At 37.0% G+C, this 144179-nt stretch overlaps 1 protein-coding gene and 1 pseudogene across 2 annotated transcripts; both read left to right on the forward strand.

The window, feature by feature from the left end:
* The first annotated feature begins 7640 nt into the window (after positions 1-7640).
* On the forward strand, positions 7641-105431 carry PLOD2 (procollagen-lysine,2-oxoglutarate 5-dioxygenase 2). 2 transcript variants are annotated; one of them, XM_037525831.2, is made up of 20 exons: positions 7641-7792; positions 51505-51596; positions 53714-53850; positions 60863-61026; positions 69460-69572; positions 71327-71390; positions 72656-72753; positions 83373-83474; positions 86934-87059; positions 88614-88735; positions 91190-91294; positions 92556-92681; positions 94827-94968; positions 96091-96153; positions 97144-97257; positions 101104-101169; positions 102173-102277; positions 103444-103590; positions 103697-103822; positions 104000-105431. In XM_037525831.2, exons 1-20 carry the CDS (start codon positions 7678-7680, stop codon positions 104153-104155), a joined length of 2283 nt encoding a protein of 760 aa, XP_037381728.1. In that variant the 5' UTR covers positions 7641-7677; the 3' UTR covers positions 104156-105431. The 2 variants fall into 2 exon arrangements, with proteins under 2 accessions (XP_037381728.1, XP_037381729.1); XM_037525832.2 differs by lacking the exon at positions 96091-96153.
* Positions 105432-113121: 7690 nt separating this feature from the next.
* Positions 113122-115909, forward strand: LOC119258197 (centrosomal protein of 78 kDa-like; annotated as a pseudogene).
* The last annotated feature ends 28270 nt before the right edge of the window (positions 115910-144179 follow it).

Genomic DNA, 144179 nt, shown 5'->3' on the forward strand with positions numbered 1-144179 from the left:
GAACAAGCAGATGGGTAATATTGCCAGAACAGGGATGGCATGATTAATAAGTCAGTCAGGGGCAGGGTATGCAAGGAAGCGCTCAGTAATAGGTGGTAATATAGTGCCAGCAGGAAGCCTTAGGAGATCAAGAGGAGAAGCTATAGAATATTCTCTAGAGATTTATGAGACAAAGAAGGAACTCAGCCTGAGATGAACTAGATTGTCAGCCAGGGAGTCAAATAATGACTGTTACCTCAGCAACGCCACACTGATAGACAGGGGTCATGGAACAAGCTGTATAATGCAGGATGCTGCTCAAGTGTTAGATCCTGGCTTTTTTATTGACAGAGAAAAGAGTTGGTCAAACTAAGAACTGGGTTTAGGGTTCTAGGGAGGGTGAGTCTGCTGATATACTCCTTTCAAGTTAGACAAGAGCAGGACACTTGATGACCCTGGGGCAATGAGTATACATCATGAAGTATGACCAGGAAAGCCTGGGGGGAGAGAGGGTGTTGACTGATGTACTTTGCTTCCCAGAAACTAACTGATACCAGAAACTAACTGATCAATAGACTTGTTAATAAGATTGGGGCCACGGGTGGGGGATCCTTATACACCCACAAATGAACAAGCTGCCTGAGCTAAGTAATGTAAGGAAGTCACAGTCACAGAAGAATAAAGTAATATCATAATGCCATTATTGTGAACTGGGTACAACATACAGAGTTAACTCAAGAAGGTCTAATTGCATGCAGAGTCCTGGAATTGTTGTGTGTAAAACCCCTTACATTTTTTATTCTTTTGGAGAGGATTTCTTCTAGATTCTATGGTTAAGACAAAAAAAAAAAAAAAAACCAAAGTTTTAATGGGACCTAAAATTTGTCCTTTTCAGGATCTTAAAAAATGGTTATAGATTTACAAATATTAAACAAGACAAAGAAGTGAGTTCTTATTTAAGATTTAAAAAAAAAGAAAACCTAACAATTTACTGAATCCTTGGAGACCAGGACTCCTTTTTCTCCTAAAATCTCTTTAGATAGTTTCTGAGAACTGCTTTTTTAGTAATTATTCCTGATTATAACCTGAATTTCTTCCCAATCTAAGATTGTGAAAATCCCAGCTGCTCCCAAAACTCACAGTTGCCCTTGCCAGTGAGGGACACTGAGACTTTCCTTGCATTAACTTCAGGGCAGATTTGCCTTGGGCAGAAATGATTCCTGAGAAAGGAGCTGAATATTTCTGAGAAGCAGGATGATTAGGGACCATTAGAGTAGAGAGGCATAAAAAAATTACAAGGAACTACTGCTGAACAAGAATTTCTTCACACTATATTGTGTTGAATCATAATTTATGTTATTCTGGTATTACCTATGCCAGCAAATATGTCATTACTTGGAACTTTGGTAAAATATATTTGGAGTGTAGAAGCCACAAACTTCTGTTGCTGACTCACAGCCTAGACAGCTCTGTCCCAATCAGTGTGACTATTCAGCAAACATCTGCTAGGACCATCTTTAGAATACTTGTGTTCTCAGACTCTGCTATCTTGGCCTGGATTTCTTTAAATCCAGCTGAGTTTAGTTTTACATCTGACATCATTTTGCTAAGTACAAAGATTTCACAGTTCATATTTACCTAGGGAAGATTCCATATAATCATGTGCAGATGAATAAAACATATAATGAAGTCTAGGAAAAAAAGGTACTTTGGTTGGCAGGGCTAAATAAAAACTGGAATTTATAACTAAAGAGTTCTTACTCTTTGCTGAAGATAAGATGATAAGAAACTAGAGGAGTAAAAAAATTCAGATGATAACCCAGGCATATTTCTTCAGTGATACACTGTTTTTGTTTAGCAAAGAAACCTATTTAGCTTACTTTATGTTAAGCAATTCACTTTATTTTCTCATACCAGTTTTTTTTCTGGATATTAAACTCTTATTTTTTTTCTTCAATTTTGAAATTGTTTCATTCAATTTGCTGCTTGGAAAATTTAAAAAGAAAACTTCTATACGCACAAAGTATGCCAAGGCCTCTGATTTTTAAAGGATACCTTCAACTTGGTGGTAACTAACTCTCTCTAAAACTAGAAAGGCAGGGCCTCCCCAGTGGCGCAGCGGTTGAGCACTGGGTTGCGAAGCTGCCCTCAGCCACTGCAGCGCCGGTTCGCTCCCCAGCCATGCCCAGCCATGCCCAGCCATCCCCAGCCATCCCCAGCCATCCCCAGCCATCCCCAGCCACCGGGTGAGTTTCCCTCATGGCACGCAGACCTCTCCTGACCCCACCCCACTGCTCCCCTCAGCAGTGTGCTTCGGTCCTTCTGCCTGCTCTGCTCTCTGCTCTGCTCTCTGCTCTGACTGTGGTGAATTCTCTGACCCTCCCACGCTTCTGACTGTACCCAGTGCTTGTATAAATAAATAAATAAATCTTTAAAAAAAATAAAACTAGAAAGGCATCTGACATCTGCAGGAAAGGCTTCATTTAGACTGAAGAGGCACAGAATGATAGCTCTGTTTCATGGCCTCATCTCCTGTTTAGATTTTTACATTCACTGCAGTTTTTGCTCCCATCTAAAATTTTGATCTCAGGGCCTCCCTTGTGGTGCCATGGGTTGGGCACAGCACTGTGAAGCTATCCACAGCCTCTGCAGCGTGGGTTCAATTCCAGGGAGATACCCACATGGTGCGGCAGACCTCTCCTGTCTCTCCGCTGCTCCCCTCAGCAGTGCTTTTGGTCCATCTGCCTGTTCTGCTTCCGGCTCTGTCTCTGGTGAATCCTCTCACCCTCCAGTGCCTCTGGCCTGTACCCCAGCTCTCGTATAAGTAAATAAATCTTAAAATAAAATAAAATAAAATTTTGATCTCAAATTTCTGTTCCCAATGTTAAAATCAATAACCTTTTCTCAGTTTTCCTCCTAATTTTCCAAGTCTCTCTTCTGTAGATTTATTTTCCTATCTGTTAGACTTTATCAGTCCCCTTTGCTGACTCCTTTCCTCAACCCCTACCCCTTCAAAAGAAATAAATAAATAAGGTCCATCTTTCTGGCTTTTCAGCTCTTTGCTGTCTGGCTGTTATTTTTCCTCAAAAATTTCATATAATCTTTCCCTCCTTCTTCATTCCCAGGCCTTTCTTCATCCCCAGGCTAGAATATATATTTCCAATGCCTTACTTCTCATTCATTCAACACATATTCATTGGATAAATATCCATAACTTCTATATTTTTCTCTTATACTATATTCAAAACATGAAATTTTGTTGGCACTACAGTCAAAATCTAACCAGGCTTTTATGGTACCAGGCTGGTTGAAATCACCATCAATGGTCTCCTGGACCTAAGCATTGACCTTCATATTGGTCTCCAGGCTTTATATTTCATTTTCTTCCCACATCTTCTAGTCTTAACCTAACCCATCATCTGAACTTTGTAATTCTTTTCAAAATCTAGAGCAGATTATGCCATTGCTCTGCTTACAAACATCCAAATGACTATCTCTCTCTTTTTTTTTTTTAACTGTGCTAAGGGCACTTAACATGAAATCTATCCTGTAAACAAATTTCTAAATGTACAATACAGTATCATTGTCTACAAACACATTTTTCCACAGAAGCTCTCTAGAACTTATTTCTTTAGCAAAAGTGAAATTATACCCATTGGTTAACAGTTCTACTTTCCTTCCCACCAGCCCCTGACAACCACCATTCTATATTTGCTTCTGAAACAAAATAAGTCTGGCTATTTTAGACACATCTGTATGTGGAATCATGCTGTATTTTTCCTTATGTGAGGGTTTATTTCATTAAGCATAATGTCCTCAAGTGTCAAAGTGGTTATCTAGTTATATATTATCATAGTGTTTATAAGCTGTTTATCATTTCCCTTCTCCACAGCTCTGAGGCTTCATCTTCTACAAATTTACCCAAATTACTGAACATCTCCTCATGGCCCACATGACTTTTTACAATGTTCCAGGTATGTTCTGGCCTCAGCGTTATTGCACTTCCCATTTCTCTTCCTGGAACACAGTTCCCTCATATAAGACCACCACCTCCTTTCCTCTCCACAGTCAGGTCTTTGCTCAAGCATCAGGTTAGTGAGGACTATCCACGACTCTCTAGTCAAAGTTATACTATACTCGCTCCTTTTTGGTCCTTCCCATTTACTTTTCCTGATTTATTTTCTCTCTACTTATCACCATAATATGTTTAATATCTTTCTTTACAAAAGAATAAAAACTCCATAAGGGCAGGGATATTTTTGTTCATTTATAGACACACACAAACACATACACACTTCAGTGTCTAGAACAGTGCTTGAGACACAGTAAGAAGACAATAAACATTGTATCAATGGACAAAAAATAGCATTTCGTGAACATTATTTAGTATACATTGAAAAGGAATGGGATTCTGCTTAGCACTCCAGAAGTAAATTGTGTAATAAAACAGTCAGAAATGAAAACAAAATATTTAAAGAGTGAGACAATATGGAATTAGTGAGGTACTCAAGTTGGACTTCCTATTAGAAAGTGGCATAGTAGTCTGATAAAAGTTAGATAAAAGTTAGACGTGATAAACATCAGTTCTGTAGATTTGAGTTTTAATGTGGTAACTAAATAATGCCTTGTTATTGCCTAATTTTTCTTTCCTATGTCACTTCATGCATCTATCCTTTTTCCTTAAAACTCCCAACAAAACTGTCAGTCCTTGAAACTTAGCTCCCAGTTGGCTCTAGGAGAAACCAAAAGGAAAACAGTGATTCTTAGCCAAACGCTAGAAAATAAAAGTGACAGTGTTCGTTCTGCTTGGCAGACAACAAAGCAAACCAGCTTTGTTGGGCTTAGCACAGACATAGCTGATTAGGTTGATAGTGAAAGGATTTGAATTTTAGATTAAGGATTTGGATTGTTTCCAAATATCTTATGAAATCTTTGATTTGTGGAATGATAAAAAGAATATCTGAATATGATGGGTCTAGCTGTGGTATACTGTGGTATTGTAATATCAGGAGAAGGAAAAACAAGAAAGATAATAAGTTAGGAAACAGTTCAAATAGCACATTTAGAGTATACTCAGGAGTGCATTAGTGAGGTGGTAGTATGAAAAAAGAATATATGGTTAGAAAATCTGAAAGGGAAATAATGGCAGGATTTGGATTCCAGCTCTTTGTGCTACAGGGGGTGAGGGGAAGTAGAAAATGCCTTTGGCTATGTGAGTTAGAGAGCAACAGGATCATTAACAGAGAGAAAGAAGTTGGAATTGGATATGGATTTGATGAGTTAAAAACATTTGGAGTTTGTGGCAGGGGAATGTCCAGCCAAAATATTCAGTAAGCAACTAGAAGTATAAAGATGACAGGAGGGGCCTCCACCGTGGTACAGCAGGTTGGGCACAGCGCTGTGAGGCTGTCCACAGCCTCTGCAGTGTAGGTTTGATTCCTGGCCAACCAGGGAGATTCCCACATGGCACAGCAGACCTCTCCTGGCTTGCCCACTGCTCCCCTCAGCAGTGCTTTCCATCCATCTGCCTGTTTTGCTCCCCGCTCTGTCTCTGGTGAATCCTGTCACCCTCCCATGCCTCTGACCTGTACCCCCGTTCTTGCATAAAAATTAATAAATCTTAAAAAAAGGAAAAAAAAAGAAGACAGGAGGATTTGGTTTCAAAATGGGTTTACTCAGACTGTGATGGGCATATCTGGCTTCTTCAAAAATCCTCTGGAAACACTTGTTTCACACAAGCCTTACAGTTCTGATCTGTGATTCTCAGCACAGAAGAAGTAACGTCAATAGTAACCTGCAATTTTTGGTGCCATCTGTCTGTCTGTCTGAGGACAGGAAATGTTGTGGGAGGGCAGATAGCCGGGCTCTGGACATCTAAGTTTTTGAAGATACTGAAGAACCAGGAAAGAAGAAATCAAGTTCAAGATGTTTGGCAGAGTTCAGGCACAGTATACAGGTGTGGAATTCTGAAGACTGAGATTTGGCCAAAAGACAAGCAATTCCAAGCAGAGTTCTGGGACTCGGGGACTAATGTTTTAAAGTTTTATGGAGCTGTGCTGGCCACATTGAAGGATGTTATTAAGTAACCCATTCCTTAGCTTCTTTCTTCTTCAGGCTAAATAAACCTTATTTGATTCTTCTCAGAGGTCATACTTTCCATTTCTTTATTTGTTACTCTTCTCTCAACTTTCTCGAATTTTCCTCTTTAAAAAAACAGACTAAACCTTCAGAATACAGAAATACAGGCTTAGTCCTGGACACAGGAATTGATTCTTTCTCTAAATTGTCACACCTAGCAATACCTTTTTCAGGTTTTTCCACCTGTTTTTAACTGACCCATTCAGTACTCATCTAGATAGAGATGAGTGTCTAATTTTACACAAAATGTGGCCGTAATGGAACATACTTTATCCCAATAATTTTCTGTGGTAATTTTAAAAACGCAGAGTTGGAAAGGTTATGACTCAAATCTATTTTCCACTTTTGGAAGTTAGAGGTAGAAAATTCCAAAATAAAGCCATACTGCCAGTCTGAGTGTTTTCCTCCATAAGATATGGCATGCCCACAAATATGAGGCAAAATTATCACGTTTTTGCTTAAACCCGTGCTTTTGTTTTTGCTCATTCCAACAGATTAAACACAGCTCTAGATAAAATGTGATGAGAATACACAAAAAAGGAATTTGCGTAGACAACAGTCAAAACTCTAAGTAGGGGAGGACACACCAGGGTGCTGACAGATCTTCCCACAATATCTCTGGGATTCATTTTCAATGTGGAATGAAGGGTAATCTTGTGAGGAAGGCACAATCCCAGGTTACACACGGTGAACTCCGAGTCCCCAGGATTTACAAGCTATTGCTGGAGAGTGTCTAGGGCTTTCCTGGCACAAAAGGAGGAGGACAATAAAAACTTTAGGTCTACAGAGTAAAATAAAATCAGGGCCTTCCTTTACAGGGTGACGAAACTTGCCCCAGCAGTTGAGCGGTGGGGTGAGATCCACTTCCAGGGTTTTGAGTCTGGCAAGATCCCACTCCGCTCAGATTCTGTGGATTTGTTGTCACTTCTGAGTAGCGCAGTATCCAAATCCAGAGAATCACCCCTGAGGCCAGTGGGAAGCTTCCGAAGCTGGGGCAGCAGAGAGGAAAAAGAAGGGAGCACCGCCCGCCACATTCCCCGCGGCTCCTCCTCTCTCCCCCAGGCCCACTCCCTACTTAAGTACACGCTTCCAAGTTCCAGACAAGAGCCCTGCGTGAGGCTCTACACGTAGCCGCAGACAGCTCCTTAAATAGGTCTACGTTAAGCAAACAATTCCGGACGTGGTGCTGAAGAAGGCGAACGGAGGCCACCGCAGGGCGCACGCAGCTGTGCGCGGATCAAGCGGCGGCCAATAGCCGGGACGCGGCCCGCCCCGTCACCTCCCCCTCGGGGGATCCTATAAGTTGCCCGCCGCTAGAGACGCCCGCCCGTCTGTGCTTTTGCGACGGCTGGACTTGGGCCTTCTGCCCTACGGCTGGGGCTGCTGCCCGCGGGAGCGCTGCGCGCACCCTCTCGCCAGTGGCCGTGCGCCCCGGGGCGGACTTGGGTGTGTCCGGGGTGGGGGGTTGTCCTCGCGCTCTCGCGAGAAATGCGCAGCTGCAGGGCTGGAGGGTGGGGGGCTGGGGTGCTGGAGCGGGGGAGCTCCCTCGAAGGGAGGAAGATGGGGTCCTGCGCCGGCAAGTTGCGGCGGCTGCTGCTGCTGCTGGCGCTCGTCTTCCAGCCCTGGGATCCCTGCCTGGGTACAAACTCCGAGAAGTCTTTCAGCATCCCCACAGGTGAGCACTTTCGCAGCGCGCCTGTCTGGCAGGGCTCGGCGGGGTGGGCAGTTCATTCATCCACCGCCCCCTGCTCCGTACTAGCCTCGTGAGCGAGGAGCCTACCAGAACCTCAGAAGTGAGGAGGTGGGGGGCTCGTCTTTCCCCGGAACGTCCGAGGTGAGTGGGGTGGACTGTCTCTCCTGTGGCTGCCGAGTTCTCCCCCAGAACTGCGCTCGGGTTGTGCTGGTCCCGGGAGAAGTGTGTGGGGTGTCAGCGGCTCTAGGAGGTCTTCGCAACCAGAGGAAGCGCGAATTTCCCTTCAGCACAAGTTAAGGTTTTCTTTTGGTCTTGCAGGTCATAGGGATGCAAAACCTTTCCTGCAGCTCCCCTTTCTTCTTTTCTGGAGTTGGCGTAATTTATCCGTGTTGGATGTGGCAGTACTCGCTGTGACCTAAACACGGGGTTCAGTGTACTTTCTGATTGATGGTGACACATTCCTTCCAGCGCCTCGGGAAGCAGCCGGTAACACCTACCGCTTGCCAAAAACAACGCTCAAAACCTTGGTTGTTTTCAGTAAGGCGGCCTGGCTACCCAGTACCTCCAGGCAGCAGCTTTCCTCTTTGGAGATTTGGAGGGCAAGCTGCGCACACATAGCTAGTCCCCTTAGCCAGTCTTTTTCGAAGCCTGGTGCCCTGTCTTATTTTCATAAGCTGGAACTTCAACGAATAGTCTGGTCAAGTTCATGTAAAACAAAACTTTTTACATTTAGGCAGATTAAAGAGTCTCACCACCAGTTTGGCTAAACATACTTTGTTGCCATTTGGCGCACAGGGATGTCCTTGGGGTATTCCTCTTTGCCCTAATGCTCCTCAACTCTTGGAAATTAGATCTTGCATTTAATCGCCTTTCTGCTGTCCTGTTGTTATTTTTAAAACAGTATCTTTTGGCACCTTTTTTGGTAAGTAAAGAAAAGTGCTTTTTCTGTTTGTACTTTATTTAAGGATCAGGACAGAAATTTCTATTTCAGGCTCAAATTCAGAAGTTGGCATTTCGTGTATAATGCCAGCAAATGGGTGTAGCGATAGTTTTGTCTTCATCTAAGTGTTTCGGAAAACTTAAGTGGGCTACACTTCCCATCTTTCTACATTTCTTCGGAACAGTACTTGCTTTGTTAGCTTGAGAAACGTCTGCATTCAGATGAATTTCCATCAATTACTCCATGCTTTTCTTTCAGATATATATGATAGTTTCAAAATGGATTTTTGAAAACTGTGTGAGTCCTTTACATTTGAGCTTAATTTTCTTCCTAACTTTAAATTTTTTCTTTTAGTATAACACCTAGAGAATAGACAAGTTTCAAGTTTGCTTTTAGCAAACCTGGAAATGGAGGCTTTGAAAAAAATTCCCAGGAAAAATGACTTTCTTTGTTGAAACACCCAAGAACATTTACTTGGAAATAAAATAACCCCTAAGGACTTTTCTACTTTTAGAGGGACCTTAAAGATTTTTGCATATTTTATTTTACTTCATTACTATCACCTTTAACTTTTTTAATAGACGGCATATCTTTGTAGCCGCTTTTAAGTTTACTTTAAAAAATCAGCTTCCTTTTCTATTCTGGCTTTTAAGTTTCATGGAGCTAGACAGTAAAGTTTTAATAGATTGTAACATGAGAAAAAGTGAATTTAAGATATGTATATTTTCCTCAGAAAATGACAACATAAAACCCATGCTGAAATCTGATGATTCGTTGTTTTAGGGGGGTGGACATGGGGAATTGGGGTATTGCTGAAATGCAGGAGAATATTAATTCATAGTAAGTCGAGCCAACGTAGCCTGTTTCAGTGTGAATTTTTGTGTAGGTACATGTGAAAAGTTAGTAAATATAGATAGTGCAGTACATTATAACATGGCCAAAATCATGGACTGTGTTCTATTTTGCCCCTTAAATGATACAACTAAAAATTACTAAATTGGAAACATTTATCTACCTTGTGTAAATAGTAAGAAAATTTTAGAATTCTAAGTTGTCTGGTTTAATCGACTGCCGTTAAGGAGAATGATAACCATCTCTAACCCCCATCCTAGCTAGGCTAGAAACAGATTTTCTAGAAATACATTAAACCTTGCTTTCAAAACCCTACTGACATTTTGAGCTAGGTAATTCTTTGAAGTGGGGACTTTCCTGTGCATTGTAGGAATGTTTAGCAGCATCATTGGCCTTTAACCATTAGATGCTGGCAGTTCCCTCCTCTAGGTGTGAGAATTAAAATGTCTCAAAATAAAAACATAGTTAAGTGACTCCAGAAGGATAGAATAGGCTAGCATTGAAAACCACTAGGTTAGAGAAAGATATTTGTACTTGAGGCTTTGTGACTCCCAGTATGACTGGAATGATAATAGTGATGCTTTTTCTAAAGCAAGTCTTTGAAGTGATTTTACTATTTTTTTCATTGTAGGAGGGAATGTGTTCTTTGAATCACATCAGTCAATGGTTGTAATATAGTTTTTCTTAATTTTGGTGCTTTATATTGACCACAGTTGAGAACATTGCTTTTTGGCATTTTTACTCTGACTTCTGTTGGGTACTGTGTTTATTCTTTTTTGGCTGCCACATTGTTCTTAGAATGGTAAGTATTTAAATAAGATTTTGGTTAAAAACAATCATTTATTTCTATACATTCTATAGGAATTTTACCTTAAAATTTTATCCCCATGTCTGGGTCTATAAATCATGTTCATGACCTGATTTACCTTTCCTGTATATTTCTGCCTTCTGGATGAGAGAAGTATTCCCGCCAAGCATTTGCACCAGGTTTTCAGACCTGGCACAACATTTTTGTGTTTTCCAAACTACCTTGACAATTTCATGATCTAAATTGGGCAGAGACCAAGTTTTGGGAAAATATGGCGGAAATGGTTTCCTATGTTTCTTTCAAGACCAGTATTTTTCAACCATGTTCATTTGTAAACTCTTTTTTTTTTTTTAAAGATTTATTTGTTTATTTATTTATACAAGCACTGGGTACAGTCAGAAGCGGGGGAGGGTGAGAGAATTCACCAGAGTCAGAGCAGAGAAATCACCAGAGCCAGAGCGGGGAGCAGAGCAGGCAGAAGGACTGAAGTACACTGCTGAGGAGGAGCAGCGGGCGGCAGGAGAGGTCAGCGCGCCATGTGGGACCCTCCTCTGGTGGCCGGGGAGCAGCCAAGGATTGAACCAGCACTGCAGAGGCTCCGGGGAGCAGCCAGGGATTGAACCAGCACTGCAGAGGCTGCGGGCAGCTTCGCAACCCAGCGCTCAACCGCTGTGCCACCAGGGAGGCCCGATTTGTAAACTCTTTAATTAACACGGGAACATTCAAAGAGGAAAGGAAAGGTTTGTCCCTATCTGCTGATGCAGACCAGCAATTTATGGGGTGCAGAGGAAAAGACCAAGGTCCAGGAGACACCTCTGAAAGGCAGAGGAACTTGTCCTCTGACTGCTTTTTGAGTTTTGGATTCCAGCCAGGCAGAACAACTCATTATCCTTAAACAGACTGTGCCTTTTATTTCATAATGTAAACACACATACACACACACAAACACACACACAAATCCCAGAGAACATGAGGACAAGAAGTGAAAAATGAATTGAGATACTCCTTCTACTCATCACATTGACTAAAGTATTCTAAACATAAACAGACCATACCAAGTGTGAAGATGGGAATTCTCAAACTGTTGGTGGAAGCACAGTATTGTTGTAGAAAAATTAGAAATAGCTAGTGGAATTGAGAATCCTACAATCCTAGATATGTATGTATGGTTCTCCCTCAGATTTCTATATTTGCTTTTTCTCCTTGAAATTCTATTCATTGTTTAAATCTAGCTTCTGGGAAATTTTCCCCATACTATCTTTTGTTTGGCTCTGTTTTTAACTTCTTAATACATTTGGTTTATATAAACCATACCTACTTTGTATGATAGGTGTTTTGGTTAATTATCAATTCTTTGAAATGAAGGAATAGTTTTTTTTTTCTTAATTTTTTGTGCTCCTCGTAGTACATTACTTCTTCTTTTAACACAACCAAGAATCTCAATTTATCTGGTTGTTTCTGGCCCACTCAGAGAATTATGAATATTGCATGCAGTCAGTGAGATTGCTAGCTGCTCTAAAAAGGATTTTTCCTAAAATTTTAACTGAATTCACTGAACTTCCTTTCTCTAACAGGAGAACTTACCAAGGAAACATAAAGGCAGGACCTTGTTTTTGAAGTGGTTGGAAACTTTTCCACATGCTCAATTTTCCGTTCTTCCTACCTTACTCAATGTAATGTCATACCTCCAGAAATACTTTCAGGTGGTTAGATATAATGATATAATGATATTTTTTAAAAGATTAAATTATGAAATGGAGTCTTGAAGTGGATATGTAACTTGCAGAAGAGCATATAGCTGGGAAGTAACAAAAGTGGTACTCGGTGCTCTTCCTTCAGGCCACAGTCTGTGCCTTGCTTTACCTCGTCATTGTTCTATTTGAGTTTGGGGACCTAAAAGAAAGAGTGACTAGGTGTCACAGACCTAGAGAAGAAAAGGGAATCCTTTGCCAAAAGAAAACACACATAATTTTTAGGCTTATGTAAAGGAAAATAATAGGTACAGAATGAAGGAAAACTGGATGGCAACTATGGCCCACAGCCAGATCTGGCAGCCCTAAATAGATATCTGCTTTTTGAATGGCTGGTAAGCTAACAGTGTTCTTTGCATTTTTAAATGGTTGAACATATCAAAAGAAAAATGATAAATTGTGACATGTGAAAGTTGTATGAATCTAATTTTCAGGGTCCATAAAGTAGTACTGGTTCATAGCCATATTAATTTCTTTCACATATTGCTGTGACTACTTTGCTGCTCAAGGCAGAGTTGAGTTGTAAGTTGCCAGAGACTGTGTGGCCTATAAAGTCTGAATTATTTACCATCTGGTTTCATACAGAAAAACCTTACTGATTCTTTCCTTCGGAGATGGCATTCCCTCTGAAGCCGTGGCTAAAGCAGATCCAGTGCTCTGTTGGAAGGAGCTAGAATCTGGACAGTAGCCGCTAGCTCTGGGCATTTGAGAAGCCTGTTTTTCATTTTTGATGTTGCCAGTGAGTTCTGTGGTATTTTGAATTTAAATGTAGAGCTTCTCTGTTATATATTTTGAAAAAAATATGCTTGATAATAAATAGACATGTACTGTAATATAGTGTACCCATAATCAAAGATGAAAACACCTTTATGGTCAGTTGGATAGGGCTGCATAGTTCTTCACAGGTGTGCCTTCTAGAAATATGGTCTAGAAACTTGGTTATAAATTTTGGCTTAGCTCCTGGGAGGAAGTGATTAGTACATTTATCGTCGGGTGTTTTTTTCATTAACCATTGCTATAAATTAGGCTAAACAGCTATTGGTGATTTTATTTATTTATTTATCTTTTAAAAAGATTTATTTATTTATACAAGCACTGGGTACAGTCAGAAGCGGGGGAGTGTGAGAGAATTCACCAGAGCCAGAGCAGGAAGCAGAGCAGGCAGAAGGACCAAAGTACACTGCTGAGGGGAGCAGCGGGCGGCAGGAGAGGTCTGCGCGCCATGTGGGACCCTCCGCCTGTGGCCGGGGAGCAGCCAGGGATCAAACTGGTGCTGCAGAGGCGGCAGGCAGCTTCGCAACCCAGCGCTCAACCGCTGTGCCACCGGGGAGACCCTATTGGTGACTTTAAAGTGACATATTTTTATTTTACATTTCATTAATTTTTTTTTAAGATTTATTTATTTATACAAGAATCGGGGCACAGGCCAGATGCGTGGGAGGGTGACAGGATTCACCAGAGACAGAGTGGGGAACAGAACAGGCAGACTGACTGAAACATACTGCTCAGGGGAATAGCATGCAAGACAATAGAGGTTCGCCATGCCATGTGGATATCTCGATGGCTGGCTGGGATGGAACCTGCATTGCTGAGGCTGTGGACAGCTTCACAGCGTTGTACTCAACTGCTGAGCCACCAGGGAGGCCTTTTATTACTTTTTTAATTTTTGGTGTTCTTGACTTTACTAAACTAAGCTTAAATAACAGGACTAATTTCCAGAGCTACTAAGATTTTTTTTTTTTTTTTTTTTGCTATTAAGATTTAACTAGAGGGTCTCCCTGGTGGTGCAGCGGTTGAGCGATGGGTTGCGAAGCTGCCCGCAGCCTCTGCAGCACCGGTTCAATCCCCAGCTGCTCCCCGGCCACTGGAGGAGGGTCCCACATGGTGCGCAGACCTCTCCTGCCGCCCGTTGTTCTGCTCAGCAATGTACTTCTGTCCTTCTGCCTGCTCTGCTCCCCGCTGTGCCTCTGGTGAATTCGCTCATCCTCCTGTGCTTCTGACTGTACCCAGTGCTTGTATAAATAAATAAACAAATAAATCTTTAAAAAAAAAAAGGATTTTAACTAGGGCCTCCCTGGTGGCGCAAGTTGTTGAGCACTGCTCTGTGAAGTGGTCTGCAGCCTCTGCAGCACGAGTTCGATCCCTGGCCTGCCAGGGAGCAATCCACATGGCGCAGCAGACCTCTCCTGTCTCCTCTGCTGCTCCCCTCAGCAGTGTATTTCAGTAGGTCTGCCTGTTCTGTTCCCCACTCTGTCACTGGTTGAGTCTTCTCGCCCCTTGCATCTCAGGCCTGTACCCCAGCTCTTGTATGCATAAATAAATAAATCTTTAAGAAAAAGATTTTAACCAAGGTATAGTGACTCAGAGCAATTGTTGAATTTATAGAGTGCACTATGATTTGTTACCCTTGTGCTACTTATGCATTACCTTATGACTTAGGTGTTACAGCCTGTGCTCAATATTGATACCACTGAATATGTCCCAGTAGTACAGGATTACTATGCTAATAACTGTCATAAGAATGCACTGTCAAAGTGAAATTTATAATAAAAAATACAGAAACTTCAAATAGGTTTTAATGTTTCTCATTCAGGATAATTTTACTTTAAGAAAAAACTGAAATAGCAGACTCATGCTAGTTTTATACCTAGAGGAAACTTCCATTACATATTTTATTTTCTTATTGAAAGATGGAAACTGCTGTTAATAATTTAAATTTCATTTTTAAATATAAAATTTCTTTATTGAAATGAATTAGGTTAGCATATTAACAAATTTAATTACCATACTGATTCATAGTATTTTTTTTCAGTATGCTTCTTGTATTAGTAGCATCTTATAGCACTTTTTTTTGAAAAATAACAGTCTTTTTAAAATTCCTATTGGAAAATGGATTTATCTTCTGCCTTAAATTTATTTCTTTAAAAGAAATGTGATTGAGAAAAATGTTTAATTTTTAGAGTGAAAATATACTTTGTTTCCTTTTCCTATCTTGCTATAAGATAATTGGTTTTTATGTTTAGTTTGTATAGGCTTAGAGTAAATTGTCTGATGAGGGAGAAAACTTTAAACAAATACAAAACAGACAGTAATTGCTTTTGTTTCAAGAACAATCAACACGGAAATTTTTTCTTTCACTGTTCTTTTGACTTTTCCTCATCTCACAAGCGAGTATCAATTTCTTTGCAAGTTTCTGAGGGATGGGGGTCACTGCCTAATTACTATCAAGGCAGAGTGACAGGGCTATTCTGAGTACCAACTCCCTTTGGGTGGAGGGTACATATTTCTGAAGATTTACTGCATTTATATTCAAAATCTTCATTAGAAATCAAGAAAAATGTCACATTTTATTTTTTATTATTTATTTATGCATACAAAAGCTGGGGTGTAGGCCAGAGGTGTGGTGGGTGAGAGGATTCACCAGAGACAGAGTGGGGAGCAGAACAGGCAGATCTACTGCTGAGGAGAGCAGCGGTCAAGACAGGTGAGGTCTGCTTGGCCATGTGTGTCATCTCCCTTGCCGGGGATCAAACTCATGCTATAGTGGCTGTGGATAGCTTCATAGTGCTGACACTTAGCCCCTTGAACCACCAGGGAGGTCCCCCAAAATGCCACATTTAAACTTCAATAAAATTCAAAGGAAATGCTCATCTAGAAGTACACTTTCTAAAACTTTTAATACAAATAGGAGTTTTGGAGCATAGCTAAATGAGGGACTAAATGCTCAGGAAGATTGTTTCTGAAAAACATGGTTGAGTTTCTGAAATTGTCTATAGTTAAAATTAAATATCATTTATTATATTGATTTTAATATTGCTTTCATTAGTTCAGATATATAAGATCCTGTTGTTTATTACGTTAACATTTGCTTTAGGACTATTCACAAAAATTTAAAGTGAATTCTCCTATTTATTTTCTAGTTATTGCTCATCTGCTTTAAAATTATTTCTAATGAAAAAGAGGCAGGATTGTATCTGATTTAGTGCTGTGGCTTGGTTTCTCTGTGCTGTGAACACCATAAGGGAAAGATTCTTACAGCATGAGGAAACCTTCAAACACAAAGCAATTATTATTGCTTTCACTACTACCCCCAGGGCACTAAAGATAGATTAAATATACACAGTTTCAGAACCAGTGTCTCATTAGCAAGGCTATTTCATTGACTAGTCTGTTGTACTGGTTTGAAGCCACAACTTTTATGGGGCTTTTCAGTGGGAATTGCTTATAGTTGCTTCATTCAGGACTAAGAAGGGAGCTGCTTTTAGATATTATCAATGCATACTCTAACCAGTGCTATAAACATTTTTTTTTCTTGGTTCTCATAGTATACTGAACACTAGCAACTTTTTTGGCATCAAAAAAAAAAAAAAAAAAGCCAAAAAACAACCTTCAGCAAATACAGAATTTAAATTTTCTTTAAACAAAAACAAACAGTTTTCAGGCAGACTAAAAACCCCCCTCATTCCATCACCTGGGGAGGTCTTACAGAGCTGCTGTGCAGGGGCAAACTGGCCCTTTGTGGGGCGTTTCCAGTCATTCCCAAACTAGCTCTGAGATCCCTTGTCTTTAGAGTTTCCCTCTTTCTTGCCTCAGTCTTGCTGGGTTTTCCCGGCCTCCAGCTGGCAGCACAGCTATGACCAGAGTGTCCTGCTTGTCCAGACCCTTTAAAATTCCTGTCTAGAGAAGGACAATTATTCTTTTCTTCTTAGTTCTGTTAAATAAGGTTGGGATTTTTTTAAACAGTGACTTTACTAGGTAGCCAAGGGCAAAACCAAACCAAACCCCAAACTGGAAAACCACCAAAGCAAAGAATTGTAGAGCCTCGGACTTCTTACTCTAGGTGATTTAGTGAGAAGACGTGCGTACCTGGCACATCCTTAGGGTTCATCATTTCTGTGGGCTCTCTCAGCATTTCTTTCTTCATTCTTTCATCCCACTCTTCATTTCTTTCCACTTTCTTTTATACAGCTTTTTCTTCTTTGGGGTTTGAGTCCATGAAGCCCAGGGGTAGGTAAGCATTAATAAGCTGTAAAATAATTGAAAATGCATATTTTGGCCCCTCCCCCCATTTCCTGTTAATATTTCGTTGCTGACCCTGGATCCTGACACAGAGCTTTTAAAACCCTTGTAAATTCCTGAGTGATAGGTGCATCTGATACAGAGTTCCTAAATCCCTTACACTTTCCTGGATGATAAGAGCATCTTTTGTTCTTTTGTTCTAATGTGAGAATTCTTGGACATTTGAAAAACTAAGTCATGATTGGAAGTTCAGAGCTTTCTGTCCTACCCATCCTGTCCATATCTTTTGGACAGAGAATATATATGACCAATCACCTACATGTGCTTCTGGGTTAGTGAGTGTATCTACATGCCAGGAAAGTGGTACTGTCTGGAGGCAGAAGCTTATGCAATTGAGATGGTTTGAATCCTGAGCAAAACATATATGTTAAACTATTTTACAACCTAATAATGCTTATCTACCCACTGACTTCATGGACCCCAAACCTGGGGATGAAAGAGCTGTCATTGTAAAAGAAAGTGGCAAACGGTGAAGAGTGGGATAAAAGAGTGGAGAAAGAAAAGCCAAGTGAGGTCACAGAAACGATGAACCATAAGGGTGCGCCAGGTGTATACCTCCTCTCACTAAGTATGTAGCGTGAGAACTCTCGAGTCTATTTCATCAGCTTGGTATCTGCCCAGATTTGTCCTATTTACCTCTCTCCATCTGATTCTTTATTTTTTAAAGTATCCTTTGTTATAAATTGACAGTCTTAATCAAACAGTTTTCCTTGGTTCTGGGAGTTTTTCTAGCAAATTATGAAAACTGAGGAGGGGAACTTGGGAGTCTCTGATTTATAATCAAGTCAGAAAATATTGTGGGGGCTTACTACTGTAGATTGGCATCTATATTGGAGAGAATCTTATGGGGTTAGATCTTAACTTTGGAGTCCACACTAATTCTGGTCAATTAAATTAGTTTGCAGGACACCCAACTGGTATATGAAAATTGCTCATTATGGGGAAAAACCCACATATCAGAAATCTGATACCCACAGTATCAGAAATACTGTGTGTGAGTAATACAGGGGAAACGTGACCGTGTTTTCCTCAGACATACATAGGTGGACTCGAATTTTTATAGTTTCGCAATGACTTATTAGTGTAACCCTAGTCATTAGATAATGTATTTCCTTCTGTAGTGAAAGTTTTTATGCATTTTGCTTATAGCTCTTTTGATATTGCTTTATTTATTGTTTTTAGTAGTGATTTATATTTCTTTTTATGAATTTATATACTTTAACAAATCTACATTGTTTCACTGACTAAACTTTAAAAATTCTCCGAGAATACATTTTTAATAGACATAACAGTGTTCTAATCGCTTAGATACAAATGTATGCTATAAATAATTCTTATTTTGTGTACTCTGAAGAGTGACAATATTTCAAATTTTAATTCAAGTATTGAGTGGCTATTCTGTATTCTGGGTTATTTCATGTAGGGGAACATAGAGATATATAACAAAACAAACAAAAAAACTCCAGGCTCGGTTTCTGCTCCACATTGAAATTCTAAGATTCTACAGGGAATAGAACACATGAGAATCTGACCAATGAAAGAAGCACTTACTGTAAAGCACCCTGGCCTATGGCAAAGGCCATAGACATCTGGGCGTCAGGAAACCTCGATCTAATTTCAATCTCTCCACTCGCAGACCTTGATCCCTTTACCTCGCCTCCTGGGACTTCTCTGTTATTTGTGATCTTTATAGCTCTGTAATTTGATGTTTCTTGAATTCTAAATGGCAGGATGTTAGGTGGAGATATAGTACTGTGGAACCAGAAAAGGGGCCCTAAGGAAAATTATTAATGTATTTGATCATCCAAAGAAAACAGATACAAAGTTGTTTTGTATTTTAATATTTCAGTTATTTTATCAGGAGCTGGACTTGGACAGGGCTTGATAGTGCTTTTTCCCTAATTAACTTTTGATTTAGGAATAAATAAGGCCAAGAATAACTAGAATTAGATTTGTATGTAAAAATATTCCAAATATTTTAATAGGAGAAGAGGAAATAGTCTGATGTTTATGTAAGGTTATTTTCCGTCTTTTGAGAGGAATCATGTCCTTGTTAGTACAGTTACATATTGTAGCTTTAGATCCTACAGGAGTATCTCCAAGAAATAAAGCAGAATAATTAAATTCTAGGTGCTCTAAATTTTTATATATTCTTCGACTCTACAAAACAGATTCCAAGATGGGGTTAGACATGAAAGGGATTTATTTGGCGAAACTCTGTTGAGGGAAGAAGTCAAATCGTGAAACCATAAGACAAGTTTGAATCTTGTAAAAGAGAAAGGAGGGAGGACATAGATTGGGGTACAGTTCTAGGAAGATTTTGATAAAACCAACAGAGAGTCCTTGAGCCAAAGTCACCCATCCAATGACCCTGTGCCTTCAGGTTGTTTTTTGAACTTCAGAGCCTGGCCATGCTCCTTACTGAACAGAGCAGTCCCTGGGAAATGCTCAAGCCTGTGTGAGCATGTGCTCTGGCTCACCCACATTTCTGAGCATGGCAGGTAGAGTTGAAGTACACTTACATTCTCCAGAGTCAGAATCTCAGAGGCATGTTTTCATGATCTCTACAGATAGCCAGTGGGCTTTGAACAAACCTTGAAGCAGGAAGACTCGTGCCTTGCTTCTAGCCTGAAAAAGTGCAAACCTGGAAGTCAAATCTTAAGGCCAGTACAGCACCCAAGGGGCCACATACCATTTACAAAGGAATTTTGGCAGCTTGGCTTAGTGTAGTATGATAGAGCATCCAGAAAGCTGTCTGGGAATGAATTAGGGAATCCACAGGATTCTGGTGTCAGGAGATCCTAAATGACATTATAAACCAGAGACTGGATAACAGTGTCAGTACACAGTATCTGAAAACTAGATATAACTAACCACACCTCTCCTGATATCAGAGTATATCACCCAGTGTGCACACAGTGAGAGGCACTACAGCATACCAAGAGACAATGTGAACAGGGAATGCCATATCTCTTTCTGTGATTGATCTTCTATAAGGGGTGGGGACTTCAGTAACTAAGGATGAGTGCAGATACAGATGTCTGAACATGGAGGGTAAGGAAACTAAGCCTCTGTGCCCACATTCAAGGCCCATTTACTTATGTTTTAGTTGTGTCTTCCATGATAAACTCTAGCTGTGATGTGGTGCCTGACACATATCTTCCACCTTCCCCCTTGCACCAAGGGGTTTGCTGTTTTTAATGCCTCTGATAACATGAGTTATCTGTCATCTCTTCCTTTACCTGAGTTCATTTTTTTTTTTTTTTTGAGACCAGTTAAGATCTCTGTAAGGCAAATTTCTAGTATACAGTGCAATATTAACTATACCCACCCCACTATACATTAGATCTCCAGGAGTTATTCATCCTGCATGTAGGAAGGATATGAAACTCTAAAGGAAATGAAATTACTACCTTAAGGAGAGAACTGAACCTTAGTGTTCATTGCAATATTTTTCACGATAGACAAGATATAAAAACAACCGAAGTGACTGTTGACAGATGATTGTGTAAAGAAAAAATACATTTATAAATATTTATAAATGAAAAATATATGTAATAAAAATCAAAAATACTTTTATTTTTCTGTTTCAGTACAGCTTAAATCATATTGGTTAAAAATACGAAGTTAAAAAAATTCATGAAATGTGCTATTTCAAAACTGTAGGCACCCCTCCAAATTATTCCTGGAACAGTTATCAAATCATCTAGTTCTACTTTTTAGATTCATTAAATATCTTTAAAATATAATCACATATAGTAAACAAGAAATATGTCAATAAAATCAGTTTGTATTTGTGTGTGGTGTATATATGTGTATGTAGGTGTATGTGATTTTAGTCACGGAGATTGCTGTTAAGAATGGCGTAGGGGGCCTCCCCTGGTGGCGCAGTGGTTGAGTGCTGGGCTGTGAAGCTGCCCGCAGCCTCTGCAGCGCTGGTTCCATCCCCGGCCACCGGCGAGGGTCCCACATGGTGCGACAGACCTCTCCTGCTGTGTCTGCTGCTCCCCTCAGCAGTGTATTTCATCAGTCTGCCTGTTCTGTTCCCCACTCTGGCTCTGGTGAATTCTCTCACCCTCCCGTGCTTCTGACTGTACCCAGTGCTTGTATAAATAAATAAATAAAATCTTAAAAAAAAAAAAAAGAATGGTGTACGAAGTTGGGATGGCTTTTGATACTGACTTTTTCTTTGATATACTGCTCAACTATTTTACATGTGTTTGCATCTCTGGAATGGAACAAATCTAGTGAGTGGTAGTATGAGACTCAATCTTTGGAGGGGATAGTGCTGCCCATAGTTTTTCCTCTTTTTCTGACTTTGTCCCCCTACTGTTTACAAAATGACTTTATGTAAATAAGAGTAAGCAGTTCAAATAAACAATCCAGTTAAAAAGGGACAACGTATATGCACAGTTCCCGAAAGAGGATGTCCAGAAGGCCAGTATACATGCGAAAAAAAGTTTATCATCAATTCCAATAGGAGATATGCAGATTAAAACCACAATGAGTTATTACCTCACACCTTTGAGAATTGGACATGTTCAAAACATCCCCAATAGTAAGTGTTAGAGAAGAGGATATGGGGGAAAAGGAACCCTATTACACTGTTGGTAGGAATGTGAACTGGTGTGCCCATTATGGAAAACAATGTGTATTTAGTTGAAAACACCAAGATGGGTTGAGGAATCTCCACACAGCTTTCCATAGTGGTTGGACCAGTTTGCACTCCTACCAGCAGTGCAGGAGAGTTCCTTTTTCTCCACATATTCGCCAACATCTGTTGTTGATAGTTTTTTTTTTAATATGTGCCATTCTCACTGGTGTAAGATAGAGCTTCCATATGATCCAGCAATTCCACTATTAGGTATTTACCCAAAGGACACAGAAACATTAATTCCAAAGGGCACCTGCACCCCTATTTTCATAACAGCACTGTTTACAATAGCTAAGCTATGGAAACAAGCCAAATGCCCAAAAACAGATGACTGGATCAAGAAGATGTGGTACATATACACAATGGAATGTTACTCAGGAATCAAAAAAAGATAAACTCATGCAATTTGCAGCAACATGGATGGAGCTGGAAGGGATCATGCTCAACGAAATAAGCCAGAAAGAAAAAGAAAAATACCAGATGGTCTTACTCATAGCAGGAATCTAGAAAACCTAAATAAGGGACCAGGAAAAAGAATAACTATAAGAAAGAAAAAATCAAAATCAATGAACAACTGTAAACCAGAGACAAACTATTGGGGGGGGGCGGAGAATGGAGGGATTGGGACAAAAATAAAGGGGGTGCAATTGTATTGTATGGGGAATATAAAAAGAAAAAAAATAAATTAAAAAAAAAATTTAACCCCCCCAAAAAACCCAAAAACAAACAAAAAAAACACTAAGAAGGGACCTCCCTGTTGGCGCAATGGGTTGAGCATAGCACTGTGAAGCTGTCCGCAGCCTCCACAGCGTGGGTAGCCAGGGAGATTCCAGCATGGCTAAGCAGACCTCTCCTGTTGCACCCGCTGCACCCCTCAGCAGTGTATTTTCGGTCTGTCTGCCTGCTCTGCTCCCCACTTTGTCTCTGGTGAATCCTCTCATCCTCCCGCACCTCTGGCCTGTATCCCAACTCTTACATAAAAATAAATAAATCTTTAAAAAAAAAAGTTGCCTCACCAACATCTCATTGTGGCCCTCTTAAAAACAAAACAAAACAAAACAAAACACTAAGATGGGAAATACCATATGGCCCAGCAGTTCCATTCTTGAGCATATATCCAAAGACTATGAAACCATCAACACTAAGAAACTATGTTCTAAAATGTTCATATGACATTATCTATAATAGCTAGGGAATGAAATTAGCCTAGATGTTCATCAGTACACCATTGGATATAGTCTGTCCAAACTGTGGAATACTGTTCAGCCATAAGGAAAGATGAAATGAACCATTTGCAACAATATGGAGGAATTTTGAGAGAATCACATCAGAATAACAAAAAATACTGGATATTTTACATAGCAGACAATTTAGTAAAGTAAGATATTTACAAAAACTAATGGGTATTAAGAAACACTGTGAAGGGTCTGGGGTTAAAGGAGTATAGGGAGGTCAAAGTTTAAGGAGATATAAGGGATCATGGTGGGGGAAAGCAAAGAAAAACCATAAAGTAATAGAAGTATTACATTTCACAACCAAAAAATGCCTTGTTAATGGGTAGGGGAGGGTGAAGAGAAAGTATTCATTTGCAAATTTTTTACTCCACAAAAGAAAAAAAAGTAATAAAAGTTGGTGAGTTGATTGAGGTGGAAGAGGGTGATGTAATATTGAAAATATATAGTTGTTAAATTTTTATGTGTAAGATTACCAAAAAACACAGAACCATTTAGCCTGGATGTTGTTCTTGGAGATTAACTGTGATACAGAGAATAAGCAAGTAAACATTAATAGATATTTCTCCTTTGGCGGAAGTAGGGTAGAATCTGTTTAACTAACATGTAAACTTACCTTTGTAGTACTATTTAATATGAAGTAGTTGATGCTTTTAAGTATGTCAAATGTTAAGCACAGGTTTTTTTTTTCCATGGGGTGTACAAGCCTGAATAGTCGAGCCCTGTCCGTAGCTTCCCCCTGAATAGCTCTATTATATCCACTCCAGCAGTGCTGTGATGGAACAGCTGTTGACTGAGTAGATAGGTAAGATTTTTCAGGTTGAAATAAAAGATAAACTCAGAAACTTACTTTAAAACATGTATAAGCTTAGAAATGATTGCAGTTGATATTTAGAGCTCCTCTTTAACTGGGCTAAAATTCTTAGTAGATTCAAGGTATGAATTTTTCTTAATAAGTATCAGAATAGCCAATACTTGAGATAGTTGAAAATATAAATTAATTATAGAAAATCATTTTCATTTTTTCTTTTAAAGATTTATTTATTTATTTATACAAGCACTGGGTACAGTCAGAAGCGCGGGAGGGTGAGAGAATTCACCAGAGCCAGAGCGGGGAGCAGAACAGGCAGACTGACGAAATACACTGCTAAGGGGAGCAGAGGGCATGGCAGGAGAGGTCTGTGAGCCATGTGGGACCCTCGCCAGGTGGCTGGAGATTGAACCGGCGCTGCAGAGGCTGCGGGCAGCTTCGCAACCCAGTGCGCAACCACTGCGCCACCGGGAGGCCCTAGAAATATAGTTTTATGTGAGAGATTCTTTTTCTGGATTATGCTAATTGATGATTTAGCATCAAATGTGATAAATTGTATTATATGTAATAAATTGTATATCCCAGCCATTCTTGCCACTTTGTGACTCCCAGCCTCTAGCCTGTTGTGTGTGGACCTTGGAAGGACATGGATATTTAGACAGTGTGTAGTACTGAATTTGTTTTTCATTCATTTGTAGGGAATTAGCTGGTTGCCTTAGTGATTAGTGGAGGTTCAGAAACACAGTGACTCTGATGGCAACCACTTCTCTGCCTTTGGTATTTTTAATACACTGAGGCACAGGTCTGTTGTGCTTTGATGATCTGGAAAGCTATATCGGCCCCATGTTCATCTTGAATATTTTACAAAGAATTTGAGAAAGGTGCTATTTTGCTCTTCAAACTTTAGGGCAACTTCAGAGGTAGTGCAGAAGAGGGTGTTTGCTTTCTTGATATAGCTCGAAAAGGTTCACCATACAGGAAGGGGCCTCTGCCTCTCTAACTGGGAATTCAAATAATTTATGTCCTTTCCTGATTTACTAGGATACTGGATTTGAGTTTAAATGCTCATGAACTTGCTAATTTTGCAAGATGGGACTTGGGAATCAGACAGCCTAAATTTAAACCCCATCTTACCACTTATTTACTGATTGTCCTTGAAGTAAGTTACTAAACCTCTCTGAATCATAGTTTTTAGTGGTAATTACCTTTTAGGGTTGATTGGAGCATCAAATGTGATAATGCCAGTAAAAGGCTTTATTTAGTGGGCCTCCCATGGTGGCGCAGCTGTTTAGCACTGGGCTGCAAAGCTGCTCGCAGCCTCTGCAGCGCCGGTTCAATCCCTGGCTGCCAGCGAGGGTCCCACATGGCTTGCAGACCTCTCCTGCTGCGCCCACTGCTCCCCTCAGCAGTGTATTTCGTCAGTCTGCCTGTTCTGTTCCCCACTGTGGCTCTAGTGAATTCTCTCACCCTCCCACGCTTCTGACTGTATTCAGTGCTTGTATAAATAAATAAATACATCTAAAAAAAAGGCTTTATTTAGTGTGGAAAACAGAAATTGCTCAATAAATGCCACAACTATTGTTATTTTGAAGAAAGTGCTTTAGTTAGCATTATTTTAAAGGGGAACCTAGAATGTATGTAATTAATTTTTGTATTCTGATTGATAATAGAGAGAAAAGTACAGACTGTCACTGAATACTGAAAATAAGTTGTAAAATTAAGATATAAAGACAACATTTTCCAGGGAAATGCAAAGGAAATAACAAATGTAGTGTGCAGTCCCTTTGATGTTCTTTGATTACTTGCTTACTCAAATTCAAAACTCTGAATTCTTCATTCCCTTAATTTATTATTCATGATTAGATATATTGAGTTTTACCCATTATTTTTTTTCTTTAATGGAAAGTTTACTATATAATGTGTGTGTTTTATATTTAAATATATAATTAAATTATAATATAGTATATATTATTAGATACCCCACATAGATGAGGTCTTTAGAAAATAATCTTAATACTGACATTAAATGTCAATACATTTAATATTAATTCCTTCATATCATCTAATACTTTTTCAAGTTCACCTTTCTCTATTTTCTCAAAAATGTCAATTTATAGCTGGTTTGTTTGATGAGGATCCATTTTCTCATAATCACACCTCCAAACTATCACTACTTTAGCTACTGATCTCTGCATTTTGAAGGTCAAATTCAGTTTGAATATGTTATTTTCCAGAAAATGTGGATTAAGTCCTATGTTTTAAAATCAGGAAATTTTACTCAAAATTTTATAATTTATTTCTCTTTGTGGAGTGGGGGGAGGAAGGCCTGGGAACCCTGGACTTACTTTCCCACAGGACAGTGGCTGCTGGTGGTGCTGAGGCTCATGCTCTCCTGTAGCTGGTGTTTATGCTCTCCTGGGCATTGTGGCTTCCACTTGACCTTTGCTGTGTGCGTGCCAGGGCTGTTTGGGGCATATACCAGAGAATGAGGTAATTATAATTACTTCTTAATTAGCTTGCCTCATCTTTCTTATATTAGTATTGTCTCCAGCCCACTGGCTTTTGCCCAGGGGTGATTTTGGTAATATCTAGAAAGATTTTTGATCATCGTGAAGGTGTACATCTGGCATCTTGTCGGTAGAGCCCAGGGGTGCTAAATCTACCTAAAATATAGAGTATGATCCACACAAGAAAATGTTGTCTGGCTCCAAATGTCAAGAAAACTTAGGTTGAAAAACTAGTCTGATGGGCACATTTCTGTTTCCACTGGCCTGTTCAGACCTTCAGGTGCCTTCCTTATTTCCAAATATATTTATTATCATTTCCCAGTTTTCATCTTATGTTCATATTGGACTCTCTGTGAGTCAGAATACCACGTTTTTGTCTTTTCTAACCCATAATCTTTTTCAGTTCCTGCCCACTTTCAAAATCCTACTTAGCATTTTTAAGGCCTCCATCTTGCCCATTCATGGACCTGCTTTTGATAATGCTGTCACATTGTACACCAAAAATCATTTTATTAGAACTGGAAACTTTCTTAAAGATGATTTAGTTTAGCGCTTTTCCTCACTACAGTCCCAGCTTCTCAAACCAAGATACTGGACCTAGAGGCATTAACTGATTATCTCTGATGTGTCCCCTTAATTCTTTGTTCTTCTGTCCGTGCTGGACTTCTGTAGCATTATTTGCTCATGTATAATCTGTTACTTAGTTAGGTATTTAGTATGTTAATCTCAGTCTGTTCCTGTCAATTGACTTGCTATTCTTAGCTGGATTTTAACTGGCAAGAGCAAGTAGTGTCACTTACTGTGAGTGTTAAGTCTGTGAATTGCTATGCCTCAGAACTTCCAGCCTCTGGAATTTGCTGTCTAGAGGCACTACAGAGGGATAGTCAGTTGAGAAATCACCTCACTCACAACTCATGAGAGGAGTGGGCATCTATGTCTATCTATATCTCATTCAGGAAGAGAAAGTCATTTTAATTATCTTCAGTGAAAGGAACTTAAAAGAAGTAATTATGAGTTTACACAATTATTGGAAAGGCTAGAAAAGTATACGTTAGGCTGAGACCTGTGCATTGATTCCTAGAATAGCAGAAAGAGCTGACCAGATTAGGGGTTACTACCTCAGTCCCAGTGGGGGGAATTGTGAGACTTCCTATAGGACTATTCATATTCATAAATACAATTCAGGGGTTAGGAAGCTATCACCATTGACACCTTTCAGAAAAGTGGTAACTGGACTCTAGAAAACAGAATTCAGTCATTGCTTCTGCAGCATATTTATTTGTCCCTCTCCTCCCTTTATTCCACTCCTTTCTTGTTTCCCTTCTCTTACTTTCTACACAGATGGGAGACCAGAACACTGATCCAGACTAACCCCCCCCCCATCTTCCCTGCCATATTTACTGATAGAAAACAGCTGGAGATAGTGGGGAGAATACTACTTGTCCTTTGAATCTCAGGAATGTGTCTAAAGGAAGGGGCATAATATTCATTTAGAGGATTAGCTCCAAAGGAATTGGGACATATAGTTTTGATATTTATTACCATGAATTTCTTCAGTAACTATTCATGAAATTTGACAAATCATTTAGTAATTTCAAAATTTCTTTCTTTTTTTTCTTAGGGCATTCATAGGCTTAGGAAAATGTTCTTTCTTTCCAGGGAAATGTTCTTTCTTCATAAGAGTTGGGTTACACTATTTTATACATTTGTCAAAACTCATGTCAAAATATTTCACAGTATGCAGTTTTTCCTATTTTTAAAATTGTGGCAAGAGAACATATAATAAAATTTAACATTGTCAGTATTTTTTATATATCCAGTTCTTTGGTATAAGTACATTTATATTTTGCAACCATCACTATCATCCATCTTTGGATCTATTCTTACAAAACTAAAACTCTATACCCATTAAGCAATAATTCCCTTTTCTCCCTGCCTGTCTGCCCATGGCATCAGTGTTCTACTTCCTGTCTTGGATTTTGACTATTCTAAGTATCACATAATAAGTGGAATCATACAGTAGTTATCATTTTATGATTGTCTTCTTTCACTTAGCATAATGTCCTTAAGGTTCATCCATATTATAACATGTATCATATTTTTCTTTTTAAGGTTGAATAATACTCCATTTTGTGTGTGTGCCTGTGTGTGTGTACATATGTGTGTACACACTGCATTTTGCTTCTTCATTCATCTATTGGTGGACACTTGAGTTGCTTCCACATTTTAGCTATTGTGAATAATGTTATGGACATAAATATACAAATATCTTTGTGTCTGTGTTTTTAGTTTTTTTTGGCATATACCTCAAAGGGGAATTGCTGGTTAATACAGTAATTCTATTTTTAATTTTTTAAGGAATCACCATAATATTTTCTATAGTGGCTATTCCATTTTACATTCCCACTAGCAATATACCAAGGTTCCCATATTTTTGTCAACACTCATTGTTTTATGTTATTTTCTTTTCCTTGATAGCCATTCTAATGGGTGATAGGTCATATCACAGACTGTAACTTTTATAAAAAAAAAAACAAACAAAAACTAAACATGCAAGAATTATTTTTGATGATGAATATATGATACAAAATAATTGAAAAATTAACAAATGCAGAGTCTAGTTGCTAAATATATTAACAATCTGTGTGAGAGAATTTTTGCTGTGAAGAGCTTTAGTGAATGTTGGACCTGAGGACCTCTTCAGCATGCAGAGCCCTCAGGGGGACTCTGTGGAAAATCAATTAATCTGGAACTAGGACCCGGGAAATAGTCGGCATGGGTTGAGTGGGATGGAGAATTGGTTAAATGACATTGAGGACCAGGGGTGGAGAGTAAGAAAGAGGGAGGGTGATTAGAGAAAATCTGTCTTCGAATGTCCACATGGAGTGAATCTGTCCGTATAAGGAGATTACATATTTTACGGATTTTCTTGTTTTAGGCACTTAGAGTTTTAAAGTGAAGACAGCAATATGAGCTAGGGGAGATCAGCTGCCCATGTGGGCAGAATTTCCAAATGAATCAGGGTTTGATAATAATTTCAGAATTTTAAGGTAAGTCATTTTTACAGTAGGGATGCAAGTATGGACTCAGCAGTACATGAAACATATTCTACTTATTGTTAACTTATAGAGTTCTGTTATTGAATGTTTTTTCAAGTTTCAAGAACAATCACTGAAGAAAGTCATGGGAATAAAAAACTAAACTGTAAAATAGAGGCAACTAAGTCACAGGAGTTCGTCTTCCCTCCTTTTGTTTAGGGCAATGGGTCAAATTTATGTGAGGACAGTATCTCTAGTTACAAGGTCATAGTGTTTGTTTAACTTTCAATTTCATGTTTTCTAGTGTTTTCATTTTAGACACCCTTATTAGTCTTCAGTAAATGCTTAGCTGGCTAAAGTCACTTTTCTGAGATTAAACAACTGGCCCTTACTCAGTGTTCTGGAATTTGAGAAGGCTGAGATAACAGGAAATTCTGGCTCATGTAGGAGGAAGGGATTTAATTTAATTCTGCTTAAGTGTTCATGAAAGCAAAGTAGAAATGAAAAAATTGTGTATCACCATAACTATATTTACTTATAGATTATTTGTCATAGTCTATAAGGTGTCTAGATTATGATATTTATTTGAAAGTTTGATTTTCATGTAGCTCTTTTCTTTCTTTCTTTTTTTGGTAGTTTATTTACTCATAGCAGAAATTCTAAGCTTGTGTCTGAAATTTTTGCTGAGCAGATTCACAGGAGAGTATTTTGCATTAGAATTAGTATATTGGTCTTCCTCAAAATTATTTGGAATTGGACTTGCAAATATGTTTCATTTCTCTTGGCTATTCCCCAACTACTCATGACATTTGTTTACTTTTAAATTACATTTGTTTTCTTAATTGTTGTGACAAATTGAAGTGTAGATACAGTTTAATGTTACAGTGAACAAACAAATTTCTACATATATACTGCCCAAGGGAGTTTTATCTTTTTTTGGTTTTGTATATTTAAATACATGTTTTGTTTTTTGTGTTTAAAATTATTTTACTTTTTTTGCTTTCAATTTGGTGAAGATAGAAAGAAATCTTCAGTGTGTCTGGAATTATTTTTGTGTCATAAACCTAGTACAGTAACATGTAGAAGGTATGTGGTCAGTTTAGTCCTTTCTAGTAATGATTTTCATCTATAAGTCATCCTGCAAGCTGTAGTAAGAAGTGACTTATATTTTGTTGGAAATGTTGAAACGCCAGTAAGAATCAGTAGTAGCTAAAGTATAATAAGCTTCATGAGGATGGTGTAACTTCATTTAAAAATTGTTTTTTAGGGCCTCCCCGGTGGCGCAGCGGTTGAGCGCTGGGTTGCGAAGCTGCCTGCAGCCTCTGCAGCGCCAGTTCAATCCCCGGCTGCTTGGGCCACATGAGGAGGGTCCCACATGGCGCGCAGACCTCTCCTGCCGCCCGCTGCTCCCCTCAGCAGTGTACTTCGGTCCTTCTGCCTGCTCTGCTCCCCGCTCTGGCTCTGTTGAATTCTCTCACCCTCCCGCACTTCTGACGGTACCCAGTGCTTGTATAAATAAATAAATAAATCTTTTAAAAAAAAAATTGTTTTTAGTTACGATGAAAATACATGCTTATCACTGAAAAATGAGGATATTTAAGAAGAAATTATGTTTGTCCATGATCCTATTATTATTAGTTAACAATGTAAAACATTGTGTATATTTTCTTTTCCCACCTGTTTATATATCGTCATCTATTTTCTTTATAAAATCTGGGTACATGCACAAGTAGAAAGATAATTTTGTGTTCTACTTCATCCACAAAAAAATACTTTTTCCCCATGATTTCAAGTACTCTGATTTTTAAGTACCCTTTTCATATCTGTCATGAGCTATACCATAACTTGTATAAGCATTATCTTATTACTGGTTATATAATTTATTTGCTAATTTATGCTAACAACACTAATACTAATACTACCTGGGTGTTCTGTTTAAGGATTTTTGGTTTCTGTTTCTGCATATCAGGCCCTAAAGGCAAAATGTTGAAATCAAAGGATGTGAAATTTTGCATCTCTCTTTTTTTATATATATACATGTATATAATATATACATACACATATATGATATATATAATATACATGTATATAATATACATTATATGATATATATAATAGACATATATATAATATACATGTAATATATATATACACAATATATACACACATAATCACACATAATATATAAAATATATAGAAATATGTAAAGTAAATGTAAGTGTGATATATACATGTAGGAGGAAGGGATTTAATTTGATTCTGTTTAAATGTTCATGAAAGCAAAGTAGAAATGAAAAAATTGTGTATCACCATAACTATATTTACTTATAGATTATTTGTCATAGTCTGTAGGGTGTCTAGATTATGATATTTATTTGAAAGTTTGATTTCATGTAGCTCCTTTGTCTCTCTCTCTCTCTCTCCATCCCCTCCCCCCAACTCTTCAACTCTTCTGTTCCTCATCCAATCTATTTGTGTGTGTGTGTATTTATATATCCCAGCAACACCTGCTGGGGATTGTATACAACACAATCATTTCCAGTGGATTGGCATCTCCACTAGTAGGGTACTAGAAGATCTACAGTTTAAATTCCCTAGAGTCTTATTTTTTATAGGGTTTTTTTTTTTTTGTGGGGGAGGGATGGGGGGATAGGCCTTGAGTCTCTTTATCTTCCTTATTTATTTCTTAAATTTATAATGATTTATTTCTTTACTGATCTAAATAAAAACTTTTTTTGTCATTGCTATTTCTTCTGTGAGTTGCATATTCTTAATAGTAGAGACAGATACACTGGGTCTCCATGAGTACTAAAAAGAAAAGTAAAATAAGATTGGGGCAAGAATGCTAAGGTTGGAAATCTCATTTAGGTGCTGTTTTCAGGGACTTTTAATGTTGGTTACTTTTGAGTAAACACCTGAAGGGAGCAGGTGTTGCTGGGGAGGAGCTTTGCAGTCAGCAGGAATCACAGGTACAGATGTCTTGCATCTTGCCTGACAAGGTGGTTGATGCATCCTTGAATAGCAGGTTTTCTCCTGTGGCTGGTAGGGTCCAAGAGAGGCCACCACTCCAAGAACATGTTAGGAAAACAGGACCAGACTTTGTAGGCACTAGGAGACTGTGGTAAAGAGTTTGGATTTCATTAAGAACAAGAAGGAAATCATGGAAATATTTTGAAACAAAAAGAGACAAGATACCTGTGTGAATTAGAATAAACCTCCTGTGAATAGAGTAGAAGTGGCTTTCAGCTCCACTGTCCCCTTTGACCTTCGATAGGGTGGCATTGTGACTTGCGATTCAACTCTATGTGTGGCCATCAAATGCAAAGAGTTGTAGTGTGATTCTTGTGGCAGTGTAAAGACCAGACTGAAATGGGTGGGGATCAGAGTGGTGAAATCCCTCAGGAGACCGTTTCAGAAGTCTGGGAAGTGATGATGGTGTCCTAATTAAATCAGTAACAGAAAACATACTAGGTGCAGCTGGATTCTGTAATGCTGTTGAGTTTGTAAATAGATTGGATGAGGAACAGAAGAGTTAAAATTTTACATTAAAAAGTTTAAATTTGCCTAAGTCTACATCAATTAGGAATATTCGACCTACCATTCCTTATATTCTCATTCTTGTTTATATGAATTGGAACTTCCTGGAAGGACTTTGGTGACTATTTTACAAACACTTTTACTGAAATTTAGTTGTTTTTGTTTTTGAGTTGTTTTTATCTAAATGTTCAGCAGAGAACCAGTGCTGAAAAGTAGGCCTCCATAATAAAATTTTGCAAAGGAACTCAAGAGTGTTAAATTCTAGGAAGAAGGTTGTAGGGTAGGTAAAAGGTATCAGGCTTTTCTGCCCTCCCGCCATTAGGACAGATGAGGGAACCCTGTGGTCCTGAATGCATGCCTGATGGTGGGCACCTGAAGAGGGTACACCTGGGCTGAGAGACTGGACTTTTAAGGGCGGCGTCACGGGGATGCCAGCAGCAGCAGAAGCTGAGAGAGAAACAGAGAACTCTTGAGAGCCCAGATAGAGTAAAGACTTGCTGGAAGGCTGGCAGGTCTCCCAGCCGCCCAGCACCCCTGCCTGCCGTGTGCTTGGTAAATCCCAATAAAAGCCTGAAAACCCGCTGAGGACTCCAGGACTCACTCTCCTTTACCCAGTCTGCTGGATCAGAAAACCTGTGCTGTGTCATTCCTGCCCCTACAAAGGTCAAAGTAGCTACTGGGATTCTTCAAGCTGTGAGTTTGAGAGAGAACATTCTACAAATTGGTAATGTGCTAAAAAATTACAGAGCAGCTTGAAGCAGATTTTTAAGTTTACAGAAGTTGTCATATAACTAAAGTAAGGGGAAACAACTGGGGTGGGGGAGGGATCTGGCTTTGTGACATTAAGGTCAGTGCCCCTGCAGTACTTCCTTCAGTCAGCTGCTGTTTGCACCAGGGCATCAATATAATTGATTTGACAGGAGATTGAATGTGTTGATGCTTCTCTTTTATGAGCTGATGCAACATATCAATTAAAAAAGTTTCATTATGCTTTTAGATTTTATTGTTTGTATTTGTTTTGCATAAGTATGCTTATAAGCAAGCTCTGGGAGATTTGTGTAGCTAAAAAATATATTCTTTTCTCCCCCTGCTTTTCATTTAGTTCAATGGGAAAATTAATCTTTAATACAAGAAGTTTGGGTTTTGTCATATTTTGACTGATGAACCTTTGCAGAGGTTCCTAGTAATTATGATATATGTCAGTCTTAGTTTTCAGAAGCACATGGAGGGAGAAAAACTGGAAATAAAGAATTGAGATGTGAATAAGCAAAGAGGGGAAAACTATTAGAGAGAAGCATCAGAAGGTAATAATTTGATACAGCTGGACAATGAATTTGCCACTAAACTTTTTTAGCTGATTAAATCAAATATGGAAACTCATGTTATTTTCTATTTACTGATAAAAGAAAATACTGTACACATGTTGATTTTGGTGACAAAAATCTGTATAAATGTTAGTTTCTTTTAGTAAAAGGTATATATGCAGTAGATGGTAGCTTAGTTGTGATTTTTTAGAGTTACGTTAAAAGGAAGCGTGAAAAGTAAGCATGGAATTATAATTTGGTAATTGCTTTTCTGTCAGGAACATTTCCTCAGTGAAACTGTAAGGGGTATTGTGACAAATCCTCTAACTTTCTAGGGCCAGAAATGAAAAAATCCAGAATGGATGGCAAAGAGGGGAACCCCTGAGACCTCAATATTGTTGGTTTCCATTGAATTGTATTTCTAACATTTAGTACAGTGCTTGGTTTATAGAGAAAAGCCAATAATTATTTGTTGAAAAATGAAGATGAAAGCTATTGAACATTGTTGGCAAGCCTTCACAGTGAACTGGGATCAGACTTTGTAGATAAGCAACATACAGACTACTCTTGAGGTTGGAACTTCCTTTCCCTATCACTGGCAAAAAATTCAGGTGACCTGACATTGAGGTAACCATTTGGTACACAAGTGTTTCTCTGTCACATAGTGATTTATCCCTCTGAAAAAGGAAATAAGAATACCCAAGAGATTCTGAGTAATTAATTGGCCTGAGGTGGGCCCCGGGCAATCAGTATTAAAAAAAACAAACAAACAACATTTTCATTGTATTATGCATGTAGGGCTCAGGATTACTGTCTCTCCTGAAGGAGGAATAATGCAGAGTTAATGTCTAGTGTAGGGTAAGGTAAAAGTATCAGGCTTTTCTGCCCTCCCGCCATTAGGATAGATGACGGAACCCTGAAGTCCTGAATGCATGCCTGATGGCGGGCACCTAGAATAGGGTGTGGGCATATGTAGATGGGATTCACCTGGGCTAAGACTGGGCTTTTAAGGATGGTGTCACAGGGATGAGAAGCAGAAGCAGAGCCACGAGAGAGCAGAACAGCAGTGAATGCCAGAGAATGCCGGAGAGCCCAGACAGAGTAAAGACTAGCTGGGAGGCTGATAGGCTATCAGCCTCTCAGTCCCCCAGCACCCCTGCCTGAGGTGTACCTGGTAAATCCCAATAAAAGCCTGCAAAAGCCACTGAGGGCTGCAGGACTCTCTCCTCCTTTACCCCGTCTGCATAGAATCACAGAAAACTTGCACTGTGGCCCATCCTGCCATTACACTAGACTTCTCTTTAAATACTACTTGTTTTATTTTGGCAAAAAGAATTTGTAGATAAGTGTGTATGTGCTTATTTTTCCAAAATTCAGGTCTGAATTTTTTTCATGCCATTCTAATAATTATCAAACCAACACAATTTTTTAACAAATACCATAGAAGCCTGAGATATTTTTCACAGCTTCAGCCTGAAAATGTTTTCAGTCAGCCTGACTTTTCTTTCAATAAAAACTAGAACATACTGAATGTTACATGTTATTTTGCAAGCTATATTTAGGAAGAGTTAATGAAGTTGAAAAATAATCTCTAAAAATTTATGTTGTAGTCATCATTTTATTATTAGGGGACATTTATTTAATACAACAATTTTAATTTTAATAAAGTTAACTGTACTTTTGGCCATAATTCATCTGGCACTTTATATTACTTACGATTATAGATAAAAAAGCCATTTACTGCCTTTATTTACTACACAGGATGAACAAATGAGTTTATCTGTCATACAAAATACAAAAATTATAAGGGGGCAACATCTGGGAAAAAAAAGTGCTTTGTTGTTTGATAGAAGTGGGCATACTGGTATGTAGACATCAGAATGGAGACCAAGAAATTAAAGTTCAGAAACAACATATGAAAAAATACTTAAGGGCTACGTATATGGGGAATAAATAGGTATGTATAATTAAATGTGTTTTGGGAAATTATATCTGTAAGTTACAGTAAGAAATGATTATGAGGGCCTCCCCGGTGGCGCAGCGGTTGAGCGCTGGGTTGCGAAGCTGACCGCAGCCTCTGCGGCGGCGGTTCGATCCCCGGCTGCTCCCCGGCCACCAGAGGAGGGTCCCACATGGCGCGCAGACCTCTCCTGCCGCCCGCTGCTCCCCTCAGCAGTGTACTTCGGTCCTTCTGCCTGTTCTGCTCCCCGCTCTGGCTCTGGTGGATTCTCTCACCCTCCCACGCTTCTGACTGTGCCCAGTGCTGGTATAAATAAATAAACAAATAAATCTTAAAAAAAAAAAAAAAAGAAATGATTATGAAATATCTGGAAGAGGTTATATTTGTTTAGTATATTTTCTTAATTACAGTATAATTTTATATAATAATTTCTATTAAAATATAGAGACAAAAAATATCAGGGTTTAACCGACTGGAATACTGAGTAAAATATGCAAACAGTAATTTGTAAATTTGAACTTTTTTTCAAACTCATTTTAATGTAGAGTGTATATTTCTGACAAGTGCATGGTATAGTTTAATACAGACTTTTCTATTTTTTATATATATGACGATATATCAGTTTATGACATGAGTTCTACTTTGAGAAATACTCGAATAAGAGCGAGTGAGGAGTGTTGTAGATATCATTGATGTGAAGAAAATACTGAGTGCTTACCCATGTTTCTAGGTAACAGTGAAGTCACACCTCACTGGGGAGTAGTTCTCTGCTAGAAATGACATAACGAACCTGTTCAACAGAGGAAATGTCTCCTTGTTTAACACTGGAGTCAGACTTTTTTGACTGCTTGCTTGGACTTTTGAGGAGTTCTCAAAAAATTGTCCCATGTGAAACTGGTCAAGTTTTCTAACAGGTGATCTTAATTTCCTGTTATACTACTTCCCCCATGAGCTGCTGACTCTAATACAAACCAGATACCACCTTACCGAGAACATATGAGCATCCTGTCCCTGTATGGATTTTTATTGCTGAAATCAGATTGAATTTAAAAGAGAAGAATTTTATAGCTCTTAATATGTATCTTTATAACTTCTTAAATATGCTGTAGGGGGCAGGAGGACACAGGGCAGGTTCTCTATGATCCAAGCAGATGGGTATAGGAGAAGTTCTGGAACCCTCAATGGCTTTTGCAGGCTTTTATTGGGATTTACCAGGTATATGGCTGGCAAGGGGTGCCCAGCAAGTCTTCACTCTATCTGAGCTCTCCCACGTTCTCTCACGTTCTCTCTGCTTCTCTCATGGTTCTGTTTCTCTCTTCTCGTGTTTCTCTATGCTTTTCTGCTCTCTGCTCCTCATGGTTCTCTCTTTCGCTCTCATTCTCTCTGCTTCTGTTTGTTCTCTCTTCTGCTGGTGTCCCTGTGACACCACCCTTATAAGCCCAGTCTCTCAGCACAGGTGAATCCTATCTACATATGCCCACACCCTAGTCCAGGTGCCCGCCATCAGGCATGCATTCAGGACCATAAAGATCCATCATCAATCCTAATGGCAGGAGGGCAGAAAAGCCTGATACCTTTTCACTTACCCTACAATGCATCCTCTTTGTAACTTCTTAATGCCTTGCTGTATTTTGGTGATTAAGTATTAATTGAATAAGATTACTAGATAGGGAAGGAGAGAAGAAGGGAGGAATCCTCTTTCCCACAATAACCTTCTTTTGCCAAGAGCTGATGTTTCTTTTCCCCAGTTCCTTTCAACATGAATGTTCTAATTCTTATAACACATTTCTTATTAGTGATGTCATTTATCCAGGGGTGAAACTATGGCTTACTTTTCTACAAAGACACATTTTAAAAAGTGAAAAACCTCTGCGTATTGCTTTCTGCTTAACCCCAGTAAAAATCTAAATAAAATATTAAGTGCAAGAAAGATTTATAAGTTAGGATGAACAGAGTCATAATCTGTATTACTATAATAAAACACTTAACACATATTTAGGTTGTTTGATAGTTTGTGTTTACAGCTTTTCAGGAGTCAACGAGTATCAGAACAGGAGAAATCACAAGGATTGTATCACCTTCAAAATAGGAATAGAGTGTTTAGATTTTTTAACATCTAGAAGATCACAGTAAATTGTTTTGATTTAAACACTTTCTTGTTTTACTCACAAAATGGCTAAACTTTTAAGGTTAGTATTAAACTTAATGGCTAATTAAGTTATGGCATTAATGGCATTAAAATTAATGGCATTAAACTATTAAGGTTAATACTCTTTTTATCTTTTTTTATTTTATATATTATTTACATCATTTTTCATTTTTGCACAATGTATGCATTTTCATCTTGGCTATTGTCCCCATACAATTCCCCCCCTTTTTTTGAACCTTTTCTCTCCTCCGCCCACCTGTAGTATGTTTACTACAGGTTTATAGTTGCTTGTTGATTTTGATTTTTACTTCATTATAATTAGTCTTTTTCCTGGTCTCGTTTAGGTTTTCTAAATTCCTGCTATGAGTGAGACCATCTGGTATTTTTCTTTCTGGCTTATTTTGCTGAGCATGATCCCTTCCAGCTCCATCCATGTTGCTGCAAATTGCATGAATTTATCTTTTTTTGATTGCTGAGTAATATTCCATTATGTACATGTACCACATCTTCTTGAACCATAGCTCAAATGCCCAAAAATAGATGGCTGGATTAAGGTTAGTATTCTTAAATCCAGAATCCTTATTCACTTCTTTGCCTCAAACCCCACGTCAGGCAATCTTGTTTAATCTACCTTCAAAACACATCAAAATGATAACTTTATCTTCTTTAGTATTACTTCTTGATCCATATCACCATAATCTCTTCTGTAGTTGATTGCTATAAACACTACCAATTACATTTACTAGTTTTACCCTTGACATCTCTCTCATGGCAACCAGAAGATTCCTGTTAAATTTTATTCAGACGCTGAGACACTATTGTGTAGCAGTTATGAGCACAGACTCTGGTACCAGACTATCTGGATTCAAATTTGTACCTTGCCATTTAACAATGTGTTTAATTTTGAGCAACGTAATTAAATTAAAATTGTAAGAACGGTGAGACTTGGAGAATACTGAGTTTATAGTATCTACATGGTGGAAACTAAGATAGTATTATTTTAGCAGCTACTAATAGCACTGTTAGTATTTTAGTAACTGAACATTAGTATATTTAGCAACTATCAGTATTTAGCAGCCTTTCACTAAAAATCCTCATAACTTTCCATTGCATTTGCAGTAAAAGCCAAAACTAGGCCCTGCTATATTTACTTTGACTTCTGAACTCATTTTCTCTCTTGCTTAGTCTCTTCTATTCATTCTACTTCCCATGGGGTCCTTTCCTCTCTCCACCAACATTTGAGGGCTGAACCTATCAAATTCTTCTTCTTTTTTTTTTTTTTTTGTGTTTCCTCTTACTGCAATGTTTTCCCTCATATAGTTGTATTGCTAGCTCATTAAGCTTTTTATCTCACCCTGTTAGAGATATTTGGTTCTGTTGTGCAAAATTGCAACAGGCAGGATTCACTGTGGCTCTTTTCTTTAGCTGTGCCAGTTAGCTGAAAATACTCTTTGCCTTTTGTCCCCCTGCATTAGAATGTAAACTTCATAATGACAGAGACTCATTTTTTAATCTCTTTTGTTCGATATTGAACTTAAGTCTCTAGAACAATGGAATAATGTCTGGAATGAAGTGGGCACAGAATAGATGTTGGTTTTGTAGGAGAGAATGAAATCATGCTACTGTAAGATTGTTAATTCTCTGCTCAAAATCTCCTTAGCAGCACCTCTCCCTTTCAGGGCCTAGTGACCTTGATGTAGAGCTCATCTTAACTTCAAACTGCCCTTTTTTACTCCTAGTTGATGATTTGCTGTTAAACTACTCTTCATTTCTGAGGAAATAAATCTTATTCCATTTTTGAGGCCCACTGAAGTTGTTTTTTTCTTCCATTACTGCCGTGGACCAGCACAGCAGTAGACGATGAGGCCACCTCAGGGTTGAGAGAAGCGTGCAGGGTGGTCAGGGCGTCGGTGAAAGAAATGACAAACACACACTTCAAGAGTGAAAATCTGAGTGTAATTTAATTTGAGTTGGTGACCAGTATATATATGTTTTCTAAAAGCATAGGAATGGCGAACATCAGTGAAGAAATCAGCTTGCTTATAGGTTTAGTTTATCATTGACAGGGCAGTGATTTACATTTGGACCCAGGCGCATTCCTAAGTAGTTAGGCTATTAATTTTTCTTTTTATTTTATGTGAATACTTTTTGTTTAAACTACTCACTACCCCTAAATTACTATTAATTAGCACGGGTGAATTTTACTTTTCACAATGTAATATTTTTATCATTAAGATTAATACTAACAAGGCTAAGCATACAACAGAGAAATTATTAAGCTAACAGTTCTATTAATACACAGAGTTTAGTAACGTTTCATTTGAATTAGCCTAGTTATTAGATTTCGTATGTTATTTTTTAATCAGCAAACCAATGACCTTTTAGACAGCGAAAGAGAAAAGATTTTAGAGAGAGAGAAAAGATTTTAGAGAGACAGTTGTATTAGAATAAAGTTTGTGGGCCTTGAGAAGGCGAGATAAGTTTCCATGTGGACAGCATTCCTGTAGTGGCTCCTGGTGGTCGTTATCTTTCAACAGGCTTCAGTCGTATCTATGTCTTCAGGTGGTTTTGCTGTTCTCCCCCTGTACACTGGTTCCTTGCCCAGCCGGACCTAGGGATTCCTAGAGGTCACTGCAGGGGGAGGTGCAACAGGTATGTCTTCAGGGGGTTTTGCTGTTCGCCCCCTGCGTGCTGGTTGCCCAGCCGGACCTAGGGACCGTGGCGCAAGCCATTAGCCCTAAGGGTCACTGCAGGGGGAGGTGCAGCACATTACACTACACAAATACTTTTGACTTTTTAGTTTTCTTTCATGTTTAACCTTCTCATTGGACTGTTATATAAAATTAGAGATACTAATTGTACTTATTCATAGGCATTCTTAGGAGGTAGTTCTTATAATGTAATCTCTGTTTAGCATGATCAGCATCCTAATGCTGAAGCTTGGTGGTCAGAAATTATTCCTGTGTCTCTCCCAAGACAAACTGAATCAGTATGTCTGGGGGTTTTCTCTGATGTGTGCCAATGTTTGAGGACCTCTGGAACAAGACAGTGGCATAATTGACGAGACTGGGAGCATCTGGATTAATTAAGAGTTCAGTTGGATATTTGTGATTCAGTTAGCCCTAGGAATGGAAAAAAAAAAAAAAAAACCTAAAATGAGAGTAGGAGGATATGAGGTAGAATATTCCAAGTATGAGCAAATGAAAACATTTTTCTAAAATATCAGAAACTGGGAAATATGTTTACCAGGTCAAGGAAGGTCAGGGGAATGGACATCTGTTAGTTAATTCTCAAGTCAATGATTCAGATTTTCTTTTGGTTGAATAAATTTTGGAAAGTTAATGGTTAGCAAAAAATCTTGGAAATTATGAGCTTTACCCATGGGTGTATCTTAAGAGGGCAGGTGAGGCAAAAACTGAAGCAGTGCAGGTAGTCTTCTATAGGGTTGAGAGTTTGGGATATGAGTGCTGATACTGGAATATGACACTAATTAGAATTGAGGAAGAGGGTACAACATTAGATTTTAGTAACCTGTTGAAATAATGTCACGCTAGTTATCTGACCACTGATGGAAAAAATTAAAGATCAATGAATTCAATTATTAAGGAAAGGAATGTCTCTGCAGAAGAACTTGGAATTGGAAGAACCTGAGGACTAGCCTAGGCGTTTGTGAGCTTTTTTTTTTTTTTTTTTTTAATTTAAACAAGAGCCGGGGTACAGGCCAAATGCGCAGGAGGGTGAGAGGATTCACCAGAGACAGAGCAGGGAACAGAACAGGCAGACTGATGAAGTGCACTGCTGAGGGGAGCAGTGGGTGAGACAGGAGAGATATGTTCACCATGTGGGTTGCTCTGAGTATGGCAGGGAGCGAACAGGCACTGCAGAGGCCACGGATAGCTCCACAGTGCTGCGCTCAACCGCTTGCGCCACCAGGGAGGCCCCATTTGTGAGCTTTTATAGCAAGGTTAATGGCCTTAGGGATGGTGTTTATACATCACAGTAATCACTAAGGTCAGGAATATCTACTGAGTGCTCCATTATCAAAATTTAATTTTACTTAAAGGCAGGAGATGTGCATATTATGTATCTTTCTGTATTTTTATTGCCTGAATAATAATGGATTGAAGTAAACACTAATAACTTGCTGCTTGTGAGCACTGTTTTAATCATATAAGGGTATGTTTACTATATATACCAATCCCCACCCCCAATTTTGAACATGAATAAAAAATTTACTTCAAGTACTAGGGGGATATTAACCCATGTTCACCTGATCTTTGCCCAAAGGCTGAGAAGTGATTATAACAAATACATGTTCAGACAGACTGACCTGCTAAAACTGACCTATCATACACATTGTAATGGGACTAAAGCAAGAAAGCTAACCTATTCAGCATTTTATATTGTTTTGTATGAATGAGGTAAAAGGTCCATCAACTGTGTATACTCTCTCTGCCACCGTGCTTCAAACTGTCTAAATACCATGTTAAGGTGCATACTTACATACTCCATGCCATTTCCAACCTGTGGAATTACCTAAGTCTAGGTGTAAGGTTTCTGGTAAGCCAAGAATGGTGTGACTGAGTCTCTACTAGGTGAGTGACTGTCTCAAGGTCCTGAGATTATATAGACACAGGCCAGAATTCAGTGACGACTTGTCCATGAGAATTATCGATGTATGCCTTTTAACCTATGAATTGGTTCAGAATTCAAGGAAAACAATACTAAAAATTGAAAGAAGCATTAAAGATGAAAGAAAATCAGGCAATTAGACAACAGGGCACTCATTGGATCTGAAGTTTCACAACTTATGGGAGTTTCTTGTCAGTGTGACAGATAATATATATAGAGAGCTTTATGTATGAGATTATAATTGCAAGCACTTAAACTAGTTACAAAGCCAATTACTTAGAGAAAGCAAATTATGGAGCTGTATTCTCTTCCTGTTACTGTTTATATTTTCAGAATTTGTACACTTCGAGAAATATAAATTATTTTTTGGCTTATTTTATTTCTTAATAAAACACAGGTCACCTTAAACTCCTAGTTCAAATAATATTTCTCATTAAGGCACTAACAAGCTAACTCATTGCAGATCTTGGTAAATCAGATTGGAACTTAGGACCTCCTTATTTGGAATAATATGAAATAATGGCTCAGTAGGTTTAGCATTTTATTTATTCTACATCGACTCTGGTTAAAAAAAATATAAATGTAAAAAATTGGTAAGTACTACACAAAAACATGGGAGAATTTTTTTTTATAATTGCAGCATGTGAAAGGCCTTTCTGAATTGTGACACAAAACCTAGAAAATATAAGTTAATGACTAATTAAAAACTATACCATAGGAAAAGAACTTCTGCATGACAGAAATCATGTAGTCAAAACAAAGACAAAGATAAATGGAAATGGGAGGAAAATCTTTGATCCAGAAATTTTACTTGGAATTTATTCTACAAATACACTTTTCCATGTCAGAGTAAGACATAATTATGCTCATCATTTTCAATTGCTGATTTTCTTCTTTTTTTTTTTTTTTTTTTTTTAGTATAGCAGTGGATTGGAAGCAACTATCTGTCATTAACATGTTGGTTAACTATAGTTCATAGTAAAATGGATTATTGTGTAGTTGAATTCCATTAGAAAATATTTCAAAGTTAAGTAAATTTTATTTTTTTAATATACTTTTTTTAATACTTTTTTTTTTTTTTGAAGATTTATTTATTTATATAAGAACTGGGTACAGTCAGAAGCGTGGGAAGGTGAGAGACTTCACCAGAGCCAGAGCGGGGAGCAAAACAGGCAGACTGATGAAGTACACTGCTGAGGGGAGCAGTGTGCGCAGCAGGAGAGGACTGCGCGCCATGTGGGACCCCTTGCCGGTGGCTGCAGGCAGTTTCACAGCCCAGCACTCAACCCCTGCGCCACCGGGGAGGCCCTTTTTTTTTTTTTTTAAAGATTTATTTATTTATGCATACAAGAACTGGGGTACAGGCCAGAGGTGCGGACGTTGAGAGGATTCACCAGAGACAGATGTGGGTTTGCTCCTGGCCGGCTGGGAATCGAATCCGTGCTGCAGTGGCTGCGGACAGCTTCATAGGTTGTGTCTTAACCCCTTGCACCATGAGGAGGCCCTAAGTAAATTTATAAAAAGAGTTGTAAAATATAGGGTATAGGGCATTTGCTTCTATATGCATTGACAATGTCTTCATACATTCATATGAATAACATCTTTGATATCTCCTGGGAGTCAGCTGGATATCTGGATAAAGGGCTAGAAAATAATATCACTTCCTACTTCATCAGCTAGGTAAAAAAATTTTGAATTAAAAAGAGTGGGTCATGGGGCCTCCCCGGTGGCACAGCGGTTGAGCGCTGGGTTGCGAAGCTGCCCGCAGCCTCTGCGGCGCCGGTTCAATCCCCGGTTGCTCCCCGGCCTCCCGAAGAGGGTCCCACATGGCGCGCAGACCTCTCCTGCCGCCCACTGCTCCCCTCAGCAGTGTACTTCAGTCCTTCTGCCTGCTCTGCTCCCTGCTCTGGTTCTGGTGAATTCTCTCACCCTCCCACGCTTCTGACTATACCCAGTGCATGTATAAACAAAACAAACAAACAAACAAATAAATAAATAAATAAAAAACATGCCTCTATAAAAAAAAAATTAAAAAAAAAAGAGTGGGTCAGGAAAGAAAAGTAAATCATGTGTAGATATGAATGTAATTTTTAATCTCTACTTTGGCACAGTGAATACTAAAATGTCTCTCATTTTCTGGGGTGTACTCCAAAAAATACATTTCTCTTACATAAAGTTAAACATTTATTACAGTTTACAACACAAAATTAAAAATAAAGCCATTTTTTGGTTTTGTAGTAATTCTATAGAAGAAATCTAGTTGTAATCATCTACTTATAATTTTATATGTAAAAATTCTGTCTGTGTACTGATTCAGTTTTCTAGAAGTCTCTTATTTGATAACTTTGACTTGTTGAACAGTGGTGAAGTAGCAAGTTGTGGGGAAGGATTCAGTAGTTTCAATAGATGCCGTAAAACTATTAAGACTGCGTGGATGGCATGCTGCATAGGTAAAACATACTCATTTTATGCATGGAAAATACAGAACAAAATATTCTCTTTTTCAACATGTAATGTGTTCATGACATTGTGGCATGGAACAAGGGAAATTTTCACCATTCTTGAAGATGATGAATGAAAGTTTTTGTTTTTTTTTAAAGATTGATTTATTTACTCATATAAGAACTGGGGTATAGGCCAGAGGTGCAAGGCAGGAGACAGTGGGGAACAGAACAGGCAGACTGACTGAAACACACTGCTGAGGGGAGTAGCAGGCAAGACAGAAGAGGTCTGCTGTGCCATGTGCGCTTCTCCCTGGCCAGCTGGGGGATCAAACTTGTATTGCAGTGGCTGTAGGACAGCTTCATAGGTTATGTCCTAACCCCTTGGGCCACCAGGGAGGCCCAATGAATGAAAGTTTGACTTGTCTCTCATCAGTATTCAGTCACACAACTTTTGGTCAAGACAGGTTTTAATTTTGCATCTCACATTCATTTATTTTCATTCCTTACTTTCCATTAGGTTAGGCAGTCTTCTTCCAAGAGATTTTTCTTTTTCTATCCTGGTTCAGACACCTTACCCTCTCACATTTTCTCTAAGAGCACTCCTTGCTTACCTTCAAATCCTTCTCAAGGTATATTTGCTCAGGCCAGCTCTTCATTTGTAGTTGAATTAGCAGGAGTATATTAGCTCCTGCTGATTTTTTCTGATTATTAACCTTCCTGTTGGTGACCCTAATGATTCTAGCAGATCATTTTAGTACCTCCGTAAAATATTGAATAAATAGTAACCGATCAAATTTGTTTGAACAAACTACGTAATTTTGGGCCCATGTTTCTGAGGCGGGTGGCGATTCATACGCTCTGCAAAAGCATTTAGCCAGCAAATGAGTTACCCTCACACAAAGGAGATTCTCTTATTGCTGGTACATCTTTGTTCTGTGGAAGTTGCTGAGGCCTCTGAATCCTTGGAATTCAAAAGTTAAAGTCTCCTCTGACTGAACAGGGGAGATCTTTTTTTCCTATGGCATTAAATTAGCATTCAAGGTATAAATTTCATAACTTTTGAAAGAATCAAGTGTGTCTTCAAATCATAAATCCTGGAAATTAGTCCCATACTCTTTGTATTAATATTTGTAAGGAGAGGAAACACTCCTTTTCCAAGACAGAGCATTTATACTCGATGCTTTTAATTATATTTTATATCTGCTCAGATTTGAATGTTTGTGTACTCCCAAATTTATATGTTAAAATCATAATCCCCAAAGATGATGGCATGAAAAGGTGGAGTCTTTGGGAGGTGCTTAAGTCAAGAGGGTAGAGTTTTCACAAAGCAGATTACTGTTTTTATAAAATAGGTCCCAGAGAGACCTTCAGCTGCCTTCCACCAAGTGAAGTCACAGGAAGGTGCTGGTATGGACCAGGAGGAGGACCTTTGCCAGAGCTGGCCTGTGCTGAGGCTGTGATCTTGCACTTAGAACCTCAGAACTGTGAGAAATAAACTTGTGCTGCTTAGAAGTTCACTAGTTCATGGCATTTTGTTACAGGAGCCCAAACAGTTTTAAGATCTTATTGATACAAAATCTACATTTTCTGCATTATTTATTTTTTCCTTTAAAATGTTATGAGGTGGGGAAATGGTAAATATCTTTCTCTGGATATAAAAATTCTCAATGTATCAACTTTTCTCTATGTGGGGTAATGAATAACCAGATTTCCTACCATGTTGATCAAACTCAATGTTTACAAATTTATTTTTAAACATAGTAAGTCAAATATCACATAATTTTCTACACATAGACTCTACAACTTACAGTGAGATCACTCTTTTAAAGTTTGTTAAGATTTCTTTTTTGTGTGTTTTGACCAGCTCTCTAAAGTATTGGCTTATATTGAGCTTGTATTTTAAAGTTTGCAGGACATTTCCCCCCTCCTTCCAATTCTTAAGTCATGCTTTACTTACAATAATGAGGAATCCTTTGAGTATGTTCATTCCGGCATTTTTTTTTTAATTATTTTTTTAATAATTCTTTTTTTTTAATAAGGCATGTTTTATTTATTTATTTATTTGTTTGCTCGTTTGTTTTGTTTATACATGCACTGGGTACAGTCAGAAGCGCGGGAGGGTGAGAGAATTCACCAGAGCCAGAGCGGGGAGCAGAGCAGGCAGAAGGACCGAAGTACACTGCTGAGGGGAGCAGCGGGCGGCAGGAGAGGTCTGCGCGCCATGTGGGACCCTCCGCTGGTGGCCGGGGAGCAGCCGGGGATCGAACCAGTACTGTAGAGGCTGTGGGCAGCTTCGCAACCCAGCGCTCAACCGCTGTGCCACCGAGGAGGCCGTCATTCCGGCATTTGAATTTTGCTTTTTCTTTCTAAATTCCAGATATATTTGTTGAAATCAGTGTATAATTCTTGGCTACAATCCATGTCTCTGGATGTAGATTGAGAAGGCTGTGGGGGAGTAAGTTCCCTTTAATTTATTTTTCTCTATCATACTTAGATTGAGTTCTTTTTATTATTATTATTTTTTAAAGATCCATTTGTTTATTTATACAAGCACTGGGTACAGTCAGAAGTGCAGGAGGGTGAGAGAATTCACCAGAGCCAGAGCGGAGAACAGAACAGGTAGACTGACAAAATACACTGCTGAGGGGAGCAGTGGGCGCTGCAGAAGAGGTCTGCTGCACTCTGTGGGACCCTTGCTGGCGGCTGGGGATTGAACCGGTGCTGCAGAGGCTGCGCGCAGCTTCGCAGCTCAGTGCTCAACCATTGCGCCACCGGGGAGGCCCTAGATTGAGTTCTTAACATCTAAGTTTTGGATAGTCATTTTAAGGGAGAGTGGGGTGTTACTGGAGATATGAGTATTAAATGGAGATTTTGAATAGTTTTAGGCATTTCTTTTTGCAGATTGAATAGGTTATATGTTCATATTTATAAATGTTTTTCTAGATTATAGATAACTTAGGTAAATATAAATTTACTTAAAAACGACACTATTTATATCAAGATTTTCTTATAATTGTTTTGAACATTGGTTATAGAGGAGCCCTGAATTTTTGAGCAAAATATTAATAACCCTTTTGACTCTATCTGAAAATTTGTTTTTCATTAAATAGTAGCCACCCAATAGATAACTATGTCATATGCCATCAGAAGTCATGGGCTCCCTAGCGAGACATCAGGGAATCTTTAAAAAAGGCTCTTAATTTTAATATGTGTACAATTTTATTTTTTAAATGTGAAAACAAGGTCAAAATGTATATTGTAATTTGAAGTACTTATAAGAGAGGTGGTTGACTTTTTAGGTGCCTAAGGCCTGCAGAGCTCTTATTCTGGTCCTGCTTTACTTGGTATCTGGTCCTGCTTTACTTGGTATCTGCTTTACTTGGTATCCCTAACCCTAGGCATCCTACCCTTTGTCTCTTGGACCCATCTCTTCCTCCTTTATTACAAAAATTCTGAAGAATCTTCAGGTATCTCTATGAGATGACAATATTTTATTCCATGTTGAAATTGTGGTGTGAATCGCTTTTGAGGAATTTTTGTTGTAAATTTCTTCCAGTAATTCCACAAACTGAAATTTGATTCCTTGCCATTGACACTTAAATTATTTGTCATAGTGTTTGGCCGAATCAGTACTTAATAAAGCAACAGAATTGTGCAGAAAGACCATGATTTTGCATATTTTTTAGTAACTGTGAATTCTGAGTTCCAGTGCTAGATTCATTATCACCTAGGTGCAATATCCTGGAAAGTCTTGTTTTCTCTTTAGGCTTTGGTTTCCTCCTCTGTAAAATAAGTGGACTTTTTAGACTGCCCCTGAGATTATCATTTAACTTAGAATGGAATGATTCTGAGTCCATAGAGGAACACAGAATATGATTGCTTTATCTACTAAGTATTTATTTTCTGGAGTGTGTAGTTCCTATTTCAGATGAATGTACACTGCCTATAGTGGGTCAGGTATCACCAATTCCATTGTCAGGGCCCACAATTCACTAGGAGGTCTCAAAGGATTCAGAATATTGTTATATTCATGACTATGATGTATTACAGGATATGACACCAAGCAAAATCAGCAAAGGCAAAAGGCATGTGGGAGAAGTCCAGGGAAACCAGACAGTTTTCAGTTGCCCCTTCCTAATGGAGTCACACAGGATTTGCTTAATTCTTTCAGCGACTAATTATGACAACACACATGGAATATAATTTGTCAAGGAAAACTCATTAGTGACTCAGGGTCCAAGGTTTTTATTGTGGGCTAGTCACATAAGCATCCTCTATACCAAAGTTCTAAACTTCCAGAAGGAATGCAGGTGTGCAGTGTAAACGCATTGTACAATGTAGAAACACTGAGCCATCCTTATCAAGAATTGGTGGGAAATGTCCCCCAAATACAACTTTTCAGTGGCCAGCCAAGGACCAGTTCTTCCTAAGATTGAAATTTCAAGTTTGCTGCGTTATCTCTTTATTGCACATGAAATAAAATTCAAAATTTGCTTCTTGCCTTTTGATATTTCACTAACACAACAGGTCACAAGGATCACTGGAAAGAAATGGACTTTGAGGAATAACTAAGGTCCATACCTGCTTTGCTACTGACTTACTGAGGGACTATGATTAAGTTACTTAACCTATTGAAACATGTCTGCTTATTACTATTTAAACATACCTTCCTCATTAATGAATTTTAGATAGTAATGCAAGGTAGTTAGGGATTTTGTTGAAATATTTTTACAGATGCGCATGCAATGTAATGTCACTTGTCTCTGAATCTACTCATTCAACTCATGTCTGTTCTAAACAATATGCTAGGCTCTGGAGGTATAGTGCTGAACAAAAGATGTCTTGCTTCCTGGAGTTTGTATTCTAGTTGAGGATTAGAGGAATTTCTAATCTCACACGATGACATGCATCTTAGATGCAATTACAATTTGTGGTTAAGTGCCCTGAGAAAGCCAGAGAGCCTGAAAATACATAACAGATAACTGGCCTGTTCTAGTAGATCAGGGTCAGTCTCCCTAAGAAAATTACATGTGTATAAGAATGTCAAATTTGAACAGGTTCCTGTCAGGAGATCAGGAGGGACATTAGACAGTGGTCTTACATAGAAGCTTCTGGTGGGAGTGAACAGGCATCATTGAAAAATAATAAAATTATTAGAGATTAAGTAAAGGGGAGAGAGGAGGTGGATGAGATTGGAGAGGATAGAGTCAGTCAAGGACCAGACTAAGATAATGGAGCTTGGCTGCCATCCTAAAAATCATGGGAGGCCATTTCAGTATATTTGGCAATGGGGAGGGGTGAGAAGGAGGTTTCACATGGTTAGATATCTTAGTATTTTGAAAAGAATACCATATAGACATTTGTTTGAAATGGGTAATGTGCAATTCAGAGATCAGTGCAGAAGTCTTGGGGACTGCTGCTTATAATTTCAATTAGTATTATAACTTACTAGGAGATGGAGAGAAATGCATCTGTTTTTAAGTATTTGTTACCAATGCATCATAATTTATAAAAAACATTAGGATTAGTTTCAGGATTGATTTTTTTTTTTCTTTTTCTATGTTAGTGTCTTGATGCTTATAATATGCTTCCAGTCTTCATTGATGTTTGTAAAAATGCAGTGATGTTTTATAGAAGACAGTGAAGCTCATTGATTAGTTTAGTACTTAGGAGAGTGCCTTTACAGATAGAAATTTTGAGTACTTGATTAAGTCTCTCTCTTAGTGTTGGAATTTGCTGCAGAAGGCTTGTTTTTCCTTAAATACTTCTTTTTTACCATTAAAATGATTAATCATTTGATCGTTTATAATTAAGCAGTGATATAACTAATTTGAATTAACTTTTTCCAACAACTTTTTTGTTTAGCCTTATGTAAGTTAACTGATCTGTACATTCCTGTTTTTTAATGAAGTCTCTAATTGCTGTAGCAAGTTGTAAAGTTGGGGCTTTTAACTTCTTGGTAAACCATCTTACATCATTTCTTTCTGTCTCCCCAGATAAATTATTAGTCATAACAGTAGCAACAAAAGAAACTGATGGATTCTATCGATTTATGCAGTCAGCCAAATACTTCAATTACACTGTGAAGGTATGGTATGTCTTTTAATTCATATGTGAGAATGTGTGTCAATAGTACATTTTTCATGACATCAGCAACATAACAATCTCCATTGCACAAAATGAAGACAAAATTTGGTTCTGTACATTAATTTTATATATACTTGATTGCTTGATTTTATTTAATGTTTATTTTTTTGTGTAGAAAAACTGGGGTGCAGGCCAGAGGTATGGGGGTGAGAGGATTCACCAGAGACAGAGTGGAGAGCAGGAAAGGAGGATCTACTGAAATACATTGCTGAGGGGAGTAGCTGGTGAAACAGGAGAGGTCTGCTGTGCCATGTGTCTTAGCTCCCTGGCTGGGGGTCAAACTCAGTTCATAGCTGTGATAGCCCTAGGCCACCATACTTGATTGTTTTAAAGATGCTTTTAGGCTTTAGTAATACTCTGCCACTCATGTAATTTCTTTGTATTTGTTAATGCTTGTATAAACATGCTCTGCAAAATAAAAAAAAAAAGTTTATTTTTTCATATTTTGGGTCCACAATAGTCCATTAGCATCATCAGGGAAATAGAAATAAATATTTTCAGACTCCACCCCAAATCTGCTGTATCATCAGCCCTGGGAGTAAGATCCAGTAGTATGTGTTTTAACAAGCCCTCCATGTGATTTTCATGCACACTAAAGTTTGACATACTGATATGGTGGGACATAAACATAGAAAAGAGCTTAACACAGTACATGACACACAGTAGGCTCTGAGGTGTGGCGTGCCCAGTGTTATTGTAGTATCAAAGAAATCCAGAAAGATTGCAGACTGAAGTGTAAAAAGTCTCAGGGCCAGAGGAGGCCACTTTTTAGTACAAAAACTAATAATTATACTAGACTAGCCCCCGGTATGAATCCAGGTCCAGGTTGAGTTTGAGTTTTCTTGGCTAAAATTTCTCTCCAACTTTTGATATAGGAAGTGATGAGGTGATAACTAGAGATCTGAGTCTGAGATCCCATGAACCTTGCCAGCCAGGTTTATATTTGACTTAATATGACTAAATATATTTAGAAAATAAATATATAAATATATTTATCCTTTCCTTCTGTGTTTATTTTTAGTTTAATTCACTCTTAATGTTACAAACCTCTGAGTAAATTTTATTTGGGCAACTTCAGACTTTGTTATGAAGACACTTTGATACAAGGTACATGTGGTGTGGATAGGGGGTTGGGGGGGCATATGTTCCCTAATCCCTCATAGTCAAGGTATGTCTGTAATTTACTTCAGGAGCAATTTACTTCAAGAGGCAACTGCTGAGGCTAAGGCAAATAGTGAAAAGATAAGCTACAAAGTTGATTAGTTCTGCTTAGTTTATCATATTGACCAGATATTATTAAGCTTCTGAAAATAATGTAAATTCAAGATTTAGAAGGTAAAGAAGGCAATGTTTGACTTAATGCTCTGTGTTCCCTGACTCAACAAATTTTAAGTCAGTGTGAAAATCACGTATGGGCCCCAATTCAGAGTCTGAGCTTCATTTAGATTTCTTGCCAGATTGAAAACTGTTATGAAAATTGTCTTCATTTTCTTTTTCATTTTAGTCTGAACAAATAAAAGTAAAATATGAGAGATACTTGTGGTTCGCCTACCTGCACCTCCTTGGATTAGATTACTTTTGAAAGTGTGAAACTGGGGATGACATCTTATGGGGTGAATGACTTTGAAGAATTATTATTTTTTTGAGATTTATTTATTTATGCATGCAAGAACTGGGGGGTAAGCCAGAGGTGCAGGGGTTGAAAGGATTCACCAGAGAGAGTGGGGAGCAGAACAAGCAGATCTACTGAAATACTCTGCCAGAAGGCAGCAGTGAGCGAGCCAGGAGAGGTCTGCTGCACCATGTGGGTTGCAACCTGGCCTGGGATCCAAATCATGCTGCAGTGGCTAGCTATAGCTTGATAGCACCTTGGAGGCCCCTGACTTTGAAGAATTATTTCCTGACGTTGGCATGAAGTTTTTTTTCTGTGTAACATGTCTTAATTGGACATTTGAAGAGTAGTTACTGTGTAATACAGTGCAAGTTGCTAATGAAATGTGTTTTTTTTGCTATCATAATTTGAGTTTTACTCAGGGATGAAAGTTGATTTCCTTTTAGGTCCTTGGTCAAGGAGAAGAGTGGAGAGGTGGTGCTGGAATTAATAATATTGGAGGGGGCCAAAAAGTGAGATTAATGAAAGAAGTCATGGAGCATTATGCCAATCAAGAAGATTTGATTGTCTTGTTTACTGAATGGTAAGAAAAATAACCTGTGGATTTCTAAATCTATATTAAACATATTTTTAAAAAGATTTGAAGTTCATATTTATAGTTCATATATGTTTCATCATTTTATTCATCCAAATCATTGTTTTAATGGGTAAATATTACTCAGTTTTGAAACCATAGTCTGAGGTAGTTATGTATAGTTATCAAATTTGATAATTTATCATAAGCACTACTGAGAAAGTGGCATGAGACAACTTTTTTTTTTGAAACTTATATTTTAATCTTAACTTAGAGTTGAAATAAAAGCCATGTTCAGCTTTATTTATTTTTAATATTTATTTATTTATTTATACAAACACTGGGTACAGTCAGAAGTGCGGGAGGATGAGAGAATTCACCAGAGCCAGAGCAGGGAGCAGAACAGACAGACTGACGAAACACACTGCTGAGGGGAGCAGTGGGCGGCAGGAGAGGTCTGCACGCCATGTGGGACCCTCACCCAGTGGCTGGGGATTGAACCGGCGCTGCAGAGGTTGTGGGCAGTTTCGTAACCCAGCGCTCAACCGCTGCACCACCAGGGAGGCCCTGTTCAGCTTTATTTTTAAAAAGAATAACTCAATAGATTCTGGTCAGCCAGGAGGTAATGTATGTTAGACATAGATAGCTTATGCTATTAAGAAAAAGAAACCTTTTGAATGTATAAATATGTTTTTGTATATTACCTTTCTCTCCCTCCACATAATTTGGAGTGTCTGCTTATATTGCTTTAATAATGTCAAGTTTTGATGAGACATTAGTGATTGCTACCTTCCATTTTCTCTGCCTTTTAAGTTTTTTTTATTATTGGTTGCTCCCTTTAAATCTCTTTGCGTTTTTTTCCTCTTAGGAAAGTTTCCTTATCTTGCCCTCAATTTGAGAATCCAAAAATGAAATTATTTTAGATGAAAGTAAGAACCATGATTTTTATGCGAATGTCTAAATAAAAAAAAGGGCCTTGACATTTGCATTTTAAATGAGATGTGTTATGGATGGTGTTAGCTTATATACTGGGTCACTTTCTACAAAATCTATTATGATGTATTTTTTTACCCATGAAGAAAGAGTGAGAAGCTCATAATAACTATTTAGACTAAAGATCTAGTATGTTTTGGTTTAAAATTTCTGTGTATTTGAAACCATTTAGGTCAACTGGATCTTGCTACATGTGTATTTTAATTTTGATTCTGAAGGAAAATCTCCTTGTAAAAGTTACTGAATGTAGCTGTAATGCTTTTAGATTCTCAAGCTTCTTTTTAGGTTTTAGGAAGAACTCCTTTCCCTTTAACTATACCCTCCTATATCACTTCTCCTCCTTCCTCCCCCATATAAGATTTAGTCTTTGCGGTAACTAGTTTAATAAGGACTCTGGTCTCTTCCTGAGAGAAAAGTAAATTGTAAGATATCTAAAAACTGCTTGAGCTTGTATTTATTTAAGTGATGCTTTAAGACCAGATTGACAAAAGGGACAATAAAATTTTAATGGAAAACCCAGAGTATGCCAAGTAATGGTAGTATTGGGGAATATATCAAAATACAACAATCAAAAATTTGGACAAATCCTCTTAGGGAACAGTCAGTTAACTGAAAATATGGAGGCTCAACTCATCCAGGTCATTGTCAAAGAAGAGTCACTAACAATTTCCTCCATCATCACCTACCATGTTTGTGCTTCTGGAAAATCCCTCTGATGATGGTAAGGTAACCAAGGTAAAGAGAGATGAGCAATTGGTGCCATCTTAAAGCTTTTTCCCATCTTATTTTTAAAATAACATTCTTTAAAAATATTAGAGTGATCAAGAGATTTGAAAATCCTGAGTAAGTTCTGAGACAAATGAATTATATTATAAGCTATTTGAAATGAGATATTCAAAAGAAAATTATTACTATCCTAACTAAGTTTACCCCTGGGGTTTAGAATTCAGAATTTATTAATTTTAATAAATTGAACAAATTCCTCTTTCTTAAGTGACTTTAGCACAATATGAATCTAGTAGTTAGTTCTATCAAAACATAGGTCACTACTATATGAAACTATGTACAAATTTATGTACTTAGTGGTTTAGATAGGCCTTTAAAAATTAGCTTTATTGAGGTATAATTTACATACCATGACGGACACTAAAATTAAGTGTAAATTTTAACAAATTTTAGTAAAATTACAGAGTTGTGCAATTATCAACTCTACTTAAATATAGAACATTTTTAATATCCCAAAATGATTCCCTGTGCTTATTTGGATACATTTTTATAAATTGATTTAAAACAATTTCATAACATTGCTTCCTTGGCAATATGTGTTCTAAACTGACTTTTGGGTGAACATTTAAAGTTAGAGGCAGATGTATATAAATAGACTCTGAAGGGTAAGATATATCACTTAATTTAGATACTGGCAGAGATTTGTAGTCTCATCTCAAAAGTAAAGTTGAAGCTTTACATATAAAAAAATCACCAAATTTTTTTCAACTTATTTCAAACTGCAATGTGTGTGTGTTTTGTTGCAATCAAGATGGTTTGTAAAGCTGACAGTCTTCCTTTGATTAAAACAACTGCCAATAATTGTAAAGAATTTGGACTTTTAATGGACAAGGTACAATGAGTTTTTTTAAAATAGATTCATAAAGATTTTGGGGACAAATACTATAACTTGGTAACTGCATATTTCCTTACAGAGATAAATAACTGCAAATTATTTTTAAAATTCACCTTAGTCAAGGGTACAGAACATTTTGAAGTACTTTGCATTACTTTCAGAACTACCTTATGAATCTAATAACCTTTTAAAGCATGTATTTCTTTTACTCTAGTCAAGTTTAAAACAGATGATCAGAACTATTATATAGTTATCATTTTTAATAATATATAAAGTAATATGTAACAAAAATGGTTGTGTTATTCTGATTAAATTAAAAATATATGCAATATCCCTATAAACTTGTGCTGTGCTGGGTACAGTAAAATGTAAACCAGCAGGGTTCATAAACTAAAAAGAGCATATAGTGTAATACTTTCAGGTCTAAGATAAATATCTAATAAAAACTGTGGTTTATTTTATTATTTTGTCTTTTAGACTTAAGAATATCTTGTTTAGAAGAAAAGTAGTTAGGAATAAAGGCAGTACAATTATTTGAGTGTGAATTTGGAAGGAGCAGAAATCTACATTTTTTGGCACCTCTGAATGAAATGCCATTATCAGAATGTGGGTATATTACATTTTGAGAAAGTCCTACTGTATGAAATATTACTGGCCTCACCAAAAAGAATATTTCCACTATGAAAATATTTACCCAAGGATTATGGTATATAGAAATTTCCAAGTTTGTAAAGCATTTGTTTAAGGGTAACTATATGATTTTGATATAAGATAAAGGAATTAATTTTTAATTTATAGACTTTTGCTAATTAATGGTAGCACTGATGAAGACTGAACTTAAAAGACTGGTATGGTAGCCAATACTACTAAAGTTGATATAAAATTAAAATCAATATAAAGTGAAGCCAGTGTTTTAATAGTTTCTAGCTAACTCTAATCTGGCATATTAATTTAAAATGAATAAATGCTGGCTGAAAAATGAAGGGATAATACACAAATCTCTGCAGTCAGCATACATAAATAATTGCTTTGATTGTACAGTTGACCTTTAAACATTGTGGACATTAGCAATGCTGCCTCCCTATCCCCTAATCAAAAATCCTTGAGAAATTTATCCCCTCTGTATCCTTGGGTTCCACAGCCGTAGTTTCAACCCTCTGACATTTACAGTAGGTTGAATCTTTGGATGTGGACCCAAGGATAGAAAAAAATCCTTTGGTCAGTGGGTCCTTGAACCTCAATGGTCAAGGGTATGTGGCTAACTTCATTTATGCTCAGTTATAATTGTTTTCATGTTATAGAAAGTGAAGCTAAGGGTTGTACCTAATTTGCATAGTGTCAAGGCATAAAGCAAGGAATAAGTATATATTAGGTAACAAAGTAAATTGCATTAGTAGAAAGAAACAGATATTGCAAGAGGGAAAAATAAGGTGGATAATTTGAAACTATTTTTAAAGATTACTTTTCTTCCTTTAAAGAAATAAAACAACTAATAGAGTTTGGAAAGAACCCTGGATTTCTAAATCTCAAAGATTAAAATTATTTAAAAGGTTGAATTTTGATAGAATCCATGGAAACTATGCTTTGCTTCTGATTTTTCATGTCAGTCAATACTTGTTGCATTTAACTTCTAATTAAAAATTGTGCTAAAAAAGTGAGATTGGTAAGCTCATTTTTCACCTTGCAATCATACTATTTGGATTTTTGTAGCCAAAGCAATTTTAAATAGAAATATCTTCATGATCTTTGAAAAATTTTAAATAGGTTCAAAGAACCATTCTAAAGTATATAAACATTGAAATAGTTATTATGTGAAAATAATTTTTGCTTTCCCCTTATGCCTTGGAATAATTGCTTTTTGTTATAAAGGTAATGCATGCTGATAAAATATTAACATTTAATATTTTCATGCTATTGACTTCTGTTAATAGTTTGTCATAGGCTGTGTCATAGGCTCTATTCACTCTGCCCATCATTAGGGCTACAGAGACAGAAAACTTTCACTTCCCACAGGTGCACTAATAACTTTGAATATGTAGTACTACCTGCAGATTTACTGATTCAGCTTGGCCCAAGTCTCCAGTCTTTCAATTCTCTGACATAATAAACTCTTTTTCTTCCATCTCCAGACAGTGTGTTGTGGTTTCTGTGTAATATGCATCACAGTCTCTGTCTCAGAATGTTTTGCTATCATGGCTCCGTTACCCATAAAACTGGTCTTATTTCCTAATCTTTTATATTAAAGAAATTATGTAAAGTACTAGTAGTCTTGAGGAAAAATAACCTGGTTTCAAAAGAGGATTATTTTAGGGAGCAGAATTTTAACATGGCTATACTGATGAGCTCATTTGTATTGGTTATACTGATGAACTCATACTGATGAGATCATTTGTATTAATAAGACAAAAGGGATTGTATTTTTGTAAATACGATTTCATGAAGTCAGATTAATTCTGTTTTATAAAGAAATGGGAAAGTTTAAGGTTTGTATTAGAACAAATTTATTGTTTTAAAATTTATCTTAAAACATGTTTATATGGCTAAAAATAAAATTATTTTAAATGACAGCTTGGTACAAACTGAAAAGTGCGTTTTCCTTTCACCTCTTGCTTTTTCTTCATTCCTTTTTCTCTATTAACAATAATAGTAATTTTTGTATTTTGAGTGCTTATAATGTGCCATGGATTGTTCCCAGTTTTTAATTTTTTAAAAAACTTGATGAGATAAGTACTACATCACACATGTAAAAAAACTGAAGCATGAAGAGTTTCAGTAACTAACTTGTCTAAGGCTCCTCAGATAGCAAGTGGCATAATTAGGATTAGAAACCCATCTTGCAGACTTCAAACTGTAGGCCCTGAGTCACTTTATGTTGTCATGCTATTAACCATTTCTTGCCTGTTGATCCTGGAAGAAAGAAGAAACTATGTATCAAAATGTGTGTGTATTTGAATTTTAAGGTTCTTTTATTCCATTGAAATAAAAATAAAATATAAATCCTGTAGAAAATTCTAAAAGCAAAGGAAATATTCTATTTATCTGATCACAACTATATTTACTATTTTTTTTTAGAAAATTAGGTATAATTACTAAATTTATTTACACATTACCAACATTTTAATCCTTGTGTACAGGTCAAGCACTCTTGACTTGTAAAATTTGATTCATCATAAAGAGGGAAAAACAAGGGGATGCAGAGGGGAGGCTGCTTTCTTTGTAAAGCACGTTACCTGGAGATTATAGCACCAAACCAGGTCCACTCACACTTCACTGGACATGTGCCATATTTGGCTTCCCAGATATCTTTAGCAGGGTGGCCAGGTGCTCAGTTAATGTGATGAAGGGGATGCCGCTGCTAAAATAAAAGGCATTCTGATGTATGTGGGGGCCAGTTACCATCTCTGCCACAAACATAAGCTTAAACTATTGCTCATGTAATTTTTTAAAATGTTCTTTGAGTTTTTACTGTCATAAAGATGAGCAATAGTCTTTTGTTTTTATAAAATAATTCAAATGTAGGAAGTTATTAAATGTTGCCTGATGCATTCCTGCAATCTAGAGTGTTAAAAAGGTCCTTGAGACTCAGTGTGACAGGGAATGACCTCTATTCATTGCATCTGTTTTTTTGGCTATTAGACTGACCTGATTTTCATTTCGAGTACTAGTAATTTCTTCCTACTATTTGACACTGAGGATACTAAATCATGGAATTGTTTGTTCTCTTTGGCTTTGAGGTACAGTGTTGTAAGTGATACAAAAGAATTTGTGGTTGGAGAAAGAATAGAGAACTTAATGCTGAGTAGAAACACACTAGCTAGTGGCTTTTATACTATGTGTCAATTTATAGTATCATTCCCCCCTCCTTTCAAATTTACTGTGCTTTAACGAGATATGCTTCTTTATACTTTTAGGATTTCAGCCTAAATGGTAATTCGTATATGAATTCATATTGATGAGATTTAGTAGTTGAGCACATTTTGTCAAAGTTAATGAATTCTTCAGAAATTAAAATGGATAGGTACAATTTAAATTGAAATACTAGGGAGTTACAATGGCTACTCCTGCCAATGACTGTGTCTTCATTGCACGTTATTTAGCAATTTACTGAATTTCTAACAATTCATTAATGTTTTAGAATTTTGAGGAATAGTGGTTATTGAAAAGCATAATAATGCTAATACAAAAAAATCTTTTATATGGACTTCATTTGCCCATGTACTATAAACATGCATAATCTCATATAAGACATATAATTTGAGAGAAAAAAAATTTGATGTGCCCTGTAAATACTTGGTAAAAATATTGTATTGATTTCTAAACTCTGACATTTATTAGGAGCTTTTTCTTGTTTTATGCACCTAAATTCAGATTGTACTTTGAAACTTATCTTTTTCCTTGATGAAACAGCTTTGATGTCATATTTGCTGGTGGTCCAGAAGAAGTTCTAAAAAAGTTCCAAAAGGCAAACCACAAAGTAGTCTTTGCAGCAGATGGAATCCTATGGCCAGATAAAAGACTTGCAGACAAGTATCCCATTGTGCACATTGGGAAACGCTATCTGAATTCAGGAGGTGAGTAAGATACTGACAGAAAAGTTAATGCCAGTAATAATGAATTATAAATATTGATGAAACACCCTATTTGCATATTTCATATAACATGAAATTTACAATGACCCATATTTTATTACTACTGTAGAAAAATAATGTTTAAAGTCCATAGTGCATTTCTAGTTGGAAAACATTTTCCCATATATTATATCTTCTGAGGCTTCTAACAGCATTAGGCAGTATAATTGTTGTCATTTTCACTTTGTAACTGATAAAACCAGTGTTCTCCATTTATTTTAATTATTTTCATTTTAATTTGGGGGTTACATTTCTGCTCTTCCATATGTGCACATGTTCCACTCACCCTCTATTAAACCATACATGCCAGTACCCCATATACCTCTCTCCTTCTCCCTTCTGTTCTCTCTGGTAAGCATTAATTTTTTTTTTCATTGAGTTAAAGATTTATTCCTACCGTATTTTGCCTGTATATATTTTTGGTTATCTATATTCCACAGATAACCATCTGATATCTTTCGTTTTTTGACTTACTTCAAAATTACCACCTCAAGGTCCAGCCATTTTGTTCCAAATGCCACTATTTCATCTTTTTTCACCGTGGGGAAGTATCCCATTGAGTATGTATTCCACGTTTCTCTAGCCAGCCATCTGTCAAAGGGCACTTATGTTGGTTCCATGACTTGAAGATTGTGGACATTGCTGGTATGCACATCAGCTAGATAAATATTTTCATATTAGAGGTTTCATATTATTTGGATAAATATCTGATGAAGGTATTTCTGGGTCATATAGAATTTCCATCAATATTTTAAGAAATTTCCATACTGTTTTCCACAGGGGCTGTACTAACTTGCATGGCCACCAGTAGTGGAAAAGAGCTCCTTTCTTATTTAATTATGTATTAATTCTCTAATTCCTTTGCCCATTTTTTTTTTCATTGGGTTGTTTTTGTTTTTGTTGTTGTTGTTGTATTGGATAAGGACTTTAGTTTCTTGTCAGATGTGTGATGTGCAAATATTTTTTTTCCCATTCTGTGGATTGCCTTTTGTATTTGTGATGGTTTTTATTTGAGGAAGAAAAGCCTTTTTAGGTGCCATTTCTGCGGTCACTGAACTGGTCTACAGCCCGCGTCCTGGACCTGAGGGCTTTGGAACTGACACCCGGGGCACGAAATTCGGGGCATGGGATCCCCACGACAGTGGGGCACAAGGCAGACACAGCACCCCAAAGCCGTTGAGGCTTTCCCCACCACTCCTACTCTGTTCCCCTGCCCCACAGGGTAAAAATAACAGCTCCCCAAGGAAACTAGGAGAGCTCTCTGGCGCCACCTAGTGACCAGAAAAAAATCACCAGCATCCCATAGAATAGGGACCTTTCTTCAGTAAAGACTGCTTGAAACCCGCAAAAGGCTCCCAGAGGAGTCAGAGGTGAGCTGGGAAGTTCGCCCAAGCCAGGCCCCTTCTGACCAGCAGTCCGAGCCCAGAGGGGGATCAGACACCCACGGCCGGGCAGATCCAGCGTGCGGGAAAGTGTGCCTGTCTCAAAATGCCATTTTAGAATAGGGACCTTTCTTTGATAAAGACTGCTTGAAACCAGCAGAAGGGTCCCGGAGGAGCCAGAGGTGAGCTGGGAAGTTTGCCCATGCCAGGCCCCTTCAGGCCAGCAGTCCAAACCCAAAGCGGGAGCGGGCACCCATGGCTGGGGCAGACCGTGCATGTGGAAGAATGTGCCTGTCTCCAAAGCGCCATTTAGAACAGGGACCTTTCTTCAATGAAGACTGCTTGAATTTGGCAGAAGGCTCCCCGTGGAGCCAGAGGGAGAAGGTTCCCTGCACAGTCAGAGGTGAGCTGAAGGCCCCCACAAGCCCGGTCCCACCTGGCAGGAAGTCTGAGCCCAGAGGAGGATGCAAAGATTTGGAACCTAGAGTGCAATCCAGCTGCCCCACCTCCAGGGAAGTCTTTGGGACTTCAAGACGCACCTTTGTAACTAAACACAGAAGGAGGAGAGATTCTGTGACAGTGACCATTAACATAAAGTACCAGGCCTCCCGGTGGCGCAGCGGTTGAGCGCTGGGTTGCGAAGCTGCCCGCAGCCTCTGCAGCGCCAGTTCAATTCCTGGCTGCTCCCCGGCCACCTGAGGAGGGTCCCACATGGTGCACAGATCTCTCCTGCCGCCCGCTGCTCCCCTTAGCAGTGTACTTCGGTCCTTCTGCCTGCTCTGCTCCCCGCTCTGGCTCTGGTGAATTCTCTCACCCTCCCGCGCTTCTGACTGTACCCAGTGCTTGTATAAATAAATAAATCTTAAAATAAATAAATAAATAAATAAAATAAAATATAAAAAAAAAATACTCAAAGTACCACTGCCTCACTAGACTTTTGGCATAACAGTTTTTGACTCGTTTGGATTGCCAGTTTCTGAAACTCCCGAAAGAACACACCAAAAATATGTCAGCCAGTACCAGCGGCACAGTGTGCCAAGGAATAAGGCAAATTAGAAGACAGGCAGCAGGGAAAAGAAAAACTACAGGCAAGGTAGCAACGCCTCAGAAAAAAGACACACCACAAAAAGAAAACCACCCACCAACTTGTAACTACGGTGACTTGGAAGTACTTCTGAGCCTTCCAAAAAAAGAATTTAAAATTGCCATGATGAAAAAACTGATGGAAGTCATTAAGGAAAACAATGCTTAAGAGAAAGACATACAAGCAATCCAAATAGGAAAAGAAGAAGCCAAACTATCACTATTTGAGATGATATGATAATACCCATAGAGAACCCGAAAAACTCCACAGAAAAACTTATTCAACTAATCAATCAGTTCAATAAAGTGGCAGGGTACAAAATCAATGCGCAAAAGTCAGTAGCCTTCCTATACACAAAGAATAAATCTGAAGAAGAAGAAATAAAAAAAAGGCCCTTTAATTATTGAAACAAAAAAAAAAAAAAAACAAATACTTGGGAATAAATCTAACAAAAGAGGTAAAGGACCTATACAAAGAAAACTATAAAACACTGTTAAAAGAAATAGAAGAAGACACAAGGAAATGGAAAGACATCCCCTGCCATTAAAATGGCCATTCTACCAAAAGCAATATACAGATTCAGTGCTATTCCAATAAAAATTTCAATGTCATTCTTCAAAGAAATAGAACAATTATTGATGAAATTCATATGCAATCACCAAAAATCCCGAATAGCCAAAGTGCTCCTGAAAAAAAAAAAAAAAAAAAGAAGAGAATGGAGGCATCACACTCCCAGACTTCAAACTATACTACAAAGCCATAATCATCAAAACTGCATGGTGTTGGAACAAGAACAGACTCACAGACCAGTGGAATCAAATAGAAAATCCAGAAATAAACCCACAGATTTATGGTCAACTAATCTTTGACAAAGGAGCAAAGAATATGCATTGGATCAAAGAAAGTTTGTTCAATAAATGGTGCTGGGAAAACTGGGTCGCTCCATGCAAAAGAATGAAGCTTGACTACTACCTAATGCCATGCACAAAAACCAACTCAAAATGGATTAAAGAACTAGACATAAGACCTGAAACCATAAAATACATAGAAGGAAATATAGGTGAAACACTAAATGATATGCACATCAAAGACATCCTTACAGACACATCACCCAAAGCAGTGATGGTGAAGGCAAAGATAAACAGCTGGGACTATATCAAATTAAAGAGCTTCTGTGCAGCAAAAGAGACAATAACAAAAACAAAGAGAAACCGCACCAACTGGGAGAATATTTTTGCACACAACACTTTCAGCTCTTCACCATTGAGTATGATGTTGACTGTGGGTTTGCCATAGCTTTTTTTATAAAGAATAGATAACTTCTTCTTTAATCTTGTTGAATATTTTTGGGTATCTGTTGAGATGATTTTTTTTTTATATTTCATTTTTTTGACCTGATGAATGACATTAATTGATTTGGGTATGTTGACCCAGCCTTGCATCTCTTGGATGAAGCCGACTTGAATATGGAGGATAATTCTCTTGATATGTTACTGTTTTTGGTTTGATAGAATTTTGTTGAGGATCTTTGCATCTATGTCCATCACATATATTAGTCTGTAACTTTCTTTTTTTTTTGTACCATCTTTGTTTGGTTTCATGATCAGGGTAATGTTTGTCTCATAGAATATATTAGGGAGTTAGATATTTTTTCAAGATTTGGGAGAATTCAATGGAGGGGCCATATGGTCCTGGACATTTGTTCTTAGGAAACTTTGTATTACTCTCTGTTTCAAAAATTTTAATTGGACTGGTTAAGCTGTCTGTTTCATCCTGATTCAATCCTAGAAGACTGTATGAGCCTAAAAATTTGTCTGTTTCTTCTAGGTTGTCCAGTTTGTTTGCATAGAAACTTTTGTAACGGATTATTAGGTTTCTAAGGTTTTCTGTAATATCTATTGGAAATTCACTGTTTTGATCATCAGGCTCAAACTGTGAGACTAAGTTGTGCCTGGCAGAGAAGCGGCACTGCACCAGGTATAGCGGTCAGCATGTGCCATCTTGTAGTTATTACACCAAGAATTGTTGTTGCCACCTTATCCCTACCTCTGCTACTGCTTCTGCAGCACTGTGATATCCATATACCATCTCTTTTATTTCTGTAGCCTGGTGTCTCTTTCATCTCTTCTGGGAGGAGTGTGGAGAGGGAGCTTTTGGTGCCCAGATGGATCATAGCATTCCCAATTTCCAAGATCTGTGCCTGCAGAATTCCCATTCCCCTAAATTGGGTCTCTGCTTACATGCCTGTCAGCATAGTTTCTCCATTGAATTTCACAATATGCTGGGTTGCCTTGTTGTGGCTCATGTGGTCTATCCCAGCCTGTTCTCCTGGCTGGGGTAGCTACTATCTTTGTTACTTTCTCCCATCCCTTCCCCTTTGCTGCCACCAGCCTTATTTGGGGAAGTCCTTATTCTTTGGGAAAGTCCTGAGACTCTATGACTGACAGAATGTCTGACTTTTCCTAATTATTGTTCTTTATAGGAAAGAGAGTGATTCCAGCAGACTCCCTATTCTGCCATCTTGTAGGTAGTGTCTGTTCTCCAAATTTAAGTGTCACCTAAAGACAGTCAGTTGTTAAAGAAAAAGAGTGTGGATTAAGTTGTTCTTATTTTAGTTTCACTGAGAATTTTCTGGCTCTAAGATAATGAGTTTAGCAAATTCCCTTACATTGGAATTTTATTCTTAGTTTGTAATTATGTAGCTTTAAGAATAGATATAACTGAACTTTACTGATATTTTTAATATATTGATGAAAGTGAATGATTTATCTTGAAATCGCTAGTCAAAAATGTCTGGCATTGAGTATATAGGTACACTTAAAGTCCAGCATTAACTCTTATAGCAAGGATTAAAGGAATACAAAATCATATTTACCCTTTCCTCCCAATAGAAATAAAATTTGATTTAGAACTTTATTATCTCTTTGACTTTCCTTAGATTAAGATTAATGTAAAGATAGCGGGCATGAAATAAATACAAGTCAGGTGACATCGCAACCACATAGGTAAGAGAGATTTTGGGGATGCTTGGTATTTTCATAAATCATATTACTCAGGCTTGTTTAAATAAGTGCTGCTTGTGGTCTCATGATACCTGGATTTCAGTAAACTTAGCCACTTGTAACAATGAAACCTTTAATAAGCAATTTACTTTCTCTGAGCTGTCCTCATTACAACTTTGTTGCACTGCACATTATTTTATCATAGTTGTACTTTGGAGCTTTGTCAGTCGATTTAAATATTCATCTCTGAAAGCTCAAATTCCAATTTGCACTGCCTAGTTTTACCTGTCCTTTTTTAAAAATTTTTTAAATATATATTTTGAATGATTTATTTATTTATTTATACAAGCACTGGGTACAGTCAGAAGCTTGGGAGGGTGAGAGAATTCACCAGGATCAGAGCGGAGAGCAGAGCAGGCAGACTGATGAAGTACACTGCTGAGGGGAGCAGCGGGCAGCAGGAGAGGTCTGTGCACCATGTGGGATCCTCACCCAGTGGCCGGTAATTGAACCAGCGCTGTAGAGTCTGTGGGCAGCTTCGCAACCCAGTGCTCAACCACTGCGCCACTGGGGAGGCCCTACCTGTCCTTTTCTATCTCAGAACACCTATAGGTTATGGTTTTGGAGATCTCTAACATTTTATTATCTCCTGATATATCTACTTTATTTTACCTTCATATTCATCTTTGAATTTTACTTTTATATTCAACTCAGAACTTAGGTCTTATCATATTGGTTACTCTAGCCTCATTCCCTTAACAATCTTTCCTTCCTAGACTTATAGTCTGTTAAAGCCTGAGATTTGAATGGCTTACCCTCTCAACTCTCACTCTGGATTTTTTTACCAGAGCATTTGGACTGTAGATTAGTGTCTCTCCAAACTGTTAGGACCTCAGTAATAAATCATTTAATCTATCCTCAGGACTAGAAAGTTTAAAATCTATTTAGATATGGAACTCTGGGATTTAAAATAATATTTATATTAATTTTTACAAATATGCCAAACATAGTAAAATATATGAATATTTAGATAGTGATATGTGTACTCAGGAATCCAAATATCAGACATATGTACAGTACTGTGGAAAAGGTGTTTTATAAATGGGGAAGGGATCATATAAGAACATAAAAACATCACCCTTACTATATTTCTGTCATCAAAGTTATTAAAAAAATGTTAGAAATTCTGGATAGGTTTATTTCAAGTTTATATAACATTTTATCATGAAGAGCAAATATGTTATAAGGAAAAATTAGGAAATTGGAAACCATTGGCTTAAAATAATATGCAAATATAAGTGAAAATATAAATCATATAAAATATATTAATGTATTGAACATAGATACCTGTGAATAATATACAGCAGTGTAACCAATGTTGCCTCAATTAAAAAAAAAAGTAAAAAAAAAAAAAATAGGGCCTCCCTGGTGGCGCAAGGGGTTAAGACTCAACGTATGAAGCTGTCCGCAGCAGCTGCAGCATGAGTTTGATCTCCAGACAGGGAGCAATGCACATGATGTAACAAACCTCTCCTGACTCACCCGCTGCCTCCCCTAAGCAGTATATTTCCATTGATCTGCCTGTTCTGTTCCCCACTCTGTCTCTGGTGAATTCTGTCACCCCCACACCTCTGTCCTGTACCCCTGTTCTTGTATGTATAAATAAATAAATCTTTAAAAAAATTCCACATTTAAAAATTAAAAAAATGAGAATCAAGGAATAAAGTTATCTTTAAAAGAAGTTACTATTGCAATTTAAGTGATGTGTAAATTAAATATAATGTATGTCTATATCACATGCAATGAAAATAGACTTAATTCCTTTCATTTTTGGATTGTTTATAATTCATAAAATGGATAAGGAAATAACTTTTGAAAAACAATGATACAAAAGTTTGGTTTATAAAATGTTACATGCCACTCATTGAATATGTATTTCATCACAAAACATTGGTCATAGGGATTTAAAAAAAATTTTTTTTGGCGTTTCAACTTTTTTTTTAATTTGGAAAGAATAATAAAAAATGAGCAACCAGTGTTTGGTCTAGCCATGTTTTCATTTTGTCTTGTTTTTTCTAAAGAAATATCTCTGTAACTATTTCTTTTTATTCTTTTATTTCTTTTAGGAAATTTTATGTTTGAAGGTAAAATTGAGGCTTTTTTTAATTCACAAGAATAAAATTGGTTCAATGAAATTAACAAGTTGGCTACATTTATGAAATTTGGAGGAAGATTTAAACGAGGGAAAAATGATCCCGTTGTCTGTGTCTTTTATAGACAACTGTGTTGGCAAATTTAATGAGTATGCTCTAAGACTAAGGGGAACAATCCAACTTTAGACTTCCTTACCCCAGACTATGACAAACAGAACCTAGCCAGAAAATGGTTTAATAGGCATGGTAATGACTAGCTCAAGGAAAGGAAAAATTCCCAAAGTGTTCTAGATATAAATTTCTTTGGGATGTTTTCTGTCAGTGACAAATCCGACATTCCTTTGATTACATAAATGTCTCTGGCACTCTCGTAAATCTCTGTAGTAGATCTTTTTTTAAAAAACTATGACTCCTGCAAAGGATCCAAGAAGAGCATGGTTTCAGAGAACATTCTACTGCTTTAGTAATTCTCTTTCTGTAGGAACCTTGGAAAATATTAGTTCTCCTACTTGTAGAAATTGATTTTGGGCATGTGTTTATTCAAAAAGAGTCTTTGATTTGCAATCAGTAGCAAAACTTACTCTGTTATAGTTTTTGTATAAAAGGCCCATAATAACTCACTTTTTTCCGTGGTGTGAAATTCCAAATTAAGGATTAGATATAAGGGCTTTATAACTCTGTGTAGTCAGTGCAATTAAAATATAGGAGTTTTGGTCTTGAATACTAAAATCTTTCTTCTTTCTCTTATAATACAGGGTTTATTGGTTATGCTCCATATATCAACCGTATAGTCCAACAGTGGAATCTCCAGGATAATGATGATGATCAGCTATTTTACACTAAAATTTACATTGATCCACTGAAGAGGGTATGTAATAGTTCCCATTTTTGATGTACCATTCTTGTTCAAGATGGTTCCTTGCACTCCATCCACTGTGTCCTTATTCTAGGCATTTATAGGCAGAAGAATAAGGAAGGAGCCCTCAGTTGTGTCAACTCTTTTTAATTAGTTTCTTTACAAGTCTCTCAAAACACTATCTCATACTTTCTTTTGAGTAGAACCTTGTAATGTGGCCACACATAATGTGCAAAGAAATATTGTCTTTTATTTTAAGCACATGTGTCCTAAAAATTTGAGTTCTGTTTTTTTTATAGGAAACATGTTTGGGACAATAACAGTTCAAAGACCCTAGATTGAATATTCCTGAAATTGATTTAAGAGAACTTTGGCAAAAATGAGACTGAATGTATATAATTTGATAATATTTTAAATATATTAACCTAATAGGTTCATGTTTCATAATTTACTATATGGCAGATACAGCTCTAAAATTTATTGGATTATGTATTTATGGTGCTGTCTTTAGGAAACAAGGTTTTTTAAATTATGATTTACAATGAGTTTGCAGCTAAAGTTGTTTCTCTTTCTTACATAAATATACTTGAATCATATGAATATTTTCATTAGATACCTAGTATTGAAGAATCTTCATTCCTAAAATGTTTATTTTTCTTCATCTCCATGTTTTACTTTCTCTTTTGTGTGTTTGACATGGCAAGCATGAGGATGTGGTCTCTCCTCCGGGACCAGAAACTATTCTTGGCCTGAGCATTAGCCCACGTTGCTCGATGTTGGTCTTTTCTTAGTGAAATTCAACTGTGGAAGTACTCTGAGTCTTATTTAGCTGTCTTTGCTTTGGGATGCTTCCTTTGTAAACTCACTGCTGGCTTTGCAATATATTTAGTTATATAAGTGCTGTTTAAATTTCTCTCTGCACATAAGATTTTATCTGGTTAGCACGTGTCTTACACTGTTTGTCCAGACATAACAAAATATCATAGATTAAGGGGCTTAAACAACAGAAATTTATTTCTCAGAGATCTGGAAGCTAAGGTCAGGGTGCCAACTGTCTTTCTGGCCTATAGACAGCAGCCCCCTGCTGTCTTCTCACCTGGGTTTGGGGAAGCAGAGCATGGAGATGACAGCAAAAGTAGGGGAGGAGAGGGAGAGAGGAGAGAGCAAACAAATGAACTCCCTGGTGTTGCTTCTTACAAGGATACTCATCCCATCATGAGGGTCTGGACTCTAACTACCATAATTTAACCTAATTAGTGTCCAAAGGTTCTATCTCTAAATACTATCCTATTCATGTTGAGAGTTTCAAGATATGAATTTGGAGTGGGAGGCATCAAGAAAGATATATTTCTTCTGCCACTTGTTCATAATAGATTATCAAAGGGTTTCTGTTTATTGTAGTAACTTAGGGATACTGTGGGTTTATGTGCCAGAGGGAAAGATCACTTAGGGTCTTGAATTGGCAATTAATATGCTTCAGGTTAGAAGTAATTCATTTCACCTCTGCTAACATGTCATTGGTCATACTAGTCTTATGGTGGAGGAGTGGACATATTCGGAAAAGGAGCATGTGTGCTCACCATACCTTTCATCCTCTAATTTAATCAACTGTAAGATTATAGTCCTTCTGTCCTTCTGAAGAATATTGCTGGAATATTTTCATATGGGATCTTTATGTGCACTCAAAGCTCAAAGTGTATAAACATGAGAGTTTGGTTTCCATTGTTGTTGTTATCTTTCAATAATATCTCTATTCTCATTTTTAGGAAGCTATTAATATTACTTTGGATCACAAATGCAAAATTTTCCAAACCTTAAATGGAGCTGTAGGTATGCTTCTTAAATACTGAATTACTCATGTCTACCAGTGAACACCTGTGTTTTCAACTGTCTTTCCTTTGTTAACTCCATTTTGGGCTGTGACTAAAATTTACTATGTAGATGTTGCAACATCTAAAAATAATAGACATGAGGTTAGCTTGACATAGTTAAATACATTCAGTTAACATCATTCCTAAGACTAGTGCAGGAAAGATAAATTTCTGGTCTTACTAATTAAGATTTAGTGACTCACAATCTAGAGACTGTACACATTTTTCAATGTGCAACTTTGTGTTGTGTATTACCCAGGAGTATTGTAGTATGTTAATCTACCTGGAAGGTAACTGGCAGTAATATGCTGTGTTTTTTTTTTTGGTGTGTGTGTATCTCTGCTTGCATAAGTTCATAACCTTTTGTGTTTTCCTATACAGACACACATTGTGATAAATATCCATAAATACATTAAAATTTATTAATAAATACATTAAGATTAAATAAGGGACTACATCTGAGAGGAGAAAGCATGATTGTACAAAAAGGAAGAATTATGTAATAATAAATACATATAAAAATATAAAGATATATATAATATAAAGATATATATATATAATATAAAGAAAAAAGAAAAAAAGCAATAACCCATCAAGGCATTAATACTTTAAAAGTTAAATATACATTGCAATTCAGTACAATTCTTCAAGTCAATTCAGACGGCAAAAGGTTTCAGGATGAAAAGCTTTTAGTTTAGAGTGCTCAGGAATTATGAGAAAAACAACCTGAAAACAAAAACAAGCATTTTCTGTTCCCATTTGACTTGTCAATTCCTGGAATTTGCATTTGTCCTTATTTTCAAGAACTAGAAATAAATATCAAAGGTGGCCAATTACAGAAACCTTGCTTATGTCTGGCAGTGTCTATACATGGGCCCCATTTTACAGATGAACAAGTTAAGTTAATAAAGGCAATTGTCTAGGATCACATCTCTATCAAGAGGCAAAGACAGAAATGCAAAGATGCTTTCCTTCTGCCACCTACCCTGGTGGCATCGCACTTTACTTGGTAGCTGGTGCAGGTCGTAGTAAGTGAGATTGTTCAGAAAATATATTTATGTGGTCCTACATTTTGGATATCTGCTGACTTGGAGTAAGCTGAATTCCTGAAAATGTTGTAGCACATGGAGTAGTAGGCGTGAGATTTTTATAACAAGATATACACACACACACACACATTTTAGATTGCTAAAACCTGTTTTTCTATTTTCCTTTTTAACCCAGATGAAGTTGTTTTGAAATTTGAAAATGGCAAAGCCAGGGCTAAAAATGTATTTTATGAAACATTACCAGTGGCAATTAATGGAAATGGACCCACCAAGGTGAGTCATAATGACTTTTCCCTATTTCCTTATTTTTTGGAGGTAGACTTGGAACAATATATAAAATGGTGGCATCTCCTTTACTTCCTCCCCCCCACCCCACCCCCTCTTCTTTCCTTTCTTTTTTTTTCCCTCCTCTTTCTCCTTTAAATATATTAAAGAGGTTTTATTGGTGCCAATAACTTACTGACTTCATCTTTTACATGGTATAATACTAGGTTTCATTCATATGAATCATACTGATGAATTTTTGCATCAGAGCTATAACCTTTCATTCTGTTTGTAGCACAGAATGTTGAGTTTTTTTTTTTTAAAGATTTATTTATTTATTTATACAAGCACTGGGTACAGTCAGAAGTGCGGGAGGGTGAGAGAATTCACCAGAGCCAGAGTGGGGAACAGAACAGTCAGGCTGACGAAGAAATACACTGCTGAAGGGAGCAGCGGATGGCAGGAGGGGTCTGTGTGCCATGTGGGACCCTCTCCCAGTGACCGGGGATCAAACCGGTGCTGCAGAGGCTGCAGGCAGCTTTGCAACCCAGCGCTCAACCGCTGCGCCACCAGGGAGGCCCAGAAAGTTGAGTTTTTAATAACAGCTAATTTGAGAGTGAACCACATTTCCCACACTACCTGTGTGATAAACACCCCCAGTGTACCCTTTCTCAATAGGAATTGTTGAGATTTTAGAGAAGAATGATTCATTTGAGTAGCCATAATGTAAGTTAATTCAGTTAAGATTGAGGTATAACTGTGCAACCAGAAAGCTTTCTCTGGCACTTATTTATTTTTTTTAAAGATTCATTTATCTATATAAGACAAGGCTACAGACCAGATGTGTGGGAGGGTAAGAGGATTCACCAGAGACAGAGGGGGGAACAGACCAGGCAGACTGATGAAATACACTGCTGAGGGGAGCAGTGGGTGAGAAAAAGAAGTCTGCTGCACCTGGCACTTATTTTATACTACGTTTGATGAATTTCAGTTGATGAAGACTTAATTTGATGGGTAGAATTTTAGGTGCTTGCCTGTTTCAAGTATATATGTGTGTGTGTGTGTGTGTGTGTGTGTGTGTATACACATATATATACATATATATATGTATATATATGTGTGTACACATATATATACATATATATGTATATATATGTGTGTACACATATATATACATATATATGTATATATATATGTGTGTATATATGTGTGTGTATATACACACACACACACATATATATATACACACACAATTGAGCTTGATTAAAATGTTATTGACTACAAAATTTAAAGACAAGTTTGAATTGCTGGTATCCAGCTGAAATGGCACATGGTATACACAAAAACACTTTTAGTAATAATGTGCTTAAAATAATATTTTTAGATACTAAGAGGTCTGTTTACTGATCAGTAGCTGGACAAGAAATATATATGTAATTGCATTGAGTAAGATGAGTACAAGTTATTGTTTGGCTGCTACAGAGGAATGAATAGCTTATATGCATGGGAAGAAATTCAAGGAAATGCCCACATTGCAGCTACTCTGCTATAAAAATGGAAGAAGTAGATTTTCCTGTCTTGTAATCACTCCATCTTGCATTTCTTCCCATTCTAGCCCCCTACACGACAGTCTGTCCCTGTGCTCTCCTTTTTCTGTATTTTCAATTTTCCAGACTCTGTTCTCTCCTCTTTAGTATTTTAAGGACCAAGTCTTTCCTGCCTTATAAGCAAAACAAAACTAAGCCAACACAAACTAAAACATCCTCCTCAATCCATACTTGTCCCCAGCCTGCCTTGTCTTTTCTAACTCCTTCTTAGCCAGATTTCTTAAAGTAGAGACAATTCACTGCTACCGCTATTCTTCTACTGTAACTCTTCTGCACTCATTTTGACCTCACCCAAAGATAACATTTGCTACTGCTGACCCCATTGGCCCTACTTGAAATACTCTTTCACTTCAAAGTTTTCATGGTGCTCTGTTGGTTTGCCCACTAATTTTTAAGTCTTTACCTTCAATTTCTCATTTTTTAATATACTTTTTTAAAATTTAACTTATTGCCTGTGCGTGTGTGTGTGTGTGTATGTATTGGTGGTGGTATGATCCTGTGTTGTTTTAGTTATGTGTTCCACAGGTATTGATTCTTGTCTCTTCCCCATACATACTTGACTTTTGTGCTTCATTCCTGTCAGCAAATCCTTTTTGAATGCTGATGATTTTCATATCCTTGCTCTAGCAAGGTTATCTTTTCTGAACTCCATGTCTGAATACCCAATTGATAGATTTATGTGTGTGTCATAAAAATCTGAAGAACTTTCAGCTCTTCCATCCAATTGACAACCAGAACCTGGGTTTTGTTTTGGCTCTACTGCACTTCCCCCTCCCTAGCCAAAAGCTGACCTTTCAATTTCCTATGCATAGTAGCTTTATCTAATTTCCTCAATGCCTATATCAACTTACTCAGTTCACTCTACCTACCTCATACCAGTCACAATTACCTGTGAGCAGCCTGGAGCTAGAATATTCTGCAGAAGCAGAACTCCAATGACATTACTCACTTGTATTCTCCATGGACTTAATTATGAAGTTCCAAATTCTCAACTTGTCTTACCAATTTCTTTAAATTTTGCTCCTGCTTTGGCGGTCACTAGTCTACCACCCCCCACCCCAATCCCTACAGGGACAATGAACATCTGTATACACATTTCTCATACTCGATCATTCTCTCCATCAGCTACTGCCATATTGAATTATTTGCAGCTTTGCAAACTTTCATTTTTTCTCCGCCTGCAAGTCTTCTGTAATTCATTTTACTAATTCAATTCCCTGTTCCTAATTCCAACCACTATACTCCTTACCTGTTAATTTTAAGGTGTCAGCTTAGTCTTTACTCCTCACATAACCTATGTGCTTTTAGAGCATCTGGAACTTCTTTCTCCACAGTATATATATCACACTTTTAAGAGGGATGGGATTTACCTGTTTCCATGTCTCTTTTACCTACTATGCCTTAAGTGTTGGAATTATAGCCGTCATATGTGGCCAGCTGTTCATTGTTATTTTTCCCAGGATTTAGCACTATATAGCATATATTGGCTTGTCAGATTCTATAATCTAATGACTTAGCATTCTTGGGAGTGGTAAGTTGAATTATTTTATAACAGGGCACAGGAGTTGCTGTGTGTCATCATAACTGCCTCCAGACAAATTTGATAAATGGAAAATTTTGTCTATAAGGCCCTTTGCAGTGTGTATGTATACCTATGTATGCACATGCACATACATGCTTGTTCAGTTTCTGTTTTGGTCTTCTGTTGATACCTTTGGCACCAGTTGGGCTAAGCTTGTACAGCCAGACATCTCATGTAACTGAAGAGTATGCTATTTCACATTGGTAATGTAATGTTTTAAATTAATTTACATGCCTTTTTTTTTTAAAAAAGATTTTATTTATTTTTATACAAGAGCTGGGGTACAGGCCAGAGGTGCAGGAGGGTGAGAGGATTCACCAGAGACAGAGCAGGGAGCAGAACAGGCAGAAGGACCCAAGTACACTGCTGAGGGGAGAAGTGGGTGCCACAGGAGAGGTCTGCCACTCTCACCGGCCAGCTGGGCTCGAACCTGTACTGCAGAGACTGCGGACAGCTTCACAGTGCTGCACTCCACCCACTGCGTCACGGGGGAGGCCCCTAATTTAAGTGTCTTTAAAGAGGGAACTTGATCCTGAGAATCTAACTACTGTGGATTAGACCTGATGGTCAGTGATTTCAGTGATTACCAGGTCCTTCCAAATTTCCAGGACAATGCTGAATAGAGTTTTATGGAGTGATGGAAGGACTTCTCACAAGAGAGGCAGCACTAATCATTTAGTAAGACCTATGTATATGGTCCTCCCTGGTTAAAGTCTCAGCACTATGAATCTATCAGCAGCAACTGCAACATGAGTTCGATACCCAGCCAGGAAACTAACCCATATGGCAGAGCAGACCTCTCCTGTCTCGCCTGCTGTTCCCCTCCGCAGTGTATTTCAGTAGATCTGCCTGTTTTGCTCCCTACTCTGTCTCTGGTGAATCCTCTCACCACTCGTACCTCAGGCCTACACCCCAGTTCTTGTACGCATAAATAAAAATAGATCTTTCAGAAAAAAGACCTGTGTATAAACTAAGAAATTTTAAGTCTTCTAACAAAAATTCTGAGTATGGGCTGTGATTGTTTTTAGCATTTCAAACAGTATGATCCTCTACTGATTATAAATGAATTAAAAAATCACTAATGATCCCACCACTCCCCCATATTCTTTTCATTGATAACTTCTTTCAGTTTTATGTTCTTTCAATGTATATGTATGACCACTCAAAATTTTCATAATTTTATATAAACCATTTGGTGATCCTAACATTTTATTTGAAATATGTTTCTATATTTTACATAATTATTTTCATACTTCTCTAGATACAAGCTAATATGAATCAAGTTTTAGATAGAAACTATGAAGCTTTATTTTTTATTCTTGAAGTCCATTTTATTGTCAGTAACACATAAGATGTTTATTTTATTATTTTTTTTTTTAAGATTTATTTATTTATTTAAGCACTGGGTACAGTCAGAAGCGTGGGAGGGTAAGAGAATTCACCAGAGCCAGAGCAGGGAGCAGAGCAGGCAGAAGGACCGAAGTACACTGCTGAGGGGAGCAGCGGGTGGCAGGAGAGGTCTGCGCGCCATGAGGGACCCTCCTCCGGTGGCCGGGGAGCAGGCAGGGATTGAACCGGCGCTGCACAGGCTGTGGGCAGCTTCGCAACCCAGCGCTCAACCGCTGCGCCACCTGGGAGGCCTAGATGTTTATTTTAATAACCAATCTTTTCTTTAAATATTAGCTATAATACATTTAAGGTAATCATTATGGAATTAGTGATATTTTTATACAAAGAAATTAGAAGAAAATAAAATCAAATAGCACATTAACAGGTCATTTCTGAGACAAATTTGATTTGCGATAAAAGTAAGGACCTTAATTTTGTGCATGTAAACCACAATGCTTGAGTTTACTGTGACCTGGAATAATTGGATGACTTGAAAAGGGAAGAGGAAGGAAAAGCAAAGGAAAAGAAGAAGGAGGAAGGAAGGAGAAAGAAAGAAGTAGAGAGGGAGGGAAGGAAGGAAAGAGAAAAGAGTGATCAGGGCTTTTTATGCCAGAAAAGGAATCAGTTCAGATCTCTGTCTAGTTGGCTAGGACTGGCTGTTTTTGCAGAGGCCTCAGTGCACTACACACCTCTGCTGGTCATGGTGCTGCTGGAGCTTTGTGAGTAAGTGCTCAGGGCCTGGGACCTTTACTGAGCACTGTGCATGAGAAACAGTGCCTGGGATAGCAATGTCCGAAATGCTACCATAAGGTATTTCTTTAGGCACTCAGACTGGTTGGATGAAGGTGACAAGTAAGAGGCCACCTGTTGCTTCCAGGTTCTTGGAAAAGTGTATTCTACTCTGAGTGACAACTAACAGAGAGCAGTGTAGATAAGCAGGGAATGGAGGATTCTGATGTGCTCAAGCAAGAGCCAGAATTGGGACTGGGGGGCTTATTAAAGGGTTACTCTTGAACATTTTGGCTTTTGAAAAGACATCAAAGGTTCTGAAGAAGAGCTAGCTGATTTTAAACAGGCCCATCTGCACTTAAAAGTTGATATGGATCAGGTCATGAAGTCTGTACTGTGTGTGCCGTATACAGCTGAACCCAGGATAAGGAACATTATTCAACAAGCCTTTGATGCCAGAACAGTCCCATCCTATATAGCCTTTGTTAAAAATCAAAGCAAGAGATGAATGCAAGGCAAAAGAGGGCTCAAGAAGAGAAGAAAGAAGCAAAAATGAGCAGGAAGATGTTAGGACTTGATGCAGGAGTAGTCATTCAGAGTAGACAAAATGGCTTGAGAGCAGTCATTTAGAGTATTCAATAGGATCAGTTGACAAAAAGAAATGGACAGTTTTATGGCTCATATGGAAAAGTGTGTCAAAACCCACAAATGAGGAAGGAAAAAATAACTCAAAAAATTGGATTTTTTCCTTCAAGGTTCTTCTGTTAAAATTGGTACCACTATAGACAAGTTACAGTCAAGATTTGAGGACAAAAATCAACACAACCCTTGAGAAAAGTCATTGTAGCCTAAATTATTTAATTGATTATAAACCAAGCAGAATCTCCCAACCTGGCTTTAGTATATCCTAGAAATTCCCTGACATTCTGTGAGGTCTTCATTTGGGTCGTGATCATTGGGGAAAGGGGGTGGGTGATAGTCCTAACAGCACTTACTTTGACAGTTTCTCTCTCTACTGATTTCTATGTAGAAAGCAGGGCTGTCCATACCACTTTTAGCAGCTGTCCTTTTTGCCACCCAGGAGTAAGTCGAAGAGTATTCTGAGTAATGTGAATGCTTTTTAGAACAAATTCTGCCTAATTGAAATGCCTTCAGTGTACTTGCTGCACATCTACCAAATACTAACCTGTTTTCTTTCATCTTAATCATCTTGAACAGACCTTTTCTCCATTTTGTTTTACTTAATCAGGTTTTGTACTCTTTGAGTATAAGTTTAATAGATATTGAGGATTATTTCAGGTGTCTTTATAACAATTGTACGTTATTAAAAGAAACTAAAACAAACAAACAATAAGAATGGGGAGAAAAGTGAAGGAAGGATTTGATGGGAAAAGTTTCTCCACCAATGAAATGACATCATATTTGGAAACATTTGATATTATGAAAGAAGAATCAAGAAAATACTATCACCTAGTACTCAGGAACCACCCAGAACAGCTTAAGTGCATAAACAGTTTTCTGTACTTTCCAAAGTTGCCAGCATTATGTCTGCACATTTTAATGAAGAAAACAGATGTACATGGAGGGTGGGTGTGGCAGACAAACTCTGCCTGTGTGGTGAGAAATTCAAAAGAGGGAGGGGAGGTTTCCAGTCAAAAGTAATGTTTTTAAAATGCCTCAAGAATCTATAAAATTGAAATTAAAAAGTAGAAAATTTACAAAATCAAATTTACGTTTGAAAACTCAAAGTAGTGTTCTGTATGCTCTAAAATATTGATCTTTTTCATAGTCACATATATTCATTCCCTCATATTTTTTATGAGATTTCTAAGGTGAGGAAAGTACCAGTCTTTATGTATAGATGGGAGTTGCAGATTTAGGCCAACTATTTATGGAGTTTGTTCCTTCTTTAAGAATGTTTTATTTCCCAGACTATTTTTTTTTAAAGATTTATTTTATTTATGCATACAAGAGCTGGGGTACAAGCCAGAGGTGTGGGGGGTGAGAGGATTCACCAGAGACAAAGTGGGGAGTAGAGCAGGTGGATCTACTGAAATCCACTGCTGAGGGGAGCAGCGGGCGAGACAGGAGAGGTTTGCTGCACCCTATGGGTTATCCTCTAGCCCGGTATCAATCTCATGCTACAGTGGTTGCCCATAGCTTCTTAGTGCTGAGACTTAACCCTTTGCGCCACCAGGGAGGCCCTCCCAGACTATTTTAAACAAAACAATGCTTTTAAAAAGTCAGTAGAATTAATGCATAATAATGATTTTCACATGACTATTTTCATTTTCCTCCTTCAAAATCACATTGTATATATTGTATAGAACATACATGATTAAATTAATGTTTGCATTTGTAATTTGATGACAGTATTTTTTTCAAATTTCTTTATTTTTTGCATAGAAGAACTGGGGGGTAGGCCAGAAGTGTGGGAGGTGAGAGGATTCACCAGATAGAGTGGGGAGCAGAGTGGATTTACTGAAATACATTGCTGAGGGGAGAAGAGGGCAAGAGAGGAGAGGTCTGCTGTGACATGTGGGTTAGCTCCCTGGCTGGGGATCAAACTCAGGCCGTGGTAGTGATAGCACTGAGACTTTACCTCTAGGCCACCGGGAGGACTGATGACAGTAAATTTTTATAGGAATACATTAAAATGTGCAAATTGATTATTGATATGTTAGTGAATAATATGCCTGCATATTTCCCTTCTTTTACTTTGTTTCCTAAATTATCACGTAGTTCAAATGGCATTTGAGGTACTTGCCCATGGTGTGTGGTTGTGCTATACAGATTAAATATAACTGTCTGCTCTAACTGTGTAGCACAAAGATTTTCCCATGGTGATGAATGCTATTCTTTTTTCACAAGTATTTGTTTTAGTTTTAGTACAATAGAACTATTTGAATGGAATGCCACATATTTCGGTGGAATCTGGTGTCATAGTACTGGACTAATTACCTCATCTATTGTATACCATAAGAACTCTTTTAGAGCCTTTAGAGTCTTTCGTAAGCTTGAAAAATCCAGTTGGCAATTCTGTACATTTTTGGCCATCATATTCATAGAGAAACATTTTTCTTTTGCATTCATTTTGGATTTCCAGTGAAAAATTAATAATTATGTAGGCAAGAATTTTTAGCTGCTCCTTTAAGCAGAGCTCTAAAATTATAGTCAATGTTAATTTGCCTTACCTTCACTGTCTTGGGGTAAAACAATTACAGTTTGTGAAGAGAAGTAAAAATAAAAAAACTACAAATGTTCATGCTGCAACTATTATTTCAATTGTCATAGCATGTAGAGTCATTTTTTAAAAGTAATTTGGGAGAATTTTCCCTATGATGTCCACTCTGTAGTGATATTCAGGATTTGTTTGAGGACTCAGGCTTATTGTAGCATGTTTACTTCTCTTTCCTCATCCATCTGTCCCCACCCTCTTCTCTACTCAAAACACATACAGGGACTCAAACTTTTTTTTAAAAGATTTATTTATTTATGCATATAAGAACTGGGGTACAGGCCAGGGGTGTAGGGGGGTGAGAGGATTCAATAGAGACAGAGTGGGGAACAGAACAGGCTGACTGACTGAAATACACTGCTGAGGGAGCAGCGGGCAAGACAGGAGAGGTCTGCTGTGCCATGTGGGTAGCTCCCTGTCTGGCAGGGGATCAAATTCATGCTGCAGAGGCTACAGACAGCTTCATAGTGCTGTGCTTAACCACTTGCACCACTAGGGAGGCCCAGGACTCAAACTTCATAGATCAAATTGAGTGCTAATAGTTACTCAAAGAAAAGGGAGATAACTCACAAAGGAGACTCTCTGAGAGATCTGAAAGGGGTGAGTGGGGAAACAATACTGTCCTTTATTATTTTAAAGGTTTATTCATTTATTGATTTATGCACAGAAAAACTGGGGTATAGGCTAGAGGCGCGGGTGCTGGGTGAGAGATAGCTGGGAACATTACCGGTAAATCTAATGAAACACACTGCTGAGGGGGGTAACGAGGGAGACAGGAGAGGTTTGTTGTGCCGTATATGAGTAAGCTCCCTGGATGGGGATTGAACTTATGCCATAGCAGTGATAGTGCTGAGACTTAACGCCTAGGCCATCAAGGAGGCCCCCCCTTTAGTTTATTGATGGTAGTTTTGGGGTAGTTTCTAGGTCCTTGTTCTAGATCTGTTTTATTCTGCATTCTTTCTTGTCCTGAAGTCAGTGCCCTTGAATCACTGTCTAGAAGTCTGGTTATAGTAAGTAGGGTTTTCTGAAAGAGTTTAGGCCTTTGGTGATAAAGTTTGTACAGTTTTTGTTTCATGTGGTGATGGTCTTAAGAAGTCATTTTGGGGCCTCTCTGGTGGCGCTGGCAGTTGAGCGCCACGCTGTGAAGCTGTCTGCAGCCTCTGCAGCAGGGGTTCGTTAAGAGCTGGCCAGCGAGAATCCCACATGGCGAAGCAGACCTCTCCTGCCTTGCCTGCTGCTCCCCTCAGCAGTGTGTTTTGTCAGTCTGCCTGTTCTGTTCCCTGCTCTGCCTCCGGTGAATCCCCTCACCTTCCTGCGCATCCGGCCTGTACCCTGGTTCTTGTATAAAAATAAATAAATCTTAAAAAAAAAAGTTATTTTGACACTCTCCCATTCACCTTGGCAATCCATGCTTATTCCTAAATTACTATTCACATACCTGCTCTTATTTGCTTTGTTTTGCTAATAAGTCTTATTAGTCCAATAAAAACTGTTTCATTGTTTGACATATTCCCTTAATTGTGTCTCTCCTGTTATTTGCTATATAATGAAATAAAGTGACTTTTATGACTTATAGTGGAATTTTTTTTTTCATTTCTAGACATTGATGGGAGAAGCTCATTTTTGCTAATACAGTTTTCCTTCATTTACTAGATTCTTCTGAATTATTTTGGAAATAATAATTTTTTGTCAGTCTGCCTGTTCTGTTCCCTGCTCTGCCTCCGGTGAATCCCCTCACCTTCCTGCGCATCCGGCCTGTACCCTGGTTCTTGTATAAAAATAAATAAATCTTAAAAAAAAAAGTTATTTTGACACTCTCCCATTCACCTTGGCAATCCATGCTTATTCCTAAATTACTATTCACATACCTGCTCTTATTTGCTTTGTTTTGCTAATAAGTCTTATTAGTCCAATAAAAACTGTTTCATTGTTTGACATATTCCCTTAATTGTGTCTCTCCTGTTATTTGCTATATAATGAAATAAAGTGACTTTTATGACTTATAGTGGAATTTTTTTTTTCATTTCTAGACATTGATGGGAGAAGCTCATTTTTGCTAATACAGTTTTCTTTCATTTACTAGATTCTTCTGAATTATTTTGGAAACTATGTACCTAATGCATGGACCCAGGATAATGGCTGCACTTTTTGTAATTTGGATACAATTGACTTGTCTGAAGTAGATGTAAGTAGGATTGACTCCTTAAAAATGTGGTTATAAAAAGTTACATGTCATGAATTGCAGAGGTTTATATATAGGAAAAAAGTCACCTTATTCTATAGTTTTGATATTATAGTGCATTTATGAAAATAAAATATGCTGACTAAAAAATTTGCTAGATTTATATATTTCTGAACTGCTTTGAAAACAAAACCAGCTAATAACTTACCCACATAATAGTGAGTTGGTTGTTAATATTTAATAGCTTGGTATGGTTGGGTGCTCATGTTTTATTTCAGTCAACTACCTTGGTCACACATTGAGAAGAAAATAGTTACATGCCTCAGCATCTGTATTAATTTATTTTATTTGTGTTTATTTTTCAAATTTGGTCTTTTAAAAATAATAATATATGTTTATATAAGAAGGCCTTAAGCATTTTACATCTAGTAAACTTCACAACATCTCACAAGTCAGTAGTACTTTTGACAGTTTTATAGATGAGATAAATGAAGTATGGACAGGTTACCTCCCTACTTTAGGGTACATAATTTTTTAAGTGTTGGAGATGGGATTTTAATTTAGGCAGTCTGGCTCCAGTTCCCATATCCTTGACTGCTTTACAATTTTGCTTGGATGTTTCAAGTGTATGCCAAGCATGCTGCTACATATATATATATATATATATATATATATATATATATATATATATACACTTCAGAGGGAATTATAGCTATTTACTTATTTATTCTTTGAGGGCCAATGAGCAATTGAAAGTGTTTATTATTTTAAAAACATGTATATGAATTGTCTGTCATTAATGAGAGCAGTTTTAGGATGTCCATAGTAACTAAAACTCCTAAATTAGTTTCTATTCTTGTAACTGTCAGAAAGGAGGAAAAAGAGTAACTTCTGCACATTTAGGAACTTCTGAATAGAGCTCAGTTTTACTTGAAATAAGGATTTTTTGGACATTCTCTCAAATAACAAACTGAATGTTTCCTATCTGGAAAGAATGTCACCATATTTTTGCAGCATGAGGATATTTAAAGATTAATTTTGATCTTTTTTGCAGAAAGCAGTGTTGTATACTGGAGGAATTGTTAATACTTTTTAACTGTTTGTTCTAGTTACATAAACCTACTAGTACAAAGATACAAAAATATATTACATTTTTCATATTCAAAATTTTTATCTATTTTCATAGATAAGTAAATCAGTTGATTATTTGTTTTTTCCTACAGTCTTAGAAAAAAAAATATTCATTCTATTACAAAAATAAATTTCTCATGTGTTTTATGTGTCATTATGTAATAGAGATAAACTGTTTTATGATTTAAAATTTTACTTTTAATAATGTTATCAAAATTATGTAAAATTATGTGTGTTGTTATAATGTCAGACCTGTTCTTAGATGTGGGTCATGGGCAAATTTCTTTATATGTAAAAATAATAACCCAGAGAGTTGGTAGCATTAAATGAAATTTTATATATTTTATATATAATATTTACAAGCATAAATATTTGAAGTGCTGACTCATCAGTAAATGTTGACTGTTGTATTATTATCATTAGTATATAAAAATTAACTTTGATTGATAATGGCTGTGTAGCATGTTGATACCCAGCTCTTTACTAATCCATGTGTTCCAGGTTGTTTAGTTTCTCTGAATTCTATTTTCTTTGTGTAAATTTGAGTAATAAAGTACTCTCTGAAGTTATGAAATGCTTCATCCCACTTGATATGAAGGAGAGTTGTAATTCACTTTTTATTTTCTTTTTTCCCTATTACACTGAGAAATTCCAGAGGGTAGATACTTTCTCTTTAGTACAAAAACTGGGATATAGGCCAAAGGTGCGGGGGGTGAGAAGATGCACCAGAGACAGAGAGGGGAGAGAACAGGCAGATTGACTGAAATACACTTCTGAGGGGAGCAGTGGATGAGACAGGAGAGGTTTGCTGTGCCAAGTGAGTTAGTTCCCTGGCCAGGGACTGAACTCAGGCCATAGTGGTGATAGCACTGAGACTTAACCCCCATATGTGATATCTAACTATGGCAGCATCAAAGATTGTGTTGATAGTCATCAAAAATGTGTCACTTAAATGATTATAAATGTAACATGACAATAAGTTAACAAGGCAGGCATCCCAGCAATAATACACAAATAATAGATACTTTTTAAAAAAGATTTATTTATTTATGTATTTAAGAACTAGACTGTAGGCCAGTGTCGCCAGGGGTGAGAGTATTCACCAGAGACAGAGAGGGGAGCAGAACAGGCAGATCTACTGAAATAAACTGCTGAGGGGAGCAGCAGGTGAGATAGAAGAGGTCTGCTGCCATGTGGGTTATCTCCCTGGCTGTGGTATAGCTTGATAACACTGAGACTTAACCCCTGTGCCACCAGGGATACCCATCTTTAGTTTATATTAGTTTAATCATTTAGTAATGAATATTTGGATGAGTAAATGAATTGATCAAGAAGTACAACGGTGTACAAGTTGTACTGTAGTGCAAACAAATGCTGCTGTAAAACAGATAAAAGAGGAATATATCAGTTACAATGTGTGAAGAGGTGGGGAGAGGTATTTACTTACATGGAACTTAAATCTATAATTCTTAAATTCAAGCTTTAAAACATGGTTTCAAAAATTATTAAAAAATCTTTAATATAGTTCTGGTAATAATATGATTACATGGTCATTTAGTTAAGTTTCTGTCTTTCCATACTGTAAGTTTTTCAAGTCAGGAAATTTCATTCCATTTTCTGAAAATGTTTTTGTAATGAGAACTGACAAATATAATGAATATTTCAGAATTTTTCATGCAATGAATGAAAGGTTAAATAGTCTCCTAAAATGTAACCAAAGAGTATTTAGGAAAACATTTAAAATAGATAAAATATAAAATATATAAATGAAAGAAAATAGCTTTCCTTATATATCGGATGATGAAATAAAATAAAGTACTATTAGTAAATAATTAGGGGAGCTATTCACAGATGAAAATGAAGGCTCAAGTCTGCTATGATTTCTTTATTTGAACTAAAAATTAAGCATTGAACTTCCAAGCATGGGGGAAAAAGGGAAACACAGTTAACATTCTGGTTTCTTAAATGCAGCTGTCAAAATACATTCAGATTTGATGAAAGCTTCTTTAAGTGCATTATAAAGAAGGAATTGAATAATAAAGTAGGCAATATCCTTTATTATACCCACATAATAAATATGACAGTGAGTTTCCTCTATAAACCTATCTCATAATACCAAGATATGATTGGATAAAACCACTTGAGGTTCATGAAAATGTATTTATAGTGTTAGAAAACTGCTATAGAGAAATTTAAATTTGGCAGATTATGCTGAACAGATATTCTAGTGTTTTGTATTGTACTGATTAAGACTTGAAGACTTGAATAGTAGTTAAAGTAATACCACGTTGATGATAATTTATCTTTTTGTTTATTTACTACAAAACAAAGGTCTATCCAAATGTAACAATAGGTGTTTTCATTGAGCAACCAACCCCTTTTCTACCTCGATTTCTGGACAGACTGTTGGTACTGGATTACCCAAAAAAAGCACTTAAACTCTTTATTCATAACAAAGTAAGTATTTGAGAAATAACTATTTTATGTGAAAACTGTTTTTGATCCTCTTTGAAACTATTTGTTACTATTTATATATAAAAAATATACTTAAAGTCAGGGAATGATTTTTGAACTTATTACTGCTCTTGACTTTTTAGTACCTAAAGATGTCAAAAGTTAGGATGCTAAAAGCTTTGCCTTAGGGTTAGTTCTAGTGCTATTATTTTCTTTCTTTTTTTGTAAAGCCAGTTATTAAATTATTCACAGTTTATGCTGATACCATAACATCAGGGCTTGAAATCACTTTCAGAAAGTATATTGTTTTACTAATAACACAATGGTTTGCTCTTCCCAAAATTTTTGATATGATCATTGCCTTCAAAAATATTCAATTTCCCAAACACCTCCCATTTATAAGCTAAACTTAAAGATATTTTCCTTCAGTATATTTCCTTTTACTTGACTCTTTCCCACAGAAACAATTGGCATTTAATATCAGCTATAAAAACTCAGACTGTGAAAGATGCCTTTTTCACTCTCCTGTCACAATACTTTTGTTGAACAATTGTTTTTTATTTCCTTCTAATGTATCTGTCAGATAAACATTTGCCTTTTTCAGAGAATATGTTAAATTTGCAGAAAACCTGCTAATTTAACTTAAAAGGGTGAATCATTGAACATTTGCATTGTAAAATGTGTTGTAGTTCATGTAATTACATTTAAGTGTTTTGGGTTTTTATGTATTGTTTCTTTTATTTATATTTTTCTTCCCTTCATAGGAGGCAGGGATTTTAATCTGCTCTTCATTTATTTAACAGTTAAGTCTATATAGCTTTTATGTGATAAGTATTTGTGAGAAACTGAAAATCTTTCAGAATTTTTGGTAGAACTTGATACATAAAAAGCTATGAAATGCTTTTCATGAAGCATTTCATATGCTTGGAGACAGCTAATCCTATTGAATTTTTAGCACAGCTCTGTCTCACTAATTGATGATTATTATGTGATGAATTTCACATTGTATTTCCCTGTTGGCAAAATTTTGTTAAACTCTCCTTTCTTGTAAAAGCACAATTTTGTATGTGACTGTTAATTTTTTCTCTAGCTTCACAGATTAGCAAAAGATTAATTTTATAAAACCTTATAAAATTATTTTATATTTGTAAAGTTTAATATCTATTAAATTTAATAGACATTTAAATAGATATTTTATGACACATGTCTAAAATTCTCAGGCTATAACCATTTTATCCCTCAAGTTAGAAACATTTTATAGCATTGAAGATTTGAATATCTGTGCAAGGATCTGTATAGTAGCTGTTAAAATAATTTTGAATTACCTTCTGTTTAAAAAGTACTAAATTTTATGTAGTTGAGATTATTCATGTGGCATTTAGGTGATATTCAAATATAACATGTTTAATGTGGTTGTCATTTAGTCTGTAATTGTCATAATTTTGTCTCAATATGTATATGTGAAATTCACAACTTCACCATCCCTACATATGAATACTTCAGTCATATTATTGCCTTCTGTTTTCTCTAATTTTCAATTTTTTATATACATTATAGGAAGTTTATCATGAAAAGGACATCAAGACATTTTTTGATAAAGCTAAACATGAAATCAGTTCTATAAAAATAGTAGGACCAGAAGAAAATCTAAGTCAAGCGGAAGCCAGAAACATGGGAATGTATGTTTTGATAAATTTAAATAATTTCTACTAAAAAAAGACACAATCCTTCAAAACTAGCACCTTAAACTTGGATGTCAACTTGTGTGTGTGCATGTGTGTGTATGTACATGTATGTGTGCACACATATCTCTGTGCACATGTGAACTCATCTATACTATATTCATGTTTGGATGTATTTACTTGCAAAAATGACCAAGGAAGTTATTCATCTTTTCTTTTTATGGCTAAGAGTCAACAAATTTAATAATACTACTAAGTAAAAATCAGATCAAGATTTAAAGACATGCTTAGGCAAGTGAATAGTATGACTAGTGTTAGCAGTGACTTAAATGCTTACTATCTAAAGGTTGTTGCGTGATAAAATGTGTGGGTCATATTGTGTAGGGGGGAAATGGTACTATTTATTTCTAGTTACCTAATGATGTACATAAAATTAGTTTAGCTCTTTTTTTTTTAGACTCTGTAATACTTCAGACAGACTACTAGTAAATCTGAAGTACTGTAAAAGTAATCATGCATTCAGTGAATATTTAGTGATTATACCAGGCTGCAGCCTAAGAACTGTGAAAAATGAGTCATAGAGACATCTCATCAGATGTTCTTTCTTGTGCTGTGAAAGTTCAGGACTGAAAATGATAGCTATTACCTGGTATGGGGGTTAAGGTGTGTGGCAGAAAAACACGCCTCAGAAAAATTAAACAAATGTTGCTGCTAATTAGTTGCATAACATATTCATTGGAGAATCCATTGGATTCACATTCAAAATGTCTCTAACTTTTGCAGTTTTATTTATTTATTTATCTTAAACGGTTTATTTATTTATACAAGCACTAGGTACAGTCAGAAGTGCGGAGGGTGAGAGAATTCACCAGAGCCAGAGGGGGAGCAGAGCAGGCAGAAGGATCAAAGTACACTGCTGAGGGGAGCAGCGGGCGGCAGGAGAAGTCTGCACGCCCTGTGGGACCCTCCTCCAGTGGCCGGGGAGCAGCCGGGGATCGAACCGGTGCTGCAGAGGCTTCAGGCAGCTTCGCAACCCAGCGCTTAACCGCTGCGCCACCGGGGAGGCCCACTTTTGCAGTTTTAATAAGCTTTCCTGGTTAATGTTGTGTTTGACAATGGATTGTTTGGAGAAGGATGTGATATGGGGCTGGACTCTGACAACAACAGGACATGATAACTGGAGCCAGCAGTGAGGGTAGGATTTCAGAAAAGGAAAGAGGAAAGCTTAATTCCAGAAACCATAAGTGGAGTCGTAATGTGTCATATTGGTGTTACGAGTGGTCCGCCTTACTGTTCTTTGTGATAATGATATAGACTTCACCAAGAAATGTGTACATAATAGTTTCTTATTAGGAAGCAGGAAAGTGACTACCTTGGAAAGAATTTCATGCAAATCAATTTTAAAAAGTGCCAATACCTTAAGAATTATACATTTGTAGCTCCAAGGTTCATGCAAAGCTGAGTGGTTGGATATATAAGATTTTTCACTCTCTGTAAGTGAGCGCAACACATTTTTTATTTATTTATTTAAAGATTTATTTATTTATTTATACAAGCACTGGGGTACAGTCAGAAGTGCGGGAGGGTGAGAGAATTCACCAGAACCAGAGCGGGGAACAGAACAGGCGGACTGACGAAATACACTGCTGAGGGGAGCAGCGGGCATGGCAGGAGAGGTCTGCGCACCATGTGGGACCCTTGCCAGAGGCTGGGGATCGACCCGGTGCTGCAGAGGATGTGGGCAGCCTTACAGCCCAGTGCTCAACCAGTGTGCCACCGGGGAAGGCCCAACAAATTTTTGATTTATGGAGAAATTTGTTGGTAAATTTATTTCAGTAAATTATTCCCCCTTTAAGAAAAATTAAATTTTAATTATAAATTACCATTTTCTGACAGGAGGGAATTATTTTTTTAAATACCTGAAAGTAATTAGTTTCACCTGGCTTACAGTTTTTGTGTTGCTCTACTTATGAACATCTGTGTTGATAAACTTGCCATTTTACAATTTAAGACAGTATTTATTCTTACTATTTTGATTTGAAAAGTATGGTAGAGAAATCTTATTTTACATATAAATTTCTTTTTTTTTTAAGCTTTTTTTAAAGATTGATTTATTTATGCATGCAAGAGCTGGGGTACAGTCCATAGGCTTGCGGGGCAGTGAGAGGATTCACCAGAGACAGAATGGGGAACAGAACAGGCAGATTGACTGAAATGCACTGCTGAGGGGAGCAGCGGGCGAGACAAGAGAGGTCTGCTGTGCCATGTGGGTTGCTCCCTGGCCAGTGGGGGGATGGAACTCGTACTGCAGAGGCTGCAGAGAGCTTCGTAGGTTGCGTCTTAACCCCTTGAGCCACCAGGGAGGCGCCTTACATATAAATTTCATGTTAACATTTTCATTCAACAATATTTGTTTTATCTAATTCTTTTTCACTTCTTTTTCAACCGCAGGGATTTTTGCCGTCAGGATGAAAACTGTGAATATTACTTTAGTGTGGATGCAGATGTTGTTTTGACAAATGCAAGGACTTTAAAAATTTTGATTGAACAAAACAGGTATTACTTAAGATCCCTTACACATTTATTTTTTAAATGATAGTCATTTTCTACATCTGTGTGGACACCTTATTCTCCAAAGTTTGTAATCTTTTTATTCTAATTCGTTTTAATTAAGTCAAACAGAAAACCTGATACAATTAGATATATTTAATGTTAGTTATGATCACAAGTGTAATATATCATTATTATATTTGGCCTTTTTTAAACTTAAAGCTAGTTGAAATAATGACATGACTAATACTAGTTTTTGCGTTTTTTTTTAATAGAGAACTGTTGGTCCATATACTTCCTCTTGAGTAGTTTCATGAGCTATTCTTAAAATTACTTACCTGAACTGAACACTACTATTGTTCAGTTCATTTTAGAGGTAATACTGAGGAACTTCATATTTCATTGTTACTTGGTAAATTTTTGATTATAAATTAGATTTCCCTGGCATCTTTTAAATTGTAAACTGGGCTGTTTCAAGGGGACAACTTTCTGGTAGTGGTGAGAGAGAAGTTACCTTGGCAATTACCTCGATTGTATTTTTTTTTTTTAATTTAGCTAAATGATCATAAAAATTTTACTGTTATCTGGTATAACACAACTTAATTTAAAATATGTAAAGCAAAAGTAATACTTTAAAGTAATGTGGGACTTAATTTAGAAAACTAACATACTGACAAATATTTCAGCCCATCTTCATTCATTTTTTCTTTAAAATTCAATAAATATTTATTAGATACTTTATTGCACCAGGGGCTATTATGTCTGCCCAGTGACAAAAATACTGGATTTATTTAACATAATTTCTGAAATGCTTGAAATGATTAAGGTAGCTTCACTTTTTTTAGATACAACTAAGTTACTTTTAGAAGTCATTTGGGCTAAGGGTGCTTTGGTGGTGGGAGTGTTATTTAGCAACGCCTGAATGGAGACTCCTGTACTTCCTAAATACAAACTATGATGTAAACCAGTATTACTTCAATAATTTTTCTTAAAGTCATTTTTATGCTTTCATTAGTATTTTTAATTACTTTTGTCTTGTTCTTTGTTATTTTATTCTAAGAAGCATTGTTGAACATCAATTGTGTACTTATTTAAGCAAAAGTAATGGAAAGAAATTCCTCCTTTATGTTACCTTTAGTTTTTTAGACTAACTACATGTGTATTGAATGGCTTTGTTGTTTTCTTTGTCATGCTAAGCCCAGAACACTTAACTCTGTGGCAATTTACAAATACATAATTACTTGGATTTGAATTTTTTTCTAACTAGAAAGATCATTGCTCCTCTTGTAACTCGTCATGGAAAGCTGTGGTCCAACTTCTGGGGAGCACTGAGTCCTGATGGATATTATGCTCGATCTGAAGATTATGTGGATATTGTTCAAGGGAATAGAGTGTAAGTGACTTAATTTAGTAGTTTAATTTAAAATATTATAATCCAAAATGTGATTAACATTGTTAACATTAATGTGTTATTGTTTATTACTTTTCTTTATGTTTAATGGAAATTTGAAAATCCAGTGATCACTTAGGATCCTGAAATACTATCAAATTGATATTTTATAAACTGTTTTTGAAGTTCAAAAGAATGAACTGTTAATGGAAAATAGGTAGCCATTTTATGGTTATTAGGAAAATAATATTCTTTAGTTAAAACTTTGGGCAATGGAATTTAGGTTAGTTAATTTATTTAGTGACCAGGTTGAAGGTTGTTTTGATAGTTTTTAAAATTTATAAATAAACAAACAGGAACATCACCAATAATTAATGCCTTCCCACACTTTCTATTGCAGGAGTTTGCTGAATGAAATAGATCATATTCTACTTTGTTCACCAAAATCTGATTTCCATTTCAAGAATTTAAAAATATATATACTTTTTATAAAATATGACCATGATTGATACTTACTTCTGAAATAACAGTTGTTTTTAACTAAAATATTCGCAATTGAAGTTTTTTTTTTTTTTTGCTCAAGTAATATTAAGTATGACTTTTTTCCATACAAATGATGGATGTGAGTGACAGAGATATAGTGCCACAATTAGAACTGAGTTCTTTCATGACTGGAAATATATGCACTTAAATTTAGGGGAAAAAACATACATACTTGTCATTAAACAGTTGAGTGGTAAAAGATGTGAGAATAGTAATAGTGAATTTAAATGATATAAATATGAGAAAGACCTTTGTTAGCTTCAGGTAAGAAACTTGACATCTGAGACAATACCGCTGAGGTCAAATTTTATTATTTCAAAGTACTTTTGTTGACTGGGATGATTTATATGGACTATACACTTGATATCGGCTTGGTATAGCTGGAATAAGCATTTGCAGAGGTGGAATAGAGAACTCATGTTTCATTTAAGTTACCTTAAGCACAGGTGATGTCCTTGTCCACCCTCCTGTCATTGTTGTCTAAAATATACGGGAAATAATATGGTAGAGGTTTTTGATTTAGTCAATAAAGGAATACACTTCATATCCAAAAACTACATGAAGGAATTTGACATCTTTTGAAACATGTATTTGTGTTTTTCTTCAAAATTGAAACATTGCACAATCTACCAGTGATTACTTTTTTAATTCAAGTGATAAATCCTATACAGTGTATATTTTAAAGGTTTATTTTATTTTTGCATAGAAAAATTGGGGTGCAGGCCAGAGGTGGTGGGAGATCTGAGAGATTTCAAATTGAGGAACAGAACAGACAGATCTACTGAAGTACACTAAGGAGAGCAGTGGGCGAGACAGGAGAGGTCTGGTGCTTTCTGTTGGGTCAGGTCCCTGGCTAGCTCCCAGGCTGTCATGATAAGCCATGGTGGTAGCAGTGCTGAGACTTAACCCCTAAGCCATCAGGGATGCCCCGAACAATGCATATTTCTTCATACCTTCATTTTTGTACAAACACTTGAGATGCTTAATGGATTTCAAGAGAATATATTTTGGGAATGGTTGACAAATATCTTAATAACTAGTTCTTGGGGGTGGGGGTGCCCTGGTTATAGTGTTTCCTAATTTCTGTAATGTAAATCCTTCTTCCATGACTAATTTCAAATTTGCAAATGTGAAATAAGCGAGTATTAATTTAGAAAGTGAAGCTAAAAATCAGCTCTGGGGAGCCAGGGTGAGTTAGTTGGCTGTAGCATACCATCTGTTGCATGTGATTATTTTTGGTATCAGATTGTTTAATCTTAAATGGAAAAACTGCGGTATAACAATATTTTCTCTAATGACAAATTGAGGGACAACAGCCAAAATGCCCAATGAATATCAATCTAAAATTGAAGTTTATCAAGGGAGATAGTAATTTAGCTCATAAAAATGTGGTATAGACCAAGTTGTCAAGTAATCTCATATGTATTATATGTATATTGTGTTTATATATTTGTCAGCTATCTTAAATGTGTTTGCAATTGCAAATAATCCAATAATCATATATACAAAATTGATAAACATGTGAAGAATTTATTTTAACATGATACTAAAACATTCAATATTTTGTATTTGTGGTATTTTGGAATGTCTTCTCTTTCCTTTTAGAGGGATATGGAATGTCCCATACATGGCTAACGTGTACTTAATTAAAGGCAAGACACTGCGATCAGAGATGAGTGAAAGGAATTATTTTGTTCGTGATAAATTGGATCCTGATATGGCTCTTTGCCGAAATGCTAGAGAAATGGTAGGGTTTAAAATGATGACTTGCTTCAAAGTCCTTATAAAATGGCTTGCTTTAACAGTTGATATGTCAATGTGAGTTTGATATCTTTGTCTTTCTAATTTGTAAGTACTAGCCAATTTTTTTGGTTCTGTTTTGAATATTTGGGAGCAATTATAGAAAATAATTTGAAAATGTTAGGTTTGGTGCTTAGGATAACTCATAAACACTAGAATTTCAGTGGTAAATGTGGATTTGTTACAAATCAGCTTTGCATTTTTAAGAGTTCATCTTTAATTTCATTTGAAATTACAGTAAAAATGACTTAATTAAATTAATTAGGTAAGGCCAAGTAAAATGATCACTTATACATTTAAGAGCACATTTTTGTTCTGAAATAAATATCCATGTTTTCTCTATCATTATTAACATTGTTCTTATAATAAGATGATTTCTTTACCACTAAAATGGGTGAAGGATTAAGATATGTAGAATATATATGTATATATATGAATTTAATGATATATTGCTATTCTAAAAACAACTTTCATTTTAAAACTTGAGTAACTACAGAAAATATTTGCTTTTTCAAAATGTGCAAATGTTTAAAGTATATTTTAAGAATTTCTGTCATATAAATGATGAGATTATTCAAATTTATCTAAGCAAATGAGATTTGGGGAAAATCAGAAAAATTGGCAAGTATTATTTTCTTTGTTTTTAATAAGGCATGTATTGTTTGAATATATTTGTTTCCCTACAAATCTTTCTGCACTTTTTCATTGAATATCCTCAGTACCTGTGATTGTAATCTGTGCTCATGTTCAGCTAATTTGACTCAGTGGTGCATACTGGAATGGCCTCTCTTACACATTTTTTCCTTTGTCTTAATTTTGTGTCTAATGAAAATTCTGCTAAGGAATGAGCTTGGATTTATGTTTGACACTCCCCTCCCCCAAAAAAAAGAAAGAAAGAAAAAGAAAGGGCTGGAGTTATGTGCGCTGTAAGCTTTGCTTGTTCTGCATGTTGTTTATAAAGCGCATTTTGGAATGTCAGCTTTTGATCAGGGCTGCTATTTTTATTACCTAAGAATACTGAGAGAGTGGGTTTGCAGGTCAACTTACCCAATGCTTCTCTTCATTTTAGACTTTACAAAGGGAAAAAGACTCCCCTACTCCGGAAACATTCCAAATGCTCAGCCCCCCAAAGGTGTTCTTTTTATTTACTTTTATTTATTTTTGTTTATTAATACTATATATGGTATTGCCTTGCAGTAAATTTTCTTCAAAAGTCTCCTTTCCAGTTAGATTGGTAAAATGTTGGTAATCATTGATTTTCAATCTGTGCATATGCGTGTGTATGCTTTGTGCATTGGAGGTGAACATTGTGTCATAGTCAACTCTTAGTTCTTTGGGCTGATTTACTTTTTATAGTTAAGATATTTATGGATGAGAAAATTTAACCCAATACTGTTTCACTAGCTTTTCCAGTTTATATTTTTTTGTTTTATTAAGGGAAAGAAGGGGTAGATGTAAGTATAGATACATATTGATTAAAATGCGATTTGGATACTCTTATTTTTTTTTAACTAATGTTTTATCATTTAAAACAGGTACAGAGAGAAACTTCTTAACCTTAGTGGTATTTGCCACTTTTATTTGGTTGGGGGCAAGGATATAAGACTTAATTGCTTTAGCTGCCTTACAATGTATGAGTAATTTCTGTGGTCAGATTTTAAAAATTAAGATGAAAATTTAAAATAAACCGATGAAATAATATTGACACTTGAATTCTTGTTTAAAAATATGTTGGCTTATTTGAAAGAGAAAAAAAGCCAGAAGAGGTAAAATTCATTGTATTTTGGTGTCTCAAAAATATTTCTCCTTCTAAACAGGAATTTTTTCCCCCAGATGTCTACATCTAGCATCAATGAGAAAGGGACAAAAACAGTCCATTCTTCCTCTTCTTTTTTTCAGTTGAGTGTCAGTGCTATCAATTAGTTTTGTGTGGTGTCTGAATACATAACCAAGTTTTATTTTTTTAATTTTAAATCATGCATGTTTTATATGATAAATGAAAATGCATGTTCATGAATTAAATATAAAAGTTAAAATTTGCATTGTCTGTATATTTTTCCTATGGTTAGATGTATTTTTTGTACTTCTAAGATTGTTAATACTGATGTTTTTTGGCATTTAGGGTATGTTTATGTACATTTCTAATAGACATGAATTTGGAAGACTGTTATCAACTGCTAATTATAATACTTCCCATTATAACAATGACCTCTGGCAGATTTTTGAAAATCCTGTGGTATGTATTTTATACTCAGCTATATTTATTATTTATTTTCTCATAACTCTAAATGGATGTAAATCAATTGGGATGATAATAGGAAACTGTGGTCAGAAGCTTTTTTTTTTTAAGTTATATTATCTTTAAAAAGATAAATTAACTACATGATCTGCAAAATACTTATAAACTTGATTAATAGTATTTAAAAAAACATGCATTTGAAATGGGGATGGAATCATCAACATCTTTGATTTATTCCAGTATTTCAGTTTTATATGTACAAAGATACCATCAATTTTTAATCATGATTTTAGAAAAATTATTTGCAAGTAGCTCACATATGACATACATTCTGATTTTTAAGAGGAAATTACAGATGTTAGCTTGGAAAATACACTTACTATAGGCACTTTATGTGTTGTTTATAAAAGTATTGTGAATATGCACCAAAGATAACCATAACAAATGGCTGACTAAGTGAAATCAGCATATAAAGAAAGTCTTAAGGAAACTATTTCCTTTTAGACTCTAAACTTATCTCCCTTAAGGATTTGAATATACAGGGATTAACTATTTTTTTGTCTTGCTGAGTCCTAATTTCTTTAGTCAAGTTGGCATATTTATCCAAGAGAAAATACTCTCTTGAATAACCATCTAACCATCTTTGTAATACAATTATTTAAGATTTTCCTTTGCCACAGTGAAGTTATAAATTAAAAAGATTGGGTCAACCTGATTAGAAGTGTCTTTTATTTTGTAGGAGTGTTTGGCATTTGGGGACAGTAAACATAATGATATTTTTTTTTTTTTAAAAGATTTATTTATTTATACGAGCACTGGGTACAGTCAGAAGCGAGGGAGGGTGAAAGAATTCACCAGAGCCAGAGCGGAGAGCAGAACAGGCAGAAGGCCCGAAGTACACTGCTGAGGGGAGCAGCGGGCGGCAGGAGAGGTCTGCACGCCATGTGGGACCCTCCTCCGGTGGCCTGGGAGCAGCCGGGGATTGAACCGGCGCTGCAGAGGCTGCAGGCAGCTTTGCAACCCAGCGCTCAACCGCTGCGCCACAGGGGAGGCCCCATAATGATATCTTAACACTGTTGTAAGGAGGAAAAAGTATCATTTGACATGTTTGCATTGAAAAAGTTCTTTTGTTCCATTTTTAGCTGCAGTATCTTCATATTTCTCAGCAGCAGAATTTAAAAGAGACTTTTCTTCATGGTTTGGGTGAAATTACATATATTACATCAGTACTAAGCTTCTTGGTATTTTGAGGTATAGATTTACTTGATTTCTTGGGTAATGTTAGCTTCCTGACAACAATGTCCACATTATATTGAATTGTAGATATTAATGTAAGAATGTAATTGTGAGGAGAGTATCAGATATTAATGGGAATTGCTTTTTGTTCCATATTTTTGCTTTGTCTTTCATAAATTAGTTTGATCAATATACCTTTTGAGGAATATTTCATAGCAAATATTTGATGATTTCTCATTATCACTCAGAACCTAAAAGATATTAGGTAAAGTAACACAGTTTATTGACTATTTGATAGATAGTTTAAAATGAAAAATAATATTAAATACTTAGTGTAAAATTTTAGGGGCTTTTTTCTTTATTTTCAAAAAAAAACCAGTAATGAGGCTTAGGAAAAAGTACATAACGTATGACTAATTTCCCCTCATTTTTTAATCAGAACACTCATCAGTCAAAATGAGATAATAAGGTAATTTGATCCTTATGATTAAGTTAGCAGGGGTTCTCTGAATGTGACCACAAAAGATATATTTCAGACAAATATCTTTTGAAACATTTTTTGATTATAATTATTTTGAGCCATACAACTCTTTCCTGTTGGCTCCCTCTATTTGTACTTTGTAAAGAGAAAATTAACGATTTTGATAAGCAACCTAAATAGGTCTATGAAGAGACCTTTTTGGATCAAATCATTCAATATATACTGGATTTTTAAATAAAACACTTGATTCATTTTACAGGTCCTGACACAAAAAATGAGTCCTTTGTCCTCTTGGGAGAAATTCACCAGAGAGCACTAATTGTAGGGCAAGGCTTTATTAAAGAGACATATGAATGAGGGAGCCAGTGTGGGAAAGGAGAATATAACCTCGCTCCCTGGATGGGTTTAGGAGGAGGTATTTAAAGGGTAAGTCCATGAGGTGGGGAATTGGAGAGCTGTGCCATAGCTTGTTTTGGTTTAGACTGTGCCTGGGATGCATAGATGGGTTACATTCCAAGCGTGCAGTATGGGCTCTAGGTTTTCTCCCTCTGGGAAATTCTAAGATAACCATTAGTCAAGGTGTAACTCATGATATATAAGTCAAGAGATCTTATGGTCTGTGTGGGGTACCGAATTGTGTACACGGCTCACAATTCCAAGATTTAGTTCACATGGTCAAACAGGACTTTGGGAATTTATCCCATCACTGCAATTTCTCTTACCTAGGCTGTCTCACCTAAGAGACAAAGTCCTAAGAAAAGGATTACTTAGCCAGTGTTGACAAAGTTGAAGTATCTTATTATGTGGTTTATACCTCAGAGATTGATCAAAGAGAACAGTTTCATGAATTAGCATGAAGTGGAACTCTTTTTCAGTATACAGTTTTATATCTTAATTTCAGTAGCTAAAAAGTGAAAGTATTAGTAATCCCACGATCATTCTTTGATACATATTAAAAGCTGAAGTTTAATCAGAAATATAGTAAAAAATAAAGATTGTTAAAGAATAATTCACTATAAAACTATGATTGTCAATTGATTTGATATTTATTTTTTGTTTTTATTTGTTGGCAGGAGTTTGTTCATTATCCTTTACTTTTAAGCAAATAGTCCCAAGATAAACTCATACCATTTGTGGAAACATGGATGGAACTGGAAGGGATTAAGCAAAATAAGTCAGAAGGAAAAAGATAAATATCAGATGGCTTCACTTATATGTGGAATATAGAGAAATTGAACGAAGAGTCAGAGAAAAGACAAAATTTGCAAGCTAATCATAGACTTGAGGCATAGGTGGGAGAAGGGCATGGAGAGGTAAAGACAAGGGAAGGGTAAGCACAGGGACTGTGGCTATGGATCCCAGGTGCTGTGGCGGTGGGAGAATTATGGAGACTACACCTGAGAGGAGAAATATATACTGTCCAAAAATTAACAACTATGTAAGAAAAAAAATTTAATGAAAAATGAAAGTAAACAGATACTCCTACCCAGAATAAGCTATGGTGCTGCTGTCCTACTCCCTGTCTCATGGACTTACACTTTTTTTTTTTAAATATTTTTTTTATACAAGAATTGGGGCACAGGCCAGAGATGCAGGGTGTGAGAGGATTCACCAGAGACAGAGTGGGGAACAGAACAGGCAGACAGACTGAAGTACACTGCTGAGGGGAGTAGTGGGTGAGAGGTCTGTCCCCTATGTGGGTTTCTCTCTGGCCAGCTGGGAATCGAACTTGTGCTGCAGTGGCTGTGGATTTCTTCATATGTTGTGTCTTAACCCCTGTGCCACGAGAGAGGCCCTGGACTTACACTTTAAATAACTACCCCTTCATATATGCATTAGATTTATTGTAGCATCCAAATCTAATCACTGTAAAAATTACTCAAGTTTTAAAATCGTGTGGTATATATCTTCACCTATGAAAATGTCATGTTTCATAGAATTATATGAGTACGCACAGTGTCAGGCAAATTTTAAAAACAAACAGTGGTTTCTGAGAATTCCTGTTGTGTTCACTACACAGTCATTAAAAAATTTAGTGATTTCTAAAATGTGCATAATTTATATTTTCTATAAAATATTTCTGAAAAGGTAATTAGTTTTAATCTGTGCATTTGATTTTGTTGTAGGATTGGAAGGACAAGTATATAAACCGTGATTATCCAAAGATTTTCACTGAAAATATTGTTGAACAGGTTTGTATGAGTTACTACTATGATGTCTAGAGCATTTTTGATGATTTCCAGAAGGGATTACTTCCCTGCAGTACTGCTTCAGCAAAAGTTGTGAAACACCATATGACTAAATTCATATAACTGAATTACTAGGTCAGCAGAATCAAGGATCAGGTAGTTATAGAAATGGCGAGCATGGAAATTAGGAATGATTTTTATATAATACCTTCTTTTTCAGCACAACCCCAAATATCATAGTTCTCTGAAACAACTAATATAAGGATTGGCAGATCTCTGGCACCAGATTTGTTCAGTGATTGGGATCCAAGAATATGTTCAGAAAGGCCTTTTAAAAATGAACTCTTTTAGTGTTCCAACTAGTACCTCATTTCAGAGAATGTAAAGCATCCTCAAGTCTGAAATTTATTTTTTTTTTACTGTGAGAAAAAAAAAAAATACTACCAAACTATGACAATTGTTTGCTAGTCATTTAGATTTTTTTTTTTTATCTTGAACATACTGGAAGAGTTATATAAGACTTGTTAAAACAAAGAGTTTATCATATATCCTAGTGACAATTTTTCATTTCAGTGGCAAATCATAGAGTTACTTGAAATAAAATAGTCACTTTAAAATGCACTTTAACAAAAGTCATCTGAGCAAATGCAACAAAAACTAAATCTGCTTGTGCTTGTGCACAAAGAAATACAATGAGGGTAGAATGAAAATTTTACCAAGCATATACCTATACTGTGATCTTACAGTTACATCACAATGGCTCTCTGATCATTTCTCTAATACATCTTGATTTCACAGATGTTTAAATTGAAAAAAAAATAGTATGAGAGAGTTAAAAAGGAAAACCCTATTAGAATTGCTTGTAAATATAATGTCAACAATGTTGGGTGAACTTCTTAAAATGTGAGGTGAATATTAAGTATTCTGTCCTACCATTTTCAAAATGCCAGTTATTAGTTAAAAGTCATTAATGTTATTCTCATAATGGTGATGCCATCTTTTATAGCCTTGTCCAGATGTCTTTTGGTTTCCCATATTTTCTGAAAAAGCATGTGATGAATTAGTGGAAGAAATGGAGAACTATGGCAAGTGGTCTGGGGGAAAACATCATGTAAGTTGAAATTTCACACAAAAAAACTAAAGTGCATATGTGGGGTGGGAAAATAGTAGGTATTATGAGAATTCAGAGGGGATTTGTCCATGTTGTCATACATCTCTGAGTCCTACACTAGAATGAAATGGCTAGCCAGTACTTCAGGAGAGCTCTGTTTCCACTCTAATTCTGTAACTATTTAACATTTTTACCTGTGTGGGCCTCAGTTTCTCATTTATGCATATAATTAGACCTGATAGTCCCTCAGGGTCAGTGTCCTGGAGGTTGGGGATGGAAAGATGCATTATTATTTTTTTTTTTCCTGTGGGATATTGCTTTTCAGCAAGTCACCTTTTATTCTCTGCATTTTCACAGGGAGTTATAGTGAGAATACTAAGATAAAATTTTATCTGATTGACTGCCAAATTTGTGTGTGTGTGTGTAAATGTAAGGGGGAATGTGTTTGAATGCATAATTCAGTTTTGCATTTACATTCAGTGTTAAAGACTTGGCAGGAAGTATTGTGTGTATTCAACATGTTTTTTTGCTCTAAAAATCCATAGATGCTAGCTCCTTAATACCAAGGAATTTAAGTGGAATATTTTGGAATATTACTGCTTCTGAATATTTACACACCCAGCTAGTTAGCTGAGCAGGGAGACAAAAGTTCAAAGTGTGAGGAAGTACTTGACTTCACCAGTTGTAGCATAATGAAAAGTGATCATGGGAGGACTTTGCAGTGCTCCAAAATAGAAGTGAGACACCTAGCAGGGAAAGATCGCTACAGTGGTAGGTAATCCAAAAAGGAGCTAAGCAGAATCTATCATCCATCACAGTAAATAAAGCTTCCAGAAGGATCTCTGTGAAAAATTTATTTTTTAGGGAATAAGGGAGAGCTTCAGAAATCAATTTTATTTACTTTATAGCCAAACCTCACACACACATTAAATAAGAAAGAAAGGAGTCTACTGAGTCTGTAATACTTGTTTCATTATTGATACATTTGCAAGCCTGGCATATAAGTTATTTTTGATAGTTTTACAGTTAAAGCAGATGGTGTGCTATAATTGAACTGTTATTTTTATTGTTTATTATGATCTTGCAGTTGAAAAAATTCCAAGAGACAATATAAATATGAGTTGCATGTGGACCACATTTTATGATTTCATTAATGCTGTTTCTAGGATAGCCGTATATCTGGTGGTTATGAAAATGTCCCAACTGATGATATCCACATGAAGCAAATTGATCTGGAGACTGTATGGCTTCATTTTATCCGGGAGTTTATTGCACCAGTTACACTGAAGGTCTTTGCAGGGTATTATACGAAGGTAGTTATCCTCCCATTCCTCTTGCTTATGGCCTGTTTTCACACAAATGTTCTACGTTATATTTTTGTTGATAAGTAACTCCATCAGTTTACTTTGCCTTTTTTAGGGTTTCGCGCTATTGAATTTTGTAGTAAAATACTCCCCTGATAGACAGCGTTCTCTTCGTCCTCACCACGATGCCTCCACGTTTACCATAAATATTGCACTTAATAATGTGGGAGAAGATTTTCAGGTAATTATGGCTTTTATTTATTACATTATTGAAAAGAAATATGCTATTATGAGGAGGCCTTTGCCTTAATTTTATTTTATTTTTTTAGATTTTGGTTTTGATGGTACAATTTGAATTTTATGACTAATTAAAAATTAAACATAGTAAGCTGATGTACTTTTTTTCCATTTCTTTTAGGGAGGTGGCTGCAAATTTCTGAGGTACAATTGCTCTATTGAATCACCACGAAAAGGCTGGAGCTTCATGCATCCAGGGAGACTCACACATTTGCATGAAGGGCTTCCTGTTAAAAATGGAACTAGATACATTGCAGTGTCATTTATAGATCCCTAAGCTTTTTACTTTTCTTGGAATTGAATTTTCTTTGGGAATGAATGACGGACATGAATATATCTTTGAAGTTGTGCTTGAGAAGATGAGAGGAATATTTAAATAACTTCAACAGAACAACTTCATTTTGGGCCAAACATTTAGAAAAACTTTTTGTAAAAAAATTGTTTGATATTTCTTATTGTCTGCTCTGAGCCTTAAAACACAGATTGAAGAAGAAAAGAAAGGACAAAAGTTAAAGTAAATATTTATTTCTGTGCCTTATTGTCTCTAAGAATAATGATAATTTTTTTTTAATTTTGTGTTTCAGTTGATGAAATATTCAGGTACAAATGTACAAGTGATAAATAATATTTTCTTATTTAACAAAATTCTGGGAAGTATGGTATTTAATAACATATAGATAAATTGATATAAATGAAAATTGACAATTTCCAATCGGAAAACCAGGCTTCTAACTGAATATGATGCAATTGATTGATTGATTGTGTAAGATTTTTTTTTTGCCTACCTATGCAGGTAGCTTTTTAATAATTACTGAGGGAATACAAGGAACAATCTTACACATCATATTTTTCCCAAGAAACAGTAAAACACAATATACACACATGTCCAGTTGAAAGCATTTTGTTTAGATATTTAGACACTTTTTTTTTTTTACATTTGTAGTAGAAATCAAGCCCTGTGTTTCTCAGATTAATGTTCCAATGTATATGCTATTAAGTAGATATTAGATTTAGGAAAGCTTTCAAATCTTTTCCTTTTCTTAAAGTTTATCAAGTATCTACCTAAGATCAGCAAATGTCCTTAAGTCAAAACAGATTTTGCTTAGCTTTTCAATTCTAGAAAATAATGAGGAGAAAGAAAATTTTGCAGTAACATTTTATGATTTAAAAATACATTTTAAGTACTTGAATTTTATATCAGGAAAATAAAGTTGGTGAGCCTTTCTACTTCCTTTTTGCATTTTGTCTCCTTATTCTTTTTTTAGGCAGAATTACTCACTTTGATTTCTTTCTAGTACAGTGTTCATTTTATCTTTCTTTTTAATAGCTCCCCTCTATCTTTCCAAAATTTCCCCAACACACAACATTGTTGGACTCTTTTTTTTGTTTTTTTTTTTTTTGCCATTTCTCCGAGTAAGGTTTAAGTATCTTTATTGTAGCTGCTGTTTTTAATTTAAAGGTTAAACTTGAAATAAAGTTCTAAGCCATGGTGCCAAAATTCACTTTCTAACACTGTGTGTTAGAAAATTATGAAAAATAAAGTAATTTAAATAAAGTTTCTTTTGTTTTCTTTATTATTGTTGATTTCTTTTTAAAAGTGAGTATGTGGTAGACTAGCCTGAAAAAATACTGGATGTAATAATCTGTCCTTTTTTCCCTCAATTTTGTTTGGTATATTCACTGATCATGACTTAGTCAAAACTGTGTTTATTGAATTATAAATTGAATGGTATTATATGTAATCTTAAAATGGATTTTATCTAATCATTTTACAAGTGCGGAAAGAAACCATATAGTGTGTGTGTGTGTGTGTTGTGTGTGTGTGTGTTGTTTTTTTTTTTATATACCTACTCTGGACCTGGTGCTCTTCCAGCCCAGAGGATATGGTGTTGAACAAAAATTTACAATTAACATCTTGGGAGATGAACTTTGTAGGAAGTAAGGAAGTTGGATTCTGCTTTCTTTGTCCTCTTTGGTGGTATGTAATACCCAAAGTAAATGCCACCAAAGAGGAGAAAGAAGCATTGGTTGAAGAGATATTTTAGTAATTTAGCATGGTTATGTTAACTATAGTTAAGGGATGGTATTCCAAATATGTAACAATTAGCATGTCATACAAGCATTCAGTCAGAACAGATGAATTAAAAAGCAGAGTTCTACCCAGGCAAGTCAGCTTAATGTCCCTTGTGGTACCACCGCAGAGGAAAGTCTTCTCCCAGATCCTGGTTCTTTTCAGTTGTAGTATATGTAGGCTGTCACTAATAAATGCTGTTTTAATCTTATGCCATGTTTTCAGAAATGGATCAATATCAGAAATGGATATTTCTGGTATATACTCAGAGTGGAATTGCTAGATCATATTAATATTTTGAGAAATGGAAATAATTTACTTTGAAATATATTTGTGCATTATGTGATTTCAAGATAAACTTACTATAACTAATAGGAAAGAGAAGTTACCATAACTATTCTAATATGAATAAATGGAAGTATACTTATGTCAGTATTAACCATTTGTGTGTGCAGGTACACATATGTGTTTATACATGTAGTATCGAATGGCTTTAACTGCTCGTCATGGTGGCAGTAATTTCTAATGCCTTATTCTCATACAACTGACTGTGAATATGTTCTCCAAATATGAATTAGTGGTCCAGCATATTCATTTTCTCCAAACTCTTTTAGGAAAACAATGTTGTGTTTGTGTGTGTGTAAGTGTGTGTATGGGTGTCTACCCACTGCCCAGCACAAGGTTTGGCATATTGTTTGGGTGAATATGATAGACCACAAAGCCAGTTATTTGGATTGCTCAAAAAGAATATAAAATTAGAAAAATACTCTGCTTCCAGAAATAGGAAATAACCTCTTTCTGCTGTTCTGCTGAACTCAATTTTTTTGATAGAATATATTCCAGAATATGAAATAGTTATGAATCCCATAAGCCAGTCCTAGTCTTACTTACAGAATGCTACATAACTGTCATTGGCCCGATTTCAGGATCTGAAGATTTAACAGCTTCCTGGATGATTCTAAAAACCATCTGTCAGCATAACTTGAATACATGGCCTTCAGGGCCTAACACAAGTTTAAGAAGCTATGCTTCTAGAAAGTACCCAGTCTAATCTCTAATATTTTTTATTACCTCCACCAAATACCAGTGCCCATAACTCATCTTATTTCCATGTCCCATTTCCTCCACCCTTCTCCCTAACATTTCTGATAAACATTATCTTTTTTTTTATATATTTATATTCTTCAGATAAGGGAAACCATCTGATAGCTGTCTTTTACTTTTGGACTGATTTCATTCATCATAATCAATTCAGAGTCCATCCATTTTGAGCCAAATGCCACCACTTTGTCTTTCTTCAAATCTGTGTAAACTTCCATTGAATATGTGATCCACAGTTTATCCATCTGCTGAAAGGCATTTGGGTTGACTCCATGATTTGGCAATTGTAAAACATGGTATGAACATAGTTGTTGATAGATCTGTTTGTATTACATATTTCATGTTATTTGGAGAGATACCTAATAGTGGTAATGCTGGATCAAATGCAATTTCCACTTTTATTTTCTTGAGATGTGTCCATACCATTTTCGATGGGGGCTGTTCCAGCTTGCCTTCCCAACAGCGGATGAGAGTTCCATCTGTTCTAGTACTTCATTTGCGGCTTTGATTTCTTTATTAATTTTCTGTCTAAATAATTATTCCTTTGTGTCAGTGGTATGTTGAAATTTCCAACGATGTATTTTTGTTGATAAATTGTTTTAGGTCTGTTAACAGACCTAAACCTAGGTCTATAACTAGGTGCTATTATATTTGAAGCATAAATATTAATGTATTATCTTCTTGGTAAGTTGTTGTTCCCTTGATCATTATATAGTGTTCATCTTTGTCTATGATTACTTTTTTAGTTGAAAGTTGAAAGTCTAACTTAGTAGATATAAGAATAGTAGTTTCTGATTTATTTTTTGTATTATTGGCATGTATAAACTTATTTCAGTCTATTATTTTTAGTTCAATTTTATCTTTAGGTTTTCAATAAGTTGTTTGTAATCAAAGTATTAATGAATAGAAATTTTTCTTTTTTTCTAAAGATTTATTTATTTATGCATACAAGAGCTGGGATACAGGCCAGAGATGTGAGGGGTAAGATGATTTACCAGAGACAGAGTGGGGAGCAAAACAGGCAGACTGACTGAAATACACTGCTAAGGGGAGCAGCGGACAAGACAGGAGAGGTCTATTGTGCCATGTGGGTTGCTCCCTGGCCAGCCAGGGATCAAACTCATGCTGCAAAGGCTGCGGATTGCTTCATAGTGTGGTGCTTAACCCCTTGCGCCACCAGGGAGGCCCCTGAATAGAATTTTTTTAACCTAAATTGTTGGCATATATCTTTTTATTGGTGTATTCAGATCATTCACATTTAGGGCTATTATTGATATGAACTGTTTATTTTTCTGTGGTTTCTATTTCTCTTTATTTATCTCTACTTCTTCTGGATGGCTTTCCTTAATATTTCTATCAACTTATTTGCTTCTTCTGTGGGTGTCTATTCTGGATTTTTGGTTAATGATTACCATGAGGGTTATTCTTGAATTCCTATGTTTTTATCCTTAATGAGCTGGTATCTGTTTTCTGACATTCAAAAATTGATATATTGGTCAACCCATTTCTTCCACACCCTTAGTATTTGGTGTTGCTGAGTCATAGTATTCTTGTTGGTACTGGTATTGCTTTTGCCATTTTCTTAAGGAGTTTGTGCTTCAATTTTTTTAACTTGTAGAAAAACTCCTTTTTGTATGACTTGAAGATCTGTTCTACTGATGGCAAAATCCACTGGCTTCTACTTGTCTGAAATAACCTTTATTACTCCTTAATACTTAGGTGATTATTTAGTGGGATAGAGAATTCTTGACTGACAATTTCTGTTTTTTAGGATTGTGAATATTTTCTTCCATTCTCTTCTTGCTTGGAGATTGTCTAGACTGAAATAAGGGAAAATCTTAATTTTGGAGCCCTTATTTTGTATTCCTTTCTTTCTGCCAAATTCTATCCTTTTTTATTTTTTATTTTTGATAGTTTGACAATGATGTATGTGGGTGTAGATATTTTTGCATCTAAAAATTTAGATGTTCTCTCTGCTTGTTTTATTTCCATATTTAATTCTGTTGTGGGAAATTCTCATTTCCTCATTATTCAAAAAATAATATTTTTTATCATGTTTTCAGTGGTCACCAACCTTAGTTCCAATCTCTTTATTCTGCCATGTTGTGGGTGGAATCCAGAAAATGCTAGTAACTTAACTTCTACTGGTGATTTGTCAAATACACCTTAACAGAATAAAAATATGGAAGTAATCTACATGTGACTTGAATGACTCATCCTAATGACAGAATGTCTTCAATATATTCCTTCACTCTTATTTTACTGTTTGTCCTAGTTTCCCAGAGTGACTTGGGATCTGTCATTCATTGGAGACATGGCTTGGTCTATTCACCAAGTGTTCTTCAAGTTACAGGAAATCCCAATAAAATTTTTAGCATGGCAAAGGGCCAGTCTTGGTAAATACCTCTCTGACTAGAGTTGACTGTTTTGGAAAATTAAAGTCTTCAAGACTTCATGAAAGTAGCCTTTGTGAATCAGCACTGTTTGTGTGTGTGTGTGTGTGTGTGTGTGTGTGTGTGTGTGTTTTTCCTAGAACAGCCAGTCACAGACTCCTTTAAGAATAACTCTATCAAAAGAGCCACTGTGGAGGAAAAAGGGGCAGTGGAAAACGTTATTTAATGTGAACAATGAATTTTAGATTAAATTTGAAGAAGAATATAATGAGAAATTATTAATAAAAAGACTAGTAAACTGTACATGTGGACATGCTTTAAATGCAAAGTAGTCTATACCTAAATTATTCTAATAAATGAAATTAGAAAGTTGGAAAGATGAATATATATGCCCTAGGAATGTATGGATTTAATTTTAAAATTTCCTTACAGCATTTTATGTAATTTTAAAGATTAAAAAATATGTTTTGTTTATCCTTATATTTAAATAGATTAGAAATATATATTTGGAAAAGTAGATTCTTTGCTGATTTTTGAGGTGGTAATGTTATTTTGGCATGTGATTCTTTACTGAAAAATGGTTGATTAAGAAATCTGAAGCAGCCTCCCTGGTGGCGCAAAAGGTTAAGATGCAGCGTTATGAAGCTGTCCACAGCCACTTCAGCATGAGTTCAATACCCAGACAGGGAGGTGACACACATGATGCAGCAGACCTCTCCTGACTCTCCCACTGCTCCCCTCAGCAGTGTATTTCAGTCAGTCTGCCTGTTCCCTACTCTGTCTCTGGTGAATCCTCTTAACCCCCACACCTCTGGCCTGTACCCTAGTTCATGTATGCATAAATAAATAAATCTTAAAAAAAACCTGAATACTTATACTCAATTGAAAAATCTAAACGAATCTCTGCCTATTTAACAATATAAAACATAAGTACAATTTAATAATAGTTTTAACACATGGAATGGAAACTTTCATGAATTCTATAAAGAAAATACTGTTACTTTCAAATCACTCTCACTACAAAGAAAATATTAGATTATAAAAAGGAATTAAAATGGTGAAGAATAAAAATTCATGTAAATTTTCAATGACTAATGAACTTTTTGCTGAACAATAAACTAATTTTGGGAGACTTAGTGGTAAAAGAATCCTTAAGAAAATTGCATGCTGACCTGTATTTTTGCACCTACTCAGAAGAGTTTTATATTTGACAAATCTTAATAAATTCCAAGTGAGAAATGGACAATTAAGCATATTAAGTAATATGCTATTAAGTGATAGGCTATTAAAAATAGTTGTTAATGCTTAGGAGAAGAAAAATATGCTTTACTTTTGCATATGCTTTAATTAAGCATATTTTTCTTTACCTAAGCATTAACAATTATTTTTAATTGAAAGACTATTAATAACTGAAAAATGATTATCACATTAAACTTTTACTAAACTCTTTTCATCTGTCTTTGCAAAAAGTTTTATCTGTTTTATAAATCTTGCAGGAATATGACATCACAGCCCCATCTTGTGGTCAATATAGATAACTAATAGTCTAAAATGTAAGCAAAAAGCAAGAGCTGAACATTTTGTAATTCATGCTTCATTTTTTTTTCTTGAGCTAATATAAATAAAAATAATATAGATTGATTTTTTGATAGTTTCAAGAGTTTCACTTTTCTATAGGAATTGTAGTGTGATGCAATACATTATTTTGTTTATTTATTTAGGCAACATTGGTTGAAACCAATGTTGAAATGTATGATTTAGAGGTATAGGATCACACCCTGCAGGTGTGTGTTCCCATACCAATGAACCCATAGTGTTTCACCATAGCTTATTGTGCCCCTCCCCATTTTTCTTCCCCCACCTCAATTCTACAGTCAGAGTTTGTTACTGATCTGTTTTTTTGTCTAACCCTTTGTTTTGTTTCTTTATATTTCACATATAAGTTATAACATATGGTATTTTTCTTTCTCCTTCTGACTTAATTCTCTTAGCATTATCCTCTCAAAAATGCAATAGTTTAAAAGGAGGAATTAGTACATCATATTATTTTATTTTTTAAAAGTACCTATTACAAAGTTTAATCACGGTTATTTCTCAGTAGTGGGATTTCAGTTCACATTTACCTTTTTAAAAGCTTAACTGTTTAAGGGATAAATATGCTGTGTGGTCTTTAAAAATTTTATCTATTCTTTTTATATTTTCTATGGGAGATGTATATTATTTTTTCAAAGAAATATAAAACAAGTTACTTTTTAAATTCCAAAATTAGATTCTTTAAATGTATATGTTTTATAGATGTTAAAAGTTATAGTTGCTAAACATGACTTAATGTTACATTAGGATGTAAAAATGCTGTCCAAAATTAGTATTCCTATGACTTAACCAGATCTACAGGTAAAGAGATTAAAGAAATTAAGTTATATGATCCACATGATTCCCCCCTCTGCTCCCATTTTCTGACATTTGACTGGTTGCATAGTGGAGAAGAGGGAGGAAAGGTAAATGCCTCTATTTGACTAGATGGTGGGATCCTATATCCCTCTCTGGGGCAGCCCCTACTTTTGTGCTGCATGAACTTCCATGTGGTGGGGTCCACCAAAGAGGGCTCCTTGAAGAGCACCCCTAATGTGGAGAGTACACATTTTATTCAAGTAGGTTATGGCATATTTCCAATACCAATGAAGCAATTTACTTCTACTCTTTGTCTATTTTGTAAACGGCTAATCTGTGTTCACTAAGGAATATGGACCTGGTTTAATAACACAATTGGTGTCCAATTGATCAGAGTCAATTACAACTGAAAGAGTAATTGGCTTTGTGTAGGCAAAATATCTTGCATAATTTTATAGTGGTTCTAGAGGGTTGTATTAGAAAAATAAATTTATTTTTAAAAATCACTTTGAGGTAAACCGCATTTTTTTCATCATAATAAGCAGTTTTTGTAAGTGCAACAATGAAGATAGGTATCCGATGCACAAAAATTGGGTGATTGAGGCAATGGAGGGTTAGAATGTGGCCCATTGGGTAGAAGTTTGTGCAGGAGTTCTGTGTTTAGGAAGCAGACTAGTTGGAGTAGGTGACTCCATGTCTTCTGGCTAAGCTGCCACTTCTATGCTCGGATGTGGGGTCACAGCTGCCAGGTTGGCCTAGGGCACCTGACAGTGACCTAGAGCTTCCAGACTTTGGCTGTCATTTTCACTGCTGATGTTCTTCAAGGCTGTTCTCTGGTATGTTCTACAGGGTGAACCTGTGCCCTGACAGTGCCACTGGCTTCTTCTAGCACTGTATCTTTGTCCTCTGAAGGACTGGGTGTAGCTGCCCTCTTCACATTCTTGCCTGGACACTTCACATTCTTGCCAGACACTTCAAAGCCAGCCATCTCCTGATTAAAAAGGGGAAGATGGACAGTTTTATACTCCCAGATTTCAAACTACACTACAAAGCCACAATAATGAAAATAGCATAGTACCAGAACATAGACATACAGAACAATGGAATTGAAATGAAAGCCCAGAAATAATATCACACATATATAGTCAATTAATCCAACTAATCTGTGATAATGGAACCAAAGGAACAAAGAATATACTGTCTTCAGTAAATGGTACTGGACTGCCACATGCAAAAAAAAATGAAGTTAGACTACTATCTCACACCATAGACAAAAATAAATCCAAAATGCATAAACAACTTGGATGTAAGACCTGAAACCATGAAACATACAGAAGAAAATACAGGCAAAACACTCCATGACATAAACTTCAGAAACATCTTTGAGGACTTGTCTCCAGAAGTGAGATAAACAGTGGGGACTATATCAAACTAGAAATCTTCTGTACAGCCAATGAGACAGCAACCAAAATGAAGAGATACACTATTGAATGGGAGAAAATATTTGTACACTATTCATCTAATAAGAATAGATATCAAAGTTCATAAAGTTAACTCAATAGAAACAAAGCTAGTGACCAATCAAATGATGAGAAGAGAGCTGAGAAAACACCTCTCCAGAGAAGATTGCAAATGGCCAACAGGCATACGGAAAAATGTTCATCATCAATTATTATCAGGGAAATGCAAATCAAAAACTCACACCTGTGAGACTGGCCCAAAATAACAATAAAAAGTCAACAAACAACAAATATTGGTGAGGATGTGGTGAAAAAGGAAACTCTTAGTTGCTGGTGGGAATGTAAACTGATCTATCCACTATAGAAAGTTGTGTGGAGTTTCCTTAAAACACTAAGAGTGGATCTACCTTATGACACAGTGGTTCCACTCCTAGGAATCTACCCAAAGTACATAAAAACACTAATTTGAAAGGCAACTTGCACTTCTGTGTTTATTGCAGCACTATTTATAATAACCAAGATATGGAAACAATCTAAATGCCCCAAAACAGATTAATGGATCAAGAAAATGTGATATTTATTCACAATGAAATACTACTCAGAGATCAAAAAAGACAAACTCATGCAATCTGCGGCAAAATGGATGGAACTGAAAGGGAATATGGAACTGTAAGGGAAAATGCTAAGCGAAATAATTCAGAAGGAAAAAAGATAAATATCAGATGGTTTCACTTATATGGAATATAATCAAACAAAAGGTTCAAAAAAAAAAGTCAAAGCTTTCAAGCTGACCATAGATCTGAGGCATGTAGCAGGGGACAGGGAGAGGAATGGGTCAAAGGAGGAAACGATACACAAAGGAAGTGCTCAGATGGATCCCAAGTGCTATGGTGGTAAGAGAACTACAGGGACTATACCTAAGAGGAGAAATCAAACACTGCCCAAAAGTTAACAGTCATAAATCATTTTTAGAAAGAAAGAAAAATTTGCAGAAGTTGTGTTCCCTCGTTAAGAAACTTAATGTAACCTTCCAGGCATGGAAAAGTTCTGAAATACTTTTCAAGTATATGAGGTGCTCCAAGGAACAAGGAGAGGTAAATTGACTTGTTCTGGGGGGGGCGGGGTTAGAGAGAGAGAGAGAGAGAGAATACTTCTGTGCTGCACTCTTAAGGCCTGTAATTTAAGATGGCAGGGAACAAATCACATGGCTAAGCTCTTAAATTATCAGACCACAAGGAGGCAGCATGAAACCTGGCCTGAGGGTCTTGGTTATAGACGATGTGACCTTGATTGTATGGCTGGCTTGAGATGTATCACTTTGAAATGCAATATGCTTAGTGGTGACCTTGGTGCAAAAGCTTTCATAGAATCTCTTAGTGAAGATCTATGACTTACAACACTTTGTAGGATTGTGGCCTCACGAATGAAGGAGCAAAGAGGTTTTACTAAAGGCCCTTGAAAACAATGGACTCTAGTTGTTCTGGATAAAAGAAATAAAAATCCACCATTTGATCATTCTGTGATAAATGCAGTTATCAAAAAAATAAAGTTCCTCAGACTGGAGTTTCAATTCAGATTACTAGTGGATAACTTCTCTAACAGTGAAGGAACTATTCAGAACTGTAGACAGAAAAAGAAAACTGGGAAGTGGTGGAAAAGGAAAAGGCACTATTTGAATTGTGTGGGCTAAAAAGGAACATGTAAATAAAGAAATAAAAAACTCCCTTGGTAGAGAATAATATGTTCCTGAACTTCTACCACCTGGCATGTGTCGTTTCCTGCCTTGGCGACCTGCAGAATGTGCAAAAGGAAAAGGGGGTTTTCTACAAACTCAAAATTTTGATGTATAAAATCAGTTGCAGCAATCATATTTTCCTGTAACTATGAGAGTAGAGAGTCTTTTTCCTCAAAAAATAAAAAGGCTAATAATTCTTCAGAGTGTGTTCAAGAAAAGCCTGAGAAAAGCATTTTAAGGCAAGAAGTATTACAGGAAAAACTGGAGGAATTAAGGCTAATTAAAAAACAAAAGTCAGTGAGCTGGAACATGAAAATACTCAATTAAGATATGTAAATTTTTCTTTGTCTTAAGCCTGCATACAAGGTCATTGACAAACATGATCTTGGTTGATGTAAGTATTTTGGGCAGCATTGAGAATTTTTTGCAAAAGTGCCATGCATTCCTGATCTCTTTAAAGATGCTGGGCTTGGGCAGCTTGCTCCAATGCCTGGTATATATCCATGAAATTTTCACTCACTAGGTTTTCCCCAGATGAATTCTACTTATAGTAATTCAAGTAAGGAAGACCAAACACTTGGAGAAAACCAGAATTAAAGCAGAACACCCTAGGACAAATGGAAAGTACCCAATTTCAGAAAATTGCAGATAATGCTAGAATACCTTTGCCTCCTGATTCCTTCCCTATCCCAGCCTCTATTTAGGAGGCCTCAGAAACTTCCATAACAACTTCAGATTCTGAGTCACTAAGAAGGGACTGGAGTCTATAAATTCATTGCTAGAACATGTACTCCTTTAGCAGTTGTGATTTCTGGAACCTGAAGTCAAAGAAAAGGAATTATCTAGAAATAACAGATCTTCAGAGAAATTACCAAAGTAGAATTCCATTGAGGGGGCCTCCCTGTTGGTACAAGGAGTTAAGATGCAACCTATGAAGAAATCCGCAGCCACTGCAGCACAAGTTCAATCACCGGCCAGGGAGTTACCCATACGCACAGCAGATCTCTCCTGACTCACCAGCTGCTCCCCTCAGCAGTGTATTTCAGTCACTCTGCCTGTTCTGTTCCCCACTCTGTCTCTGGTGAGTCCTCTCGCCCCCTACACCTCTGGCCTGTACCCCAGTTCTTGTGTGCATAAATAAATAAATCTTTAAAAAAGTAGAATTCCATTGAAATGACTGAAGAAATATTAAAACAAAAATAAACAGCAGAGCTGTAAAGCAGAAAATGTATAATGTGGAATTTCTAGAAGGCAGCAGATTATTGAAAGCTCAATCAATTAAAGAGTGGACCAGGTAAGCCTCTCCATTCATCTTTGAGGTACCTAGGTTAGGAGTTTGCCAACATGCTAAAACTAAGAAAAGGTCTCTCTGAGGTGGGAGTTCTAACACAGAAAACAATAGGACTGGAGATTAAGGGCATTGGCCACTTACCTACAAAAAGAAACTGAAGATAGGCTGCCCACACATTGTCTTGCTGCAGTGACTTGCCACTCCATTTATAATCGCTGAAGGTGCCTATGATTAGAATCTGCGTTCACTGAAAGTAAAATAGAATTCTCATATGGCAGAGGAAAAGCACTTCAAGTTTTTACCTCAAGTCTTCATCTATACATACGGAAAGCCAAGTATCATCAAATTTAAAGGAAACAAGTAACATAAAAGGAGACACCAATTTTAAACAAATTAACTTAATTACCAAAATAGTTACTAAAGAAACAAGAAATTTTAAAAATAATGTAGTTATTAAGATCTTCAGAGATTTTAAGGATATCATATCCATAAATAATGGGATGTTAAAAAAATACTTCCTTTTTTCTAGGAAATTAAAGATATGATTTGAAAACAAAACACTTAAGTGCAGTATCCACTAACTTAAAACTTGTGCTTAGTTGAAACAGTCTCTTCTCTTCAGAGAAGAAAGACAAGGAAATATATGTCAAACTAAACTACCAAAAAAGGGGGATAGAATTTAAAAATCAAACAAAAGCCAGGAAAATCAAAGGCTACATTGAAAAAAATGCACAAAATAAAAACAAGTTATTTTCTCAAAATAAAAGTGAATAGGTAAAATTCTGGGATTTCTTAACCTTGACCAGAAACACAAAAATCCAACTGTGTGCTATGTCCAAAAGACAAAATTCAGTCACAGATTATAGTGAAACAGGCAAAAAGTATACCACACAGATGCTAACAAAAGTATATATGGTTGTGTTAAGACTAAATAGAATCCTACAAAAATACTTTTTAGGAGGAACAAAGTAAAGTTTGGGGTATTTTTTTGGCCAATGAAAGTATAGTTATGCAGAAATATTTTTTTTAATGTATTATAATCTTAAAAACTCTGTTTCTAAACTTTTGCATGCTTCCCCTGCAATCTTAAAGTAGAACACTAAAGAAGTTTGACTTGATTGTTTATTTTGGCCTGGGAATGCTCAAAATTTTTTTCCACTTAAATTAAATGATAGTAACAATTTCAGGTCCCCAAATAACCTACCAAATTGTAAAATTATTCTTTCAGTTAGCAGAGTAAACTGTGTAATAAGGTTTTTGAAATGTGAAGAAAAATTTAAAAACCAATAATGATAAAAGACTTTAACACACCTTTATTCAAAATCATTTTATATACCACAATGTGTTTATTAGAATGTCCAAAATAATACAGTGCCAACAATTGGTGAGGATGGATGCACAACTAAATTTCTCATAAATTGTTGGATGGAATGCAAAATTATGCAGCCATTCAAAACAGTTTTGCACTATCTTTAAATGTTAAACATACCATATGACCTAGCAATCTCAAATCTGAATATTTATGCCAGGAAAATGATAACTCATGCTCATAAAAAACAAACAAACAAACAAAAACTATACATGGGGTTTATAGCAGCTACATTCATATTAACAAAAATGACTTCCAACAGATATTTGGATAAATTAATGATGGTGTGTTCACACTCAGGAATGAAAATGAATATATTATTTATATATGAATATTAATACATGTAACACAACTTGGATGAATCTCAAAGTCATATTGCGTAAAAGAAACCAAAAGGCTGTATATCTTGGTGTAATCTCAAAAGGGTACATAATTTAAGGTTCTGTTCATACTATATTCTCAAAAAGATGAAAAATACTGAACAGTGGTTGCCAACTGCTGGAGTGGGGAGAGGATTTGATCATAGATTGTGCAATGGAGTTGTTTTTAGTGTTTAACTATTCTGTATCTTGACTGTGATGGAACTAAAATAATAGACAAAAGATTGGGAAAGCATGTGAACAGAAAGTTAAAGATTCTCAATATAAAGAACACCTATGCCAATAAAAATTATATAAAAATCATTAACAAAAGATATAAAATATTTCTCCATAATATAATGTAAATATGAATAATATGTATAACCATTAAACTTCACTCAAAATTAAAATGAGATACTATTTTTATTTTTTTTTAAGTTTTTTAAAGATTTATTTATTTATTTTATATAAGACCCAGGGTCCAGGCCAGATGCACGGGAGGGTGAGAGGATTCACCAGAGATAGAGCGGGGAACAAAACAGGCAGACCGATGAAACACACTGCTGAGGGGCGCGACAGGAGAGGTCTGCTCGCCATGTGGGACCCTGGCCAGCCACCGGGATAGAACAGGTGCTGCAGTGGCTGCGGCAGACAGCTTCATAGTGCAGCACTCAACCGCCTGCGCCACCAGAGAAGGCCCAAAATGAGATACTATTTTTAAATCCCTTGAAATGGCAAATAGTCAAAGGATTGGGTATATCTAGTGTTGGAGTTGATGTAAATAATGAGCTCTGTTGTTGAAGAAAGTATGTCAATGCAGATTTTTGGGTGGGCAATTTGGCAAGGTATGTCAATATTTAAGATGTATTTAGCCATTGATTTAATAATTCTAGTCATATCAGGTATAACTATATGCATTGGACATTTTTTGTAATAAAAATTAGAAACTATAATTTTACACAAGAAAAATACTTGATGTAGATGAACTGTAAATGTTTTGACTTTTTTAGGATTAATGAAATTTGTTCTTGCTGAAGTTGTTGAAGGGAGATATGCTAAAATTTTTCTAATTTACTCCAACTCTCCCATATTCAGTACATTGAGCACACATCTTCTTGATCAATTTTTCATTGGTTAAACATGTTACTTGACTGCTTGACTGAATAAAGGTGCTCCTTTTTTTTTTAACTGTAGTGATTTCATTCTTCATTGATTTTCATATTAGTCCAAGATAGCTACCCTATTGATCATCTGTGAGCCAAAAGGAGAAGAGATTAGAATATATGTATTATTGAAACTGAAATGATTTGCCTCCTGTGATAGAAAGTCTCCAAAGATGTTCCCCAACAAATCATGTCTATCAAGATTCATATCTTTTTACAATTTACCTTACATGTTGAGTCTATGTGGACACTCGGTAACCAAAACTGTGCAAAAGAAGTGATCATATTTTCTAAATTGAGGTATGAGAGACTTTGTGTCTTTAATCTCTTGAACATTGACTCTGAGAGATATGACTCTAGAACCCAAGTGCCATTCTGTGGGAAGCTACTTAGAAAGGCCATGCAAAAGCATTGGCCAACAATGGAAGCTGAGCTCGTACATCAGCTGTTACCAATTCAGTGAACCCACAGAACCATGAGAGGAAAAGTTAATATTATTTTAAGTTACAAAGTTCTGTGTAGTTTATTACTCAGGAATAGAAAATGGAAACGAAAATAATGGCTTTTACTGCCTCTATAATTGGTCCTACTCTGAGTACTTACCACACTATACTATTTGTTTACCTTTCATTTTCCTCTATAAGACTCCTTGAGGGAAGGTATTAGTCCTTATTCATCTTTTCTGTTTCATAGCTTAGCTTACAGTCCAGCATATAGTAGGTACTCAGGAATGAGTAATTGGGAGTTGGTTGTATATGAGTTTGTATTTGAATCAAAACCATGCTGAAGGGAATGAGTTTTGAATTTAACAGATAAACTAAAACTAAAAATAAATTTATATGTACTTTGGTTATGATGTGTGGATTAAAGACTTGAGAAAAATTATGCAGTTTCTTCCTACTAAAGTGATATGTAGATTAAATAGAGTGATGTATTAAGATGATACAAAAAGAAACTTCTATCGCTATTATTATTAGCATTCTGGCCCAAAGAACTGAGTTGGAGAGTGGTCAGATTATGAGTAACATATTTAATGTGTATTAGATTTTTCAAAATAAGCATTTTGAAACAAATAAGTTTGATATTACAGATTTTAAAACAGCAATTAGTGGAATGTTTTTAAAAGCCTTATGTCTATCTATTGACTAAAAACTATGCTTTATTTTTTTTTTTAAGATTTATTTTATTTATACAAGCACTGGGTACAGTCAGAAGTGCGGGAGGGTGAGAGAATTCACCAGAGCCAGAGCGGGGAGCAGAACAGGCAGACTGATGAAATACACTGCTGAGGGGAGCAGCGGGCGTGGCAGGAGAGGTCTGCGCACCATGTGGGACCCTCGCTGGCGGCCGGAGATTGAACCGGCGCTGCAGAGGCTGCGGGCAGCTTTGCAGTCCAGAGCTCAACCGCTGCACCACCTGGGAGGCCCTATGCTTTATCTTTTCACTTCAAACTAAAAGATAGTTTCAAAATAGAATGTGAAAACAGTGGGTTTTCAAATGCCAAGGAGAGTGTGTCCTTAATGTGTATTTTCACTGAAACTACTGTTGTTACTATGGTTACAGATTGCACCTCTCATTGAGCGTGCCTTGTTGATTTTAACAAAACACCATTTTAACATCTATTCAGTGTGGTCTTAAAAATGTGATAAATAATGGAACTAAAATTATAATTTCAAAAGTATGGACCTATATGAAGCTGTTCAAGAAATGAATTATTTATGGGAGATGTGATGTCAGAAAAAAGAAAAAAAACAACACTTAGAAAATTCATGACTGTGTCTAATAGTTTGAATGAAACAGATATGGAAGTTACTGTTTTTTTTTATAAATATTGAAGAGATAGTTTTATCTGTTCAAAATTGCTAATGAATTTTGCTGACCTCATATATTTAAATGGTGGCAAACAGTGTATTCAATTATGTGAAATAATAAAGACCTGGGAGAGTGCAGTGACATTCAGGAGGTATAGTCAATGTAAATATATCCTAAGTAAGAATGTAAAAATGACATAAACCCCTGTTAACTCTACATTGACTTCAGGTGTTCTACTAATTTGGGACATTTGTGTTGATGTTAAGATTTAAGATTATTCTATTATTTGGGGGGAAACATACTGTCTGCACTGTTTGATCCTATAACAGACTTTCTTGAAAATAATTAGCTCAATGTTGCACTTTTTTTTAAAAGCCTAATTAAAGACAAAACAGTGCAGCATATGAACTTGTCCGTGTTACACAATTTATCTGTATCCACTCTCAGGCGTATAGAACAGAATCTAAATCTTCAGTGATGATTTACTTTTGTAAGAGCTGCATGTACTCTTCATTGAATATCGGCATGCTTCTCAGGTTACCAACTCACTCATAGTTAGGTGGGGCCTTGTGACTGTTTTTGAGCAGTGACCAAAGCATATGGATCACTCCCAAGGGTAAGCATATAAGAGCCTATTGTTCTTAGCGTGCCTTGATGATTTTACAAAACGTTTTACAAAACATCTTTACACTTGAGATGATATGTCAATATGTTTGTGGCTATGGGGCCCAGAACAAAATTCATTACACTAAGTAAGATAAAAGGATATATAAACAAAGAGAAGAGTCACTCATATATTGGATTTCTGTGAATTTAGTATCAAATCACTTTTGTTGGAGATTGGGCAATGGTATTATATCACTAACAATATGCAGTTAGATCATATGTTTTCTTCACTTTGGAAATTTGTGAGCCATGTCTTTTTTTTAACAGAACTTGTTTTCATTGAGCTGAGTATAGAAGACTATTCAATTTATTAGTTTTAAACTATGGTTTTATATTTTTGCAATGTTTAGAAAGTGCTCTCAGCATAATTCTCGACTGACAAACATGGGTTTGTCATTTTCATTCTGGTTCATGACACTCAGAATGATGAGTGAGTCTTCAATAACTGCATCCTGATAATTTATAAAACTTTTCTGAAAACCCAACAAAAATTGGAATGCTTTGGAGAATTTTCTAATCAGTGTAGTGTTAAAGACTACAATTATTTTTCTGTTAATAACTTTCTTGTTTAAAAAATTTTATTTTTTTTAAGTTGAGTAATATTGGGATACCCCCATCAGATGTTACCAACAAAGTGCACCCATCACCAAGTCGCCCGTATTCTGTCACCATAGACCATTGTGCTTCCTTCCCTCTGGTTTTAACCCTTCCCATCTCCTCCCCATCTTGGTGCTTCAATTCTGTACACAGCTATAAAGGGTTTGTTTTCAAGCTTGCCTTTATCTGACTATTAATTTTACTACTTTATATTCCATATATTAGTGACACCATCTGGTATTTATTTATCTCCTTTTGACATTTTACTTTGCATAATTTCTTCCAGCTCCATCCATGTTGCCACAAATGGCATGAGTTTATTTATTTATCTTTTTGATCATTAAGTACTATTCCATTTTATATATATCTCCTGTATTATTGATCCACTCATCTGTTCTGGAGCACTTTGATTGTTTCCATAATTTATCTGTAGTAAACAGCACAGCAGTAAACAAGAGAGTGTACATTTCCTTTTGAATGGGTGTTTTTGAGTAGAATTCCTGGGTTGAACTGAAGATCCATTTTTAATGTTTTGAGACACCTCTATATTGCTTTTGTAAGGGTGCACCAATTTGCATTCCCACCAATGGTGTAGGAGAGTTCCCTTTTCTCCACGTCATCACCTGCACTTGCTATCATCCTCACAGAGTGAGATGGTAACTCATTGTGGTTTTGACTTGCATTTCTCTAATAAGATATTGTGAACATTTCTTCATGTTTCTGTTGGCCATTTTAATGTCCTATTTCAAGAAGTGTCTGCTTAGTTCTTTTGCCCATTTTTAATTGGATTATTTGTTTTATTTTTGGTGAGTTTTTCAAGTTCTTTATATGTCTTTCTATCAGTCCTCTGTAAGATGCATGCTATGCAAATAATTTCTAACATCAATTGGGTATCCTTTATTTTAGTTATTTTTTTTTCATGGTACAGCAGTTTTTAGTTTGATGTAGTCCCAGTTATTTATGCCCGCTTTTGTTTTCTTTCCTGTTAGGGATGGATCCCTAAAGGCATCACTAAAGCTTATATCATGAAATGTTTTGCCTACGTTTTCTTCTATGTATTTTTATGGTTTCAAGTTTTACACCCAAGTCTTTGATTAATTTTAGGTTGTTTTTGCTGTATGGTGTGAGAGCATGGTTTACTTTAATTCTTTTCTATTCAGTTGTATGAATACAACACTTAAAATTTCCTTCTTTTTAAACAAACAACATGCTTAAATGCAGTTAAATGAAAATAAGCAAAGAATCCTGAAGTTTTAGAGCAATGACTTAGATATGAAGCAGTTTGAAGTTTTCAAAAGCACTTAATACTGTGAACCCCATGAAGATGTATTAAATTCCATTCTCTGGAGGTGAAGCCAGACTATGAGTTACATTTTTTTTTTAAATAGGCTTTTTTTTTTTTTTTTTTATTTATTTATTTATTTTATTTTTTATTTTTATATAGAGGCATGTTTTCTTTCTTTCTTTCTTTCTTTCTTTGTTTTTGTTTATACAAGCACTGGGTACAGTCAGAAGCGCGGGAGGGTGAGAGAATTCACCAGAGCCAGAGCGGGGAGCAGAGCAGGCAGAAGGACCGAAGGACACTGCTGAGGGGAGCAGCGGGCGGCAGGAGAGGTCTGCGCGCCATGTGGGACCCTCCTCTGGTGGCCGGGGAGCAGCCGGGGATCGAACCGGCGCTGCAGAGGCTGCGGGCAGCTTCGCAACCCAGCGCTCAACCGCTGCGCCACCGGGGAGGCCCTTAAATAGGCTTTTTGATCTACATTTCATTCTCTTCTGTCCTTATTTTCACTATTTCCTTCTTTTACTAACTTTGGTCTTGTTTGTTCCTCTTTTCCAAGTTACTTGAGATGTGATATTAGATTGTTTATTTAGGATTTCTCTACTTTCTTCACTTTGGCCTGCATTGCAATTATCTTTCCCCTTAAGACTGCTTTTTGATTCTGGTAGCTTCTATCATCATTTTCATTCGTCTCAAGTTACTTTTTAATTTCTACTTTGATTTATCCAGCTATTAAGGAACATGTTTAATCTCCATATAGTCATATTTTTTTCCTGATTTTTAACTTTATGAATTATGGTTAGAGAAAATACTAGGCATAATTTAAATCTTTGTAGTTTTACTCACACTTAACTTGTGTCCCAAGATATGTTCTATTATTGAATTTGTTGAAATTCTTTAAATAGTTCTGTGTGTCCTTTAATAAAATCTATGCAGTGGTTTCGGTTGGAAGGTTTTATTGATGTCTGTTTGGTCTAACTCCTAATTTAAGGATATTATTTCATGATTTATTGTTTTTCTTGTTGATCTCTCTGTTGCTGTATGTGAGTATTAAAATTCCCTGCTATTATCAAGTTGTTATCAAAATCTCTCAAATTCACTTATTGGTTGTCTTACGTATCTGGGTTCTCTATCATTCAGTGAATGTATATTTAGGAATGTTATTATTTCTTGTTCAATTAGACACTTGCACATAAAATAGCATTCATCTTTATCTCACATTACCTTTCTTAACTGGAAGTTCATTTTCACCATATATAAGTATAGCTGATCCTGATTTTTTTTTTGGGGGGGTTTGTGGTGGGGTGGTGGGTTGCCATTTGCTTGTATAACTATCTTCCAGTCTTTAACTCTAGGTCTGTGCTTGTCTTTGTTGATAAAAAGAGTTTCTTATAGGGCCTCCCTGGTGGCACAAGGGGTTAAGCACAGCACTGTGAAGCTATCCACAGCCTCTGCAGCATGAGTTCTATTCCCTGCCTTCCAGGGAGCTATGCAGACCTCTCCTGTTTGGCCCGCTGCTCCCCTAGGCAGTGTATTTCGGTCAGTCTGCCTGTTCTGTTCCCCACTCTGTCTCTGGTGAATCCTCTCACCACCCCTTCACCTCTGGCCTGTACCCCAGGTCTTGTATGCATAAATAAATAAATCTTTAAAAAAGAGTTTCTTATAAGCAACACAAGATTGAATTGTATTTTGATATCCATTCAGCCACTTTATACCTTTTGACTGGTGAGTTCAAGCTATTTATGTTTAAGGCTATTATTGAGATATATGTTTGTTATGACTCAATAGACATAAATATATATGAATATATAAAGTCTCACTATATAGATATTATACAATATGTAATGGCTTATTGCCATTTGTTATGCTTTTTGTTTTCTTTGTTTGATTTTTTTTTTTGTTTTTCTTGTCTTGGTATATTTTAAGGACTTCTAGTTACGTTTTGTTCAAGTTCATTTCCATTATCTATTGAGTTACTTCTATTAATTTTTGTTTGAAGGTTCTACTGAGGTTAGTATGTGGTGTGTTATGTGTGTGATCCACCGAACATTATGGACTCTGGTTCTCTGACTGGTTCTCTCACATTGTTATTTTCTTTATTAAAGATTTATTTATTTATGCATACAAGAGCTGGGGTACAGAGAGATGCAGGGGGTGAGAAGATTCACCAGATAGAGTGGGGATCAGAACAGGCAGATCAACCAAAGTACACTGCTGAGGGGAGCAGTGGGCGAGACAGGAGAGGTATGCTGTGCCATGTGTGTTGCTCCCTGCCGGCTGGGGATCGAACTCTTGCTGCAGAGGCTGCAAATTGCTTCATAGTGCGGTGCTTAACCCCTTGCGCCACCAGGGAGTCCTCACATTGTTATTTTCCTCCTCCATGTTAAGTGTCTTTTGCAACAATATTCATCATTTTATTGCTTTATAACAGCCCTTTTGGAATTTCTGTGAAGCACCTTATTCTTTCTTCTGTCTTGAGTATTAGTCTTGTATGTGTAAGGATTGTGGGTTGGAAGTCTTTTCTTTAAGTAATTTAAGTATCTCCTTTCTGTCATTTCAGGCCCATAGTGCTTCTGCAGAAAATTCTGCTGCTGACAGTCTCATTGGTGTTCCCTTGTAAGTTACTCTTTTTTTTTTCCATTTCGTTTTTAAATATTCTTTTCTTGTCATTGGTTTTTGAACACCTTTATTATAATGTATTTTGGTGTGTGTGTGTGTCTCTGTTACTGTTTTGTTTGGAACTCTTTGGGCCTTTTGGTTTGCAATGTCTGGTTTATTTCTTAGATTGAGATGAATTTCTGTAATTTTTTTTTTCACCGTATGGTCTTATTTATTTAATAAAATTTATTTATATATTTTCTTACATTGTTGTTAATTTTTGGACAGTATTTGATTTCTTCTCGGAGGTGTAGTCCCTGTAGTTCTCCTACCATGATAACACACGTGATCCATCACCACAGTCCCCTGTTTTGAAAATTTCTCCCCCTCCCCCATTCCTGTTGTATGCCTCAGATATATGGTTAGCCTGTAAGTTTTGTCATTTTCCTGAACCTTTGTTTGGTTTCTCTATATTACACATATAAGTGAAACCATCTAATAGATACAGATATAGATATAGATATAGATATAGATATAGATATAGATATAGATATGTATGTGTGTGTGTGTGTGTGTGTATTGCCTTATTTGGCTTAACATAATTTCATCCATGGCATGGATTTATATTTTTTTGATCACTGAGTAGTACTCTATTCTGTATATCTACCACATCTTCTTGATCCATTCATCTGTTTTGGGGTATTTAGGTTGTTTCCACATCTTGGCTGTTATAAATAGTGCTGCAATAAACAGAGGGGTGCATATGTCCTTTTGAATTAGTGTTTTCTTGTTCTTTGGATCATATGGTAGATCCATATTTAATGTGTTGAGGAGCCACCACATAGCTTTACATAGTGGCTGGACCAGTTTACGTTCCCACCAGAAGTGTAAGAAGGTTCCTATTTCACCACATCCTTGCCAGTATTTGTTGTTTCTAGTATTTTAATATGGGCCAATCTCACAGGTGTGAGGTGGTATATAATTGTGGTTTTAATTTGCATTTCCCTTATATGAGTGATGTTTGGCCATTTGCAGTTCTCTGCAGAGGTGTCTTTTTTCTCTTCTTCCCATTTTTTGATTGAGTTGTTTGCTTTGTTTTTGTTGAATTTTTTAAGCTCTTTGCAGATCTTTCACAAAGTCCCTCATCAGATGCATAATGTGAAAATATTTTCTCCCTTACAGTATTGTGGTTGCTGTCATTTTGGTTGCTGTCTCATTTGTTGTACAGATGCTTTCTAGTTTGATGAAGTTTCCACTGTTTATCTCTTCCTTTATTTTTCTTGCTTCAGGAGACAAGTCCTCAAAGATGTTTATGAAGTTTATGTCATCGAGTGTTTTGCTTATGTTTTTTGGTTTCAGGTATAACATCCAAGTCTTTTATCCATTTTGAATTAATTTTTCTTCAGGTGTGAGATAGTTTTGGTCTGATTTCATTCTTTTGCATGTGACAGTCCAGTTTCCCCAGCACCATTTATTGAAGAGGGTTCCTTTCTCCCAGTGTATGTTCCTTTGTCGAAGATTACTTGACCGTATATGTGTGGTTTTATTTCTGGGTTTTCAATTTGATTCCATTGGTCTCTATATCTGTTTTCATTCCAATAACATGTTGTTTATATTATTATGGAATTTTAGTATAGTTTGAAGTTGGGGAGTATAATACCTCCCTTCCCTGTTTTAGTGAGGAGAGCTTTAGCTCTTCAGTGTTTTTTTAAGATGCCATATGAATTTCAGCAATATTTGTCCATTTCTTTGAAGAATACCATAGAGATTTTTATTGGAATTCCATTGAATCTGTAGGATTCGATGGCTATTTTGATAATGTTGATTCATCTGCTACATGAGCAGGGAATGTCTTTACATACCTTTGTGTCTTCTACTTTTAAAAATGTTTTGTAATTTTCTTATATAGGTCTCTCACCTGCTTTGTTAGGTTTATTCACAATTTTTTTTTGTATCATTGCAAATGGGTTGTTTTTCTTAATTTCTTTATCTTCAGACTAAATGTTTGCATATAGGAAGGCTACTGAATTTATTTATTTATATAAGCACTGGGTACAGTCAGAAGTGTGGGAGGGTGAGAGAATTCACCAGAGTCAGAGCAGAGAGCAGAGCAGGCAGACTGATGAAGTACACTGCTGAGGGGAGAAGCAGGCGGCAGGAGAGGTCTGCGCGCCATGTGGGACCCTCACCCGGTGGCTGGGGATTGAACCAGTGCTGCAGAGGCTGCGGGCAACTTCTCAACCCAGCGCTCAACCTGTGCCACAAGGGAGGCCCAAGGCTACTGATTTTTCTGTGTTGCTTTTGTAACCTGCTATTTTACTAAACTAGTTTATTATTTTAATTAGTTTTCAGTCATTGTTTTTACTTCTTGTTTCCAAATTTGGATTGCTTTTATGTCTTTCTCTTGCCTAATTACTCTTCCTAGGACTTCCAATACTGTATTGAAAAGCATTGGCAAGAATGAATATACTCCTTTTGTTTCAGATCTTAATGGAAAGGCTTTCAATTGTTCACCATTGAGAATGATGTGACCTGCAGGCTTGTAATATATGGCTTTTATTATGTTAATATATGTTCCTTTTATCCTAAGTGATTAAGGGCGTTTATCATAAATGTATGTTGAACTTCATTAAGCACTTTGTTGGCATCTATCTATATGATCATATGGATTTTATTTTTCTATTCATTGATTTGGTGAATTACATTAATTGATTTTTGATGTTGAATCATCCTTGTGTCCCTAGTATAAATCCCACTTGGTCATGATGTATTATCATTTTGATGCATTGTTGGATTAGATTTGCTAGGATTTTGTTGAGGGTTTCTGCATCTGTGTTCATTAGTGAGATTGATCTGTAGTTTTCTTTTTGTGTGTTGTCTTTGCTTGGTTTGGTATTAATGTGAAGCTTTTAGAATTTTATTTGACACTATTGAGTTTTAAAAAATTCCCTTCTCACCCTGTTCTGCACTGAAAGAGAGTGACTTCAAAGAGAGATTAGGGGCAGATCATGCAAGAAGAGAACTTTCTAGATTTTTCAGCATCTTAGAGAAGCTGGATGTAAGGATAATTTAGATGCAAGTATCAAAGTACAAGTAGCAGGTCTTGAAAGAGAAGGTCATTGATTAGCCTTCTATCAAAGTGTGATATTAGGAAATCTCTAGGGGTAGCAATTTAATTAATTAATTTGAAAGGTAGGTTCACCCAATCCCCTTCTTTTACTCTCCTGTTCTCAGTTTGTTTTCTCAGGCTGCCTCCCAGCTTGGGACCTAGATGCTGCAAATTTCTTAGTCAGGGAGATGCCTTATCCAGAGACAGATAGGAAGGTCCCTGCATTTTGACCTGCTTTAAGCTTAAGGAAAACTTTCCATCTAAGCTAACCACTCTCAGATCAAGGTGGTAGGTCATTGTAGTACCAAAACCTACTTCTAAACCAACCAATGATTTGGTAGAAGAAATGTGACCCCCCAAAAGTGCTCACAATGCCAAGAGTATTGTGTTACCCACATGCACACACTTAAGAAATGAATTTAATAAATATATTCTCTTTTAATCCACTGTGTTCTCATTTGGTAATAGTCCCTGTTCCATGTGCGATTTTGAATGGGTAAATTCAAGTTCACAAATTCTTATGCTCTGCCTGGACATATTAGTTACAACACGTTGTCTTTGCAATCCTACATTTTAAACGCAAGAACACATAGGGATTTAGTATATGTAGAGGATGCCTTTCAAATCAATTGGGAGACAGATGAAATGTGCAGTCCATGGTATTGGGGTAACTTATTTGCTGTGGAGGGAAATATGAAGTAGGGGCTGCTTGACATGATACTTAAAAGATAAGTGAAACTGACCTGAAATCTAAATGTGGGGAAAAAAAATGATTTCATGAAAGCACTGGAGAAACAATGAGGGGATATTAAAATAATTTTGGACTAGGGGAGGTTTCTTTAATTACTAAGCTACATGATACAAAATCTAAAATACTTTCCTGAAGACAAGAAACTTGTGGTAAAACAGGCCTTTAACAAAGTACTAATTTCCCTAATACACAAAGAATTCCTTTAAATAAGTCAAAAAAACATCAAAAGTATGAAAGAAAACTGACAAAAAGAGATGACAAGAGTCCACAAGAGAGGAAAAGCAGGCTTTCAAATAAAATAATTAGACACCTTCCTCATGCTAAGAGATAAAATAACTGTACAGATGCTGGCTTTTCACCCATAATCTGAAAGCACAGACAAGAGGCTGGTGAACTTGCAATTTAGGGACTTTGGTGGACATGGAGAATTTAATCCCCTTTGTATCTTGAGTACATTTCAACTTTAAATCTTTTGAATAAATATCTTATTGAGCACAACTAATTTATACACCACCCCTCCCATATCATTCTTTTTTATTTATTTTTTTATTTTTAAAATTTTATTTTTATATTCCCCATACAATTGCAACCTCCTTATTTTGACCCCTATCCCTACTTCACCCCCCCCCATATTCTGGTCCCTTATTTAGATTTTCTAGATTCCTGCTATGAGTGAGACCATCCAGTATTTTTCTTTTTCTTTCTGGCTTATTTTGCTAAGCATGATCCCTTCCAGCTCCATCCATGTTGCTGAAAATTGCATGTGTTTATCTTTTCTGATTGCTGAGTAATATTCCATTGTGTATATGTACCACATCTTCTTGATCCAGTCATCTATTTTTGGGCATTTGGGTTGTTTCCAAAGCTTAGCTATTGTAAATAGTGCTGCTATAAACGGGTACAGGTGTTCTTTGGAATTAATGTTTCTGTGTCCTTTGGGTAAATACCTAGGAGTGGAATTGCTGGATCATATGGAAGCTCTATCTTTAATAGGTTGAGGAATCTCCACACAGCTCTCCATAGTGGTTGGACCTGTTTGCACTCCCACCAGCAGTGCAGGAGAGTTCCTTTTTCTCCACATCCTCATCAACATTTGTTATTGCTAGTTTTTTTAATATGTGCCATTCTCACTGATGTGAGATGGTATCTCATTGTAGTTTTGATTTGCATTTCCCTGATTGCAAGTGATGCTGAACATTTTTTCATATGCCTGCTGGCCATTTGTATTTCCTCTTTGGAGAAGTTTCTTCTTAGCTCTTCTGCCCATTTTTTGACTGGGTTATTTTCCTTGTTTTTGTTGAGTCTCATCAAAGAAAACTATAAAACACTGTTAAAAGAAATAGAAGTAGACACAAAGAAATGGAAAGACATCCCCTGCTCATGGATCGGAAAAATTAACATTATCAAAATGGCCATCCTACCAAAAGCAATCTATAGATTCAGTGCTATTCCAATTAAAATTTCAATGTCATTCTTCAAAGAAATAGACAATATATTGATGAAATTCATATGGAGCCACCAAAAACCCTGAATAGCCAAAACCCTCCTGAAAAAAAAAAAAAGAAGGGAATGGAGGCATCAATCTCCCAGATTTCAAACTATACTACATAGCCATAATCATTAAAACTGCATGGCATTGGAACAAGAACAGACACATGGACCAATGGAACCAAATAGAAAACCCAGAAATAAAACCACAGATTTATGTTTAACTAATCTTTGACAAAGGAGCAAAGAACATGCACTGGAGCAAAGAAAGTTTGTTCAATAAATGGTACTGGGAAAATTTGGGTCGCTACATGCAAAAGAATGAAGCTTGACTACTACCTCACACCATGCACAAAAATCAACTCAAAATGGATTAAAGAACTAGACATAAGACCTGCAGCCATAAAATACTAGAAGGAAATATAGCCAAAACACTACATGACATGCACCTCAAAGACATCTTTACAGACACATCACCCAAAGCAGTGATAGTGAAGGCAAAGATAAACAACTGGGACTACATCAAATTAAAGAGCTTCTGCACAGCAAAATAGACAATAACCAAAACAAAGAGAAACCCCACCGACTGGGAGAACATTTTTGCACACAACACTAATGATAAAGGACTGATCACATATTATTCTTAATTTGTATATACAGGGCCTCCCTGATGGCGCAGGCCGTTAAGCACAGTGCTGTGAAGGTGTCCGCAGCCTCTGCAATGCCGATTCCATACCTGCCGGCGGCAGAGCAACCCACATGGGGAGCAGACCTCTCCTGTCTGGCCCGCTGCTCCCCTCAGCAGTGTATTCCGTCAGTCTGCCTGTTCTGCTCCTCACTCTGTCTCTGGTGAATCCTCTCACCCTCCTGCACATCTGGTATGTACCCTGGTTCTTGTATAAATAAAATAAATCTTTAAAAAAAATGTATATACTGTCATATGTAATGTGCCCTTGTTAGCCAGCAGACTGTGCAGCACCTCTGGATCCCCAAACCTGCCCACTCTAAATAGGTTCTGCCATCCACCACATAAACACAAAACAATCTCCTGGTGCATGAGACTCTCAATAGACAAGGAATTTAAAAGAATTGTGCACATTAGAGAGAAAAAAAATAGTTTCCAGTCAACAGATAATGGTATCTGTCCCCTAGTGGGCAAATGCCCAGGCAATCAGGCACTGAGACTTGAATCCTTGCCAGAAGTCTAAGGACCTTTTGTTGGGGAACAACAGGAAAGGGCAGAAGGTGCAAGGCAGGCCCGCAGGGAAAGGAGCAGAACTATAATATTGTCAAGATGAAGGTGCCCATACATACGACCCACAGGTCCCAATTGGGGCCCACGGCCAAGCGGCAGGAAAGATTTCTTTTTTTTTTTTAAGATTTATTCATTTTTATACAAGAATTGGGGTACATGCCAGAGATGCAGGGGGTGAAAGGATTCACCAGAGACAGAGCGGGGAACAGAACAGGCAGACAGACCAAAGTACACTGTTGAGGGGAACAGTGGGCGAGACAGGAGAGGTCTGTCCCGCCAAGTGGGTTTCTCCCTGGCTGGCCAGGAATCGAACTTGTGCTGCAGAGGCCAGCAGGGGAGATTTCTTCACATATCTCTCTGCTCCACCTTCCTTCTCTAAGTCTTCTGTAAAGTCTTCTCTCCCAAGTCCTTGTTAGTTTCCCTCTCTGCTCAGCTACATCACTGAAGGTGGAGCAGGGAACCTAGAACTCCCCTTCTGTGGGGATCACACATCACACCATAACATGGCATCCATAATGACTTCATATGTGTGACATTACGTGTGTGTCACTTCATTTGATTGTCACCAAAGGAGGAATGGCATCAAGGGGTGGCTCACAGGAATTTCACCACATGCTCCCCCTTTTTACTTGACCCTCTCAAAGCTCACTCCAAATACACCTACAGTTGAAATGTAAGAGAGAGTTTATTAGGAAAACAGCTGTCCTCAGCAACACCACTTACCAACCTGCCCCTGTCCTGTACAGGCCATTCCATCTATATCAGTGCAGTGGGCAGAGTGGCCAGAGAACACTGTGTTCTAGAACCATTTCAGTCTCCGCCCCCCCCCATTCTTGCCTGGTGATGGCGTGGCCCGTTGCCTGGCACAGGTTTGTTTTGGAGACCCAGGACTCCACAGGATTCCCAACAGTCAGGAGTGTCTCCTCAGGACGCTGGCTACTCAGGCAGACTCCAAGGGCCCAATGGAGCTAGTGAATGCCTGTTGCCTGTCCTCCCCAACCTCTAAAGCTCCCCAGCAGGTGCTGCAGAGGCCATGGGCTGCTCTGTGTTCTGTATCAAAAATCTTCACACCAGTCTGAGGCTTCCCCGGGTGCTCCTGGCCTGTGTGATCGTTGTGGGTGTCATTCTGAAGAGCAGTCTGGAGGGAGGACCATCAGAGAAGCTGGTCACAGGAGGTCAGGCTGTAGTGGACTCATTATTAGACTCTCTGTAGTCTAATAATGCCAAGCTCAGCAGTGACATCCAGGCTTCAGCTGACTCTCCAGAAGTGTCCTGGAATCCATCAGGGCTTTGTTCATCAGACGCAGAAAATATTGGTGTCTAGGGAAATACCCCAACCACTCCATCAACACCGAGGACCCCACTCTGCACGAAGACCTGGCACCCAGCCTCTGCAGGAAGATGGGAGGAGACACGGAGGAGAGATGGAGAGGACCAGCCTTTTCTACCTGAGCATGAGTGGTCCTATGAAGGAGAAGCTGAGTGGAGACTCATGGCAGTCCTGGGCGACCAGACGATGGCCCCACAGCTGAGGAAGGAGCTTGCCCACCTGAGACACATCCTGGCCAACATCCAGGTGTCCTTCCTGTGCATGCAGAGGGTGGCTATGGCTGCTGCTCTTCCTCACACAGCCCTCAGTGGTCTGGGAGTCACCACATCTCCATCGAGGTGTACCTTGCAAGGAGAAAGATCCTGCTGGATCTTTTATTACCCCCCTCCCCTTATTACTTTATTACCCCTTTTATCCAGCTCCCCCCTCCCCCGCCACCGCAAGGAGAAAGATCCTGCTAGAAGGGGGTCTGGAAGGTTTGCTTCAATTTCCCAGCAGACAGACCTGAAGCCCCACAACCTGGACAAATACCTGTGCCAGGTCTTCTCTCTGGAGAAGCACCTGTGGTTTCTCCTTCCATCCTGGCTCGACATTTAATTGATGCCATAATTACTGTCATTTAATGTGTAGAACTCTTCAGGCCTAGCTAGATTTGTTTTCTGATAGTCATTAATTTAATTCCTCATTTATTCCCAATTATTATTTTTTATTTATATTTTTACATTGTTGTTCATTTTTGCACAATGTCTGATTTCTCCTCTCAGGTGTTGTCCCCATAAAATTACCGTCAGGAAGACCCATGAACCATTACTATAGACTCTTGTACTCTTCCCTCCTGTTTTGACCCCTTTCTTTCCCCCTCTCCTGATGAATGTCTGCAATTTATAGTTTGACTGCCACTTTTGTCTTTTTTGTTCTTCCCTAACCCCTTATATGGTTCCTTATGTTCTTCCTATAAGTGAAACCATCTGGTATTTTCTTTTTTCCTTCTGACTTATTTCATTGAGCATAATCACTTCCAGCTCCATCATGTTTCTGTGAATGACTAGTGTATTATTTTTGATTTCTGAGTAGTATGCCAACCTGTATATAGACCACATCTTCTTCATCCAGTATCTGTTTTGGGGATTTAGGTCTTCTCCATATCTTAGCTATTGTAAATATTGCTACAATAAACATAGGAGTGTAGGATTCCTTGTGAATTCAAGTTTTTGTGTCCTTTGGGTAGATTCTTAAGAATAGAATTGCTGGGCCTCCCTTGGTGGCCCAGGTGGTTGAGCGCAGCACTGTGGAGCTGTCCTCAGCCTCTGCAGCATCAGTTTGATCCTGGCCAGCCTGCGAGGGTCCCACATGGTGTAGCAGACCCCTCCTGTAGTGATTGCTGCTTCCCTCAGCAGTGTATTTCATTAGTCTGCATGTTCTGTTCCCTGCTCTGTCTCTGGTGAATCCTCTCACCTTCCCACGCATCTGGCTTGTACCCTGGTTCTTGTATAAATAAATAAATATATCTTTTAAAAAAAGAATAGAATTGCTAGGTCATATAGTAGCTCATATTTTAGTAATTTGAGTTCCTCCACACAGCTTTCCAAAGTGGTTGAACCAGTTTGCATCCCCACCACTGTGTAAGAAGGTTCCTTTTCCTCCACATTCTCGCCAGCATTTGTTGTTCCCAGTTTTTGTTTTGTTTTGTTTTAAATGTGGGCCATTCTTAACTGGCATGAGGTGGTATCTCATTGCAGTTTTGATTTTCATTTCCCTGATTATAAGTGATGTTGAGCATTTTTTCATACGCCTGTTAGCCATTCGCACTTCCTCCTTGGAGAAGTGTGTTTTTAGTCTTCTGCCTATTTTCTCATTGGGTTATTTACTTTGTTTTCATTGAGTTGTGCATGTTCTTTGTAGATCTTTGACATATGTCCTGTATCAGCTGTATGGAGAGCAAATATTTTCTCCCAATCTGTGGGGTGTGTCTTCATTTTGGTTATTGTCTCCTTTGCTACACAGAAGCCTTTTAGTTTGATGTAGTTCCAGTTCTTTATCTTTTCCTTCATTTTCTTTGCATTAGGGAATGGGTCCTCAAAGATGGTTCTGAGCTATATTTCTGAATTGTTTTGCCTGTGTTTCTTCTATATATTTTATGGTTATAAGTCTTACATTCAGGGCTTTTATCCATTTTGAATTGGTTTTGTGTGTGTTATGAAGTAGTAGTCTAGTTTCATTCTTTTGCATGATGCAGTCCATTTTTCCCAGCAGCTTTATTGAAGAAACTATCCTATATTTCCAGTGCATGTTCTTTGCTCCTTTGTCATAGATTAGTTGACCATATATGTAAGGCTTTATATCTGGGTTTTCAGTTTGATTCCATTTGTCTGTATGTTTTTGTTCCAGTACTATGATGTTTTAATTTTTATGACTTTGTAGTATAGTTTGAAGTCTGGAAGTGTAATAGCTCTATTCTTCCTTTTTTCAGTCAGGAGAGTTTTTGCTATTTTAGTTTTTTTGTGATTCCATATGAATTTCAGCAGTGTTTTATCTATTACTATGAAGAATGCCATTGAAATATTTACTGGAACTGCATTGCATCTGCAAATTGCTTTTCATAGGATGGCCATTTTGTTAATGTTAATTCTGCATATCCATGAACAGTAAATGTCTATGCATTTCTTTGTTTTTCTATGATTTTTATCAGCATTTTATAATTTTCTTTGTGTAGGTCTTTCACTCCCTTTCTTAGGTTTATTCTCAGGTTATTTAATTTTCTTTGGTACAACTTTAAAGGGAATGTTTTTATTGATTACTTTTTATTCAGAGATTGTTTGCATGTGAGAAAGCTATTGATTTTTGTGTTGATTTTGTAACCTGCAACTTTACTAACTTGATTTATTGTTTTAACTAGTTTTTCTGTGGCATTTTTAGGGTCTATATATGTTATTATATCATCTGCAAATATTAATAGTTTATTTTTTTCTTGACCTATTTGGATACCTTGTATGTCTTTCTCTTACCCAATTGCTCTAACAAATCCTCTAGAAAGACTTCCAGTATTAAATTGGAAAGCAGTGTGAGAGTGCACATCCCTGTCTTGTTCCAGATTAAAGGGATAACTTTAAGTTTCTCATCATTAAGAATGATATTGGTGGACCTCCCTGGTGGTGCAAGGAGTTAAGAAGCAACCTATGAAGCTGTCCGCAGCCTCTGCAGCACGAGTTCGATCCCTGATCGGCCAGGGAGCAACCCACATGGCACAGCAGACCTCTCCTGACTCACCTGTTGCTCCCCTCAGCAGTGGACTTCAGTCAATCTGCCTGTTCTGTTTCCCCCCACACACCTCTGGCCTATACTACAGCTCTTGTATGAATAAATAAATAAATATTTTAAAATTTTTAAAAAAGAAAAGAATGATATAGGCTGTAGGTTTTTCATATATGACTTTTATTTTATTTTATTTATTTTATTTTTTTAAAAGATTTATTTATTTATTTATACAAGCACTGGGTACAGTCAGAAGTGTGGGAAGGTGAAAGAATTCACCAGAGTCAGAGCAGGGAACAGAACAGGCAGACTGATGAAATACACTGCTGGGGGGAGCAGTAGACATGGCAGGAGAGGTCTGCGCACCATATGGGACCCTTGCCAGTGGCCAGGATTGAACTGGTGCTGCAAAGGCTGCGGGCAGCTTCACAGCCCAGCACTCAACCACTGCACCACCAGGGGAGGCCCTATATGAATTTTATTATTTTAAGGTATGTTCCTTCTATTCCAATAATTCTGAGGGCCTTCATCATGAATGGATGCTATACTTTATGCTTTCTCAGTACATATTGATATGATCATATAGTTTTTATTATTTTTCTTGTTGTTGATGTGATGAGTTACACTGATTGATTTTCAGATATTGAACCATCCTTGTGTCCCTGGTGTCTGTTCCACCTGGTCATGATTTTTTATCCTTTTGATGCATTGTTGGATTATGTTTGCTAGAATTTTTTTTAAGATTTATTTATTTATGCATACAAGAACTGTGGTACAGGCCAGAGGTGTGGGGAGTGAGAGGATTCACCACAGACAGAGTGGGGTACAGAACAGACAGACTGAGTGAAATACACTGTTGAGGGGAACAGCAGGCGGGACAGGAGAGGTCTGCTGTGCCATGTGGGTAGCTCCCTGGATGGCTGGGCATAGAACTCATGCTGCAGAGGCTGTGGACAGCTTTACAGTGCTATGCTTAACCTCTTGCACCACCAGGGAGGCCCAGGTTTGCTAGAATTTGTTGAAGTTTTTTGCATCCATCTGTTGAGGAGATTGGTCTTTAGTTTTCTTTGCTTATGTTGTCTTTGTTTGGTTTTTGTATTAGTGTAATGATGAGTTTGTGAAATATATTTAGTAGTACTCTTCAATATTTTGAAAGAGTTATTGCAGGATATGCATTAGTTCATCTTTGAATATTTGGTTGAACTCACTTGTGAAACCCTCAGCTTTTTCAAAGGACAGGGAGATTTTTCATTATTATTTCAAATTTCTTTCTTGTAATTGGTTTATTTAACTTCTCTATTTCTTCTTTATTCACCTTGGGTGATTGTATAATTTTAAAATTTGTACGTCTCTGGGCCTCCCTAGTGGCATAAAGTGTTAAGCGCCACACTATGAAGCAGTCCGCAGCCTCTGCAGTACGAGTTTGATCCCCAGCCGGCCACATGGCGAAGCAGACCTCTCCTGACTTGCCTGCTTCTCCCTTCAACAGTGTATTTCAGTAAGTCTGCCTATTCTGTACCCCACTCTGTCTCCGGTGAATCCTCTCACCCCCCTACCATCTCTGGCCTGTACCCCAGCTCTTGTATGCATAAATAAATAAATCTTATAAAAAATGAGAAAATAAAATTTGTACATCTCATCAAGATTGTTGTATATTCCCACTGAGTTCTTTTTGCATTTTTATTTTTCAATCACTGATTAACCCTCCATTTTGGTTATTCTGTTTTCATAGTTATCGCTGGAGTCTTTAACTTATTCATTGAGTACGTTATCTTGATTCTCTTTTATTTTTGGGTGTTGAGTTCACTAGTGATTTTTTTTCATGTTTATATTGTTCAGGTCTAAAATTTTCATTTGTTTTTCTTTAATGTTTTCTATTTATCTTTCCTTTAAAAAAACATTTAATAATGTTTGTTCATACTTTGAATGTTTTATAAATATTTGTCTCATTATTCAACATCTGGATCACATTATGTTCATGTCCAATGCTTTTTATTTTCCCTTGGTAATTTGTCAGATTTTCTTGATTCCCCTTATGTTGAATGATTCCGGATTATATGCTGGATATTTTGAATATTATGTTATGAGGGTCTGGTGTTGATTAAATTCTATAGATAATTGTTATCCTTTCATCTTAGTAGGTTATTGTGTCAGTTAGATGCTGAGTGAAATTTCTGACATGCCTTATGTGGATAGTGGTTTAAGTCATTTTATACTTTTCAAAGTCTTTGCAATGTTATTCAACTCTCTTCATGCGTACCACTCACAGACACACTAGTGAGAAGTCTATGGAATAGTCTGTCTCATACTTGAAATCTCAAAGTGATTGGTACACTATTTAGCACCAGATCCACTTATCAGTTTATCAGGGGTGATTTTAAGGCATATAAACAATCTTAGGACCCTTTTATTAGATCCCTTTTTAAGTCTTCCCAGACTATTGACAGCTGAAGTCCCTCCTTCTCAGTCTTCTAAGTGGTCTCCTTACCCTGTCTTTCAAGTCCTTTGCTTCATTTTGCTTCTAAATTCAATTCATGTGGCAAGAGGATAGAGGGGGAATAGAGTTTTTTTGTTTGTTTGTTTGTTTGTTTGTTTTAATTTTAACCAATGGCCTTTGGACTATATAGTATTTCTGATTAGAAATTTCCCTCTCGGTAGACTTAGGAGAGGGCAGATCAACATGGCAGCAAGGAAATGCTGCGAGTGAGATCTCCCATTAAAAAAAAGTTAACAGGGAGGAAAAGCGGCAGGTCCCAGTGAGAACTGGGACACGGAAGATAAACGGAGGACTCCAGCAAACTACCCGAAGAAGAAAGTTGCCATAAAAGAGGACTAGAAGGGAGGAAAGTTCAGAACCCTGCTACCCTCCCCCACCCACAAAGTCAGCACTCTCCAACCAACAGAAAGGAGGAAAAAACAAACAAAAAAAAGAGTAAAACAACCAACAAGAACAAATTACGCATCAAGTGGGACTTTGAGTGGAAAGGAACTATTTCAGCCACCACACCCCGTGAATGGGAGCTGTGGAGAACCCTGCAGGATTCACCTCGGAGGTGAGCGAATGGCTCCAGGCGCCATTAGAGAAAAACAAAGACTCCAGGAGACCTACAAACAGCCCCAGGCCAGGTGGTAAGCTTGTGCAGAAAAGTGGCGCGCTTGAAAAGGATACGAGGATCACAGCTGCCCAGGTCCCCACGCCTGTGACCTAGGCTTGTGGGGAGACTCACAGGGGCCCTCACTGAGGTGAATGTCCCTCACTGAGTAATCAGAAACCAGGCGCCCGGACATGGGAGCGGGGTGCAAAAGCCTCCATTTCTGTGGACACTGAACTGGGCTACAGCCTGCATCCTGGACCTGCGGGCTTTGGAACTGAGACCCGGGGCATGAAATTTGGGGCATGGGATCCCCACGACGGTGGGGCACAAGGCAGACACAGCACCGCAAAGCCGTTGAGGCTTTCACCACCACTCCCACTCTGTTCCCCGTCCCACGGGGTGAAAAAAAGAGCTCCCCAAGGACACTAGGAGAGATCTCTGGCGCCACCTAGAGACCAGAAAAAAATCACCAACACCCCATAGAATAGGGACTTTTCTTCAGTAAAGACTGCTTGAAACCTACAGAAGGCTCCCAGAGGAGTCAGAGGTGAGCTGGGAAGTTCGTCCACGCCAGGCCCCTTCTGACCAGCAGTCCGAACCCAGAGGGGGAGCGAGCACCCACGGCTGGGGCAGACTGGGCGCGTGGCAGAGTGTGCCTGTCTCCGAATCGCCATTTTAGAATAGGGACCTTTCTTCAGTAAAGACTGCTTGAAACCTGAAGAAGGATCCTGGAGGAGCCAGAGGTGAGCTGGGAAATTTGCCCAAGGCAGGCCCCTTCTGACCAGCAGTTCGAGCCCAGAGTGGGAGAGGGCACCTACGGCCAGGAGATCCAGCCTGCTGGAGAGTGTGCCTGTCTCTGAATTGCCATTTTAGAATAGGGACCTTTCTTCAGTAAAGACTGCTTGAAACCTGCAGAAGGATCCTGGAGGAGCCAGAGGTGAGCTGGGAAGTTCGCCCAAGCCAGGCCCCTTCTGACCAGCAGTTCGAGCCCAGTGGGGGAGCGGGCACCTACGGCCGGGGCAGATCCAGCCTGCTGGAGAGTGTGCCTGTCTCTGAACTGCCATTTTAGAATAGGGACCTTTCTTCAGTAAAGACTGCTTGAAACCGGCAGAAGGCTCCCGGAGGAGCCAAAGGTGAGTTGGGAAGTTTGCCTACACCAGGAAACTTCTGGGCAGGAGTCAGAACCCAGAGGGGGAGCGGGCACACATGGGCGCAGGGGTAGACCAGGCATGCAGGGGAGTGCATACCCGCATTGCCTTTTTAGAACAGGGACCTTTCTTCAATAAAGACTGCTTGAAACCAGCAGAAGGCTCCCAGATGAGCCAGAGGTGAGCTAGGAAGTTTGCCCAAGCCAGGCCTCTTCTGACCAGCAGTCCGAGCCCAGAGGGGGAGTGGGCACCCACGGCTTGGGCAGATCCAGTGTGCTGGAGAGTGTGCCTATCTCTGAATCTCCATTCTGCTTGAAACTGGCAGAAGGCTCCCGGAGGAGCCAGAGGTGAGCTGGGAAGTTTGCCCACGCCAGGCCCCTTCAGGCCAGCAGTCCGAACCCAGAGGGGGAGCGGGCACCCACGGTTGGGGCAGACCAGGCATGCAGAAGAGTGTGCCTGTCTCCAAAGCGCCATTTTGGAACAGGGACTTTTCTTCAATAAAGACTGCTTGAATCTGGCAGAAGGCTCCCTGTGGAGCCAGAGGGAGAAGGTTCCTTGTGCAGTCAGTGGTGAGCTGGAGGCCCCCACAAGCCCGGTCCCACCTGGCAGGAAGTCTGAGCCCAGAGGAGGATCCATAGATTTGGAACCCAGAGTGTAATCCAGCTGTCCCACCTCCAGGAAAGTCTGTGGGACTTCAAGACGCACATTTGTAACTAAACACAGAAGGAAGAGAGATTCTGTGACAGTGACCATTAACATACTCAAAGTACCACTGCCTCACTAGATTTTTGGCATAACAGTTTTTGACTCATTGGATTGCCAGTTTCTGAAAGTCCCAAAAGATCACACCAAAAAGATGCCAGCCAGTACCAGTGGCACAGTGTCCCAACACATAAGGCAAATTAGAAGACAGGCAGCAGGGAAAAGAAAAACTACAAGGAAAGTAGCAATGCCTCAGAAAAAACACACCACAAAAAACCAAAAAAAAACAAAAAAATAAAACCACCCACCAGTTTGCAACTACGGTGACTTGGAAGAACTTCTGAGCCTTCCAGGAAAAGAATTTAAAATTGCCATGATGAAAAAACTGATGGAAGTCATTAAGGAAAACAATGCTCAGAAGAATGAGATTGATTCCCTAAAGAGGGAAGTAAAAGAAATGCAGGAGATCAAAGAATTAACGGAGACGCTGAAGAATTCTGGGAAAAGCAATGACAGCAGAATAGATTAAATGGAAGAACGAATAAGTACTCTTGAAGACACAGAAATAAAAAGAACCAAAACAGAAAAGGAAAGAGAAGTATGAAGGAAAAAGACCAAAGAAAGACTTGGGGAACAATCTGATTCCATGAGGAAAGGAAATAATAGAGTTATAGGAATCCCAGAAGAAGAGGAGAGAGATGTAGGAACAGAGAAAATAATCAAGGAAATAATTGAAGAGAACTTCCAAAACGTGAAGAAGGTGCTGAAAATTGATATACAAGAAGCAAGAAGAACACCAAACTTCCATGCTGAAAGGAAAAACACAGCAAGACACATAATAGTAAAGCTCCCAAGAATCCAAGACAAGGAAAAGATAATGAAGCAAGCAGACAAGAGGGAAGAAACAGATAACATTCAAAGGAAAACCAATCAGACTGATATCAGACTTTTCCGAAGAAATGCTACAGGCCAGGAGAGAGTGGAGGGACATAGTCAACAGACTCCAAGAAAACAGCTGCCAACCAAGAATACTATATCCCACAAAGCTTTCCTTCCTCTATGAAGAAAGAATAAGGATCTTCCCAGACAAACAGAAACTCTGGAATTTCATTACGACTAAACCCCCACTCCAAAAAATACTACAAGGAGTCCTAAAGCCAGAACCTCAGAGGGACAAATAACAATGAAAGAAGGTAAAAAAAAATATTAAAAGAATAAATAATAAAATCAAAGGAAAGAAAAACACAATGGCAAATACAGATGCTAACACATCAATATTAACTCTAAATGTAAATGGACTAAACTCTTCAATAAAAAGACACAGAGTTGAAGGCTGGATTAAGAAACAAAACCCAACCTTTTGCTGTCTCCAGGAAACACATTTAGCTACAAAAGATAAAAATAGACTCAAAGTTAAAGGATGGAAAACAATCCTACAAGAAAATGGACAAAAAAGAAAGCAGGAACAGCTATACTTATATCAGATAAAACAGATTTCAAACTCAAAAAGGTAAAAAGAGACCCCAATGGTCACTACATTATGATCAAAGGGACAATACTTCAAGAAGAAATAACACTCATTAACATATACTCACCAAACGAAGGAGCACCAAAATATATCAGACAACTATTATCATCTTTGAAAACAGACATCAGAGAAAACACATACGTAGTGGGAGACTTCAACACACCACTATCAACAATGGATAGATCAACAAGACAAAAAATAAGTAAAGCCACTAAAGCTCTAAATAAGGATCTAGAGTGCTTGGGCTTCACAGACCTCTATAGAACACTAACCCCAAAAAAATCTGAGTACACATTTTTCTCAAGTACACACGGTTCTTTCTCCAGGATCGATCACATACTGGGAACCAAGACAAACA

The sequence above is a fragment of the Talpa occidentalis genome, unplaced genomic scaffold, assembly GCF_014898055.3.
Source record: "Talpa occidentalis isolate TD23 unplaced genomic scaffold, MPIMG_talOcc4v2.1 talOcc4.4, whole genome shotgun sequence".
In the NCBI taxonomy this organism is placed as follows: domain Eukaryota; kingdom Metazoa; phylum Chordata; class Mammalia; order Eulipotyphla; family Talpidae; genus Talpa; species Talpa occidentalis.

What these genes read in the sequence shown, in the direction of transcription:
- PLOD2 (XM_037525831.2), top strand. Translation starts at nt 7,678, where the DNA reads ATGGGGTCCTGCGCCGGCAAGTTGCGGCGGCTGCTGCTGCTGCTGGCG. An exon ending in GAAGCCAGAAACATGGGAAT is followed by an intron (nt 88,736 to 91,189) that starts GTATGTTTTGAT and finishes TTTCAACCGCAG; the next exon opens with GGATTTTTGCCGTCAGGATG. An exon ending in GCCGAAATGCTAGAGAAATG is followed by an intron (nt 94,969 to 96,090) that starts GTAGGGTTTAAA and finishes TCTTCATTTTAG; the next exon opens with ACTTTACAAAGGGAAAAAGA.